The 124,369-nt window shown below is 44.0% G+C and overlaps 6 protein-coding genes across 11 annotated transcripts in view; 5 read left to right on the top strand and 1 right to left on the bottom strand.

Annotated features, from left to right (window-relative positions):
* The window catches only part of LOC147331480 (uncharacterized), a 1,599-nt gene extending 477 nt beyond the window's left edge, over positions 1-1,122 (top strand). Inside the window, exon 1 of the mRNA XM_086294360.1 lies at positions 1-1,122. This exon is cut by the window's left edge and continues 477 nt beyond it. Within this exon, the coding sequence (XP_086150486.1) occupies positions 1-1,116 (1,116 nt within the window). The 3' untranslated portion in view covers positions 1,117-1,122.
* Positions 1,123-4,130: 3,008 nt separating this feature from the next.
* Positions 4,131-6,926, top strand: LOC147331479 (uncharacterized). The gene is made up of 2 exons (XM_086294359.1): positions 4,131-4,944; positions 5,152-6,926. Exons 1-2 carry the CDS (start codon positions 4,473-4,475, stop codon positions 6,918-6,920), a joined length of 2,241 nt encoding a protein of 746 aa, XP_086150485.1. The 5' UTR covers positions 4,131-4,472; the 3' UTR covers positions 6,921-6,926.
* A 3,008-nt stretch (positions 6,927-9,934) lies between these two features.
* Positions 9,935-12,730, top strand: LOC147331478 (uncharacterized). The gene is made up of 2 exons (XM_086294358.1): positions 9,935-10,748; positions 10,956-12,730. The coding sequence occupies exons 1-2, from the start codon at positions 10,277-10,279 to the stop codon at positions 12,722-12,724; spliced, it is 2,241 nt and encodes a 746-aa protein (XP_086150484.1). The 5' UTR covers positions 9,935-10,276; the 3' UTR covers positions 12,725-12,730.
* Positions 12,731-32,862: 20,132 nt separating this feature from the next.
* On the top strand, positions 32,863-52,082 carry khk (ketohexokinase). 3 transcript variants are annotated; one of them, XM_086293827.1, is made up of 10 exons: positions 32,863-33,353; positions 35,312-35,428; positions 36,419-36,553; positions 36,697-36,831; positions 46,688-46,837; positions 49,819-49,891; positions 50,228-50,374; positions 50,490-50,578; positions 50,654-50,811; positions 51,595-52,082. In XM_086293827.1, exons 1-10 carry the CDS (start codon positions 33,259-33,261, stop codon positions 51,714-51,716), a joined length of 1,221 nt encoding a protein of 406 aa, XP_086149953.1. In that variant the 5' UTR covers positions 32,863-33,258; the 3' UTR covers positions 51,717-52,082. The 3 variants fall into 3 exon arrangements, with proteins under 3 accessions (XP_086149953.1, XP_086149951.1, XP_086149952.1); XM_086293825.1 differs by lacking the exon at positions 46,688-46,837 and having other exon boundaries at positions 32,866-33,353; XM_086293826.1 differs by lacking the exons at positions 36,419-36,553; positions 36,697-36,831 and having other exon boundaries at positions 32,868-33,353.
* A 1,475-nt stretch (positions 52,083-53,557) lies between these two features.
* On the bottom strand, positions 53,558-96,391 carry pltp (phospholipid transfer protein). 3 transcript variants are annotated; one of them, XM_086293822.1, is made up of 15 exons: positions 96,285-96,391; positions 93,021-93,150; positions 85,930-86,029; positions 85,713-85,841; positions 85,418-85,573; positions 85,165-85,228; positions 84,782-84,937; positions 84,531-84,707; positions 84,346-84,405; positions 76,304-76,468; positions 74,386-74,453; positions 60,041-60,083; positions 57,643-57,706; positions 57,481-57,557; positions 53,558-54,551 (listed from the first exon to the last, which is right to left on the bottom strand). In XM_086293822.1, exons 2-15 carry the CDS (start codon positions 93,127-93,129, stop codon positions 54,432-54,434), a joined length of 1,488 nt encoding a protein of 495 aa, XP_086149948.1. In that variant the 5' UTR covers positions 93,130-93,150; positions 96,285-96,391; the 3' UTR covers positions 53,558-54,431. The 3 variants fall into 3 exon arrangements, with proteins under 3 accessions (XP_086149948.1, XP_086149949.1, XP_086149950.1); XM_086293823.1 differs by lacking the exon at positions 96,285-96,391 and adding an exon at positions 96,112-96,265; XM_086293824.1 differs by lacking the exons at positions 93,021-93,150; positions 96,285-96,391 and adding an exon at positions 86,140-87,141.
* Positions 96,392-112,285: 15,894 nt separating this feature from the next.
* On the top strand, positions 112,286-120,546 carry ddx27 (DEAD (Asp-Glu-Ala-Asp) box polypeptide 27). Of its 2 annotated transcripts, none has more exons than XM_086293820.1 (21): positions 112,286-112,474; positions 113,757-113,900; positions 114,019-114,078; positions 114,312-114,468; positions 114,620-114,672; positions 114,746-114,832; positions 114,915-115,020; positions 115,102-115,275; positions 115,376-115,526; positions 115,606-115,705; positions 115,780-115,921; positions 116,000-116,153; positions 116,592-116,673; positions 116,923-117,100; positions 117,193-117,299; positions 117,421-117,517; positions 119,764-119,855; positions 119,929-120,049; positions 120,129-120,222; positions 120,297-120,356; positions 120,436-120,546. In XM_086293820.1, the coding sequence occupies exons 1-21, from the start codon at positions 112,391-112,393 to the stop codon at positions 120,449-120,451; spliced, it is 2,259 nt and encodes a 752-aa protein (XP_086149946.1). In that variant the 5' UTR covers positions 112,286-112,390; the 3' UTR covers positions 120,452-120,546. The 2 variants fall into 2 exon arrangements, with proteins under 2 accessions (XP_086149946.1, XP_086149945.1); XM_086293819.1 differs by having other exon boundaries at positions 112,287-112,474; positions 120,126-120,222.
* Positions 120,547-124,369: the final 3,823 nt, after the last annotated feature.

Here is a 124,369-nt window from a genome sequence, read left to right as displayed (position 1 = left end):
ACCGCCCCGATACAGACCGGCGCTGGTCGGATGGTGACTGTTTCTGCACAGGTGCACGCCCCGCCCGCACCATGCAGAACTTCCAAAACAACAACGGCAACGATGACGGACCACGTCGCGGGGGACTGGTCGCCCTTCGGTGAGACGGAGCAGCAGCCAGAGAGGGAACCAACACCTTCCCCTCCTCTGGAGCCTTTACAACTAACGGAGCCAAATCTGGAGACTCCGAAAGACCAGAGAGTGGGCAGGCTCTTGGCCTCGCTTCAAGAGACAACATGCCAGGAACGACCACTTTCCCCCTCCACCCAAACACCACAACCTGATCAGGTGTCACACACTGAGGTGCTGGACCTCACACAGGGGGAATCCACCCCTGTTAAGGCAAGACGCATTGGCCCTGTGAAAGGGTTTAAACCACAAACAGCTTCTCACCAGGCCCCACCTCGCAGCGGTTTAGACAGACTCAGCTCCTGTGTGCAAACTCGGCTCCAGATTCAGCCAGCAGAAGGATCACCATCTCCTCCACCATCTCTTCCTTCTTCACCAGCCTTACCGGGACAGCAGGTGAGGACCCCGACCAGACATCCCAACACATACAGGAAGCTGACAGACTGGCATCTACACGTCGGGGACCCCTGGCTAATCGTCGGCGATTCCAATGTTAGCAAATTGCCTCCCTTTGCAACCGACAGCCTTCAGATTGACAGTTTTCCGGGTGCCAAATGGTGGCATGCAGAGTTCATCCTACAGAAGGCCACTATTGACACTACGGTGACACATCTGATCCTGTCTTTTGGCATTAACAACAGGTCCCAGAGAGACAAAAATGTGCCTGTTCTAGAACTAAAGAGAGTCCTAAAGACAGCCCGGGAGAAATTCCCTGAGGCTGACATTTATGTGCCTGAGGTTAACTTTTCCTCTGCTCTCCCTCAGATCGAACAGGACACTTTGCTGCATATGAACACCTTTATTACAGGTTTAAAAGAGCACATTCCAGCCCTCGCCCCAGACAGCTTCTCCACAGAAGATGATGATGTTCACTGGTCGCTTGAAACTGCAGAGGCAATGCTTCAGCACTGGGAGAAGTATGTAAATGGGGAATCCCCACAAGCCTGAGACGGGAGGGGTCAAGTGTTTTACATGTTGTAAATGGTGTTATGAACTTGTCCAAAAAATTCCGTCCTTCCATTGCTCAGCGGACCCTACTGAATAGAGGCCTGACCTTTATCCCCACAAAAGGCTATAACAAAAATCTAAAATTACAGAGTAAATATGACATCCAGCAGTACCATAGGAGGATCAAATTGGCTGCCTTTTATGGAGATAAAAATGAGTCTCGATCTCAGCCCTTCACTCCAAAATCATACTGGTCACCACCCAATGCTCAGCTTCCATCCCAAATTCTTAATTTGATCAAAACAGATAATGAATATTTTCAAAACCACTTTAATATAGGACGACTTAAGTCCAATTTGACAGTAGAAGAGATAAAGGCCCTGACAGAATTGAAAGGAAACAAACAAATTATCATTAAACCAGCAGACAAAGGAAGCGCAGTCGTAATTTTGGATAGAGAACAGTATTTGGAGGAAGGTTACAGACAATTGAACGACAAAACATACTATTTGAAACTAAAAAAACCCATTTACCACGAAACAGTACCACTAGTGGAAAAGATTATTAATAATTTGAACCAAAAGAAATTTATAAACCTAAAACAAAAGACCTATTTACTGGGCTCCGCTGAGCCAAGAGGAAGGCTTTTTTACATGCTGCCTAAGATCCACAAGGATCCGGCGAAATGGAGTGTCCCCTTTCAGGTGCCCCCAGGACGACCAATCGTTTCAGACTGTGATAGTGAGACGTATTATACAGCTGAATACCTGGATTATTTCCTGACTCCTTTATCCACAAAACATGCAAGCTATATCAAAGATACATATGATTTTGTGGATAAAGTGAAGCAAATAGAAGTCCCCATTGATGCTTTTCTGTTTTCCATAGACATTGACAGCCTTTACACAAACATTGACATTGGTGAAGGCATTGACTCCATTAAGAGAGTCTTTCAAAGATACCCGGATAAGAAAAGGCCAGAAAAAGAATTATTACAACTTTTAGAAATAAACCTCACAAGGAACGATTTTGAATTCAATGGTGACTTCTATTTACAAATCAAGGGGACAGCTATGGGGAAAAAGTTTGCCCCAGCATATGCAAACATCTTCATGGCAGAGTGGGAAACTGCTGCACTAAATAAATGCACAAAGAAACCACTGCATTATTATCGCTTTCTGGACGATATATGGGGTGTCTGGCAACATTCTGAGCAGGACTTTGAGATGTTTCTTAAAATTTTAAATGACCACAATGCTTCTATTAAGCTTAAATCAACAATCAGTAAGACCTCTATTGATTTCCTTGACACGACCACCTTTAAGGGCACAAACTTCATAAATGACCACAAATTGGACATAAAGGTATTCTTTAAACCCACAGACACTCACGCCCTATTATTTAAAACAAGCTTTCATCCCAAGCACACATTTGCAGGAATTGTCAAATCCCAACTGCTTAGATTCCACAGAATCTGCACACAAAAATCTGATTTTGGAACTGCTGTCAAAATCCTATTCTCTGCTCTCTCCACTAGAGGGTACCAGTGGTCTTTCCTAAGGAGGTGCTTCAAATCATTTCTGCTGACAAAGCCAATTGATGTTTCCCCTTTACTTCCAGTGGTCATCACTTATGCCCCTTGCACCTGCAAATTGGTCAGGGCTATTAAGAACAATTTTCAGAACCTGTCTCGGGATGTCCAGACACTCCATACTCACAGAGTGATTGCTGCCTTCAGGAGGCATAAAAATCTGGGTGATCTCCTCATTAGAGCCCAAATCACACCTCTCTCTGTGCCTAGACAGAGACATCAAGGACAATTTTTCCAACATCACAGATTGGTCCGCAGCCACTCCAATGGCCATGTTTTTCTGTCTTTGTGCAAAGGGACACCGAGGTCAAAAAATTGTGTATATTTGATTACGTGTAGGAGATGTGGGATCCAGTATGTGGGAGAAACAGGTAACACACTGCTCACCAGATTCACTCAACACAGGTACAATATCACACGAAAAAAGAACATTCACACCCACCTGGTCAAACATTTTTTATTGCATGGCTGGGATTCTGTCACAGCGACAGTCATTCAGATCAATCCGAGGTGGGCAACACAACAGAGATGGAGAGCTGAGAGGATGTGGATTGCTAAACTGAATACAGTTTATCCACATGGCCTCAATGAAAAGGGTTTTAGGAGGTATTAATCCAACACCATGTATATAGTTAATATTTCATTTTTGTTATGTGTGACTTTATGGATATTTTGTCACTGTACTTGGGACCTCGGCTTCTTTCATGTCTCACAGGGGAACATCCTGGCCCTGAAACTGACCCTGACCCTAACCTCAGTGACCTCTATAATAATTTGACCTCCTGCCCTAAACCTAACCACTTGCCACTCTGATTGGACACGTGAGTGGGTCATCCCCCACCCCTTGAGTGGACCCTAAGCCTAACCTCCACACCCCTCCTCCCCCCACCTCTCTAACTGCATCTATTACATTCCATTTGGAATTCCACTGGGGGGGTCCTGGGCGCCTGAGATGGGAGCAGGTATGGTCTGTGCATTGGAGCACGGCCCCCTTCGGGGACCGTGCCCCCAACTTTGATCTCCCCTAACCGGCCTGTGCCGCCTGACTACCCGCTTGGGTTATTCTGGGGCCCCTCACTGTGATGCTCTGTTGATTCCATTTATGGTATTTTTTCTTTGACCCTCATATGGAGGTGGATTTATTATGAAAACGTTATATGTTTCTGTTCATAAGTTAAGGTCATTTTGTATGTATATATTTGGACCTGTTCATATCATCGACACTATAATGTTTGTGATGGTATCCCTCTAACTCTCACATGTAGAGTAACTTGTTTTGGAAACTGTATATATCTCGATTGACTAATCATTGCACTTCACAAATGTCCCTGAACGCAACACACGGACGAAGAACCAATCAACTCGGACTTTTTCAAAGGGACCTCTGACGTACGGAGCATGACCTCCTCTCATTGGTTGTGGAGACCCGCAAGATTTAAAAATGGACTTGCGCAGTATATACACCTGCGAAATAGACTATATCCATGTGTTTTTACACTGTTCTCTGTTTCTGAGCAAGCCAGCCTGAAGAAGGTTTATCACAAACCGAAACGTCGCGACCTTGGCTTGTATTATATGATTTTTGTATATATTTTTTGTATATATTTTCTACAGTTTGCTTTATTGAATTTGAGCAATAAATAAACGCTCATTTATCATAAAGTCGGTAGCACGAGTCATCCGTGGGCGCAGCATCGCCTAGCATTACCTACACGACCGGTGGAGAAGAGAGGTTGTAGCTAAAGCCATCAGCGGCGATACAACCATGCCCACATTCACAACGGATGACCAGTGGACCGTTGTTCGGCGGCGCAGAGACCGGAGAAGAGATCGCGGCTGGGCAGCTGAGGGGTACGTACACAGGTCCCCCCGCCGCAGCAGTTATCCATCTCGTACAGGTCGGAGGACCTACGCGGCCGCCGTGAGAGGAGAACGCCGCAGCGGTGAGCGACACTTCCTCCACGCACCACAGCGGAGATGGGAGGAAGCACGGCCCGCGACAGACCGCTATGCAGCCGAACGGTGGAGCCGGAGAGGAGAGCGCGGCTGGACAGCCGTGGAGGACACACGCAGACCGCCCCGACACACCAGTTACCCATCTCGGGAGGCTCGGAGAACCTACGCGGCGGTCGTAAGGGGAGAACATCGCAGCGGTGAGCGACACTTCTTCCACGCACCACAACGGAGATGGGAGAGAGAACGGCCCGCGACGGACCGTTATGCAGCCGAACAGAGGGGTCGGGGAGGAGAGCGCGGCTGGACAGCCGTGGAGAACGCACGCAGACCGCCCCGACACACCAGTTACCCATCTCGAGAGACTCGGAGGATTCATGCAGCGGCCGTGAGAGAGGAGCGCCGCAGTGATGATCCAGATTCCTTCCACGCGCCACAGCGACGTCAGAGGGAACGACAGCAGACGACACGTCGCTTTGCAACCGGACCAGGGAATCGGACCGGACGGGACCGACGCTTTGAACGGAGACCAGCTCAGGACAACCGGTATGTGAGAAACACTCGAATTGAACGAGCTGGTCCTCCTGTTCACAAAATACCGTCGGAGGATCCAGACTTTTCTGCGAAAGTCCGCGTCATTCACAGACTGATAAAAGCTGTACATCACTTAAAGAATGTGACTAATGACAATTATCCTCCTTCGCTAAATAAAATAACACACAATCTAAAGACTGTCATTAAGCCAGCAGTCCCCACGAAAAAAACACAGACCAGGATTGAGGAGAACGCAAAAAATTGGGCCAGCACGACCATGATGATTCTCCGGCAACATTACACTCAGAGCGTGGAGGAGGAGATCAAATGTCTCTCTGAGTTTTCCAAACAGGATTGGGAGGGCCCGTTTCAAATAGCCGCCTCCTGGGCTAGGAGGAACCTGGGCCGCCGCCTCCTACCAGACTCTCTGGAACAGGCCAGAGCTGAGATCGTAGCCAAGTGGAGTGACCTGGGACCTACCACTGCTACAGAGGAGGAGGACACCACCACGACAACTACACGGGGGACAAGAGGTTGTGTGATGAGACTGCAGCAGGACACCATTGAACTCCTTAGCGAGGTAACGCAGCCTGATGCTATTATCACACAAACCGCCCCGATACAGACCGGCGCTGGTCGGATGGTGACTGTTTCTGCACAGGTGCACGCCCCGCCCGCACCATGCAGAACTTCCAAAACAACAACGGCAACGATGACGGACCACGTCGCGGGGGACTGGTCGCCCTTCGGTGAGACGGAGCAGCAGCCAGAGAGGGAACCAACACCTTCCCCTCCTCTGGAGCCTTTACAACTAACGGAGCCAAATCTGGAGACTCCGAAAGACCAGAGAGTGGGCAGGCTCTTGGCCTCGCTTCAAGAGACAACATGCCAGGAACGACCACTTTCCCCCTCCACCCAAACACCACAACCTGATCAGGTGTCACACACTGAGGTGCTGGACCTCACACAGGGGGAATCCACCCCTGTTAAGGCAAGACGCATTGGCCCTGTGAAAGGGTTTAAACCACAAACAGCTTCTCACCAGGCCCCACCTCGCAGCGGTTTAGACAGACTCAGCTCCTGTGTGCAAACTCGGCTCCAGATTCAGCCAGCAGAAGGATCACCATCTCCTCCACCATCTCTTCCTTCTTCACCAGCCTTACCGGGACAGCAGGTGAGGACCCCGACCAGACATCCCAACACATACAGGAAGCTGACAGACTGGCATCTACACGTCGGGGACCCCTGGCTAATCGTCGGCGATTCCAATGTTAGCAAATTGCCTCCCTTTGCAACCGACAGCCTTCAGATTGACAGTTTTCCGGGTGCCAAATGGTGGCATGCAGAGTTCATCCTACAGAAGGCCACTATTGACACTACGGTGACACATCTGATCCTGTCTTTTGGCATTAACAACAGGTCCCAGAGAGACAAAAATGTGCCTGTTCTAGAACTAAAGAGAGTCCTAAAGACAGCCCGGGAGAAATTCCCTGAGGCTGACATTTATGTGCCTGAGGTTAACTTTTCCTCTGCTCTCCCTCAGATCGAACAGGACACTTTGCTGCATATGAACACCTTTATTACAGGTTTAAAAGAGCACATTCCAGCCCTCGCCCCAGACAGCTTCTCCACAGAAGATGATGATGTTCACTGGTCGCTTGAAACTGCAGAGGCAATGCTTCAGCACTGGGAGAAGTATGTAAATGGGGAATCCCCACAAGCCTGAGACGGGAGGGGTCAAGTGTTTTACATGTTGTAAATGGTGTTATGAACTTGTCCAAAAAATTCCGTCCTTCCATTGCTCAGCGGACCCTACTGAATAGAGGCCTGACCTTTATCCCCACAAAAGGCTATAACAAAAATCTAAAATTACAGAGTAAATATGACATCCAGCAGTACCATAGGAGGATCAAATTGGCTGCCTTTTATGGAGATAAAAATGAGTCTCGATCTCAGCCCTTCACTCCAAAATCATACTGGTCACCACCCAATGCTCAGCTTCCATCCCAAATTCTTAATTTGATCAAAACAGATAATGAATATTTTCAAAACCACTTTAATATAGGACGACTTAAGTCCAATTTGACAGTAGAAGAGATAAAGGCCCTGACAGAATTGAAAGGAAACAAACAAATTATCATTAAACCAGCAGACAAAGGAAGCGCAGTCGTAATTTTGGATAGAGAACAGTATTTGGAGGAAGGTTACAGACAATTGAACGACAAAACATACTATTTGAAACTAAAAAAACCCATTTACCACGAAACAGTACCACTAGTGGAAAAGATTATTAATAATTTGAACCAAAAGAAATTTATAAACCTAAAACAAAAGACCTATTTACTGGGCTCCGCTGAGCCAAGAGGAAGGCTTTTTTACATGCTGCCTAAGATCCACAAGGATCCGGCGAAATGGAGTGTCCCCTTTCAGGTGCCCCCAGGACGACCAATCGTTTCAGACTGTGATAGTGAGACGTATTATACAGCTGAATACCTGGATTATTTCCTGACTCCTTTATCCACAAAACATGCAAGCTATATCAAAGATACATATGATTTTGTGGATAAAGTGAAGCAAATAGAAGTCCCCATTGATGCTTTTCTGTTTTCCATAGACATTGACAGCCTTTACACAAACATTGACATTGGTGAAGGCATTGACTCCATTAAGAGAGTCTTTCAAAGATACCCGGATAAGAAAAGGCCAGAAAAAGAATTATTACAACTTTTAGAAATAAACCTCACAAGGAACGATTTTGAATTCAATGGTGACTTCTATTTACAAATCAAGGGGACAGCTATGGGGAAAAAGTTTGCCCCAGCATATGCAAACATCTTCATGGCAGAGTGGGAAACTGCTGCACTAAATAAATGCACAAAGAAACCACTGCATTATTATCGCTTTCTGGACGATATATGGGGTGTCTGGCAACATTCTGAGCAGGACTTTGAGATGTTTCTTAAAATTTTAAATGACCACAATGCTTCTATTAAGCTTAAATCAACAATCAGTAAGACCTCTATTGATTTCCTTGACACGACCACCTTTAAGGGCACAAACTTCATAAATGACCACAAATTGGACATAAAGGTATTCTTTAAACCCACAGACACTCACGCCCTATTATTTAAAACAAGCTTTCATCCCAAGCACACATTTGCAGGAATTGTCAAATCCCAACTGCTTAGATTCCACAGAATCTGCACACAAAAATCTGATTTTGGAACTGCTGTCAAAATCCTATTCTCTGCTCTCTCCACTAGAGGGTACCAGTGGTCTTTCCTAAGGAGGTGCTTCAAATCATTTCTGCTGACAAAGCCAATTGATGTTTCCCCTTTACTTCCAGTGGTCATCACTTATGCCCCTTGCACCTGCAAATTGGTCAGGGCTATTAAGAACAATTTTCAGAACCTGTCTCGGGATGTCCAGACACTCCATACTCACAGAGTGATTGCTGCCTTCAGGAGGCATAAAAATCTGGGTGATCTCCTCATTAGAGCCCAAATCACACCTCTCTCTGTGCCTAGACAGAGACATCAAGGACAATTTTTCCAACATCACAGATTGGTCCGCAGCCACTCCAATGGCCATGTTTTTCTGTCTTTGTGCAAAGGGACACCGAGGTCAAAAAATTGTGTATATTTGATTACGTGTAGGAGATGTGGGATCCAGTATGTGGGAGAAACAGGTAACACACTGCTCACCAGATTCACTCAACACAGGTACAATATCACACGAAAAAAGAACATTCACACCCACCTGGTCAAACATTTTTTATTGCATGGCTGGGATTCTGTCACAGCGACAGTCATTCAGATCAATCCGAGGTGGGCAACACAACAGAGATGGAGAGCTGAGAGGATGTGGATTGCTAAACTGAATACAGTTTATCCACATGGCCTCAATGAAAAGGGTTTTAGGAGGTATTAATCCAACACCATGTATATAGTTAATATTTCATTTTTGTTATGTGTGACTTTATGGATATTTTGTCACTGTACTTGGGACCTCGGCTTCTTTCATGTCTCACAGGGGAACATCCTGGCCCTGAAACTGACCCTGACCCTAACCTCAGTGACCTCTATAATAATTTGACCTCCTGCCCTAAACCTAACCACTTGCCACTCTGATTGGACACGTGAGTGGGTCATCCCCCACCCCTTGAGTGGACCCTAAGCCTAACCTCCACACCCCTCCTCCCCCCACCTCTCTAACTGCATCTATTACATTCCATTTGGAATTCCACTGGGGGGGTCCTGGGCGCCTGAGATGGGAGCAGGTATGGTCTGTGCATTGGAGCACGGCCCCCTTCGGGGACCGTGCCCCCAACTTTGATCTCCCCTAACCGGCCTGTGCCGCCTGACTACCCGCTTGGGTTATTCTGGGGCCCCTCACTGTGATGCTCTGTTGATTCCATTTATGGTATTTTTTCTTTGACCCTCATATGGAGGTGGATTTATTATGAAAACGTTATATGTTTCTGTTCATAAGTTAAGGTCATTTTGTATGTATATATTTGGACCTGTTCATATCATCGACACTATAATGTTTGTGATGGTATCCCTCTAACTCTCACATGTAGAGTAACTTGTTTTGGAAACTGTATATATCTCGATTGACTAATCATTGCACTTCACAAATGTCCCTGAACGCAACACACGGACGAAGAACCAATCAACTCGGACTTTTTCAAAGGGACCTCTGACGTACGGAGCATGACCTCCTCTCATTGGTTGTGGAGACCCGCAAGATTTAAAAATGGACTTGCGCAGTATATACACCTGCGAAATAGACTATATCCATGTGTTTTTACACTGTTCTCTGTTTCTGAGCAAGCCAGCCTGAAGAAGGTTTATCACAAACCGAAACGTCGCGACCTTGGCTTGTATTATATGATTTTTGTATATATTTTTTGTATATATTTTCTACAGTTTGCTTTATTGAATTTGAGCAATAAATAAACGCTCATTTATCATAAAGTCGGTAGCACGAGTCATCCGTGGGCGCAGCATCGCCTAGCATTACCTACACGACCGGTGGAGAAGAGAGGTTGTAGCTAAAGCCATCAGCGGCGATACAACCATGCCCACATTCACAACGGATGACCAGTGGACCGTTGTTCGGCGGCGCAGAGACCGGAGAAGAGATCGCGGCTGGGCAGCTGAGGGGTACGTACACAGGTCCCCCCGCCGCAGCAGTTATCCATCTCGTACAGGTCGGAGGACCTACGCGGCCGCCGTGAGAGGAGAACGCCGCAGCGGTGAGCGACACTTCCTCCACGCACCACAGCGGAGATGGGAGGAAGCACGGCCCGCGACAGACCGCTATGCAGCCGAACGGTGGAGCCGGAGAGGAGAGCGCGGCTGGACAGCCGTGGAGGACACACGCAGACCGCCCCGACACACCAGTTACCCATCTCGGGAGGCTCGGAGAACCTACGCGGCGGTCGTAAGGGGAGAACATCGCAGCGGTGAGCGACACTTCTTCCACGCACCACAACGGAGATGGGAGAGAGAACGGCCCGCGACGGACCGTTATGCAGCCGAACAGAGGGGTCGGGGAGGAGAGCGCGGCTGGACAGCCGTGGAGAACGCACGCAGACCGCCCCGACACACCAGTTACCCATCTCGAGAGACTCGGAGGATTCATGCAGCGGCCGTGAGAGAGGAGCGCCGCAGTGATGATCCAGATTCCTTCCACGCGCCACAGCGACGTCAGAGGGAACGACAGCAGACGACACGTCGCTTTGCAACCGGACCAGGGAATCGGACCGGACGGGACCGACGCTTTGAACGGAGACCAGCTCAGGACAACCGGTATGTGAGAAACACTCGAATTGAACGAGCTGGTCCTCCTGTTCACAAAATACCGTCGGAGGATCCAGACTTTTCTGCGAAAGTCCGCGTCATTCACAGACTGATAAAAGCTGTACATCACTTAAAGAATGTGACTAATGACAATTATCCTCCTTCGCTAAATAAAATAACACACAATCTAAAGACTGTCATTAAGCCAGCAGTCCCCACGAAAAAAACACAGACCAGGATTGAGGAGAACGCAAAAAATTGGGCCAGCACGACCATGATGATTCTCCGGCAACATTACACTCAGAGCGTGGAGGAGGAGATCAAATGTCTCTCTGAGTTTTCCAAACAGGATTGGGAGGGCCCGTTTCAAATAGCCGCCTCCTGGGCTAGGAGGAACCTGGGCCGCCGCCTCCTACCAGACTCTCTGGAACAGGCCAGAGCTGAGATCGTAGCCAAGTGGAGTGACCTGGGACCTACCACTGCTACAGAGGAGGAGGACACCACCACGACAACTACACGGGGGACAAGAGGTTGTGTGATGAGACTGCAGCAGGACACCATTGAACTCCTTAGCGAGGTAACGCAGCCTGATGCTATTATCACACAAACCGCCCCGATACAGACCGGCGCTGGTCGGATGGTGACTGTTTCTGCACAGGTGCACGCCCCGCCCGCACCATGCAGAACTTCCAAAACAACAACGGCAACGATGACGGACCACGTCGCGGGGGACTGGTCGCCCTTCGGTGAGACGGAGCAGCAGCCAGAGAGGGAACCAACACCTTCCCCTCCTCTGGAGCCTTTACAACTAACGGAGCCAAATCTGGAGACTCCGAAAGACCAGAGAGTGGGCAGGCTCTTGGCCTCGCTTCAAGAGACAACATGCCAGGAACGACCACTTTCCCCCTCCACCCAAACACCACAACCTGATCAGGTGTCACACACTGAGGTGCTGGACCTCACACAGGGGGAATCCACCCCTGTTAAGGCAAGACGCATTGGCCCTGTGAAAGGGTTTAAACCACAAACAGCTTCTCACCAGGCCCCACCTCGCAGCGGTTTAGACAGACTCAGCTCCTGTGTGCAAACTCGGCTCCAGATTCAGCCAGCAGAAGGATCACCATCTCCTCCACCATCTCTTCCTTCTTCACCAGCCTTACCGGGACAGCAGGTGAGGACCCCGACCAGACATCCCAACACATACAGGAAGCTGACAGACTGGCATCTACACGTCGGGGACCCCTGGCTAATCGTCGGCGATTCCAATGTTAGCAAATTGCCTCCCTTTGCAACCGACAGCCTTCAGATTGACAGTTTTCCGGGTGCCAAATGGTGGCATGCAGAGTTCATCCTACAGAAGGCCACTATTGACACTACGGTGACACATCTGATCCTGTCTTTTGGCATTAACAACAGGTCCCAGAGAGACAAAAATGTGCCTGTTCTAGAACTAAAGAGAGTCCTAAAGACAGCCCGGGAGAAATTCCCTGAGGCTGACATTTATGTGCCTGAGGTTAACTTTTCCTCTGCTCTCCCTCAGATCGAACAGGACACTTTGCTGCATATGAACACCTTTATTACAGGTTTAAAAGAGCACATTCCAGCCCTCGCCCCAGACAGCTTCTCCACAGAAGATGATGATGTTCACTGGTCGCTTGAAACTGCAGAGGCAATGCTTCAGCACTGGGAGAAGTATGTAAATGGGGAATCCCCACAAGCCTGAGACGGGAGGGGTCAAGTGTTTTACATGTTGTAAATGGTGTTATGAACTTGTCCAAAAAATTCCGTCCTTCCATTGCTCAGCGGACCCTACTGAATAGAGGCCTGACCTTTATCCCCACAAAAGGCTATAACAAAAATCTAAAATTACAGAGTAAATATGACATCCAGCAGTACCATAGGAGGATCAAATTGGCTGCCTTTTATGGAGATAAAAATGAGTCTCGATCTCAGCCCTTCACTCCAAAATCATACTGGTCACCACCCAATGCTCAGCTTCCATCCCAAATTCTTAATTTGATCAAAACAGATAATGAATATTTTCAAAACCACTTTAATATAGGACGACTTAAGTCCAATTTGACAGTAGAAGAGATAAAGGCCCTGACAGAATTGAAAGGAAACAAACAAATTATCATTAAACCAGCAGACAAAGGAAGCGCAGTCGTAATTTTGGATAGAGAACAGTATTTGGAGGAAGGTTACAGACAATTGAACGACAAAACATACTATTTGAAACTAAAAAAACCCATTTACCACGAAACAGTACCACTAGTGGAAAAGATTATTAATAATTTGAACCAAAAGAAATTTATAAACCTAAAACAAAAGACCTATTTACTGGGCTCCGCTGAGCCAAGAGGAAGGCTTTTTTACATGCTGCCTAAGATCCACAAGGATCCGGCGAAATGGAGTGTCCCCTTTCAGGTGCCCCCAGGACGACCAATCGTTTCAGACTGTGATAGTGAGACGTATTATACAGCTGAATACCTGGATTATTTCCTGACTCCTTTATCCACAAAACATGCAAGCTATATCAAAGATACATATGATTTTGTGGATAAAGTGAAGCAAATAGAAGTCCCCATTGATGCTTTTCTGTTTTCCATAGACATTGACAGCCTTTACACAAACATTGACATTGGTGAAGGCATTGACTCCATTAAGAGAGTCTTTCAAAGATACCCGGATAAGAAAAGGCCAGAAAAAGAATTATTACAACTTTTAGAAATAAACCTCACAAGGAACGATTTTGAATTCAATGGTGACTTCTATTTACAAATCAAGGGGACAGCTATGGGGAAAAAGTTTGCCCCAGCATATGCAAACATCTTCATGGCAGAGTGGGAAACTGCTGCACTAAATAAATGCACAAAGAAACCACTGCATTATTATCGCTTTCTGGACGATATATGGGGTGTCTGGCAACATTCTGAGCAGGACTTTGAGATGTTTCTTAAAATTTTAAATGACCACAATGCTTCTATTAAGCTTAAATCAACAATCAGTAAGACCTCTATTGATTTCCTTGACACGACCACCTTTAAGGGCACAAACTTCATAAATGACCACAAATTGGACATAAAGGTATTCTTTAAACCCACAGACACTCACGCCCTATTATTTAAAACAAGCTTTCATCCCAAGCACACATTTGCAGGAATTGTCAAATCCCAACTGCTTAGATTCCACAGAATCTGCACACAAAAATCTGATTTTGGAACTGCTGTCAAAATCCTATTCTCTGCTCTCTCCACTAGAGGGTACCAGTGGTCTTTCCTAAGGAGGTGCTTCAAATCATTTCTGCTGACAAAGCCAATTGATGTTTCCCCTTTACTTCCAGTGGTCATCACTTATGCCCCTTGCACCTGCAAATTGGTCAGGGCTATTAAGAACAATTTTCAGAACCTGTCTCGGGATGTCCAGACACTCCATACTCACAGAGTGATTGCTGCCTTCAGGAGGCATAAAAATCTGGGTGATCTCCTCATTAGAGCCCAAATCACACCTCTCTCTGTGCCTAGACAGAGACATCAAGGACAATTTTTCCAACATCACAGATTGGTCCGCAGCCACTCCAATGGCCATGTTTTTCTGTCTTTGTGCAAAGGGACACCGAGGTCAAAAAATTGTGTATATTTGATTACGTGTAGGAGATGTGGGATCCAGTATGTGGGAGAAACAGGTAACACACTGCTCACCAGATTCACTCAACACAGGTACAATATCACACGAAAAAAGAACATTCACACCCACCTGGTCAAACATTTTTTATTGCATGGCTGGGATTCTGTCACAGCGACAGTCATTCAGATCAATCCGAGGTGGGCAACACAACAGAGATGGAGAGCTGAGAGGATGTGGATTGCTAAACTGAATACAGTTTATCCACATGGCCTCAATGAAAAGGGTTTTAGGAGGTATTAATCCAACACCATGTATATAGTTAATATTTCATTTTTGTTATGTGTGACTTTATGGATATTTTGTCACTGTACTTGGGACCTCGGCTTCTTTCATGTCTCACAGGGGAACATCCTGGCCCTGAAACTGACCCTGACCCTAACCTCAGTGACCTCTATAATAATTTGACCTCCTGCCCTAAACCTAACCACTTGCCACTCTGATTGGACACGTGAGTGGGTCATCCCCCACCCCTTGAGTGGACCCTAAGCCTAACCTCCACACCCCTCCTCCCCCCACCTCTCTAACTGCATCTATTACATTCCATTTGGAATTCCACTGGGGGGGTCCTGGGCGCCTGAGATGGGAGCAGGTATGGTCTGTGCATTGGAGCACGGCCCCCTTCGGGGACCGTGCCCCCAACTTTGATCCCCCCATCAATGCCCACTCCAGTCGAGTGAGAGTGCACTACCAGGGGACGAGCAAATGCTGGGACCCTGTTTCCTTTTCCAAACCCTTACCAGCCAGGTCCCGGTGGAGTGGGTGATGCCCCTACCCACATTTCCTACCCTAACCCTAACCTATCCCCCCTCCCTGCCTTAACCCTAACTCCAGGCCTAAGGCCCCCGCCCCAGAAAAACAGAAAAAAGCCAAAAAATGGAAAAACATATAAACAGTACAAAGAACAGAGTGGTTACTAAGGATGGGGGTGCCAGAAGTACAAAGATGAAAGAAAGAGTGGACTAAGGAATAGGGGGTGCCATGGATAACATAAAAACAAAGGAACAAAGAGAATAACAAAGGGAAAAATAGAAATAGAAGACAAGAGAGTCACAAAGGATACACAGAGAAGGAAAATAGAGAAAAACTAAGAAAAAAGTACAGAGAAAGCAAAGAAGAAAGCACATGCTCCCCAAGTAGGGTTGAGAGAAACAGAAGAGAGCACAGAAAAAACTAAGAAAGTACAGAAAAAACCTAAGTAAGAAGAAACAGAGAAATAGAAGACAAGAAAGTCACAAAGAAAAACTAAGTATAAGGAAACATAAATAGAGGACAAGACAGTCCCTACATCATTGAGCCCAGCCTGATGAAGGCGAAGTAATGCCGAAACGTCGCGACGGGCTCAATAGAACAAGTAAATGGCCACTATAACCCAAGATGGGCAATTTTTTGATCCGGGGGCATCAGTGCCCACCCCAGTCGAGTGAGCGTGCATCAACAGGGGACCGGCAAATGCTGGGACCCTGTTTCTTTTTCCAAACCCTAACCCCCTAACCCTACCCTGATGGCCCGTGCACTTCAGGCTGCCAGCTTGCTGGCCTGCTCATTTACACAAACCTAACCCTCCCTCTGAGTCAGCGCCAAGAAAGCTCGTCTCTTTTAAAAAAGTGGCTATAAATACGAGCGCTGCTGGGATCTTAAAACACTGGGGCTAAATCCAGACCTGAAATCTTTGGAAGTTTCACTCAGTAACAGCACCTTTTTAATATTATTGACTGGATTTTATAGTCACTTTTATATAAATGTCAAACAATCACAGAGTGATACTGAACTAAACAATCAATGCAATTTAAGTTGTTCTTGTTTGTTCTTTATATTTTATTTACTGTAAGAAACCGGGGGGGGGGGGCTAAAAGAAAAATGGGAAAAACATGAATGAATCTCTGCTCTTACAGCTTTTATTGTGCCGTGATGTCTCCTTTAAAACTGTCCTCTTGCTCGTCTCTTGGATGCTCACCTCTTCTTCCCCTTTCCTGTTCCTTTCTTTCTGCCTTAAGAGCTAAATGGCCATCAAAGAAAATCCTGAATGCCTGATACAGGACAGGCCAACATTTAATGCAGCCACAGATCAACATCAGTCAGCTTTCTGCACTTTCCACCTGATCACATCTGTCCTCAAAGTCATGTCACTTCCTCTGTGGTTCATTTATGTTTACTTTTACATTTGCAGTGACAATAACGTTAGTGACATAGTGCACACATTGTTTCCTATGGACTGCTGGGTTATCTTGATTTATTTAAGTTAGTATTTTTAAAGGTGCAGTCAGTCATTTTTATGTTACTTGATAGAAAAAAGGATCTTGTACTCATAAACATCCATAGAATAGTGGATAACAATGACACATTGTTTTTTGGGGGGTTTATTTTTCGCCTGTCCCGTTTGGTTCTTTTGCATCAGAATTATTGTCTAAAGGCAAAGAAAGATGCCCAACGGATTTACTTTACCAAATGGGCCATCCCAGCCTTGCCGTATTGGTCTATTTTATTCACCTTTTATTGTTTATTTTATTTTAACCTGCTAAATACGGGACAGACTTGGGCAGGGAATCCAAAAGGCCTGTACACAGAGGGAAAACAACGTTAGGAGGAAGCTCTAGGAAAACACCAGTGACACTCAAAAAGCTAGACTACAGTGACGCTAGGTAGCATGACAATCCAGCGAGGAGGCAGCATCTCCTGTCGTCTTAAGAAGTCTGCCAGGAATAAAACGTGTAATGAGAAGCCAGAGCAGCATCATTGTGAATGAGCCACAGGTGTGTGTTGAGGGTGGCCTCAGAGGCAGGGAAACAAAGTCCAGTTCTGCCCTAGTGGGAGAGGCAAAGACAAAAAACACACCACAACCTCTCCAGATCCTGAAAACCATGACAATAATATTTGTTGTAATTTCTGCTGCCCTCTTGGCTACTCTTAAAAAGTCATTTTAATGTCAATTGAATGAATGAGAAGTAAAAGTCACTGCCAAAAACTGATTCCAGCTTTGACTTTGTGACAGGAATGTTGTTTGTGACACAAGATGACTCGATATCACTGATGAGGGAGACATTTGACATATGTTTCACATATTGTAGACCCAAAGGTTTATATAACAGTTTAAATATGATGAAAATACCAGAAATGAGTTTACTGCAGAAATTACCCTAACTGCCAACAGCTAAGCTAATATTCCACTTGAATATTATTGCACCTAACCTTAGGCACAGCTGGACTGGCCATCGGTGATTGTCAATCTTCCAGTTTTTACTTTTGAAGGTTCATCCACAAGGTGCACTGGTGAACGGAGAAAAGCCATACCTCTGTGACCAGTGTGGGAAGTCCTTTAGACAGTCAGCGCATTTCAAGATACATTACTGTACCCACACAGGAGAGAATGCTGTCAACATGGACCATGAAGCTGTACCGGCATTTCCACAATGACCACATTGAAAATGTTAAAAGCCTATATGTAAAGAAGAAAACATTAAAAAGAAGAAAAAAAACACTTGATAAAAATACTTGATTAAACTCTTAAATTCATATAAGAGCCCTGTTTTTTGTTATTTGTTTGTTTTAACTTTTCAGTTAATGTTGTTTTATTCAACTTCCTTTTTGTTTTATGTGTTTTTGTAACGTTTTTCTATTTGCTTGTCTTTTATTACTTGAGTTGCAGTGCATTTGACCTATCAAGGCCACCATACAAACAATACACAAATTTTTCTTACATATTTACATTTTTATATTAAGGACAATGGTTACTATAAACAGAGTACTGTACAGTTATTAAATTAAATAAAAAAAATAGCTACAGAGAAGAGGCAAACCAGGTTGTAGTGCGAATCGGTTAATTAACTTATTGCAGTTACAGCGCAGATGTAAACATCTATGCTTGTTGGGAGCAGTTCTGATTGCACAGTCTGACAGCTGCAGGGAGGAAGGACCTGCAGAAATGCTCCTTCATTGGGAGGCGCATCTGTAACCGGAAGTTCGCCGGTTCGGTCCCTGGGCTCCCTGTCCTGGTCGTTGTGTCCCTGGGCAACACACTTTACTCTACCGCCTACTAGTGTTGGCCAGAGGGGCCGATGGCACGATATGGCAGCCTCGCTTCTGTCAGGGTCTCCACCAGTGCGTGAATGTGAGAGTGAATTGTAAAGTGCTTTGGGTGCCTTGAAAAGCACTATATAAATGCAATCCATTTAAAAGCACTCCCTGTACTCCAAATCAGCGGTCCCCGACCTCGGAACGGTACCGGTCCGTGAGTCGTTTGGTACCGGGCTGCGAGAATTGAGGCTCAGGTGTGAAATGTATGGTTTTTATCGGTTTTCAGCATTATTTTGTTATTGTTTTTATTGTTAACTCTGTTTTCCTGGGTCTTTTCACGTGTGTTATGAATAAATCTTCTTTTTTTCAGTACCGGTACTAGTTGTATTTTGTTGTATTTATCCGCAACACCTTAAAGACCGGTCCGTGAACATATTGTCGGGCATAAACTGGTCCGTGGCGCAAAAAAAGTTGGGGACCGCTGCTCCAAATGACCTCAGCCGCCTCAGCAGGTAGAGTCTGCTCAGTGTTGTGGCTCCAGTCCAGTTTATTATTCAGGTGAACACCCAGGTACCTAAAAGAGTCCACTATCTCAATGTCCACTCCCCAGATGTTCACCGGTGTCAGTGTGGTGGGTCTGTGTCTCCGGAAGTCCACCACCAACTCCTTCGTTTTCCCGGCGTTTATCAGCAGGTGGTTCTGCTGACACCAGTCCACAAAGTCCAGAGTCCACTGTCTGTACTCTGAGTCGTCCTCACCTGTGATGAGGCCGACTATGGCAGAGTCGTCAGAGAACTTCTGTAGGTGGCAGCGTGGGGAGTTGATGGAGAAGTCTGCAGTGTAGAGGGTGAAGAGGAACGATGCCAGCACAGTTCCCTGTGGGGCCCCCGTACTGCAGACCAGCGTGGCAGAGACACAGTCCTGTGACCTCACATACTGTGGACGTTCTGTTGGGATAGGAGGTCTTTTGTACCGGTACCACATAGGATGTCTTCCACAGCTGTGGTACTTTCCCCAGTGACAGGCTCAGGTTGAACAGATAACCTAGGATGCCACACAGTTCATCTGTGCAGCATCTCAGGAGCCTGGAGCTGACGCCATGTGGACCTGCAGCTTTCCTCACCTTGATCTTGCAAAGCTCATTCCTCCCTTGAAGTCCTGAGATGAACGACAGGCAGTCCCTGAAGATGAAGGAGATTGCAGCAGGGGGGGCGATGCTGTGGGAGGGGTGGGTGTTTGATCAAACCTATTAAAATATTTATTTAGGTCATTCACCCACCCCAAGTCACTCCCGCAGGCCCACCACCCGCAGGAGGCGCCATAGGGGTCGGGTGCATTGTGTGGCAGGTGGTGGCCAGGAGCGGAGGCCCTGGCGGACTGACCCCCGGCTGCCAAGACTGGCAATAGGGACATGGAATGTCACCTCTCTGGTGGGGAAGGAGCCTGAGTTAGTGCGTGAGGTTGAGAGGTACCGGCTAGATATAGTCGGGCTCACCTCTACGCATGGCTTGGGCTCTGGAACCAATTCAATTCAATTCAATTTTATTTATATAGCGCCAAATCACAACATAAGTCTCCTCAAGGCGCTTCATAGATACAGAGAAAAACCCAACAATCATATGACCCCCTATGAGCAAGCACTTTGGCAACAGTGGGAAGGAAAAGCTCCCTTTTAACAGGAAGAAACCTCCGGCAGAACCAGTCTCCTGGAGAGGGGCTGGACTCTGTCTCAGTCTGGAGTTGCCCCTGGTGAGAGGCGGCGGGCTGGGGTGGGTATTCTAATATCCCCTCGGCTTGCTGCCGGTACGTTGGGGGTTTTCCCGGTGGACGAGAGGGTTTGTTCCCTGCGCCTTAGGGTCGGGGAATGGGTCCTGCCTGTCATCTGCGCTTATAAGCCAAGTGGCAGTTCGGAGTACCCAGCCTTCTTAGAGTCCCTGGGGGGGGGGTGCTGGAAAGTGCTCCACCTGGAGACTCTGTTGTCCTGCTGGGAGACTTCAATGCTCACGTGGGTAACGACAGTGAGGCCTGGAGGGGTGTGATTGGGAGGAACGGCCTCCCTGATCTGAACCCGAGCGGTGCTTTGTTATTGGACTTCTGTGCTAATCCCAGTTTGGCCATAACGAACACCCTGTTTGAACATAAGAGTGTCCATAAGTGCACGTGGCACCAGGACGCTCTAGGCCGTAGGTCGATGATCGATTTTGTAATCGTATCACCAGACCTGCGACCATATGTTCTGGACACTCGGGTAAACAGAGGGGCTGAGCTATCAACTGATCACCACCTGGTGGTGAGTTGGATCAGGTGGCGAGCGAGGATGCTGGACAGACCTGGTGCACCTAAACGCGTAGTGAGGGTGTGCTGGGAACATCTAGCAGAGGCCCCAGTCCGCGAGATCTTCAACGCACACCTCCGGCAGAGCTTCAACAGCATTCCGAGAGAGACTGGGGACATTGAGTCCGAATGGACCATGTTCAGCGTCTCCATTGCCGAAGCTGCTGCATTGAGCTGCGGCCGCAAGGTGGTTGGTGCCTGCCGTGGTGGACAAATGGTGGACACCAGAGGTGAAGGGAGCCACCAGGCTGAAGGAGTCCTATCGGGCTTGGTTAGCCTGTGGGACTCTGGAGGCAGCCGACAGGTATCGACAGGCCAAGCGGAATGCGGCTCGGGCAGTGGCTGAAGCAAAAACTCGGGTGTGGGAGGAGTTCGGAGAGGCCATGGAAAAAGACTTTCGGACTGCCTCGAAGAGATTCTGGCAAACCGTCAGGCGTCTCAGGAGGGGAAAGCGGTGCTCTACCTGCACTGTGTATAGTGCTGGCGGAGCACTGCTGACTTCGACTGAGAAAATTGTCAGGCGGTGGAAGGAATACTTCCGGGACCTCCTTAATCCCACTGACACGTCTTCCGAGGAGGAAGCAGAGTCTGGGGATGAGGGGAATGACCCGCCAATTTCCGGGGGCGAGGTCACTGTGGCAGTTAAACAACTCCTTGGTGGCAGAGCCCCTGGTGTTGATGAGGTCCGCCCCGAGTTCCTGAAGGCGCTGGACATTGTAGGGCTGTCCTGGTTGACACGCCTCTGCAATGTTGCGTGGAGATCAGGGGCAGTACCTGTGGACTGGCAGACCGGGGTGGTGGTCCCCATCTTTAAGAAGGGGAACCGGAGGGTGTGTTCCAACTACAGGGGGATCACACTCCTCAGCCTCCCTGGGAAAGTCTATGCCAGGGTGCTGGAAAGGAGAGTTCATCCGCTAGTCGAACCTCGGATACAGGAGGAACAATGCGGTTTTCGTCCTGGTCACGGAACACTGGACCAGCTCTTTATCCTCCTTTATCCTAGGGTGAGAAGTTCGGCCATCCGGGAGGGGCTCAGAGTAGAGCAGCTGCTGCTCCACGTCGAAAGAACCCAGATTGTCTTCAGGCTGTTCCAAACCCCTCTGATGTTGTCCTGTTGCAGCTGCTCTTCCATCTTCCTCCTGTAGTTTTCCTTTCCTTGCCTTATCTTCCATTTCAGCTTCTTCTGGACTCAGCTCCTGTTTGTCTCCAGATCTATCCATCCATCCATCTTTATCCGCTTTGTCTGGGGCCGGGTCGCGGGGGCAGCAGCCTAAGTCAAGTCAAGTCAAGTCAAGTCAACTTTAATTGTCAATTCTGCCACATGTACAGGACATACAGAGAATAGAAATTGCGTTACTCTCAAACCCTAGTGATTAGAAAAATGCAAATAAAATAATTAAAAAGTAAAAATTTAAATAAATACAATACAATTTTACGTATAACAAAAAAAAAGCTATGCAATATACAATATACAATATACAATATTCAAGTAAGGAGGCATAGTGGTGCAAAATAGCCAAATAGTGCAAATGGAGATTTACTAGTATACGGTAAGAGATAGTGTAACAACAAAGTCTTATGAGGTAATGGCAGTCCAATGCTCCACAAAGTGACTGGAGCAGGCCAGTGAGTGCGTCAGAGAGTGAGTGTGTGTGTGTGTGTGACAGAGTTCAATGAGACCGTGGTGGAGAAGAGGGGAGAGAGGGGCAGAATCGGGAGGGAGTTTAGCTTCCTGACAGCCTGATGGATGAAGCTGTCCTTCAGTCTGCTGGTCCTGGCCTGGAGACTCCGCAGTCTCCTCCCTGACGGCAGCAGCTTGAAGAAGCTTTGCATTGGGTGCGTGGGATCAGCCGCTATGCAAAGGGCTTTTTTAGTGAGACGGGTGCTGTAAATGTCCTGGAGGGAGGGGAGAGAGACACCAATGATCCTCTCTGTAGCCCTCACTATGCGTTGGAGGGTTCTATGACAGGACGCATTGCAGGCTCCAAACCACACAGTGATGCAGCTCGACAGGATGCTCTCGATGGTGCCTCTGTAGAAAGTGTACATGATGGGGGCTGGTGCTCCTGCTCTTCTTAGTTTGCGGAGAAAGAAGAGACGCTGCTGTGATTTCTTGGCCAGTGCTGTGGCCAAGAAATCATAAGCAAAGAGGCCCAGACCTCCCTCTCCCCAGCCACCTCCTCCAGCTTATCCTACCAAGGCGTTCCCAGGCCAGCCGAGAGATATAATCTCTCCAGCGTGTCCTGGGTCTGCCCCGGGGCCTCCTCCCAGTGGGACATGCCTGGAACACCTCACCCAGGAGGCGCCCAGGGGGCATCCTTGTCAGATGCCCGAACCACCTCAGCTGGCTCCTTTCGATGTGGGCTACTCTGAGCCCCTCCCGGATGGCCGAACTTCTCACCCTATCTCTAAGGGAGAGGCCAGCCACCCTTCGGAGGAAGCTCATTTCTGCTGCTTGTATCCGCAATCTCGTTCTTTCGGTCACTACCCACAGCTCGTGGCCATAGGTGAGGGTAGGGACGTAGATCGACCGGTAAATTGAGAGCTTCGCTTTTACACTCAGCTCCCTCTTCACCACGACGGACCGGTGCAGCGTCCGCATTACTGCAGCTGCAGCCCCAATCCGTCTGTCGATCTCCGGCTCCCTTCTCCCATCACTCGCGAACAAGACCCCGAGATACTTGAACTCCTCCACTTGGGGCCGGAACTCATCCCCGACCCGGAGTGGGCACTCCACCCTTTTCCGGCTGAGAACCATGGCCTCAGATTTGGAGGTGCTGATCCTCATTCCCGCTGCTTCACACTCGGCTGCGAACCGTTCCAGTGCGAGCTGGAGGCCCTCACCCGATGAAGCCAACAGAACCACATCATCCGCAAAAATCAGAGATGAGATTCTGAGGCCACCAAAGCGAAAGCCCTCCGCCACTTGGCTGCACCTAGAAATCCTGTCCATAAAAATTATGAATAGAACCGGAGACAAAGGGCAGCCCTGGCGGAGCCCATCACCCACCGGGAACGAGTCCGACTTATTGCCAGCAATGTGAACCAAGCTCTTGTAACGGTTGTATAGGGATCGAATGGCCCGTAGCAATGGGCCAGACACCCCATACTCCCGCAACACCTCCCACAGGACACCCCGAGGGACACGGTCGAATGCCTTCTCCAAGTCCACAAAATACATGTAGACTGGTTGGGCAAACTTCCATGCACCCTCAAGTATCCTGGAGAGGATAAAGAGCTGGTCCAGTGTTCCGCGACCAGGACGAAAACCGCATTGTTCCTCCTGTATCCGAGGTTCGACTAACGGACGAACTCTCCTTTCCAGCACCCTGGCATAGACTTTCCCAGGGAGGCTGAGGAGTGTGATCCCCCTGTAGTTGGAACACACCCTCCGGTTCCCCTTTCTTAAAGATGGAGACCACCACCCCGGTCTGCCAGTCCACAGGTACTGCCCCTGATCTCCACGCAACATTGCAGAGGCGTGTCAACCAGGACAGCCCTACAATGTCCAGCGCCTTCAGGAACTCGGGGCGGACCTCATCAACACCAGGGGCTCTGCCACCAAGGAGTTGTTTAACTGCCTCAGTGACCTCGCCCCCGGAAATTGGCGGGTCATTCCCCTCATCCCCAGACTCTGCTTCCTCCTCGGAAGACGTGTCAGTGGGATTAAGGAGGTCCTCGAAGTATTCCTTCCACCGCCTGACAATTTTCTCAGTCGACGTCAGCAGCGCTCCGCCAGCACTATACACAGTGCAGGTAGAGCACCGCTTTCCCCTCCTGAGACGTCTGACGGTTTGCCAGAATCTCTTCGAGGCAGTCCGAAAGTCTTTTTCCATGGCCTCTCCGAACTCCTCCCACACCCGAGTTTTTGCTTCAGCCACTGCCCGAGCCGCATTCCGCTTGGCCTGTCGATACCTGTCGGCTGCCTCCGGAGTCCCACAGGCTCTCCAGATCTAAAGACTCTTATTCTCCTTAAGGAGAGCCTTAATTTCAGGATTTATCTATGGCTTGTTGTTAGAAAAACACTGTACCTTTATGATGGGTACGGTGTTGTCCACACAGAAGTTCATGTAATCCGTAATGCAGTCTGTGATGCTGTTGAGGTCATCCTCCAGGGGGCTGCAGAGGTTGTCCCACACAGTAGAACGGAAACAGTCCCTCAGGGCCTCTTCAGTCTCTGCCAACCATTTCCTTACTGTGCGTTTCACAACTGGTTCTCTGTGCACCAGAGGTTTATACACAGGCTGGAGATGAACCAGATTATGATCAGAGCCCCCCAGGGGAGGGAGAGGTGATGAGCTGTATGCCTCCTTGGTGTTGGTATACAATAAGTCCAATGTTTTATTGTCTCTGGTGTAGCAGGTGACATACTGGGTGAAGGTGGGGAGAGTGGAGGACAGGGAGATGTGATTAAAGTCCCCAGAGATCAGGAAAAGGGCCTGAGGGTGCTGTGTTTGGAGTCTGCTGGTTACAGTATGCAGGACCACACAGGTTGCTGCAGCGCTAGCAGAAGGCGGGACATACACAGCTATCATGATCACGTGTGTGAACTCTCGCGATAGATAGTACAGTCTCATGCTAACCGCTAGCAGCTCAATGTCCTTACAGCATAGCGTCTCTTTGATAGATAAATGCCCAGAGTTACACCATCTATTGTTCACAAACACAGCCAGACCCCCTCCTCTCTTCTTACCACTCTCCGTTGTTCTGTCGGCCCGGATCAGATGAAAACCATCCATGTTTATGTGTGAGTCCGGAGTTAGCGCAGTTAGCCACGACTCTGTGAAGCACATCAGGCTGCACTCCCTGTAGCTCCTCTGATGTCGGGTAAGAGCCGCCAGTTCGTCTACTTTATTGGGGAGAGATCTCATATTCCCCATAATTCCCCATAGTACCTCCTAACTTTACTGCGACGCCCAATCCCGGCCTGAGTACCGCGTCTCTTCCTCCTCACCTCGCGGGGGATGTTAGCTTGCTCGGCGGTAGGCAGGGCAGCGGAGGCTCCGAGGGCTAACAGCTGATCCCTGCTGTAAACAATGGGAGGGCGTAAAAAATGTAATAAAGAACACCATTGTCCATAGAATTCTGAGCTCCATTGTGGGGGACAGCAGTCCACAATAGAAAAACAAAAACAACAAAGAAACATATATTAAAGAGAGAAAAAGGACTCGGTCAGGCCGGAGCTGCTGATACTGGCTGCTAGCTCGGAGCGGTTATACAGATGTTTATATAAACAGTGATTCCTACAGTAATATACAGTAAATGTTTACAGTGCAAGGACTCTTCCAGTTGGATTATTGTCCACAGAGTCACACGGAAACATATAGATTTTATTCTACCTGATTATAAAGCTAGCTGTTCTCATCCTTATATACTGACAACTAAAGGATTGTAAAAGCACTCATGTTAAGCATTAAAAAACAAAAACTTTTGCAAAAACTTTATGAATGAGGAAATGAATCAAGGTTTGTTGAAGAAAACCTGGCAGTTAGCAGGTTTAGGTCATAATGTTTGTTACCAGCTAACTAGTAGAAGTTAATTGACTTTCTGAAAAAAAACCCAACATCTCAGGATTAACAAACTCAGAGTTAGTACATAGTGTGTAACCTGAAGGTTATACACTATGAAAGGCAGCAACAAGTTTGAAAGGCAGCAACAAGTTTTATGTTCATAAACCTAAAGTATGTATCAGCAGCAGAATAGAGCTAAAAATAAATGTTTGTTTCAGTTCTATGAAGCTTTGAGTATTTTGCATTAGTAGCACTGCTGTGTGTGTTGCATCATATTGCTGTAATTGTTTATATGCTTTATATATTCTGAGGTAAGTTGATCTATAGTGTTACATCATATTCTATAAGGATGTTATGTGTTTGTTTAACTTTCTGCCCAGTTTGACCCATTTAGCAGAAGTCAGCCTGTTTAAGGCTCTGATATCTATTCTGTATAACTTAAAGCAGTTATGACATGGTCTGATTTTCTCACCCAATAAAGGAATATTTCATATATCAGTCTACTCTTCATTCTATCAGACACAGTTTTCACAGCTCGTACATTTTGTTTTCATACATATATGTAAGCATTGAGCCAAATTTAGTAATGCCAACATATTAAATGAACAATATTTCGCTCTTATGTATAACACATCTATATATACACTGTCAAAGATACTCGTCTTTGAGTGAAGATTTAAGGTGATAGGACATATAAATAACTGCAACTTGGATCTTTAGTATCATGAACAACATCAGCTAATTGTTATTTACTAACTAATATTAAAATGACTGTTCAGTACAGAAATGAAGCCCAACAATCATGTTTTACAGTCCTGTGGTCTCAGCCTCAGATACTCAATAAATCACACAGAGTTCATGTAGAAACAAATGAACAAAATGTGTTCTCCTTCATTTCTGTCAAACAAAGCTGTATGAAACGTTTCCAGTGGTTTGTATCATGGTTGCTAGGCAACCTGGGCAGCGCGACAAAGGCTAGACCGTCCCATTTCACAAGCCTCGCACTTCCGGCCTTAGCGGTCTTTGAGTACGCCCCTTGAGGACCGTTAAGGCTGCGTACTTTAAGGCTGCAGACCCTGAATTGGGATACAGCCGCAGTTTGTTGCTGTGACTTCACTCTGAGGTAGTGATGGTAAATTTGATTCTTTTTACTGAATCGAGTTTTTTTTCAATATTTTTTTTTATTAAAGTTTTTGCATCGACTTTTACAAAAGACAAATTGAACAATATGCCGTTTTCTTTTTAAAGAACATAAAGCAATATAAGACATACACTCCCACCTCATAATTATAGCAGTACCAGTGGGTGTACAAACAGAAAAAGGAAAAAATCCAATCTAATAATACTAGTAACAAACCCTAGGGTACAAGACAACAGTTCCTGAATGTACAAGGGAGATGTGGAGAGTATCCAAAACCCCCACCTCCACACAGACACATAAAAACCAAAACACACAAAAAAAAAAAAAAAAAAAAAAAACCCACACATGATAAATGGTCAGCTTAGTTATAGGGATAAATCAATTTTGTTAGAGAAAAGAAATATGTATAAAGTAGTTAAAAAAATACCATCATAGAACGCAGGCACAATAGAATCCATATACTTAAACTTAGGCCTCTTACTTGAACATAAGATAAGAAAAAATAAAATATGATAGAGTCTGAGCTGGCTAATTGGGAGCATTGCGAGACCGCAAAGTCTGAACATGATCAAAAAAGGGTTGCCAGGTCTTAAAAAATTTGGCCGTAGACCCGCGCAGGGTGAATTTAGTCTTTTCAAGTTTGCTAAAATGCAGAACGTCTCTGATCCAGATTTCCCAGGATGGGGCAGAAGGGGACTTCCAACATAGCAATATTCTGCGTCTTGCCAATAAGGTGAGAAATGCGACCAGATCCGCTTGAGGCGTCGGCAGGGCAACTGAATCAGGAAGAACCCCAAACAAAGCAGTTAAGGGCACAGGTTGGAGGGTTAGCTGGATGATCTTAGATAAAATCAAGAAAATATTAATCCAGTATTGTTTAAGGGATGAACATGACCAAAACATATGCCAGGGCTCTAGACTAACTTTTTGCCATGGTTGCACTGGTGCGCCTAAAAATAAAATTTAGGCGCACCAGCACAAAATTTAGGCGTACCCAAATTTTTTAACTGCATTACTTAACACCGCAGTTTTACATGTTCACGTTTTTTTTTTTATTTGTAAATGATTAACTAACAACCTTTCAAAATGATTAACTTGACACCCCCTTTGCTGCCCAAATTAACAGCAGCTCCATCAGCCCCCATAGCAATGATTTTATCCAACCAGTTACTGCACTGGTCCCCAAGAGCAGCAAATGCTTTCTTTGAGGCAGCATAAATTCCTAAACAAATTTAAAAAAAAAATACCATTTACTTATCAGATCAAGAGTTTACAATGCAGTCTTTTTCAGTTTGAGTTTCTATATTCATGTATTATTGCTATGTTTAATTTTCAATGATAAGAACATGCTAGATATGGTTAATTCAGTAACACGACGTAATATTATTAATCATATACATAGGCTACGTGACATGACATGGCTTACCTTGGGCATGGGCATGCTGGACCTCAATGTGTCCAATCAGTATATTCGCTGGTCTTCCTTTTTGCAAGATACGAGCGTACACAATGACACATTCTTTTGTGGCGATGTCTGTGTCTCCATCGATCAGGAAGGCCATGTATGTACTGTTCGCAATTTCCACTGACGTCTTTTTTTTCAGTGTGTCAGCGATTACGCCTATAAACTGGGCGCACGCAACATCATTGCTGTATGTGGGGTTTATGTCCAAGCCATTTTTCCTGTGAAGAGTTATTTCTGACTTGAACTTAGTAAACGGAACTTCTTCTTTTGCAATATTGTAGGCGATGTTAAACTTAATGATCATCTCGGCCTCCTCTGATGACCTGTTTACTCCTGCCTGCCGCTGAAAGGCAGTGGGGAGCGGGGACATTTTGGCAGAGCATTTATCGCGGCATACAATGCTGTATGCTTTTTCAGCGTTTCAATTCGAAACGTATTAGCACCAGTGACAAATGCTGTGTTGCCGGCCATGGTCTTTCCACACTCGCGACAATAAATGCAGTGCATCATATTGTCAGCTTGGCTGTATCTTAGCCAGGGAAACTGGTCAAGCCACTCGATTCGAAATCTATACATTTTCTCACTTTTACTTTCAGTGGACTCCGGCTGGGAGTCGATCGTATGTGGCTCATTTTCTGATGCCGTCTCCGGACCAGTGTTTGACAAAAACGGAGAGGTTGATGGCTCCGTGTCAGAGCGCTGGCTCAGAATTTTGGACTGATCAGGCCTTAACTTAACGAAAAAGTTATCAATTGTTCTTTTCATATTTTCTCAATACCAACTTCATACACTTCTGACCTGGGCTACTCACCCTTCTCTATCTGCCCGCACTTTCAAACGTAAACACAAGTAGGTCTGCAGGAATATCTGGACCACGGCCAATCACAGAGGTCCCCGCCTCTGAGTATCTCTGATTGGTTTAGAACACGACATGGGCATAATGTGTGTCTGTTGTTGAACACACGGAGACTTTCAGGGTTGCTGAAACGTTTTTTTTCCGAGAAAATACTTGGTTGCACCGGTGCGACCAAGTATTTTTTTTACTTGGTCGCACCGGTGCAACCAAGTATTTTTTATTAGTCGCACCATGGAGAAATTTGGTCGCATTTGCGACCAAATTGGTCGCACTCTAGAGCCCTGTATGCATTTAAGAGGCAGGTGTTTGATGACAACGATCGCAGTCAGGGCTAAGATTGGGGTATATTTGAGCTAGTCTGGCCTTAGTCCAATGTACACGATGCAGAATCTTACATTGAATCAGCCCATGTTTGGCACAGAATGAGGAGCCATGGACCCGGTAAAGAATTTTATCCCAAGAGTCGTCCTGAATCACACACCCCAGATCCTGCTCCCATGCCAATTTAATAGCCGAGATTGAAGAGTTGCCAAAGGAACATATTCTCCCATACAAACAGGAGATCAGGCCCTGTAATGAGGGCGGAGGCAATAGAAGGTTATCAAAGTCATGATAAGAAGGTCTAGATGGGAACTGAGAGGATTTCTCCTTAACAAAACTCCGGATTTGTAAATAGCGAAAAAAGTGACTTTTTGGAAGGCCAAATTTCAATGAGAGCTGTTCAAAGGAGGCAAATGTATTCTGAATGTACAGATCAGAAAAAGACCTGATACCCAAAGAGGCCCACAAATAAAAAGCGCCATCAACTAACGAAGGCTGAAAAGAGGGATTTTTCAAGATGGGTGATTGAAGGGGAAAAAAGGTCAACTTAAAATAACGACGAAATTGATACCATATTTTCAAGGTAACTTTGACAATAGAGTTATTATAAGAGCCTGTACTCGAAGGCTGCTTTTGGGCATAGATCAGGGCTGGTAAAGAGGCTGAGACACAGGAAGAAGTCTCCAAACTGAGCCAGGCCGGGGCATTATTCGTGTCTTCCCCCTGTAGCCAATACCTGAGAATACTAATATTACATGCCCAATAATAGAACATAAAGTTTGGTAAAGCCATCCCCCCATCTTTTTCGGTCTTTGAAGATATGTCTTGCGTATTCTGGGTGTTTTTTTGTTCCAGATAAACCCAGACAGAATCTTATCTAATTTAACAAAAAAGGAAATTGGAATAAATACAGGGACACACTGAAAAAGAAAAGAAAATCTGGGGAGGATATTCATTTTAATTGTATTTATGCGCCCTGCTACAGACAGATGGAGTAGAGACCATCTGTCCAAATCCTGCCTAACTTTCTCCACAAGTGGGTCGAAATTAAGCTTGAAAAGAGCATGAAAATGACTTGTAATTTTAACCCCTAAATATGTGAAGTTGTCTGATACAACTCGAAAAGGTAGTGCTGTGCACTGATATTTCTGTGCAGCAGCATTCAGGGGAAACAGTTCACTCTTGGCAAGATTCAGTTTATAGCCAGAAATAAGGCTAAACTGTTCAAGTATTGAAAGTACCAAACGGAATGAGGATGCTGGCTCTGAGATATAGAGAAGCAAGTCATCTGCATATAAGGAGACTCTTTGTTCTATACCATTTCTAGAAACCCCGGTGATACCTGGGTTTGATCTTAGCGATATGGCTAAGGGCTCAATTACAATTGCAAATAGCAATGGCGACATAGGACAGCCCTGCCTGGTCCCCCTAAACAGAGGAAAGAAGTCAGAGCATGTGCCATTTGTTTTGACAGCGGCAAGCGGGGAGGTATAAAGAAGTTTCAACCAGGAGATGAATATTTTACCAAAACCGAATTTATCTAAGACATAAAAGAGGTATCCCCACTCTACCTAAGAAATGGGACGGTATGAGCCACATTGTAGTGGATCCTTATCCTTTTTTAAGATCAGGGATATAGATGCCTGCAGTAGAGAGGGTGGGAGGGATCCAACTTCCAGTGAGTGCTTATACATATTTATCATGAGCGGAGCCAGTTTAGGCATAAATTTACGATAGAACTCAACCGGAAACCCGTCCTGTCCGGGGCACTTAGAACACTGCAGTTTGCTGATAGCTTGCATAATCTCTTCTACAGTTACTGGTCCCTCCAGCTGGAGGCTGTGTGTCTGATCGATTAATGGGAGCTTAAGATGATTGAAAAATGAGTCCAAAGCCTCCGTACTAAATGCACACTCAGACGCATAGAGAGATGAATAAAAGTCTCGAAATTGGTCATTAATTATTCTAGGATCCGTAGAGACACCACTTAATGTCTGAATCCGAGGAATGGAGTGTGCAGCTGCTGCACTACGGAGCTGATGAGAGAGCAGTTTACTGAATCGAGTTTTAATGAGTCACTCACCAAAGTGAATCGTGTTTTTTGAGTCATTTGATTCACTGAGTCAGTTGACCAGAGAGTGCAAAAAATGTACATTTTCACTCAAACTTAATTTGTTTCTCTTTTCATGTAAATCCTACTGCTAAGATGAATGATTCTAAAAGAAAACAACTATTTTATAGAGAAAAAAAGAGCAAAAACATTTCTAAAATTAAGCAATTTCCTATCAAAATTGCTAAATAAACATTTATTTTGTTTATTTTTATTTTATTAGTATTTTCCTTAAATGCGTTAAATATATATTTTCTCATCTAAATGTCCACTGAAATGTGAGCCAGGGGGCGTTAATGCGCCTTAACATTGGTTGCCAACCAAGAAGAAGAAGAAGCTGTGAGCCAGGAGGGAGGGGGTTAGTGAGTCCTGAGTGATTCGCTTACGCTTACGATTAGGCACAGGAAGGGAGGGGGTGAGTAGCTCAAATGTGCTGTTAGCATGTTAGCAGAGCGATGCTACTGTGAACCGAGGAGCTATTTTCTTGATGTGAGCTTCTACTCAGGGTTTTTTCTTCCAGTTCAGAGCAGAAAATTTTTTGTTAAGATACTGGATGTTGTGTTTTTCTCCACAATTTTAATTATAAGCTAGATACATTGCTGCTAACAGCAACAGGGATGAGTCAGTGAGTCAGTTGGGCTTGTGAATCATGATTCGTGAGTCAGTAAAGTGATTCTCGAGTATTGAACGATTCGTTCATAATTCGCGCATCACTACTCTGAGGGAATCATGGGAGGAAGTGTTTCAAAGTCCACCTGAGTGTGCGTTTCTAACACCCTCGGATCACAGAGAGTGTGTGTGTCTGTCATTGTGTGGACCAGCATGGAACAGCAGAAGAAGATTCTGTGTGTGGGGCTGGTGTGTCTCGACATCATCAACGTGGTGAACAAATACCCTGAAGAGGACACTGACAGCAGGTTAGCATCCAGGCTAACTCTCACAGCAGGTTAAGCTGCTGGCTAAAGCTGACAGCAGGTTAGCCTGCAGGCTAAAGCTGACAGCAGGTTAGCCTGCAGGCTAAAGCTGACAGCAGGTTAGTATGCATGCTAACTCTGACAGGTTAGCATCAAGGCTAATTCTGACAGCTGGTTAGCATCCAGGCTAAAGCTGATAGCAGGTTAGCCTGCAGGCCAATTCTGACAGCAGGTTAGTATGCAGGCTAAAGCTGAGAGCAGGTTAATATGTTAATATGCAAGCTAACTCTCCAGGTTGGTACAGCTTATGTTGAACCAGCTGTTTAGAGAAGTGGATCTCTAAAAATTGATTTACTGTGACATTGTATACAGTCAGGATTAGGGGGTTTACGGGTAAGAGTTTTTGGTGATGTTTAGGTGTCGGGGTTGGCAGTTTTTTTAGGTCAACGTGTGGGCAAAGGTCACACTTTCATTACGTAACAGATTTCAGTGCAACACTATCGACATTTGATACTCCATTTATTTTTTTATTTTAAAAATGAAAAAGCCAGAATATGATGTAAATGCATCTCCTTGGTGCTGCAACAAGCCCTAACCCCACAAACAGGGGTGTCACTAATCTGAAGAAGAGAATTCATCTTTTACCTCTCTCCTAACATGAGGACATTAGCATCACTGGTTCTCCCGTTCTCTTCACTCGTGTGAATGAGGCCAAGCGGACTGATCTTCTATTATCTAAGTTTTCCTGGCTGAGGCCCTGGCACTAACCTGACTACGACCCAGCTGTCCCCCAACCCTTTGCTTTTAAGTGTGGTCGATAACTGTAGCAAGGATTGCAGGCTGACAGTTTCTCCAGCACATGAACGTTTTTATATGTGTAAAACAGCATACAGCATACTGAGTGGCAGGCTTTTCAGCCCCACTCTCTCCAGCTCAGTGCTCCTCACTTCTCCTGTATAGCACACACCTCACTTCTCTGAGATCCTACTCATAGGGACGACATGATTAGGCCTTGGGGAACAGCTGTGTGCGTGAGGCTCCCCTGACATTGTGAACCCACTGCTCTGCCACAATGACTTTGTTTGTGATGCACTGGTGCTTGTTTCTCATTGGCGATGAGAAACACACTCCTTTGACTTTAACGTTAGCAGCTTCTTTTTGTTTCTGTGTGTAATGTTTGACTCCATGAAGCCTTTCATCACTCCTGCCATCAGGTACCGGAACAGCTTCTTCCCCACAGCTGTCAGACTCCTGAACTCTGCCTCCTGACATCTGACCCACGTTAAACTCATGGACTGACCATACACACACCCACAACCACCTACATACACACACAATGGACAACTGTACCCTCAAACACACAATAATAACATGGACTGAACCACCACTCACAACCACTAGCACTTTATATAGCCTCTGTAGGAATTATCCACACCCTCACTTACCTTAACTGCACTACTGTATAGCTCTGTGTAAATAATCATTCTGTACATACGATAATTTTTAATCCTACAACTGTTTACAACTTGCATAGTTCCCATTTCTGTATAGCTGTATATCTCAGATTTCTGTAAAGTTATTTATTTCATATTCTGTATAGTTTTTCATATTTATATCCTGTTCATAGCCTGTACATAGCTTGTACTCACTACAGCCTGTACATACTTATAGTTATAGCATATTCATAACATACTTCATACCATGTACATTATAACATACCATAATAGACCCATTTCTGTAATATACTTACATATCTATATTATTGCTAATATATATTGTAATATATCTATATCATGGCTAAAGGCTTCTGGATGGATGCAAACTGCATTTCGTTGCCCTGTACCTGTGCATGTGCAATGACAACAAAGTTGAATTCTATTCTTATTCTTATTCTATTCTATCAGTATTGAAAATTAATGATTGCCCCTCTGATGGATGATGTCATTACTTTGTACCTACAGATGTCTGTCGCAGCGTTGGCAGCGGGGAGGAAATGCTTCAAACTCATGCACAGTGCTGTCGCTGCTCGGAGCGCCCTGTGCCTTCATGGGCTCCCTGTCAGCTGGTCCTGTGGCCAAGTGAGTCCTTTTCAAATGCTCATCAATAAATCCATTTGTTCAGAAATACAAGAAATACACAGTCATCAATGTTTGAGGGCAGAATCCAGACTGTTAATACCACAGTTTTTTACTGAAACTGTGGTATTTTGGAGATTCTACACACACACATACACAGAAATGAACATTATCAACCTACTGAAATAAAAGACTTTCTGCTACTTATCTGGGATATTTATCTGCTCAGTTGTTTAACTGACTGTATTCTGATTAAAAAGTATTGCTTTAATTTTTAGCAGTATAAATAAAAATGATACTGGCAGCCACCAGTCTTTAATTAGGTGTTTGTGTGATGAAAATTAAAAAATTCGAAGTTGATTCCTTCTTATTGCATTGACAAAATTCATTCAACTTCACCTCATACTTTAACCTCGATATCAAGTCGGTGAGACTGGAAAGCGTTCACGATGTTTAATAACTGCACCAGTGGCATCAGTTTGAAAGTGACTTCCCTTCTTTTTACATTCATGAGGAAACTGGACCTCTTACCTTAATCTGAGATTCAAACTTGTTAGAGAATTTTAGCAAATGCACGCGAGATATGAATTTTAAAATCTTACGATGCCTGATTCTGAAATTATCACATTAATAGACCTAGGCGTCCATGCTGCCAGCCTGGCAGGGTGACAGCAATACCACATCAGAGCAGGTTAAAGGTGTGGAGATGGTTCTTGATGTTTGAAGCTGTGGTGAAGTACAAAGGGGGAAACTCCTCTGGTGCTCACATTTACAAAGTGCTCTTCAAAGGGTAAAAAAAAGGCAGCTCTTTGTTCACCAGCAGTTTCACCTGAGCACTAAAAACAGGAGATTTATCATCTTTATTTAACATCCAGTCAGAAAGTGCATTACTAACATACTTGTTACCACCTCTGACTTTAATTTTTCTGTCTGCCATGTGGAGGATCTGTGTTTCAGGAAGCCAAGTCAGTGTAAACAGTTACCTGTCTGTAGTTTTATTTTGGAAGATTTTCAGAAGTACTGCATCGATGTGTCTCTGCTGTCTGAGCACCCTCAGTGCTTCCTTCCAGCCTCCATGGTCATCAGCAACACCAGCACAGGAAGTCGCACTATCCTGCACATGAACAGGTGTGTTTGTGTCACTAACGGCATCTGTTTCAGGGTCATCGTAGAGGAGCTCCGCCCCTCCCCTTCTGCCAGTCAGAGTTCGGGTTTCTGCCAGAGTTTTATTTTCGAGGGGACATGATCTTTCCTGTCTGTCTTTCTGTCAGTTTCATCATGGCTGACTTCTCGCAGCGGGACATCGATGTGTCAGCGGTGGTTTTGCAGGTCGAAGGTCAAACTCCATGTGCTTGTTGTGTGGTTTGTCCATCCACTGGAACTCGAACCGTCGTTCTCTCCGATACGTAAGGCATCAGGTCGTCGAAGAGCTGCGATTTTCACAGCTCACGTTAGATATTAATTAATAATGATTATTACAATGATCGAGGTTTTCTTCCAGCCTGTTTGATCAGTGTGTTATTTCTGACATCATGCCCGGCTAATCAGCACCGCAGTGAAATAATCAGTCTTCCCTTTGTCAAAAATACATTTTTAAATAAAATTCTGCAGAATCTTTCCCGTTTCTTTTGATTCTCTTTCTGGTCACCTGAACAAACCCATCAGTGGTTCAGGTGAGGCTTTACTGATTGGATTGCACCACGCCCTCTCAGACTCTAAGCTCCATCCATTGGCTGCTGAAGGTGGATGAAACAAATACACTGATGAGTTTAGAGAATCTGTCATCAGGAAGCATGAAAACCTAAATGTCAGCCTAAATCTGGTCTAATGACAACTGGGCACATGAGCCACTGCAGAGCAATGGCTCCACCAATCAGATGAGGTGAATAACAGATGACTTTTTATCAGGTCAAAGGCAAAGTTGGAAAAAGTGGACCAAACTCTTTAAAGGAGTTTCCTAGAGCAGTTTGTGTGAAGGTCGCGTAGAGGAAACTGATGACGTTGGTATTCTTTTCGTTTTGACCTCAACAACCACTGTAGCTCATTCATTTCCAGTTTCTGTTAAAAAACGTCCTGGTTGAGATATCCACATCGAATGTTAGGTGAGCAAAAGAAAAGCGTGAAGCAGTCAGTAAAACCTTCAGGCAGGTAAACTGTTTATAAAGCAGCTTCCTTTTTCTCGCTGAGCCTTGTCACAAACTTTTCTGTTAGCTCTGCAGTGGTTTCTAGGGATAATTCATCATAAATAATTTAATTTCTCCCAAAGTATAAACAAGTTTATTAATCAAAAGTCAATCTGTATGGGTTTTCTTCCACTATAAATAGAATAAGCAAAGATAAGCAAAACTGTGCAGGTGTTGTTGATCACACTTGAAGCCTAATATGGCGTCTTGTTGCAATAAACACCAAAGTATGCTTTTCTACAGTGGGCACCAGAGATGGGCAGTAGCGCGTTACTGTAATCTGATTACTTTTTTCAAGTAACGAGTAAAGTAAGGGATTACTATTGCAAAAAAGGTAATTAGATTACCGTTACTTTCCCGTAAGCACACTGCGTTACTGCGTTACTAAAACCGTGATTTTTTTGCGAGGGTGTCTCATGACAATGATGTAAGCGAGTGCAACGTTCGTGGCAACAGCTGTGTGCAGATCAAGAATGGATAATATATCGAGTCTGGGAGCGAGTATGACCGCGCAGCATTTAAAGCGTGGAAGTACTGACCTTACTTTGAGTTTAATTCTGTAAAAAGTGACAAAAACATTAGCTTCTGCTGTTCACTGCGTGGGAGGAAACTTCTTTTTACAGCGAAAAAAAACCCTAAACATCCGAGCAAGCACTGAGTACGCTACCAGTGAATGGGAAGGAAATTCACAGACAAACTCGCGGATTCTTCCACTGACCGCTGAGACACACCTGCACCAGGGCAAACATCCGCCTACCCCACTTTTTACTTGCACCTATTTGAAAGACTGAGTGTAAACACAAAAAAAAAAAATTATTTTATGTGCTGGAATGTGCAGAAAATAGGTTTAAATGTTAAACAAATTTCTTCCAGTCAGAGAATGTTGCATATAATTTAATGTTTGCTTGATGCATAAAGTTAAAAGATTAAAACTAATAAAACAAATTTTAAAAAGAGACTTTTCCATTTGATTACATTTTATATGATGGATTAGGCAGAAAGTAGAATTGGGCTGAAAGATCTATCGCTTTATTACCTATTCAGGTTGTAAATCGTGTTTTTAAAAAGTAACTAAGTAATTAATTACTTTTGAAAATAAGTAATCAGTAAAGTAACAGGATTACTTTTTGGGGGAAGTAATCAGTAATTAGTTACTGATTACTTTTTTCAAGTAACTCGACCAACACTGGTGGGCACTGAGGGACAAAGGCCTGAATATAAGAGATATTCATGGTTTAATGGTGAAATTTTTTTACATTGTTGTAGGAAAATACGAAATGAGTGGAGTGATTTATTGAAAACTGTGCAAACATAGCCACGATTCCACTGTGAGTTTTCCTATCCAGGTATCCATTTTATTGCACTGCCAGTGTGTTTGGGCAGATATTACTGCATGCTGGATCAAGATTCAAGATTCTTTATTTGTCACATGCATAATTATACAAGTACAACACACAGTGAAATGTGTCCTGAAAACGCTCCTGGGCTGTGCAAAAAGAAAACATTATACACAGTAAGTAAATATGTGCAAGGAAGACCTTACATGCAGTAAATGGGGCGACCATGGCTCAGGGGGTTTGGAAGCGTCTCTGTAACCGGAAGGTCGCCGGTTCGATCCCCGGGCTCTCTGTCCTGGTCGTTGTGTCCTTGGGCAAGACTCTTTACCCTACCGCCTACTGGTGATGGCCAGAGGGGCCGATGGTGCGATATGGCAGCCTCGCTTCTGTCAGTCTGCCCCAGGGCAGCTGTGGCTACAACTGTAGCTGCCTCCACCAGTGTGTGAATGTGAGAGTGAATGAATAGTGGTATTGTAAAGCGCTTTGGGTGCCTTGAAAAGCGCTGTATAAATCCAATCCATTATTATTATTATTAAGTGAGTGAATTATATAATTAAGTAAATTTAAATAAAATAAAACAATCTGGAAATCTAAGTTGAAAAACTGAGAATGTACATTGTGCGAGAGGGATGCTGAAGTGTCTTGTGCCGTAGTGTGGCAAAAAAAGATCAGGCATGATATGAGGATGTGGTAAGGAAAAGTCCTGTCTCAGTCACTTATGGATGCTGTGAGTGGGGGGGCATGTCCTGATTTAACACCCGGATGGCCTGGGGAAAGAAGCTCCTCTTGAGTCTCTCTGTTTTTGCCTGGATGGTGTGGAACCTTCTGCCTGATTGCAAAAGTTGGAACTGTTCCTGGGATGGGACGAGTCCTTCAGTATCTGAGCTGCTCTGGACCAGCATCTCCTCATGTAAATGTCCTGTAAGGAGGGGACAGCAGCCCTGCAGCAGTGTTTTGCCGTACGGCTCACTCTCTGAAGAGCTTTTTGGCCTTGACAAAGCGGTTCCCATACCAGGATGTGATGTTCTGTGTGAGGATGCTCTCCACAGCGCCTGTGTACAATACAATACAATTTTATTTATATAGCACATTTTAAAAAACCACAGGTATGCCAAAGTGCTTCACAGAGTTAGAGCAATAATAAATACAAATACAAAATACAAATAAAATATACTAACAGGCGGGTGACATAACTAACCAATAATACACCAGGCATAGTAGGCACAACCCAAAAGGCTGAAGGTTAAAACATTATAAATATTAATAAAGCGAAAAAGATAACTTACAGTACACCAAAAATGCGGGCTCTAGGAGGCGGGGAAAGCAAGGCTCTCCCCGCTCTGAACTCCTTCAGTTGTCGTAGGTGGTACAGGCGCTGCCTAGCCTTTTTGGACTGGACCTGAATGTGTGCAGACCATGTCAGGTCTGAGGAGATGTGGACACCAAGATACTTGAAGGACTGCACCCTCTCCACTGGAGCTCCTGATGATAATGGGCTTGTGGTCTCTGTGCTGACTCCTGAAGTCCACCACCAGCTCCTTGGTTGAGCTAGAGGTGGTTGTCCTGGCACCACGATGCCAGATTCTTCACTTCATCCATGTAGGCCGCCTCATCGTTGTTGGAGACGGCGCCCAACACCACTGTGTCGTCAGCAAACTTCGCAATGGTGTTGGAGCCGTGGGTGGCCACACAGTCTGAAGTGGGAGTAGAGCAGTGGCGAGAGGACACACCCCTGTGACGCTCCGGTGTTGATGGTGATGTTGTCAGAGACACACCTACCCACCCTCACCACCTGAGTTCTGCCAGTGAGGAAGTCCAACACCCATGCACTCATACGACTGTTGAGTCCCAGATCCCTCAGCTTTTTGAACAGTCTGCAGGGCACTATTGTGTTAAACACTGAACTGTAATCAACAAACAGCATTCTCACATAGTTACCCTGTTTCTTGTCCACATGGCTGAGTGTGGTGTGTAGGACGTGGGCGATGGCGTCCTCTGTGGATCTGTTGGATCTGTAGGCGAACTGCAGCGGATCTGTGGTGTCTGCGATGGAGGAGGAGATGATGTTCTTCAGCAGCCTCTCGATCACCTTCATAACCACCGAGGTCAGTGCAACTGGCCGGTAGTCATTCAGGAATGAGGGCTTGTTGTTCTTGGGCACAGGGATGATGGTGGATCTCTTGAAGCATGTGGGGACCACAGACTTAGCCAGGAACTCATTGAAGATGGAAGTGAACACACCTACTAGCTGGTCAGCACAGCAGACGGCCGGTGATGCCGTCTGGCCCCGCTGCTTTCCTTGTGTTCACGCTCTTCAGCCCCACTCAGATGCTCCGCAATGCTGATCACTGGTCTCTCTCTCTCTCTCTCTGATGATGTCACCGTGCTCAGTTGTCAGGCAGTAGTTAGCATTAGCCACCTGGCAAACCTCGAAACGAGTGTAGAACTCATTCGGCTCGTTGGTGAATGCAGAATCAGCGTTGATCAGTGCAGTATCTATGGCTTTGTAGTCCGTGATGGTGCGTAGTCCATGCCACATGATTCTTGTGTTGCCCTGGTGAAAGCGAGACTCCACGTGCTCCCGCTACCAGCATTTGGCATCCCTCACCACGTGCTGCACACCATATGAAGCAGCTTTGTAGGCGCTCATATCCCCAGTGGTAAGACCGGTGTTGTAGGTGGCAGTCCTGGTGTTTACTGTTGTGCAGTTCGATCTGCCCACCCATGGTCTCTGGTTCGGGAATGACACAACTCTTGCAGTGGGGGATGATCTCCTCCGCTAATATGCTAGCGAAGCTAACTGCTACTTCCGTTAACTCGTTGATGTTGACTGCACATGCTCTGAACATGTTCCAGTCTACGTCGTTGAGTGCGTCCTGTAGCATAGCTTCTGATTGGGCAGACCAGCGTTTCACCTTCTTCGTGGTTACTTCATCCCTCCATATATTTTGTTTATACTAAGGAATGAGGAAGATGGCGTTGTGGTCAGACTTTCCAAAGGCCGGGTGTGAAACAGCTTTTTAGTCCCGTCTGTATGGAGCCAGCACATTTCCTCCAGCGCTGCTTTGTTCTTCGACTCGGGTGAGCATCCTGTCCTTTGTTGTTTCATGCGCCGCTTAGTATCTCGGTCAGCCAGGACAGATCGGGTTTAAAAGTATCTAAGACTTCATGTGCAAACTTGTTACAGATGTTGAGGAGTGATCTGCTGTCGTAAACTATAAAACCAGAAGATTTTGGAATGTAAAACAAAGCAATAAATAATTAAGCAGCTAAAAAAGTGCATAGTCTGTGTGGAGCAGTCAGGAAGGCGTCTGGACGTGGCCACGCCATCTTCCATCTGTCTCTGATGGAACTTTTCTAAGTTTATAACTCATCAGTTTATCAAAGATCTGAAACACCACTGACTAACCTGCAGCTGAAACCATGACAGAGCCTCCTTCGTGCCTCAGATGGCTGCAGACTCTGACTGTCTGACCTCCTGACCTCCTCGTACATACTGACCATGATGTGGATCCATCGCTCCATCAGACCTGTTCCTCTGATTTTCAGTCCAGCTCTTGTGTAATTTTCATGCCTTGGCCATTCCTCCTGTGTTCCTTCATTGAGAATAATTTCCTGACAGTTGCCCTTCCACTGAGGCCATTTCTAATGAGACTTTAATGACAGTAGATGATCAGCTGAAGTTCCAGATTATCTGTCAGGTCTTTGCTTTTTTCCCCTCACTTAAGGACGTGACTTTCAGATACTGTTCATCTTCTCTGAACAGTTCTTTTTTTGTCCTCCAAGTTTCCTCAGCTTTTTAACACTAGGGATTATTTTCACTCTGGCCTGCAACAGTAAGGGCAACAGGCCTTTTTTTTTTTTTTTAAAGAGGCTGAGTTCTCAGTATATTTTTATTTTGACAACATTTTGAAACTGACCTGCAACAAAACTAATGAATTCATTATTGTGACATTATTGTGACATGATGTTCGCGCGGCACTGGCGGCACGGAGCACCGCCTTTGCCTCCGCGAACACATCGGACTACAAACACGCACATTACCAACTCCGGAAGACGATCAAAGCAGCCAAACGTGAGTACAGGGACAGGGTGGAGCAACAGTTTGACAACCCTCGGAGTATGTGGCAGGGACTAAACACGATTGCAGACTTTAGAGGGAAAACCAGCACACCGCAGACCACGGCCTCTCTGTGTGAGGATCTAAACGTATTCTACGCTAGATTCGACGCAGCGAACACCATGAGACCGGACAGTGTGCGCACCGCGGATGACGTCAGTGCGCACACTGTGTCTGAGGAGGATGTGCGGAGGTGCTTCAGGAAGGTGAACGCGCGCAAAGCTACTGGTCCGGACGGGATTCTCGGCCACGTCCTCAAGTCATGCGCGGCTCAGCTGGCTGGAGTGTTCACGCACATCTTCAACCTTTCCCTCTCTCTGTCTGTAGTCCCAGCCTGCTTCAAAATGGCCACCATCGTCCCTGTACCCAAATCCTCCACCATCTCCTCATTGAACGACTGGCGACCTGTAGCCCTGACCCCCATCGTAAGCAAATGCTTCGAGAAGCTGGTCAGGGACTTCATCTGCTCTGCACTACCCGACTCACTGGACCCTCTACAGTTTGCATACCGCCACAACAGGTCCACTGATGATGCCATAGCCCTGACACTACACACTGCCCTGTCACACCTGGAGAAGAGAGACACGTATGTGAGGATGCTGTTTGTAGATTACAGCTCAGCATTCAATACCATCGTTCCCTCGAAGCTGGACAGGAAACTGCAGGATCTAGGACTGAGCAGCTCCCTCTGCAGCTGGATCCTTAGCTTCCTGTCTGACAGACGCCAGGTGGTCAGACTGGGCAGCATCACCTCATCCCCCATCACACTGAACACTGGTGCTCCACAGGGGTGTGTACTGAGCCCTCTCCTGTACTCACTCTACACCTACGACTGCACAGCCACTAACAACTCCAACATCATTGTGAAGTTTGCGGACGACACTACAGTGGTGGGTCTTATCACCAACGGTGATGAGACAGCTTACAGGGAGGAGGTCAGCGCCCTGACCCACTGGTGTCAAGACAACCATCTCACCCTCAACGTCGCAAAGACAAAGGAGTTGATAGTGGACTTCCAGAGGTGCAGAGAAGTACACACCCCCATCACCATCAGCGGCGCTGCTGTGGAGAGAGTGAGCAGCTTCCGGTTCCTTGGCGTACACCTGGCTGAGGATCTTACGTGGTCAGTACACACAAACAAAACAGTGAAGAAGGCGCAGCAGCGCCTCTTCTTTCTCAGGAGACTGAAAAGATTCGGCATGAGCCCCCGCATCCTCAGGACCTTCTATCACTGTGCCATTGAGAGCATCCTCACTGGATGCATCACCACCTGATATGGCAACAGCACCGCCTACAACTGCAAAGCTCTCCAGCGAGTAGTGCGGTGCTCTGAACGGATAATTGGAGGTGAGCTTCCCTCCCTCCAAGACATCTACAGGAAGCGGTGCCTGAGGAAAGCGGGGAGGATCATCAAGGACTCCAGTCACCCCAGCCATAAACTGTTCAGACTACTTCTGTCAGGAAGGAGGTTCTGCAGCATCCGGTCCCGAACCAGCAGACTGAGAGACAGCTTCTTCCACCAGGCCATCAGACTGCTGAACACTTCATAGACACCTCAGCTTCACTACTGGAACTTTAACATTATGCACTCCATACTGTACAGTAATGCCACTGTTTTGCACATATTCAACTCTGTATATTTTATTTTATTTATTTTAAATATTCTACTTATTGTTTACTCTATTTAATTTGTAAAATATGTGTACACACACACACACACACGTAGAAAAATATTTAGTATACACATCCAGAAATGCATATACTATTATATATTGTACATATATTTATTAGTTTCAGATGTAGCCATTCTTGTATTTTGCTTGTTTACATTATTGTATTTTTGCACAACTCGCACACAAGAATTTCACTCACATGTGCTGTACCAATGTACCTGCACATGTGATGTGACAATAAAAGTGATTTGATTTGATTTGATTTTGATTTGATAGCGTGGGGCAAGGTCTCACAATGGGTTCACCCAAGACCTTGGCTGATGGTGACCCATGCTCATTTTTCATCTTGGCTCATGTGATTGCGTAGATGATCAACAGTGGGTCCATCACCCCCTTAGGGACACTACCAATAGGTCTTAAAAATCACCAATTGCTCTTAGAACTGAAGAGGCATCTCGGATGAGAGGTGAGACGTGTTGAGAAACGTAAAGAAGTCCACACGGTTTTCTTTCCAAGCTCTTTAAATTATTGTAAATGTACAAGAGTGAAAGTTTATCACACCATCCACCTCTGCCTGTAATCCAGCATTCCCCTCAGCAGATGTAAACACGTTTACAGCAAATACAAAAATTGTTTCGGTCTATTTTGTCTTCCAGGGGCCAGAGCAGGCAACATTGAGGGAAATTTAAAACTGCTGGCTAAATGTAAACATGAATTCAGTAAAATTGTAATTCACTTCAGCAGTAATGACACCCGGTTACGTAATTCCGAGGTCACCAAAATCAATGTTGAATCGGTGCGTAACTTTGCCAAAACAATGTCAGACTCTGTAGTTTTCTCTGGTCCCCTCCCCAATCAGACCAGGAGTGACATGTTTAGCCGCATGTTCTCCTTAAATTGCTGGCTGTCTGAGTGGTGTCCCAGAAACGATGTGGGCTTCATAGATAATTGGCAAACCTTCTGGAGGAAACCTGGTCTTGTTAGGAGAGACGGCATCCATCCCACTTTGGATGGAGCAGCTCTCATTTCAGGAAATCTGCCCAAATTTATTAAACCCCCCAAAATATGACTATCCAGAGTTGGGACCAGGAAGCAGAGTTGTAGTCTTACACGCCTCTCTGCTAGACCTCAGTGCAGCCATTAGAGCGGGACTCTCCTGGGAACAACAAGCAGAAGCAGAGGTGCAGCAGACGTGGAGGAGCTGACCGAAGGCGCTTGGTTAGCAAAAGAAGGTTAACCCTCCCGGTCATACTCCTTGTCAATGTTCAGTCTTTGGAAAATAAAATAGACAAACTCCATGCTCGAATTTCCACGCAAACGTCAGGAGTGCTCCATACTGTGTTTTTGCAAAATACTGGCTGGGGGAGAGAACACCCGATAACACCAGATGGCTACGGGGTCTTCAGAGCGGGCAAAGTGCTCCAGGCAGTGGCAAGATACGCGGCAGAGGAATGGCCGCCCTCATCAAACAATCGTGGTGTACTGACTGTAAGATCATTTCAAAATCCTGCTCTGAAAATGTGGAATTTCTGACTTTGATAAAGGCCTTGCTATTTGCCCAGAGAACTGCAGTGCATCATTGTGTGCAATGTACATGCCTAAACTACATCAGTTTGTAACCTTCCCCACCACAGGAAATAAAATACTGGATCACTGTTACAGCAAGATCAGAAATGCCTTCTCAGCTGAACCAAAACCTAATTTCAGAAAGTTTAATCACCTGGCAATCTGGCTAAAACCCAAATATAACAAAAAGCTCAAGACAAAACCAGTCACAGTCAGGCCTATTAATACCTGGACTGACAGTGCAAAAGCCAGTCTGCTGGGCAGAGCTGCTTAGAGACTACAGACTGGAGCATCTTCAAAGGAACAGCTAACAATATCCACGAATACACAGAGACTGTAAGCGACTACATAAACTGGTGTACGTGTATTTGTACCCCTCCCAGGACTGTGCGCAGGTTCCAAGGCCAAAAACCCTGGCTTAATGGAGACATTAAACTGGATATAAGGGAGAGGAGGGAGGCCTTCAAGGCAGGAGATCAGATGGAGTATAAGAGAGCCCACTACGAACTGCAGAAGTCCATCAGAGTAGCAAAGTGAGCCCACTCAAAAAGAAAAAGAAACAAAGAAAAAAAACATCTTGTCTTTATCTTATAAAAAGTGTAACTTGACCTGGAGAGCTCTGCACAAGAATTCCAATGTGCATGGACTGTTGGTCCTGTGCACAAATGGCAAATAAAAATCTTGAATCTTGAATCCTAGAGTATTTAAAAGTAGAATGGGAGGCAGAGCCTTCAGTTTTCAGGCCCCTCTTCTGTGGAACCAGCTTCCAGTTAGGATTCAGGAGACAGACACTATCTCTACTTTCAAGATTAGGCTTCAAATCTTCCTTTTTGCTAAAGCATATAGTTAGGGCTGGACCAGGTGACCCTGAATCCTCCCTTAGTTATGTTGCAATAGACATAGGCTGCTGTTATTAATCTCCGTCTGTCCTCCACAGCATGTCTTTATCCTGTCTTCCTTCTCTCACCCCAACCGGTCACAGCAGATGGCCCCGCCCCTCCCTGAGCCTTGTTCTGCCGGAGGTTTCTTCCTGTTAAAAGGGAGTTTTTCCTTCCCACTGTCGCCAAAGTGCTTGCTCATAGGGGGTCATATGATTGCTGGATTTTTCTCTGTATGTATTATTGTAGGGTGTACCTTACAATATAAAGCGCCTTCAGGCGACTGTTGTCGTGATTTGACGCTATGTGAATAAAACTGAATTGAAAGTCTCTATAGGAGGATGTTTCTATAATTCACCTGTTTCAACTGTATTAAGACTAAAAGTTTGCATTATAAAGGTGGGGCCTCTCTGACTGACTGGTGGATGGCAACACAGTCAGCTTTACAGGGAGTGCAGAATTATTAGGCAAGTTGTATTTTTGAGGAATAATTGTATTATTGAACAACAACCATGTTCTCAATGAACCCAAAAAACTCATTAATATCAAAGCTGAATGTTTTTGGAAGTAGTTTTTAGTTTGTAGTGTTTAGTATGTTGCTTTGTTGTTGTTTTTTTGTCTTTTTTGCTTGTTTTCTATTCTTCTCTCAACAGGTGATCCAGGAGATTTTTATTTTTTTTCTCCCCCCCTTTCTCACTGTCCCTCTCCCCTTCTGTTTTTCCTTTCCTTCCTCTTTCTTTCTCCCTCTCCTATCCCTCACTCATGTCTGTCCCGTCTGTAACATCTGAAAATAAAATATAATAAATAATAAAAACAAAGATCGACCAAATGGACCAATACGGCAATGCCACGATGATCCATTTGGCAAAGTAAATCCATTGGGTATCCTTGTTGGTCTTCAGACAACAATTCTGATGGCTAAAGAACCAAATGGGACAGGCAGAAAAAAAAAAAAAAAAAAAGGAAGTAGTTTTTAGTTTGTTTTTAGTTTTAGCTATTTTAGGGGGATATCTGTGTGTGCAGGTGACTATTACTGTGCATAATTATTAGGCAACTTAACAAAAAACAAATATATACCCATTTCAATGATTTATTTTTACCAGTGAAACCAATATAACATCTCCACATTCACAAATATACATTTCTGACATTCAAAAACAAAACAAAAACAAATCAGCGACCAATATAGCCACCTTTCTTTGCAAGGACACTCAAAAGCCTGCCATCCATGGATTCTGTCAGTGTTTTGATCTGTTCACCATCAACATTGCGTGCAGCAGCAACCACAGCCTCCCAGACACTGTTCAGAGAGGTGTACTGTTTTCCCTCCTTGTAAATCTCACATTTGATGATGGACCACAGGTTCTCAATGGGGTTCAGATCAGGTGAACAAGGTGGCCATGTCATTAGTTTTTCTTCTTTTATACCCTTTCTTGCCAGCCACGCTGTGGAGTACTTGGACGCGTGTGATGGAGCATTGTCCTGCATGAAAATCATGTTTTTCTTGAAGGATGCAGACTTCTTCCTGTACCACTGCTTGAAGAAGGTGTCTTCCAGAAACTGGCAGTAGGACTGGGAGTTGAGCTTGACTCCATCCTCAACCTGAAAAGGCCCCACAAGCTCATCTTTGATGATACCAGCCCAAACCAGTACTCCACCTCCACCTTGCTGGCGTCTGAGTGGGACTGGAGCTCTCTGCCCTTTACCAATCCAGCCACGGGCCCATCCATCTGGCCCATCAAGACTCACTCTCATTTCATCAGTCCATAAAACCTTAGAAAAACCAGTCTTGAGATATTTCTTGGCCCAGTCTTGACGTTTCAGCTTGTGTGTCTTGTTCAGTGGTGGTCGTCTTTCAGCCTTTCTTACCTTGGCCATGTCTCTGAGTATTGCACACCTTGTGCTTTTGGGCACTCCAGTGATGTTGCAGCTCTGAAATATGGCCAAACTGGTGGCAAGTGGCATCTTGGCAGCTGCACGCTTGACTTTTCTCAGTTCATGGGCAGTTATTTGGTGCCTTGGTTTTTCCACACACTTCTTGCGACCCTGTTGACTATTTTGAATGAAACGCTTGATTGTTCGATGATCAGCTTTGCAATTTTGAGACTGCTGCATCCCTCTGCAAGATATCTCACTATTTTTGACTTTTCTGGGCCTGTCAAGTCCTTCTTTTGACCCATGTTGCCAAAGGAAAGGACGTTGCCTAATAATTATGCACACCTGATATAGGGTGTTGATGTCATTAGACCACACCCCTTCTCATTACAGAGATGCACATCACCTAATATGCTTAATTGGTAGTAGGCTTTCAAGCCTATACAGCTTGGAGTAAGACAACATGCATGAAGAAGATGATGTGGACAAAATACTCATTTGCCTAATAATTCTGCACTCCCTGTATAGTAGCTTGCTGTCTGATAGGCTGCACCTGCTCTGTGGTTGTTCCATGAATTTTATACAGCAGAGCAGTTTACCAGTCCTGCTGGTTTGGTGTCATAATGATGTGATAGGAAGGTTAACATGAATCTGCTAAATGCAGGGAGAATCCAGAAAAAATGGTTTGACCTGAGTTTTGAAGAGATGGAAGTGGTTGTTTTAAAGGACCATAAGCTCTGACCTCAATTCCTGTCTGTCAGGAACCTTCCAGATGTCACAGCAGAGGATTTTTCAAAAGTTCACCTTCATCAGTTCAAGTGGATCCACTGGGAGGTGAGTAAAGTCCAGTAAACGAGCCAACCCAACCTAGTATTAAACTGACATTGGTAATCAGAATTTTAAATTAAGATCATAAACACAACCTGTTAATGATGAGTAACCAATCAGAAAACACTTGTCACCATCTTAACACCTTTCCAGCCTGCACTCCTCAGAGGTTTGTGCTCATTTAGAAACAATATTTTCACCAGAAGACTTAAAAAACAACAACATTAATTTGAAATTGATCAATGATGATTAATTCATTAAACAAAAGTGCACTCTAACCCACTAGAAACTGTTTTGTCTCATAAATCTTGTTTGTTTGATGTCACACTTTAACTCCTGTAGGGCCGAAACGCAGAGGAGCAGGTGAAGATGATCCAGCAGGTAGAGCGATATAACAGCATGTTGCCACAGCAACAGAAGATCACCATTTCCGTGGAGATAGAGAAGACCAGAGAGCCGCTGTACCAGCTGTTTCCTCATGGCGATGTGGTGAGAGCTTCTGTGCCAGAACCAGGAGAACATAAACTGCCCATTCTATCAGACAAAATGTTATTGCATGTTTTCTGTCACGTGTTGCAAATTCATCGCGGTTTCATGTCTTTAGGTGTTTGTCAGTAAGGACGTTGCTCGTGATTTTGGGTTTGAGTCAGCTGAAGCTGCCCTGAAAGGACTTTACAGTCGAGTCAAACAGGGGTGAGCGGTCACAGGTCAGCAGTGTAACATTAGTAACAACCATAGAAATAAAAATATGACGCCATCCTTCCTCAGGGCCATCCTGATCTGTGCCTGGGCAGAAAAAGGAGCTGATGCTTTGGGTCCTGATGGTGTGATCATTCATTCTGATGCATTTCCTCCTGAAAGTCTCGTTGATACGCTTGGAGCTGGGGACACCTTCAACGCTGCTGTCATCTACACACTGTCCAAGGGTAAGACTTTTAAACATCTATGTAGCAGGAAGCCAGCAAAACCTCAGTATTCTGTAGCAGAAAGCTTTATTAATAAAGTGCTGATCCTGATACACGCCAGAACAAAACCTGTTTTAACATATATCCGTTGTTGTAAGTGTACATGGATTGGCTGTTTTATAATCCTTTTCTACGCTACTATGCGACTTGGGGTCCTATTTTGGCATGCACACTGGAGCAGCCAGGAACCCAATCACGACCGTTCTGATTAGTCGGTGACCTGCTCCCATGACCCCACGGAGGAAAAGATGAGATGGAAACATTTCAACACAGGACCATCACAATAAGACTGTTAATTAAATTAAAACTGTTAATTAAACTTCCCTTTAATTAACTTTGATTTATACAGCACCAAATCACAACAACAGTCTCAAGGTGTTTTATATTGTAAGGTATACCCTACAATAATACATACAGAGAAAAAACCCCCTATGACCCCCTATGAGCAAGCACTTTGGCGACAGTGGGAAGGAAAAACTCCCTTTTAACAGGAAGAAACCTCCGGCAGAACCAGGCTCAGGGAGGGGCGGGGCCATCTGCTGTGATTGGTTGGGGTGAGAGAAGGAAGACAGGATGAAGACATGCTGTGGAAGAGAGACAGAGATTAATAACAGATATGATTCAATGCAGAGAGGTCTGTTAACACATAGTAATGCCCTTTAATTCCCCTTTACTTTTAAATAAAATAAATCAGTAACACATGAGGACTGATTAATTTAAAAGATCAATGTTTTCTGTCTATAGGTGGAAGTTTGCAAGATGCCCTAACCTTTGGCTGCAGGGTTGCTGGCAGGAAGTGTGGTTTCCATGGTTATGACAGCATCAGCAAAGTCTTCAATGACATGCAACCACAAAGTTTGTTTTAGGGAAACCCAGTCCACAAAAGCACATGACCACATGAAAAACAATGTGTAAACATGAACATGTGTGTTAACGTGAAAGTGTTTGAAGGCACAACTGAAATTTTATCTAATTTTCAGTTTAAGGAAAATCATCTGTGGTATAAGGGATCTGCATAATTACAATCAGTAACTCACATTTAACATCTATTAGTTCATTCATTCACAGATCAATAACTGGATTATTGTTCAATAAATGATTAACTGAAGTGAGAGAAGCAAACGTTTCTTTGGAGTGTTTTTACTTGGTGGAATTAAATCTCACTGATCAGTGATCGGGTTGATTGTTTTTGTCCTGATAGTTTGTTTTTCATTAAAACAATTACCACTCGATGCTCAGACACAGCTTCCTTTCATTCTCTCTACAAATAACCGTGTCATGGTACTCACTCGCAAGGTCTGGTTTCTTGCACAGAAAGGAACAAAAAGCCAAAGACGACAAACATGTTTTTATTGAAGACCCAATTCTACAACGATTTCCAGTTTAACAACCAGGCGTCAAACAACTGTTGTACTCCAGCTTCTCACAGGTGAGTTAAACATCCCAGGTGCAACTGGCAGTGGCAAGCAGGAAGGGCCACCTCTAAAACACAAGGCATAATTGGCACACATACACATGAGTGAGAGCGATGGAGAAAGGAAATTGAGTCATCAGAACCACAACAATAGCAGAAAACTTGCTGAGCACCAGTTCAGCTCACTGGGATGAGCAGGTGACCATATGCCTCTCAGTTTTAAGAAAGGCTAGTGACCCCTGTTATAGAGTCTGACAGCTGCAGGGATTATATATAAATATTCAACTGGGGGTTAGGGTTTAAAAATTAAACCAGGTCTAAATTTTTTTTTAAAAAGAAGACTTTATAAGATAGACCTTCTGAGTATCACTACAAAGATTACCAACAGTGGTCCTCATACCACAGTTTGATATCAGCAAACACTGAGAGCATACATTGATATGACACCACAGCCATGCTATCATTCAAACACTGATAACAGCATAAATCGAATTAAATCGGGACTTGATGAGACCTTTCGAGTATCACTAGAAATATTATAAACAGTCGTCTCCGTACCACAGTTTGCTATCAGTAAACACTGATAGCATACCACATCCATGTTAGCAGTGTATAAACGGATGGTTTAGCATATATTAGCAAAGGTATCAATAAAGGACTACTGTATTAAACACTTTTGCAGATGGACAGGCGCTCTGCAGGTGGGATTGAGCGCCTGTAGTTGTTGTCTAGGCAGGCGATGCTTGGACCGCTGTGGGACAGCAGCTCCTCAAACTGGGCCAGGGAAAGACAGTGGTATTGCTGAAAGTGGCCGTCATCCAGGCGCAGCTCCTGGAGCAAGTGGTGAAACTCACCAAACTGCTCACGCTTCTGGAGGACTTGATGGACCCAGGTACGGCGAGGACGTCCTTTACGCCGCTGCTCTGCTCTCCACAGTAAATAGAAAAGGGAGACTCTCTATTCAAACGCTAGATCAACAGCTGCCATCTTGCAAACATACCATCTGGCACTACTTCCTCCAACATTTCCACAAGTAATTCGCGTTGGACAAACGTTGAGGTGCGAATGTGCACGCGTCAAGCTAGGGGCGTCTGGCACGTTTTGGTCGTGTCTGTCGCGTTCGGTGTGAACACACCGTAATGACAGAATGGCAGCTGTTTTTTATGAGCGGAAGTTTTAATTCAGTTCAATTCAATTTTATTTATACTGCTCCAATTCAAAACAAGTCACCTAGAGGCACTTTATATTGTAAGGTAGACCCTACAATAATCAAAAATAAACTGCTGACAGGTGTCAGGTTTAGCTTTCAGTTTATTTTGAACAGGTCCATAATCTTTAATGTTCAGGTAAGTACAGGTGAGACAGGTTTGCCAGCAACAGCACAGATGAAAGATAAAATCTCCTGAGTGGTTTCCAGTATTATCATGTAGTTTTAACCTGTTTACACTTCCTAATGAGACAAAAAGCGAAAGATTCATCAGGTCAAAGACATCTAAGTACATCAGACAGCGAAGCATTTTCTCCCCAATCGGCTTGACAGTGATGAATCGTGTTTCATGTGTAAACTGAGCCAATGAGGAGGCTTCCAGCTACCTGACATTCAGGTGTAAATAGAAACAACATGAATCAACATGAAGTGAGAGGTTTTAGAGAGAACATGAAATATAAATTGATGTTCTCGGGCAGAACGTCAGTTCTTTAGAATAAACTAACAAAAGGTTAAAGATATAAACCTTGACAGTTACCACGTGATCACTTTTCTGCCCACTGGAACAACACCCTCAGAGGAGGGGCAACTTTCGAGTTGTTCTGACACAGTGTTGTCATGGATACAAGTGTTTCCCTTCATGTTTAATTCAGTCCTTCGTATTTATATTGTATGACCTTCACAGCGTCAGCGTGCATGTGACCTATGGTGAACAACACTGTCTGAACTATAATTACCTGTAATCTTGAAGATAATCTACGAATAATACATTAAACTGTGAGAAGGAGTAATAGTGTCTGTAACTGTAACCTTGTTAGTTTGGACTCATTGCAAAGTGTGAGGCTCACTGTGCTGCTGTCAGTTCTTTTCTGATCTGTTCATCATATACTCATCCTTTTAATGATGTGTTGTATATATTCACATTAATTGTAGATCTATGTAAACCCTACGTATGAACATTTAGGCAGTGCTGGTGGTGGCGGTGGAGTTGGCAGTCTGTTGCTCCATCTCTGAGCTTCCTACCACCATTTCTCTCAGCCCTTTGCTGAAGTGAAGATTTGCTCCGATCACGATGAAACCCTGCAGAGATGGAACAGCAGGGGGCAGCACTGAGTTTATTTCTGCATAAATCTGACTTTAAAAGAAAAGAAAGCCTAAAACAAATAAAATGATAATACAAGACTTTATTATAAAAAAATGTGTGACGCCCACAAGTGTATGGTCACAATTGTAATTTTTTTGTAAATTGTTTTCTTTGATGGTGGTATGTAGGGATGGGTATCGTTTAGGTTTTATCCGATACCGGTGCCAAATCGGTACTTTTGAAACGGTGCCGGTGCTCAAACGGTGCTCAAACCGGTGCTTAAAGAATGGAGAACACAAACTTTGTCCAAAAACCTCTCATGTTCAGCTGTTTTCCACTTTTTCTTTGGCCATTTTAGCCTTTTTGTCCAGGGTGAAGGGAGTATCTGCCATCAAACAAGAAGACAGCCGCATGTAGCTATGATGGTGTTTGCTAGTTCACCTTACATGCATTAATGTAATAACGTGGTTAGCCTACTCAACGTAAATTACACACGAACAACATGAAGCTCCTCACGCAGAGAAGAACGGCTGCTGCATCATCATCATCCTCATCATTTCTGCTACACTGGCAGGGCTAGGGGCCAGGACTCTACTCTTCGGGGTTTTTGGGGGATGTTGCTAACTCCGGGTCCGATAACAGGCACCACACCGCAGTAGATGCGCTCGGTGTGAGGTCTCGCAGCAAGCTATCAAATACGGCGCATTTCTCGGCTTTAAAAAAACGCTATGCGTCGCCAGGTGTTTCATCGGATTTGAGGTGTTACCTCCTTTGACAGTATCACAGTATCAGCTTAAAGCACTTGTTGCTGCTGAGTTTGCATCTTTTGCTGTGAAGTACAGCCAGACTTTTGACCGCTTCGCCTTGGACATTTTAATCTGTAGCTCTGCTCTAAAAGAACGCACGTACCTGGACCCGCCTACTATCCTCGGAAACGTAAAATGATTGGCTAGAAGTGTATCACAGCTCAGGAAAAAAAAGCACCGAAATAAAGCACCGAAATGTGCGCTGCTTTTCGGTCTGGTTACTACCGTTTATGTCAGAACCGGTACCCATCCCTAGTGGTATTGCACTTTTCATTTAGATTTATGGAGAATGTAATTGTCACGTCCCGCGGCGTTCCTGAGGAACGCGAAAGGAGGCCTTCGGCGTTCTTATGGTACGCGGCGGGTTATGGCTGGAATCCAGTGCAATGATGCTCCCGCGGTAATAGACGTTCCAGCCCTGTATTCCAGCCCTAAACCTAACCTTATCCCTAGCCCTGACCATAACCTTATTCCTGACCTTAACAGGACGTTAATGATGTTAAATAGCGTGTTTCTAAGCGATTTGAAGAAAAAGAGTGAACATGTGTAGAATCAGTCCAGACGGTTCTCATATTGCCTCTTTTTTCCGAGGTCGTCATTTAGGAACGTGGTGAGTAGCCGAAAACGTAATATGGTGACGATTTGTCACCTAGCGTAAAATGTTACGCTTTGGGAGTGAGAACGGGTTGGGAAGAGCCTGCAGACCGAATGCAACTCATGTCTCCTGTCTCTGGTTTTCTGTTAAAAAAAAACAGCTTAAAAACGGACCCTATCGAAGGCCTGTAACAAATGCACCAATCTTACATCTCTAAGGTAGGTTTTTGTTTTTTCTTTAATATGGCAGTTGGCAGAGGTGCACCAATCAGAGTGCACTTACATCAGTCACAGGATTTTCCTGTTTGGGAGAGTATCTGTCCTGAATGCAGAGCTAGAAAAGAACTAATCAACAGTTTGAAGAAGTTGGGTTGTTCTCAGTTCCTTCGGAGTGTGTTGGATCAATTAAGACTTTGGAAAAGTTCCCGAGGTCTCACAGCTCACCATCACTGAGCAGAAAACAAATTCTGAATTACAGCTGCGGAGCATCAACTCCAGAACATCTGAGGACTGAACTTAAGAGATTCAGTAAGACAGCAGTCCTAAGCTCACAAACTGTTCCATCCCAGAAGAAGAAAGAGTCCAAGTCCTGAAACGCTTCTGTGAGTAAACCACAAACATCTCAGTGCTAAAGTTGTCGAAGGAATTAAAGTCCTCACAAGTGATGTTCAACAGTTAAAGATGAGAAAATCCATCAGATCCAGAGGTTCACACACAGAAATGTCATATAGTTTAAATTACATATTTTATATGTAATTTAAACTGTTTCCTCTCTGTTTTATATTTGTAGCACTTTGGTCAACATTGTTGGATGTAAAGTGCGTTATAAATAAAGATGCTATGCTATGCTATATCAGGTCATTTATCTTATTTAAATCACAACAACAGTCGCCTCGAAGCGTTTTACATTCTGAGGTAAAGACCCTACAATAATACGGAGAAGGATCACCACTGCATTTGGTAACAAGTGCACTCATGGGTCAAAATGTTCACCAGTACTGAATATCCAGTGACATGGGAACAGTAAAATAATTCTATTTAACCTCAGACACACACAGCTAGATGCTCTTCGGGGTCAGTCGGCTCACTGAAATGATTTATCTGCCACCTCGGTTGTGGTCCCAACTCAAGAACAAGAGCTCAAACTGCCCGACTGACATCCTGAAATATGACGGAAAACTCCTGGATCAATCCAGGACATTCTGTTGCCTATTCCGAGGAATCGGATGACCCAGATTCTCTGTTTCTTCCTTTTGTTTCTTAGCAACATCAGGATCATCATCACTTCACGTGTACTCTGTGTTTGTCAGTGCATTTTTGAGGACAAATTTTCCATAAAAGCACTTTCGATGTGCATCTATTTACACAACAGGTTTGCATTCAAAATATTTGAAAATTTATTCAATTTTTTTCGCAATCAACTCAATGTGTTACAACTAATCAAAATCAATTTTATGTTTTATTTTCATAAATATGAAAAAAGTCTAAAACTCCTCAAATAGTCGAGGGGTAAAATCACACTCACGTTATGATATTCAACCACCTCCTCAATGAAATCCATCCCATCGGCCAGCGGGATCCGAACGCCTCTCTTTGTCCAGTCTAAGAGAGCACACACAAACAGAGCGACACTGTCACGGTGTGTTCAGGGTCTGTGAGTTTTTTGATTGATGAATTAGGTTCTTACTGTTGATCAGTGGAACTACAGACATCTGCAGCATCGTCTTTAGAGGAGCCTGCAGAGGAATCAACTGCAGACACACAGAGAGGTTTTAGGGTGTATACGCTTCATGTTTTGGTCAGAATGTGTAAAAATCAGGGAGAAAGTGTTTGTTCTGTAGTTTTGTGTCTTGTGGAGATCAGAGAAATATTTTACTGCTATTGTTCATGGTCATCATCATTATCATTGCATTAATAACATAATCTACAGCATTGATATTGCATTCAGATGTTTAAATATATTGGCACCCAATCAGCCTTTATTACAGGAGCAGTTATAACCCCTTTAAACTGTTGAGTTAAATCTATAATCTTAAATGCTTTTGAATGCTTTTCATAATCTTAAATGTTTATATGCAGATTATATTGCATTATAAAAGAAAGGCCTAACTCTGAGTACACTCTGTGCCAAAGTAGACAGGAAGCGCAGGCTTTTGCAGAGCGTGCTTGTGAAAGTGAAACTAAAGCAGAGTCTAAGTGTAAGTTACTTTGAAGAGCAGTTTGGATGGGGCTATTTGAATAACCAGGTTATTCATTGTTATCTTTTATTCTTTTATATTCTTTTATTAAGTTTTAAGTAGTATCATTTGATTAAAACATTTATTCGATATATTACACATATAGTTTCAGTTGTGTACGTGCTGGCCTTCTGTCTGGTGGAAAGGTTACAAGGTTTAGCTGGTGAGGTGAGAGGTGAAACTGAGTGCATTTCAGGTTGACACAAACACACCCACACACCCACACACACACAGTAGATGGACTCATTTATAGGTGAAAGTTTAATTATATTTTGCTTGTGACCAGGGTTTTAATAGTTTTGCAGTTTTCATTAGTTTTTATTTTAATTCAGTTTTGATTTCAGATTTTCAATTTTATCTCAGTTTTAATTAGTTTTTACCAATTGTTTGCTAGTTTAGTTTAGTTTTTATTTTTTTGAAAATCCTTAGTTTCAGTTATAGTTTTAGTTGTGTTTGCAATAATTAAGTGTAACAAAATCCCAGTTTCATCATATCAGTCATTCTCTTCTGCTCATCCTTGGGTATGTTGCTATTCCAGCTACCATACACTGCACCCTGGACAGGTCGCCTGTCTGTCGCAGGGCTAACACGCAGAGACAGACAACTCCCACCTATGGGTTCTTTAAATAAATAAATAAATACATAAATAAAGGCAGATGAACAACCACTGATACCAGGCAACTATAAAATGTATATCTTGGCCCCAATGAGACTATTAACTCTCGCAGCACCGGGTGTTCATAATTTTGGTTCAAGTGAATTGATAAACTTTTTGAAGGCAATTGACTCACACAGTTGTGTAGATGTCCCCGTCCTGTTGTCTCGGGATGCATCACACTGCCTTGCCTGGGGTTAGCTTCTGTTTCTGGGGATGAGGGTTGCGTGTGCTCCCTTCTCAAGCTAAGCTAGGTTAGCCTTCTTGTGTGAGCTTTTCAAGTGCACTTTAAGGTTTGTGGGATTTTTTCCCTTTAGAAATGTCCCTCATAATTTGTCTCTTTCCACTACAAGACACTTGCTTTAAGCAAAACACAGTCATATTCAAAGTAATCCCAAATTGGACTCTGGCGCTTTCTCCCGACTTTTCCTGACATGATTCTGGCGTGGACGGAGCAGCAACACAGACGACTCGACTAACGTGCTGCCACCTGCTGGCATAATGAGACACAGCAAGAAAAAATCTGGAAACTAAACTTCATTTTCACCCTCGACTATTGTAGGACACGCACACATCAATGAAAACTAAACACATTTTTGCTATAAATTCAGTTAATTTTAGTTAGTTTTGTGAACTCTCATTACAGTTTTAGTTAGTTTTCCTTTTTTTGTTTTTATTTTTATTTCCGTTAACGAAAATGTTTTTTCACTTCTAGTTTTCGTTATTTCGTTAGTTTTCGTTAACGATAATAACCTTGCTTGTGACTGCAAAATTGTGCCTGCATGAGTGACAGTTTCTTGCAGAATGTGTGCCTGATGTTCCAGACCAAAAGCGAGCGTCCGGCAGCGACAGGAAGACACCTGGCATGGAGACGAGGTGATGTTGTTTTTTCAAACTGTGTTAAAAGTCATTGTGGTTTTGAAACTTATGCATGTGATGACGCATGAGGGGGCGTTATAAATTTCCCTGATGATATAAAACAACTGATTGTGTATTGTTCGAGAGAGATCGATGCTGCGTACAGTGTTCATCTCTCCACGCGTGTGTTCATTAAAATCATCGTTTGACTTAACCCGGCCGGACCAGTGTTGTTATTTTGGATTTCCTCCTATATCCCTCCTCAATATTTGAACCCTTAACAGTCTCCTTGCTGTCTCATTGAACCAATTACTGTAAGATGAAAACAAACTTACCGCCAGAGACTCGAGAGCTGACTGGTTGGAGAAGATCTTAAACCTGAAAGGTGAAAAAAAGTCGATAAATAATCAATAATCAAGTTGTGCTATAAAATGGTGGATCATTACGAAGCCAGTTTTAACCAACATGGCGATGGTGTTGGTGATGAGTTCGTTCTGTTGGAGAACCGGTGTGAGAGCATAATGTGGTGGGTTAGAGTTTTTCATTCCTGTAGAAGGTGAGCGATGACAGGTGTAGTCCGTGGTGTCAGGGGTGTGTGTGGATGAGAGGAAGAGAGGACCCAAACGCAGGAATAGCAGGTAGGTGAAGATTGGTGATTTATTGTAGACAATGGAGAAATGAACAGACCATGAGATGGCTGACTGCCTGGACGACTGAAAGACTGGCTGAATGGCTGACTGAGCATAGGGCACACACAGGAACGACAACATCAATGACAAGACAATGACCAGGTTGAAACTGAGGGCTTAAATACACCGGCTGAATAGTGACTGATTGGAGACTGGTGAGTGAACAGCTGAACACAGAGTCCAGAATGAATCAGTCCTGGTGGGTGGCCGTGTGGCCAGCGGTGGCATTGGAGTCGATCTTGTGGGCGCCCACGTGGCCAGCAGTGACGCTGGAGTCGATCTGGCGGAAGGCGGCGGCGGCCACTCAGCAAGTCCAGAGGCTGGCGAAGAAGACGGCGGCCTGGTGGCCGGTAATGGCGAGGAAGGTCAGTCAGCAGCCTGGAAGGTGGCCACCGATGCCAAACCCAATGTGGACGAGGCAGTGGCAATCGCTTGATCAGGCGGTGTGAAAACCTCTGGCTGAGGAGAGAGAGAGAGCTCACAGCTGGCTCTGGGTGCTGTGACTGCAGATTGGGGAACAGAGCTAAAAACGGACTGGGAGACTGACTTGGAAGCTGAACAGCAGGAGACTGGACTGCAGACTGGAGGACAGGAGACTGAGCTACAGGTGACTGAACTGAGGATGGGGACAGTGCTGCAGCCTGAGACAATAAACCGGGAACATGAGATGGAAACAGATCTGCTAATTTACTAAGGGAGTGAGCTAGGGCCTGAAAACCTGGATGAGGATGTGGATGAGGTGGTGAACGGGCAGGTCAACATGCTAGCTCTTCCAATCCATCCTCCAGAGCGCGAGGGCAATGCCTGGAGAGCCTCAGCTGAATCTCAAGGGACGTCAGGTTAGATCCTGGCCGCCCTCACCTTGGGAGCTGGGACAGGCGTGAGAGCTAGCTGGACATCAGTCACCCCCACCCAAGATACAGGAAGGCGGGTAGGAGTGGACTGAGGTTCAGCTGCCCTCGCTCTGGGAGCTGGCACGGAAATGGTGCTGGCTGGTCATCAACTGCACCGTCCCGAGGGCCTGGCACAGGTTCGGCGATGTGCTGAGCCCTAGCCACCCAAGGAGCCGGGACAGGCTGAGCGTTAGCAGGCTTCAACTGATCAGGTAGAACAGGTGAAGGGGAAGGCTGAATCCGATCAGTCTCTTTGGAAACAGAATGATAATGAGTAATAATTGGATAGTCCAGAATGTAATCACAGTATACAGTCTTTGATTTAGATCATTGGCGAGCAGTCCCTGAGTTGTGGTGAGGAGAAAAAAAGTCAGTTTAGCTCACCACGGGATCTTGCTGCTCCAAACTGGTAATGCGAAGGCTGCATGAGCCTCGTCTCCACTGAACAAAAACAGCTGAGCTGCTGAACAAGGGAGCCTCCGTAGAGCCGAGGTGGGAGGTGGAGCCGTCGTGGCACAGGGAGATTGAAGGTCCAGTGAATGAAGCGGCTGGCGGGCGAGCGAGGAGCGGAGCGGCGAGAAAGCGAGCGGCCGAAGCTTGGCCAGTGATGCCCACTCTCCGAGGTGAATGGTCCGATGCAGGTGAGGCAGCAGGTGGGGGACCACGGCATCTCCAAGGGCTGCCCAGAGCCAGGCGAAACCCCTCGAAGATGTGCTGTCTTTCAATTCAATTCAATTTTATTTATATAGCACCAAATCACAACAAAGGTCGCCTCAAGGTGCTTCATAGGTACAGAGAAAAACCCAACAATCATATGACCCCCTGTGAGCAGCACTTTGGCGACAGTGGGAAGGAAAAACTCCCTTTTAACAGGAAGAAACCTCCAGCAGAACCAGGCTCAGGGAGGGGCGGGGCCATCTGCTGCGACCGATTGGGGTGAGAGAAGGAAAACAGGATAAAGACATGCTGTGGAAGAGAGACAGAGATTAATAACAGATATGATTCAATGCAGAGAGGTCTGTTAATACATAGTGAGTGAGAAAGGAGACTGGAAAGGAAAAACTCAATGCATCATGGGAATCCCCGGCAGCCTACATCTATTGCAGCATAACTAAGGGAGGAGTCAGGGTCACCTGGTCCAGCACTAACTATATGCTTTAGCAAAAAGGAAAGTTTGAAGCCTAATCTTGAAAGTAGAGATAGTGTCTGTCTCCTGAATCCAAACTGGAAGCTGGTTCCACAGAAGAGGGGCCTGAAAACTGAAGGCTCTGCCTCCCATTCTACTTTTAAATACTCTAGGAACAACAAGTAGGCCTGCAGAGCGAGAGCGAAGTGCTCTAATAGGGTGATATGGTACTACAAGGTCATTAAGATAAGATGGGGCCTGATTATTTAAGATCTTGTATGTGAGGAGCAGGATTTTGAATTCTGGATTTACCAGGAAGCCAAAACAGGAGAAATCTGCTCTCTCTTTCTAGTCCCTGTCAGGACTCTTGCTGCAGCATTTTGGATCAGCTGAAGGCTTTTCAGGGAGTTTTTAGGACATCCTGATAATAATGAATTACAGTCGTCCAGCCTGGAAGTAATAAATGCATGAACTAGTTTTTCAGCGTCACTCTGAGACAGGATATTTCTAACTTTAGAGATGTTGCACAAATGGAAGAAAGCAGTCTTACATATTTGTTTAATATGTGCGTTGAAGGACATGTCCTGGTCAAACATGACTCCAAGGTTCCTCACAGTGTTACTGGAGGCCAAGGTAATGCCATCCAGAGGAAGAATCTGCTTAGATACCATATTTCTAAGCTTTTCAGGGCCGAGTACAATAACCTCAGTTTGATCTGAATTAAGAAGCAGAAAGTTAGCGGCCATCCAGAGTAAGAATCTGGTTAGATACCATATTTCTAAGATTTTCAGGGCCGAGTACAATAACCTCAGTTTGATCTGAATTAAGAAGCAGAAAGTTAGCGGCCATCCAGGTCTTTATGTCTTTAAGACATTCCTGCAGTTTAACTCATTGGTGTGTGTTATCTGGCTTCATGGACAGATAGAGCTGGGTGTCATCAGAATCAGAATCAGAATCGTGTTTATTGGCCAAGTATATGTGCAGACACATACAGGGAATTTGGTTCCGGTAGATGGTGGCTCTCAAGCACAGCAATGTAAATCACACACACACACACACACACACACACACACACACACACACACACACACACACACACACACGTGTCTATATATACACATTACACATACATTCACAAAGCTGTGTAAACCAACTATAAATAACGAATCTAAACTTATATACATAAAATACAGAAATGAATGAGGTGGAATGAATACTACAAAATGTACATAAGGTGCAGCTGCAGTCTGGCAGTGGGAGCAGTGTGACAGGTCAACTGTTAAGAAGGGAGATGGCGAGGGAAAAGAAACTGTTCCTGTGTCGGGTGGTCCTGGTCTGCAGGCTTCTGTACCGTCTGCCAGAGGGCAGCAGATCAAAAAGTCTGTGTGCAGGGTGTGAGGGGTCTGCGATGATTTTCCCTGCCCATTTCCTGGTTCTTGAGAGGTACAGATCCTGGATGGAGGGCAGGGGGGCGCTGATGATCCTTTCTGCTGCCCGTACAGTCCGCTGCAGTCTGCTCCTGTCCTGTTTAGTGGCTGCTCCATACCAGACTGTGATGGAGGAGCACAGGACAGACTCAATGACCGCAGTGTAGAACTGGATCAGCAGCTCCTGTGGAAGACTGTACTTCCCCAGTTGTCTCAGGAAGTATATCCTCTGCTGGGTCTTTTTGAGGATGGAGTTGATGTTGGTCTCCCACTTCAGGTCCTGGGAGATGGTTGTACCCAGGAACTTGAAGGTCTTCACAGTTGACACAGGGCTGTCTGATATGGTGAGGGGGAGCAGAGTTGAGGGATGTCTCCTGAAGTCCACTGTCATCTCTACAGTCTTAAGAGTGTTCAGCTCCAGATTGTGCTGTCTGCACCAGAGTGCCAGCCGCTCAACTTCCTGCCGGTATGCAGACTCATCACCATCTTGAATGAGGCCAATGACAGTGGTGTCATCTGCAAACTTTAGGAGTTTGACAGCCGAGTTCTTGGAGGTGCAGTCGTTAGTGTAGAGGGAGAACAGTAGTGGTGAGAGGACACATCCTTGAGGGGCACCAATACTGAGGGACCGGGTTTCAGAGGTGATCTCCCCCAGCCTCACTTGTTGCTTTCTGTCTGTCAGGAAGCTGGTGATCCACTGACAGGTAGCTGGTGACACGCTGAGCTGGGAGAGTTTGGAGGAAAGAAGTTCAGGCACAATGGTGTTAAAAGCCAAACTAAAGTCCACAAACAGGACCCTGGCATAAGTTCCTGGGCGGTCAAGGTGTTGCAGGTTGTAATGCATATATATAGCTGGGTGTCATCTGCATAGCAGTGTAAATGTATGCTATGTCTTCTAATGATGCTGCCTAAGGGAAGCATGTATAATGTAAACAGAATTGGTCCTAGCACTGAACCCTGTGGAACTCCATAATTAACCTCAGTGTGTGAAGAGGACTCTCCATTTACATGCACAAACTGGAGTCTATTAGATAGATATGATACAAACCACTGCAGTGCAGTACCTGTAATACCTACAGCATGTTCTAATCGCTCTAATAGGATATTATGGTCGACAGTATCGAATGCTGCACTGAGGTCTAGCAGGACAAGCACAGAGATGAGTCCACTGTCAGAGGCCATAAGAAGATCATTTGTAACCTTCACTAAAGCTGTTTCTGTGCTGTGATGAGCTCTGAAACCTGACTGAAACTCTTCAAATAAACCTCTGCAGATGATCTGTTAGCTGTTTGACAACTACTCTTTCAAGGATGTTTGATATAAAGGAAGGTTGGAGATTGGCCTATAATTAGCTAAGACTGCTGGGTCTAGAGATGCTTTTTGAGTAAAGGTTTAACTACAGCCAGCTTGAAGGCCTGTGGTACATAGCCGATTATTAGAGATAGGTTGATCATATTTAAGATTGAAGCATTAATTAATGGCAGGACTTCTTTGAGCAGTTTCGTAGGAATGGGGTCTAAAAGACACGTTGATGGTTTGGAGGAAGTAATTATTGAAGTTAACTCAGAAAGATCAATTGCAGAAAAAGAGTCTAACTTAACATCAATGGTACTAAGAGTAGCTGTAGATAATATTACATCTGTGGGATGATTATTGGTCATTTTTTCTCTAATGATTAAAATTTTATTTGTGAAGAAGTTCATGAAGTCATTACTAGTTAACGTTAAAGGGATGGTTGGCTCAACAGAGCTCTGACTGTTTGTCAGCCTGGCTACAGAGCTGAAGAGAAACCTGGGGTTGTTCTTATTTTCTTCAATCAGTGATGAATAGTAAGATGTTCTGGCTTTGTGGAGGGCTTTCTTATAAAGCAGCAAACTATTTCTCCAGGCTAAATGATGATCCTCTAAATTTGTGACACGCCATTTCCTCTCCAGCTTACGAGTCATCTGCTTTAGGCTACGTGTTTGAGAATTATACCACGGAGTCAGGTACTTCTGATTAGAGACCTTAGTTTTCACAGGAGCTACAGTATCCAGAGTCGTACGTAGTGAGGAGGTGAAATTATTAACAATTATTAATAACAGTTTCCTCTGGAACTTCTCCACCCAAAGGGAAAGCACTGCCTCCTGCTACTTGAAAAGGTCCGAGTCCGCTGGGTCACAAACATGTCTTCGTGGCACAGGTCTTGTCATTCTGTCAGGGGTGTGTGTAGGACTCGCAGGTAGGTGGAGACTGGTGAGTGAACAGCTGAAGATAATTGAACTAAAACACAGGGAAAGGCTGGCACAAAGAACAGGGAGTGAAAACAGAGAATAAACCGGACATGAGACAAACTGAAAACTCTGAGTCAAAGACCCAGGAACCCTGTCACGTGGGCAGTGGACGTCATCAATGAAATGCTTGTAGAAGCCACTCCCACACCATATCACATCAGACAGAACTCATCGCCATGGTAACCCAGAAATGGAAAGAGTACGCCGTCTCAAACTCAGGAGAGTCTACTCCAAGCACAACATCCCAGTGTACTTCAGACCCAGCCACACACTCAGACACAAACTTCACAACGTGGTGTAGCTGTGCAGTGTACCAAAGAGTGCTCAGACCTCTACACTGGAGACACCAAATAACCACCTCATAAATACATGGCACAAGATACAAGAGCCACCTCGGGACAAGACTCGGCTGTTCATCTGCAACTAAAGTTCAAAGGTCACTCTTTAGAGGATGACAAAGCTCATATGGATCTGAGCTGCTCACATCACATGGACGTCATCATAAAAGCAGCGAGCACTTCCTTCTGCGCCGGCTGAAGAGGTTTGGAGGTTTGTACTCTGGACCCCACAATACTTACCAGCTTCTATCAATGCACTATCAAGAGCATTCTGTCTGGCTGCATCACAACCTGGTACGGCAGGAATGCTCTGTAAACAAAGATCTATGGAGGAGGTCAGATGATCCCACCATAAAATAATAATAACATTTTATTTACATTTTTTATATAGCACCTTTCTAGACAGAATCACAAAGTGCTGAGATAGCAATGGTGTCACATGAGAATACTTGGAGGATTTTGTCAACAGCGTAGCTGCAGCGTTTTGGAAAACCTGGAGACGATCCAGAGAACCTTTGCTTAGACACATAAACAAAGAGTTACTATAGTCCAAGCGTGAGGAAATAAATGCATGTGTAGCTATCTCCAGTTCAGGGCGAGATAAAATAGGGCAAGGGCGTAGATTTGGCATGGACGGAAGGGACGTGTCCCCACCAATATCCAGCGATTATTGAATTGTCCCCACCAATAATTTGATCTCTTCGAGTAAAGAACAACAAGAAAAAAACGATCTGTCAGCATCTCATTCACCCAGCGGAGCAGAAAGAGTTAAATTACATTCTCTGCTGGAGTCCTACGTCATGTGACAAATATGGCCAATGTGATTGGCTGAGCCTTTCAGGGAGCTCTGTTTAGTTTCAGCAGCGGCAAGCCTGCGCTGCGAGGAGGAGAGGAGGACGGCAGCAAAAAGGAAGAACCTGGATATAAGAAAGTTTTTTTCAAAGAAACCTGTAAGTCACTTAAACTCAAGTTCACTCATATAATGTGTCCGTCACAATAACGTTACAGGCTATGTTAGGACATACATGCCAACACTCCCAATTTTTCCGGGGAATCCCGAATTTCAGTGCCCCTCAACAAAACTGAAAACCATATCCCAGACTGGCCCAGCCAATTCCAGTTTCCAACAATGGCTACTATTACTGCAGCTACTTAGTTTTAATATTACTCTTATTTCTCTTTCTGGGTCGCAAAATAAACTTTTAACACATTTTCAGGCGAGAATGTAGCTGTGTGTCAAATAACTTAAACATGTTATTGTTTGGCCTTTTTCAGTGCTTTAGTTGTGTTTTATTTGTTGGTGAGTAAATCGTTTTGACTGAGATTAAAGTTATTAGATTAAATAAAACTTTATCCCTCGGGAGGATTCCTCCGGGTTCTCACACAGCTGAATAAACTGCTGTGTGAGAACTCCGGTTATATTTTAGACAGCAAGGAGCAGACGGCAGGTGACGTAATTCTGAAGGCTAGACCGTCCAATTTCACATTTCCGGTCTACCTGGCTTCCGGAGGACCCGGCCCACTTAGACCACAAAGGCCGGGTCCTCAGGTGGACGCAGCCTCTGAATTTGGACACCCCCGGCCTGTTTCCGGTCAGACAATAATAACGGTGATATTTAACTTATTTTATCCGATAAATAAACACTGTAAGATCCAAGTTTTTTGTATATATATGTACATGTATACCCCCCCCCCCCCAGCCCCTTTGAATGTCTCCCTAAAAAATCCAGTTTTTTAGATAATATAAAATCATTCAACAAGAATGATTTATTAGACAGAGATCGAGCGTTAAAAAGCGCCATATTCAGTAGAAGCCTCTGTATTTGCGGAGGCTCGAGTTAAAGGAAACTCAGGGTTTGAACCATCACGCTCGTAGAATCCGCTCACCGTGGGAAGAAAAAGCCAGCCGGCAGAAGAGTCTGGATAAACCCTCCTCAGGCAGGCCGGTCTCAAAGAGCCGGGCCCAGCGTATCCAAACAGGGACGTGGAAAACAAGTCCCCCTCCATGGAGCTTCTCTGAGCTCAGGAGACAAGGCACGCTCGGCGTCGCTTACCAGCCGAACCCCACCGCCAGTAAAGCCTGAGCTTTACCTGAATACCTCCTCTTCTCCTTCTCCTTCTCCTTCTCCGTGGCGAAAACGCCCAACGAAGATCCAGCTGATGGAGGAGAGTGGAAAATGCCGAAAGGAGGACGAAGAGACATCGTGAGGCATCATAGAGGATCGGATGGATAGCAAAGCCAGACGATCATACACCAAGGCAGCCAATACATCGTTAAAACTAAATGAGAATAGCAGAGCAGAAAAAAATAATACAAAAGTGAAGCGCGACAAACTGCACCCGGCAGCGGCAGAGCCAAACACAGGCGCCATCATACCAGAAGTTCTTCAACAGCTTCCAGAACATACTGGAAGTTCTATGCACAGCATAGCACCAGGTCTGAGCTGCCGGTCATCCAGGACCTCTACAAGCCCAGATGATCCTCTCTGCTCCCAGCCCACCCAGCCTTACACTCTTCACAGGACCAGATTCAGGGACAGTTTCTACCCACAGGCCATCAGGCTGCTGGACTGCAAAACAGGTCAGAGAGGTATAACAATCGAAAATGCACAACATGAGGAAAGACGAGGAGAACAAAGAACTCCCTCCAGATTGAGCTCCAACAGGGAGATCCAACAGAAAAAAAACCCTTAGCACATGAATCATCACATCTCACAACATAGAAGACAGACGCTTCGGAGGCGTTTGGAGGGGGTGGGGGGTGAGTGTAGGTCTGTGTCAGTGTACATGCGTATGTGTGTGTATGTGTGTGTGTTCCTCATTCAGACGAGAGAAAGTGTCCCTTCTCCCGGTTAAGCAAAGTCAACAATCTTCGGTCGACGCGGGTGACCTTGAACGAGGAGGGAGAAAGTCACAACACAGTCTTGTTATCTAAAGGAGAATTGTTATTCCCCTTAGCTTTTGCCTTGAGCATCCAGCTGGCGCCGGGGGGGCCGCATGAGATGAAGATGGCAGTTGTTTTGGTTAGTGCGAACAAACTGCATCCAATTTAAGAGTTGGTCTAATGTCCGTCACTGGCAGTGTTGGGGAGTAACGGAATACATGTACCGCCGTTACGTATTTAAAATACAAAATATGAGTAACTGTATTCCGTTACAGTTACCATTTAAAAAGGTGGTATTCAGAATACAGTTACTTTGTTGAAATAAATGGATTACACTGCGGTACTTTCCTGTTTCATATTGTCGCGGGTCAGGACTGTTTGGGTTTTGTTTGACAGCTATGTTCTGTTGTTCCAGGCGGCAGCGTTACGGTTGCCATGGTTACAGGGCGACGCTCTCTCTCTCTCTGCGACTGTGTGTTTCCTGGGTGAGAGAGCGCCTTTTCGTTGTTGTTGTTGTTGTTGTGCTAAGCTAACAGGCAGAATGCTACAAGCATAGCTCTAAAGAATGCAGCATCATGGGTAGTGTAGTCCGTGTTGCAGGGAGAATGGACTGCCATACACGTTATGGGTCTGTGAGCGCGAGGAGGGAGAAAAAGGGGAGTGGAAAGGTACGAGTTGTCGTCGAGGAAAAACGGGAGCTGGAAGCATCTAAATATAATAATAACCACTGCAGCCAAGAAGAGAGCCTGACGAGCCCAGTTGTAAGTAAGTTATTAATAATAATAATAATGGATACTTTATTGATCCCCATGGGGAAATTACTTGTTTTTCTCTGCATTTGACCCATTCACTCAGTGAAGCAGTGGGCAGCCCACTAAGCAGGCGCCCGGGGAGCAGTGTGTAGGGACGGTACCTTGCTCAGGGGTACCTCAGAGTAGCCGTTAAGTGGATTCGAACCGCCGACCTTCCGATCATGGGGCGACCACTTTACCTACTGAGCTGCAGTTTTTCTGCGTCGTTACGCTGCACAGCTGCCTCTTCTCCTCTCATTCTCCCCCCCTCCCTCTCCTGTTGCTCCTTCAATCATGAAACTGATCAATGATCAGCTGATCGTCTCTCTTGTTTGTTTATCGCCCACTTTGCACCTGGGGCCCGTTCTTCATACCTCGCTAAGTAAGTTAGCCGGATTTGACTGTTGACGATTTCGCGTGATCTTGGATCGTTCGGTTCTTCGAAGCTCATCCGGGACTTGCTGCCATAGCAACAGAGCTCGGGAGCAGGTTTACTTTATGTAAACAGGATTAGATCGCGGCCACGCAGGTATGTCCGCTTCATTTATACGAAAGCAACAGCGATATTCCACCACTGTTTCACCATAAATAAATAACATCAATGTAACTAAAGATAATGCAGCACCTGATCCTGTTATTGATGTCACACAGATACATACAGGTCATTTCCTAAAAAAGGGAAATGTACTATTAACATTCTATTACATGTATGTGATTATTACAGATGTAATTCATATTTCAGAGTAGTAATTGTAAATTACTTCGTGTAATCAAGATGAGAGACCACGGCTATAAAAGCGAAGGTGGATTTGGGAAGCCTGTCGCAGCCATGTCCTGTCCGTATACGCGAGCCACCCATTGAGGAAGGTGCAAGATTGATAAGGAGAGTCCTCAGAATTCAGCGTATATTGCGGGATAGACAGGATCCTTTAGCTCAGTGCGACAGTGTGCTCATAGAGAGATATCGATTTTCCCGTGAGGGTATTATTTACTTAACCAACTTGTTGACGAGGGGGTGCAGGACCACCACCTGTCTTTTTTTGCTCTGCCCTTTTCTTGGTTGCTGTTATGAACAAACAGATTATTTCAGGGTCTCTTTCCAAGAGACTAAAAGCAATATAAGTGATAAATATTACCATTCTGTAGAATATTCTTATATTTCACTTTTACTTGTTCCCATGTTCTAGTGGGTCCTGTTGTGGCTCTAATGTGAAAGGGGATATAATATAACATAATATAATATAATGTAATATAATATTGGATAATATAGTGTGATATGATAAATCTACCCTACTTTCCTACTGGTGTTGGCCAGAGGGGCCGATGGCGCGATATGGCAGCCTGGCTTCAGTCAGTCTGCCCCAGGGCAGCTGTGGCTACAACCGTAGCTGCCTCCACCAGTGTGTGAATGTGAGAGTGACTGAATAGTGGCATTGTAAAGCGCTTTGGGTGCCTTGAAAAGCGCTATATAAATCCAATCCATTATTATTATTAAATTACTTACGAGTTTAATTTGTCAGCAACTTCCTGCCAGCCCTCTCTCCTTGCTTTTGCAGCCTTTGCAGTGTTCCCTTGCGTTTTAATTAAACTCTGAAACTCCTGAAATCCCTCACTCAAGAGTTCTTGCTCTACTGCCGAAAAATACCGAGCGCGCTCCTTCGACATTTTCGCCGACCAATCAAAGGGTTGCCGATCAATGTTTCTACTATCGATGCGTAGCCCCTGTTAAGCCACCCAGTGATCTCACATTACTTCATCCAGCTATACTAATCGTCAACAGCAGGTGTGTTCGGAGCACCGGAATAGCGAGCTCAGAGTTAGCGCGATGATTTGATCTTGGATGTAGTAAGCGAGGTACGAAGAACGGACCCCAGAAAGAGGAAACCAGTGGATGTCGCTAAACAACAGCAGCACGTTTGATCAGCTTCTTGTTAGAATTTATTTAATATTAATTTCTAGTATCAGCTGATGTTTGCTGGAGCCACAGCTGTAAAGCTGCTGGTCATGATGTCGGTTTGGATATGTGGTGAGAGGGAAACATGAAGATGAAACCAGGAGATGTCCTTACTGGATCATCAGAGCTGTGATGGAGAAACAGGTTTACCTTTTAGGTGACATGAATGAGTTGAAGTTATGAACTGTTTCTGAGAGAAAAATAACACCAGGATCCTTTTTTATGTAGCTGACAGCTGGTAACTGTGCAGGGGCGGGTCTAGCAAAGTGTTGCCAGGGGGGCAGGTAGGGCATTAACAGGGAGAGGGGGGCACAAGGAAATACTTTTCTTTCTTATTTTCAGTTAAAATGTCTCGCTTTTATTTTATTTTATTTTTTTATTAAACAATATTTTTTATTGCTTTTTGCAACAGCATATAAAGGTTTGTTTTCACAGTAATATGCCGCAGTAATAAGAACACCCCCCCCACACACACACACACACCTCCCATCCCTGCTCTCTCCCAAACCTACATCAAATAAAAACACATGAAATATGCATACATTAGTACAGTATGAAATGTTTCGCTTTTAATAAATAATTATCTGAATCTAACAACCAAAGTTTTTATCTGATGTAAAATGTATAGCAATCATACATATACCAACAAGACTGTACATCACTGTCACCACAGCGTCTGTTTTCATTCAAAGGCTTTATGGCTTTAATACCTGGGGGGCCGGTCTCTAGTCAAAATGCCCAGGCTGATGTTTTGTCCCAGTCCAGGCCTGGGCACGACACGCAGTGAATTAATCTCAGAAGGTGCATTAAAAAAATAAATGGCCGCACCAGTGGTGCACATCGCAAATTAGCTCACATAGACACATTAGTTGTGCCGCTTCTTAATGACAGTATCTTAGCTAACAACCCCAACTACCAGATTCAACTTGTAATTAGCTAAAAATAACTTAGCCTACCAGTGAGAGGGACGTTGCAAGCTGGCAGTTTTTTCAAGCGATGTTTAAATTTCCACATTCTGACACTTTAAATTCTTCAGCAGCTGTCGGCTCACCGCAGCATCAGCACCACGTAAATACATGGATACATCCGTACTCGAGACAGAATTCACAATGTGTTTTCAGGACTTTCAGGCGTATGGACCAATATTTTCTTTTCTGATCAAACCAGAAAGCTTTAAAGAGCAGCTGGGTTTGTCTCACATTAACTGGCTGAGTTAATGCCAGTTAATGCAACATTGAAATGCAGTTGATTGAACTGAAAAGCTCGACTCTGTGGGGTCAAAGTTTGCAGGCCTACGGATGCAGCTGGAATCCACAGCTGTGTGTGTTCATGGAGCTGCATTTTCACCTGCTGGACATCACTGCCTGACAAGTTTAACTGTCTTCAGAACATTGCAGAGGCCTTATTGACAATATTTGGCTCTACATATCTGTGTGAGCAGATTTTCTCTCACATGAGTCCTCAGGCAGCCTCTGAATGCTGGACACTTGGAGACCTGTGTCTCTGAGTGGGAGACCAGAGATCACATTAGCATGTGTGTCTCTGTATTAACAAACATGTCATCATATTGGCCCAGTTTATTTTTCTTATCATTGTTGTGAGGAGACCATAAATAGCATTTGGATTTTCTGTTGTGCAGTTCATTTGCTGTTATGGATAAAAAGTCTTTTTTTTGTTTCATAATAGCTGATAACTATTCGCTGACAGCTGCCAACATCTGCACACAAATATAATCCTATAAAGTTGTTCTATACAGTGTGTAACTGTTCATGTAGAGCGTTATTAAATTTATTGCTAATGCAGTCATATGGCACACTGACTTCTGAGGAAATTTTAGATGCGCTCGTCATCAGAAAGGTTGCCGACCCCTGGGTTAGAGAATAATCGAGACTATATAAAAGACATGAGAAGCCCAGCAGGGAAGATAAGGGAGAGAGAGAAAGTGCGGCCGCCTCCCTCAAGAGCCAAGGAGTTACAAGGATATACTGTGTTTTGTATTAGTATTACCTTGTGTGCAATTTTGCTTTTTTTCTACATGAAATATTGAGGGGGCTCTGAGCCTAAGAATTTCTTTGCTGGTAGTGATGTGCCACTCTTACATATATAGGATAAAATAAAACTTGAAACTTGAGACTGATTGATTTTCACAGTAAGGAAGATCAAGATTCAAATATTGCTACAGGAAAAAAATCTTGCTACAGATTTCAATGTGCAAACACAATCGAGTGAGTGTGGGGTGACTGGGTTAGGCCAATCTGATATTTAATGAACATGTTGCAGAAACAAAGAAGTGAAACATGCAAACCTGCGTAGGTCAGTGTGAACAGACAGACGTTTTCCTCTCATGGAAACTTTGGCATTGAACTTGGTCTCCTGCAAGAAGGGAAAAAGACGCTTTTAGTTTCCACCTCAAAGTCTGTGAGTTTTTTCTTGTTGAAAGGCTCAAAGATCATAAATGACAAGAAGGCGCAAACACTGAAGCCACAGGGATGCTTCAACCACATTTCTGTCACGGTTCTGGGTCATGTTGACCCAGCTTTCTGTTTTTCATGCTTTGGTGTTTTTCTAGATTATGATTTATGATTTGATTTATCAGTGATACTGTTTTGATTATGATTATTATTTAGTGGGCTGTGTCAAGTCTGTCTCTCTCCGTCTAGTCCGTGTCTTAGTAAAGTGTGTTTTGCTTCCTGTTTTACTTTGAAGGTTCTTGTTCCTGTCTGATGTCAGTGTTCCAGCTTTGCTCCCCCTGTCTCGTTAGGTCTTATTTCTCCCAGCTGCGTTCCCCTTCTGTCTCTAATTCCTTGATGACTCCCTCAGTGTATTTAAGCCCAGTGTGCCTTTGTGTCACTGTCGCGTCCTTAACGTCTGTTCACCCTCTCTCCCTCTGTGTGCTCTGTTTTCCAACCTGTCTAGTTATTCGGTACTCCCAGTTTAGTTAGTGTTTTTCTGTTCTGATTCATCCCAGCAATAAAGCTGTGTATTTTGAGTTTCTTCCGCCTCCTCGAGTCCTGCCTGCCTAGACACAGACAATTTCAGAGTTTCTTTAGGGTCTTCGTCTTCATTTCTTTGCCTGGGACAGATATATTCTCTGTATGATGTTATATAAGTAAAGCTTAGTAACTTTTAAAAGGATTCAAAGGAGTCTTTACAGCATGAACCGAGTGTGTGGGGCATTGACTTAATGACCTAGGAGCTCAGGAAGAATGATGGGGTTTCAGCAGGTCAGAGATATACTGGGAAGCTTCACCATGTAGGGTGCTACAAGTTAAAACTAGAATTTTAAGGTGAAACCTAAAATACATTTAAAATGGGGTGGTTGTAGCTCAGGTGGCAGAGCAGGTCAGCCACTAACCAGAAGGTCGGTGGTTCAATCTCAGGCTGCTCCAGGCTGCATGCCAAATATCCTTGTACCCAGGGCAGCTATGGCTGCAATGTAGCTGCCATCACCAGTGTATGAATGTGTGTGTGAATGGGTGAATGACTGAACGTGTAAAGCGCTTTGGAGTCCTTAGGGACTAAGTAAAGCGCTATACAAATGCAGGCCATTTATTTTACATTGGCAGCCAATGAAGAGAAGCCATGGAGTGACTTCATGGAGTGACATGTGAGCTTCAGCTGGTGACAGGTAAAAGTGTTGACGCAGCATTTTGCACAGTCTGAAGACAAGTCAAAGCTAATTTGTTAAAACAGAAGAAAGACGACGGTCACAATAATCAGTAAGAGCAGTTCAGCCTTTTGACACCAGCAGTCTGAGTTTAGAAATATTCATTAGATGATAAGGAAGTCATGAGAGGTTCCTGCGGTGTGTTTTTAAAGAACAGCTGTTATCCTCCGTCCGGTTAGGGTGGATTTGGAGTTTGTCTTCTGCCTCAGATTAAAAGCCATCAAACACATATAATCAGCCTTTTAAAAGGACCAGTGCAGCCATCCAGTCTTCACCAGATTATCAGGTCACCAGCGTGGCAACCAGACCAGCCCAGCTAAGACAATTTCTATCAAAGGCAGAACTGTTATTTCAGATATCACTGACTCATACAAACAGTAAAAGATCTGTTAGATATGACATGACCCATTTTAAAACAACACCAGTAATCCTAAACAAGTCCTTAAGAACGTTATCATGACGCAGTGATCAGCAGTATCAAACCAGACCACAGTGAACAGTCTTTAGAGTCTGCTTTGGTTGTGTCCAATGTGTGTGTGTGTGTGTGTGTATGTACCATGGTCATGCTGCTCAGCTGAACCGGAGGCTGACCTGGAGGCAGCACCATCACATTGACGATGGCAGTCATGACAACCGTGGCTCCAGACGTCTTGATGGAGGTTTTGGGCGGAGAGTTGACGGCGAGCTGGAGAGACAGTGGAGCATCCACCAGTGCCGGATTCTACCCAGAGTACACAAGGAGAACAGAAAATCAGGCTGGTGTTACACACTGAAAAGTTTAACTTTATTAACTTGTTAAGCCCCAGGGTTATTCCTAACATTCCTGCTGGAAAATGACGTGCCCAGAGCTAACTGACTATTTCTCAGCAATTACAAACTGTGTAAATCATCTTGATATCAAAATAAAGCTGACACTTGTGAGACTTCATCAAAAACACAATGATATCACAGCAGAGGCCACTGTTTCAAAGTAATTGAGGATAAAACCATATCTTCATCATATCATACTTGTCTGATCGCACTCAGTTCATTCAACTCAAATCCTTTACTTCTCAGCCCTTTCCTCTGACCACTGGCGTGCACCAGGGATCTGTCCTGGGCCCCTTCTTTTCATTATCTACCGCTTGGACATATTTTCCGTAAATACAATATCCAGTTTCACTGTTATGCCGATGACACCCAGCTGTATCTGTCCACCAAACCTGATTCTGCTCTTCCCCCATCCCCCCTCACCCTCTGTTTAGCTGAACTAAATTCATGGTTCTCTTCTAATTTTCTCAAACTCAACAGTAATAAATCCGAGCTCCTCTTGGTCGGCTCTAAATCTACATTATCCAGAACCAACAGTTTCTCTGTTACTATCAATAACTCGCCGGTCTTTGTTTCTTCCTCTGTGAAAAGCTTGGGTCTCATCCTCCACAGCACTCTATCTTTCAATTCACACATTAATAATATTACTCGGTCTGCATGTTTTCAATTGCGCAACATTAATCGTCTCAGTCCTTTTCTCTCCCCACATGCCGCTGCCATTCTTGTCCACAGCCTTGTTACTTCCCGGATTGATTATTGTAATTTACTTCTTTACGGTCTTACTCAAAAATCCATCCACAAGCTCCAACGCGTTCAGAACTCTGCTGCCCCTATCATCACCAGGACCCCTTCTGTCCACCACATCACTCCTGTCTTGCAGCAGCTTCATTGGCTCCCGGTCAAATATCGCATCAATTTCAAAATACTCTTGTATACATTTAGGGCTATTCATCATCTCTCTCCTCCATATCTCTCTGATCTGGTTAAGATCACCGCCCCATCTTGTTGTCTCAGATCTTCTTCCCTTTCTCTCTCCGCCCCCTCCCCCCGTCTTGCAACCATGGGGAGCAGGGCTTTCAGCTGCTCCACGACTCTGGAATTCCCGACCTCCTGATTTAAGAAACATCTCTTCCTTCTCTCTCTTTAAGTCCAAACTCAAAACCCACTTGTACAAAATAGCTTATCCCACATAACCTCTCCACTCTGCTATTTTATTTGTTTATGTCTTATGCTTTTATGATTCTGTAAACTTCTTGCTTTTATGTTGCTTTTACTCTACTATGTACAGTGACCTTGAGTGTTTTGAAAGGCGCTTTCAAATAAAATGTATTATTATTATTATTATTATTATCATTATTATTATTATTATTAAAACACAAAAATATAAAGCCAAATATTGTACCTATGTTTGTTGTTGCTGGTGTTTGGAATTAGGACGCTGCGGCCGTTCATATGTATATTCAGCAACTGTATGTGCAAATAAAATGTGCTGCAAAGCACAAATATGGCTTCGGGTCTGCCGTGGAGTTTCACATAAGCATTTTGCAATTTTGCCGAATTTTGCAGTATTTGGGAAATGAAGCACACTGAGAGATACAGCTAGGCAGGAAGTTTTTAACTTGACTGAAGCAAGACAGCAAAAGTAAGAGGGAATTGATTTCAATGTTTTTCACATGTGTGTCAGGGTTCCTTGACCCAGTGTTTCAGTTGGACTTCGTCACTGTTCAGTTCCCATGTATGTTTCCTGTTTTGTTGTGTTAGCCTTTTTGTCCGTGTGCATTATGTTTTACTTCATCTGTGTCAGTAGTTAGATTAAGTTCAGCTGTAATCTCACCTGTTTCTAGTCATGGTGAACCGTTGGGTGAACATGGGTTCCATGCTTTGTGTTTACATCTTTTTGACTCAGTTGGTTTCTCTCAAAATGTGAAAGAACCCACCCACCACTTTAATCACACTCTAGATCTTGTTTTAACATATGGGAGGAAACTGAACATTTAACAGTGTTTCCTGAAAACCCTCTCCTGTCTGATCATTTCCTGATAACATTTACATTTACAATAATTGATTACACAGCGGTGGAGAGTAGACTTTATCACAGTAGATGTCTTTCTGAAAGCACTGTAACTAAGTTTAAGAATATAATCCACCCACTGTTATCATCTCCAATGCCCTGTACCAACAGAGAGCAGAGCAGCTATCTGAACGCTACCCCAACAGAAGTCGATTATCTTGTTAATAATTTCACCTCCTCACTACGTACGACTCTGGATACTGTAGCTCCTGTGAAAACTAAGGTCTCTAATCAGAAGTACCTGACTCCGTGGTATAATTCTCAAACACGTAGCCTAAAGCAGATGACTCGTAAGCTGGAGAGGAAATGGCGTGTCACAAATTTAGAGGATCATCATTTAGCCTGGAGAAATAGTTTGCTGCTTTATAAGAAAGCCCTCCGCAAAGCCAGAACATCTTACTATTCATCACTGATTGAAGAAAATAAGAACAACCCCAGGTTTCTCTTCAGCTCTGTAGCCAGGCTGACAAACAGTCAGAGCTCTGTTGAGCCAACCATCCCTTTAACGTTAACTAGTAATGACTTCATGAACTTCTTCACAAATAAAATTTTTATCATTAGAGAAAAAATTACCAGTAATCATCCCACAGATGTAATATTATCTACAGCTACTCTTAGTACCATTGATGTTAAGTTAGACTCTTTTTCTCTAATTGATCTTTCTGAGTTAACTTCAATAATTACTTCCTCCAAACCATCAACGTGTCTTTTAGACCCCATTCCTACAAAACTGCTCAAAGAAGTCCTGCCATTAATTAATTCTTCGATCTTAAATATGATCAACCTATCTCTAATGATCGGCTATGTACCACAGGCCTTCAAGCTGGCTGTAGTTAAACCTTTACTCAAAAAGCATCTCTAGACCCAGCAGTCTTAGCTAATTATAGGCCAATCTCCAACCTTCCTTCATATCAAACATCCTTGAAAGAGTAGTTGTCAAACAGCTAACAGATCATCTGCAGAGGTTTATTTGAAGAGTTTCAGTCAGGTTTCAGAGCTCATCACAGCACAGAAACAGCTTTAGTGAAGGTTACAAATGATCTTCTTATGGCCTCTGACAGTGGACTCATCTCTGTGCTTGTCCTGCTAGACCTCAGTGCAGCGTTCGATACTGTCGACCATAATATCCTATTAGAGCGATTAGAACATGCTGTAGGTATTACAGGTACTGCGCTGCAGTGGTTTGTATCATATCTATCTAATAGACTCCAGTTTGTGCATGTAAATGGAGAGTCCTCTTCACACACTGAGGTTAACAACTCCAACATCATTGTCAAGTTTGCGGACGACACTACAGTGGTGGGTCTTATCACCAACAGTGATGAGACAGCTTACAGGGAGGAGGTCAGCGCCCTGACCCACTGGTGTCAAGACAACCATCTCACCCTCAACGTCGCAAAGACAAAGGAGTTGATAGTGGACTTCTGGAGGTGCAGAGAAGTACACACCCCCATCACCATCAACGGCGCTGCTGTGGAGAGAGTGAGCAGCTTCCGGTTCCTTGGTGTACATCTGGCTGAGGATCTTACGTGGTCAGGACACATAAACAAAACAGTGAGGAAGGCGCAGCAGCGCCTCTTCTTTCTCAGGAGACTGAAAAGATTCGGCATGAGCGCCCGCATCCTCAGGACCTTCTATTGCTTCCTTCTACTGGATGCATCACCACCTGGTACGGCAACAGCACCGCTTACAACCGCAAAGCTCTCCAGGGAGTAGTGCGGTGCTCTGAACGGATAATTGGAGGTGAGCTTCCCTCCCTCCAAGACATCTACAGGAAGCGGTGCCTCAGTAAAGCGGGAAGGATCATCAAGGACTCCAGTCACCCCAGCCATAAACTGTTCAGACTACTTCCATCCTTCTAACAGTCTCCATGGCCTCTGTGGTGGGTATGCAAGTGAAGAGAGAGACTACATCAAAGGACACCATCATTTCATCTGGATCCAGGGTAAGTTTCTGGACCTTGTCGGTGAAATCAGTGGAGTTCTTGATGTGGTGTGGGGTGTTCTCCACGAGAGGTGCAAGGATGGTAGCAAGGTGTTTTGCAATGTTATAAGTGGCTGAGTTTATGCTACTGACTATGGGTCTGAATGGGACAGCTTCCTTGTGGATTTTAGGAAGTCCGTAAATGCAGGGTATGGTATCCCCTGGGTAAAGGCGGTGATATGTAAGGCGGTCAGTGATTTTGTCCTTTTCAAAGTCTTGAATGCAAGCTATAACTTTCTTTTTGTAGCTGCTTTTTGTGGCCGCGCCATGAAAGATGGCGCGGCCACGTCCAGACGCCTTCCTGACCGCTCCGCTCCGACTATCCACTTTTCTTGTTTTTTACCTATTTTTTGCTCTGGTTTACATCCCAAAATCCTCTAGTCTTATAGTATACGACAGCGGATCACTTGTAAACATCGGTGCCAAGGTTGCACATCTAATCTTGGACACTTTTAAACCCGACCCTTCCTGGCCGCCAGAGATTCTACGCGGCGCGGAGAACAACAAAGGACGGGCCGCTCATCCGAGGCACAGAACAAAGAAGCGCCGGGGAAAACGCGCTGGTATTAGGAACAGACTGAGACAGCAGGCGCATCGCGCACCACTGCCCAGTATCCTACTGGCCAATGTACAATCCATGGAGAACAAGCTCAATGACCTAAGAGCAAGGGTCACCTTCCAACGTGACATGAGGGACTGCAACATTCTGTGCTTCACGGAGACATGGCTGACCCCCACCGTGCCGGACCAGGCCGTAACTCCGTCGGATTCATTCTTTGTGCTCCGCGCGGACAGAACGGCAGAGTCGAACAAAACCAAAGGTGGGGGAGTGTGTTTCATGATAAACAGAAAGTGGTGTGATGCCAGGAGCATTTCTACTCTCTCCAGCGGCTGCTCGCCACATCTGGAGTTCCTGAGCATTAAGTGCCGCCCTTTCTATCTGCCCCGTGAGTTCACCTCAGTTATCACCACGGCGGTCTACATCCCACCCCAAGCGGACACAGGTATGACTTTGTCCGAATTACATGATGTGCTGAGCTCGCTTCAAAACAAGGACCCGGGCGCAGCCCTCATTGTAGCAGGAGACTTTAACAAAGCGAACCTCAGACAAGTCATGCCAAACTTTTACCAGCATGTCTCGTGTCCAACGAGAGGGGATCGGATTTTGGATCACTGCTACATGCCATACAAGCAGGGCTACAAAGCTGTCTCACACCCGGCTTTTGGGAAGTCTGACCACAACGCCATCTTCCTCATCCCCCAGTATAAACAAAGCATACGGAGGGAAGACGTGACCAAGAGGGAGGTAAAACGGTGGACTGCCCAATCAGAAGCTACGCTACAGGACGCACTCAACGACGTAGACTGGGACATGTTCAGAGCATGCGCAGTCGACATCAACGAGGTTACGGAAGTAGCAGTATGCTTCGTCAACATGCTAGCGGAGGAGATTATCCCCACTGCGAGAGTCACCACATTCCCAAACCAGAAACCATGGATGGACAGATCGATCCGCACTGCAGTAAACGCCAGGACCGCCTCCTACAACGCGGGTCTCGCCACTGGCGATATGAGCGCCTACAAAGCGGCCTCATACGGCGTGCGGCCCCCCCAATTTTGCACATGTCGAGGAGCGTGTCAGGCTACATTTCACTGTGTGTTATACTTGTATAACTATGCATGTGACAAATAAAGAACCTTGAACCTTGAACCTTGTGGGGTCTCGCTTTAAGGCTTCGTAGGTATTGTTGTCACTGAGGAGTGTAGTGATCTTTGTGTGGTAATCTGTAGTATTTAGGACCATGGTGCATCTTCCCTTATCAGCTGGTAAAACAGTGATGTTGTGATCTTTGCTCAGTGAAGAGTACCAAGCCACTGGTACAGATATGTGGACGACACCTGGGTCAAAATCAAGACACAAGAAGTGGAATCCTTCACCGCGCACATCAACGCTGTGGATAAAAACATCAAGTTCACCAGGGAAGACACAAAGGACGACTGTTTGCCTTTCCTGGACTGCGCTGTGCACATTGAAGAGAACGGCAACCTCAACATCGAAGTTTACGGGAAGCCCACACACACGGACCAGTACCTCCTCTTTGACTCCCATCACCCTCTGGAACACAAACTTGGAGCAATCAGGACCCTACACCACCGGGCAGAACATGTTCCCTCTAAGCCTGAAGGAAAAAAGAAGGAACACACACATGTAAAGGAAGCACTCAAAACGTGCGGCTATCCTAAATGGGCGTTCTTAAAGTCAGCAAAGAGGCACAGAAAAGAAGACCAGACACCAGCGAGGGAGGATAAGAAGGACAGACGCAACAACATTGTCATCCCCTATGTAGCCGGCGTATCAGAGAAACTCAGGAGAGTTTTCTCCAAGCATGACATCCCAGTGTATTTCAGACCCAGCAACACGCTCAGACAGAAACTGGTTCACCCGAAAGACAAAACGCCAAAACACAAACTTAACAATGTGGTGTATGCTGTACAGTGCAGCGAGGAATGCTCAGACCTCTACATTGGAGAGACCAAACAGCCACTTCACAAGCGCATGGCACAACACAGAAGAGCCACCTCCACAGGACAAGACTCAGCAGTCCATCTGCATCTTAAGGTCAAAGGTCACTCTTTCAAGGATGCCAATGTTCACATTTTGGACAGAGAGGACAGATGGTTTGAAAGAGGAGTGAAAGAAGCATCTATGTCCACTGTGAGCGACCATCTTTGAACAGAGGCGGGGTTTACGACACCAACTCTCTGCCATCTATAATCCAGTTTTGAGATCCTTCCCAGACACCTTAACGCCCACTCACATCCTGGGCCATCTGACCTCAGGAATTCGCATGATAAGGTGGGGCCAGGTTTCACAATGAACTCACCCGAAACTCTGGCTGATTGTGACCCACGCCCAGTTTCACACCTTGGCTCAGGCGATTAGAGGATCATCAGGGGGTCCTTTTGTCCCTCTGTGGGGGGAAACTCCCACTAGGTTTATATCTGGGACTCTCCACCATTTGACCTTAGAACTGAAGAAGCTTCTCGGATGAGAGGTGAAACGTCTTCAAGCAACTTAAAGAAGTCCAGACGCTTTTCTTTGCAAGCTCCTTAGACTACGATGACCTGGATGACTGAGAACCTTCACAGACATGATGCATTGAGTTTTTCCTTTCCAGTCACCTTTCTCACTCACTATGTGTTAACAGACCTCTCTGCATTGAATCATATCCTTTATTAACCTCTGTCTCTCTTCCACAGCATGTCTTTATCCTGTCTTCCTTCTCTCACCCCAACCAATCACAGCAGATGGCCCCGCCCCTCCCTGAGCCTGGTTCTGCCGGAGGTTTCTTCCTGTTAAAAGGGAGTTTTTCCTTCCCACTGTTGCCAAAGTGCTTGCTCGTAGGGGGTCATGTGATTGTTGGATTTTTCTCTGTATCTACCTTACCATATGAAGCACCTTGAGGCGACTATATAAATAAAATTGAATTGAATTGCAGAATCTGTTTACCAGTTCTTTAATTGTTTGTTGTTTTAGCTGTTTGGTGGTTGTTGAAATGCTTTTGTGAGTTTTTAGCTGGGATTCTGACATTTCTGCTTTACCCAATATCTGGTGGTGCATCCCATTAAACAAACCTCTTTTTTAATGAGCCTTTACTCTTGCACTTCATCTCTGTTCTGTTTCTATTGTGTTGCTCTTGTGTTTCAGTCATGTTTCTGCTGTGTCTGCTCACCAGCATCATGATGAATCCAAAGTAGGTGGTTCTCAATAACATCTCCAGATCTTTGGGCATCTGAGCAGGTACAAGAAACAAACAGGAAACAGGAAACTAGTGACTTCTGTGATGGTTTTAGATGTTCTGGTTTTTATGGTTCTGGGTTAGGGTTAAGTCTAAATGTTTTGTTTATGCTGGTTGACCTTTTCATTGACTATGTGCATCTGAAAGACTCCGGCCGTGTAGTAGGAGAACAAGCCACTGTCGAAGAAGAACTCGGACAGTGCCAAGTATACCATCCGGTCATACTCTTTGATGACGGGTTCCACAGCATAGTTCACCAACGAGACGTTCTGGTGAGAAAGGTCGAAGAACATCCCCTGAGGAAACAACAGACACAATTCATTTATGGCCTCTATAAAAACTACATCAGGTAATCTCAGGTAATCTTCACCCTGAAGTGCATGTCGAGGCTCCGGGACGTCACCACGGGATCATCAATCAGCGAATAATCAATTCCAATAAACTGATCAACTTCTGTCTTCACTGGGATCGTCTCCAACAGTGAGTTCACAAGAACCAGAGCGGCATGATCCAGAGCCGGGCAGATCTGAGTGAAAGAGATAGAGGAGACGGGTGAGAGAGAGAGAGGGAGTTATGGGACAGGTGACACAGGTGACACAAAGGAGACAGGTGAGGGAGATGACACAGGTGAGCGCAAGAGGTGAGGGAGAGAGGGATGGGTGAGGGAGGTGAGACAGACGGATGGGGAGACAGGTGAGGGAGGAGAGACAGGAGAAAGACAGACATGTCAGAGAGCGACAGGTGACCAGGTACCTTTTGGTTGAGGAGGAAGCGCATGCCTGTTGTCAGAAATCTGGCCAGGAAGCCGTAAACTCTCCTTTAAAAAAGACACAGAGCTTCCTGGTTGGCTGATACTGTCACATAAGTCACATCATGCATTTAATGTTTATTGTATTGCTATCTCTGTTTTATTATTGGAAAGCACTTTGGTCAACTTGTTGTTTTTAAAAGTGCTATATAAATAAAGTTGGATTGGATTGTTTATTGAATCACTGTAATTGATTACCCCAGCGTTCCACTGAACTTTGCACTCATTTTGCTGATATTGGCATCACAAGTGATGTTATTGATCTTCAGCCGTCCCTCCTCATCTCTGATCAGGTTCAGAGCTGTGTTGATGTTCACGCCCTCAGCCGACGCGTTGATGTTTCCTGTGTCGTAACTGAGAGGCAATAACATTATCATCAACAACAACATCATCTGCAATTAGTGTTCCTGTGAGCAGCAGCTCTAGTGGAGTGATTTGGTTCTCTATGGTGGAACTGCTTGGGTTGAACCATGTGTTCTGGAGGAGAACTCACAAGAACCAGTACAGGATCCGTCTGTTGAAAGTCAGTGAGATCGATGAGTTCTGAACGTCGAACAGCAAACCAACATCAGGGATGAACCGCAGATCAGCGTGAGTCAGATTCAGCTCTGTAATCTTCACACTAATACATAGCCGACAGAGAGGTGATGTTACTAAAACACATGTGGATGGGTCTAAATGATCACTTCAGATTTTGTGGGGTCACGTACTCAGTGATGGTGTACTGGAATCGTCCGTCTTCCCCCTTCATCTCCGGCATGCTGATGTTACTTAGCTCCTCTTCAACAAATTTTTGAGTTTCATACTTCACTGTAAACACAAAACAAACCTGATGATGACATTTCTAAAGTAGACATTTAAAGAGCTTTGGCAGAGAAAGTTCTTCAAACTTCCAAATAAATAACTAAATAGATAACTACCTCATCAGTAACTCTCTGGAGTTTAGAAGGACTTAGCAGCTGAGCTCCAAAATGTCCTGAAGGTTCCCAAACTCATTTAATCAGAAGAACTTTTCAACCTGACCAGTGATGTTTGGGAGTGGCAGAAAGAGCACTTTGACCAACATGTCCTCCATGTCATCCATCAGCTCCTTGTTTCTGTCAGTGATTGCTCTCCTTTCTAAAGTTCTGCACACTGTAAACTTGATACAGTCCCGATCAAAAGATGCCTTTAAAAGGCAAAATCTGTGCAAAAATGTGGATTCATTGTCATTTTCTGTCAGGTAGTCAGACTGTCATGATGTCATTCTGACTTTTGTGTCTCCCTCTCTGATGTCCATGACGTTCTGACGGCAAAGACAAAAAAGCTTTCCCTTTTTGAACGTGGTCGGGTTGTTGAACTGCATAAGCAGTCACAGCACGCCGTCACTGCTGAGGTGGGACGCCGTTAGACAGTCATTTGGAATTTCTTAAATGATCCTGAGGGTTATGGAACAAAAAAGTGCAAGACCCAAAAAAATGTCACCAGCACTGAGCTGGAGGATCCGATTGGCTGTCCATCAGGACACTTGACAATCCTCGACCCAAATTAAGGCCGTTTCTGGTGCCGACTGCAGCCCCATAACCATCAGATGGCATCTGAGACTGAAGCGCTTCAAAAACAAAAACTCTTCCTCAAAGGCCTCGTCTACTTGGACATAATACGCTGGTCAACTCAGAGTTGTCACTAGCTGAATAAAACATGGTGGACTCATCGGTGTACATTACAAGATGAGATTTACCCAGGACATACGGCAGATCATTCATGAAAACAGAGAAGTGGGTCGAGGCAGCTGCCCTGGGGTAGACCACGGCTCATGACGAAGCCCTCTGAAAAATACTGTTATAATAAACCTTTTACCTTCTTCCACACAAATAACTTTTCATCCAGCACAAAGCAGCTGCTGAAAATCCATAACATTTTAGTATATCAATCAAAAGATCACAATTTATTAAATCAGATGCAGCACTGAAGTCCAAGAATACCACCCAGAAGCCTTTCCCATCATCTAGATCATAGGTGTCAAACTCTGGCCCGCGGGCCAAATTTGGCCTGCAGCCTAATTACATTTGGCCATACCAAATTACTATTAGAGCTGTCCCGCCGGTCTTATGCAGCACATGTACTGCTAATACTACAACTCCCAGAATGCTCTGTTGGCGTTTTGGCGCCTCAGTCAGGACAGGACCCATTAACGCCCTCTCCTGTTGACTGTAGTCATAGCAACCGCGCGAATACTGCCGCGCTACCTCTCCCAAAATGGCGAAAAGAAAGAACGAAAACAGGAGCTTCCTGGACAGGTGGGAGACAGAATATCTGTTTACTTATGTAAAAGACAGACCTGTTTGTCTTGTATGTGGAGCTCATGTGGCTTTAACCAAGGAGTACAACATTAGACGACACTATGAAACGAAACACCAAGAGAAGTACAAGGACCTGGACATGACTCAAAGGCGCCGGAAAGCAGAAGAGATGAAAAGAAGTTTTGTTTCACAACAGACTATGTTCAAAAAAGCCATATCACAAAGTGAGGCTGCTGTAAAGGCTAGTTTTGTTGTGGCAGCAGAGATCGCAAAATCAGCCCGGCCCTTCAGTGAGGGAGAGTTTGTGAAAAGTTGTATGATGAAAGTTTGCGACGTTGTGTGCCCAGAGAAAAAGCAAGCATTTTCAAGTGTTAGTCTGAGCAGAAACACAGTAGCTGATCGCACGTGAACTTGCCAACAATCTAAATAACCAGCTGATGGAGAAGGGAAACAGTTTCGTTGCATTCTCTCTCGCTGTGGATGAGAGCAGCGACGCCTCTGATACTGCCCAGCTTTCAGTCTTCATCCGTGGTGTGGACTCAACTCTCTGTGTTACGGAAGAACTTTTAGGATTAAAATCAATGCATGGAACAACCACAGAGAAGGAAATATTTGAAGAGGTTTCCAAATGTCTAACTGAAATGAAGTTGCCATGGGAAAAACTTGTGGGGTTAACGACAGATGGTGCACCAGCGATGTGTGGTCAAAGGAGCGGACTGGTGGGCAGGGTACGGGAGAAGATGCGAGCGGAGAACTGTGCAGGTGAGCTGACTGTTTATCACTGCATCATACATCAAGAATCACTTTGTGGCAAAGCCCTAAAGATGGAACATGTTATGACCGCAGTAACACGAGTAGTTAACTTTATAAGAGCCAAAGGTCTGAATCACCGCCAATTCAAATCTTTTCTTGAGGAGTGTGGTTCGGAATACGGAGACGTGCCGTATCACACGGAGGTGAGGTGGTTAAGCCGAGGGAAAGTACTGAACAGATGTTTCGAGCTACGCGAGGAAATATTTCAGTTTCTGGAAAGCAAAGGGCAAGACACAGCTGAGCTCAGGGAGCAAGAGTTTCTGTGTGAGCTGGCCTTTATGTGTGATATCACGAGCCATCTCGATGCGCTGAACCTGCAGCTTCAGGGACGGGGGCGTATCATCACAGATATGTACGCTGCAGTGAGGGCTTTTAAAACGAAATTGTGCCTGTGGCAGAATCAGATGCTACAAGGAAACCTGGGCCATTTTCCCTGCTGCCAAACGATGAACATGCAAATCTCTACTGCTGTGTTCCCATGTGCACAGTTTGCTGAAAAACTCTGTGTACTCAGTACTGAGTTTACCCGGCGGTTTGCCGACTTTGACGCCCAGAAATGTCGATTTGAACTGCTCAGTAATCCTTTTGCAGTTGACGTGGCAAAAGCACCAACAAACCTCCAAATGGAGCTGATTGAACTCCAGTGTAGTGACACGCTGAAATCAAAGTATGATGCTGTGGGCGCTTCACAATTTCCACATTTCATCCCTGACATTGTGTCAGGGATGAAATGTGGAGCACCCACGCTGCTCAGATGCTCTCCATGTTCGGCAGCACTTACCTATGTGAGCAACTATTCTCCTCAATGAAGAGAATAGTTGAATGAAGATGGCCAAAACATCTCACAGGAGACGTCTGACCGATGAACACCTTCACTCGATCCTGAGGATTTCCTCAGCTCAGAGCCTGAGCCCAGACATTGAGGAACTAGCATCCAAGAAGAGATGCCAGGTATCTGGCTTGGACGCATCAGAGTAGATCAGTGTGTAGCAAACTGAGCTATAATTAACGTTTTCTTTGTGCAATTTGTCTTGCTACTCCCAGACATGGGCTTGAATGGTTTCACGTTTAATGATATTTTTATTAGTTAAGTGGTTTATTATTGTTATTTTATTTTTACATTTATTATTAGCCTGGGGAAAAAGTTTACTGCTAAAATTTAAATCAGAAGGCTGCAAATACAATTTTTATTTAAGAAATGCATTCCAGTGATATGTTATTTAATTGGAATTTCAATTTTGCATGTGTGCAATATTAAGTTATATATGTTTATATAAGTTATATATCGTTCAGTATTAAGCGTTGCTTATTCCATATTCAGTTTTTCAGCAAAACTTATTTGAGTCTGTAAGAAAAGGTTCCTTGTTATATCTGGAGGAAGTTTTTTTCAATAAATATTAACGTTAGCCCGCGACTTTGTTCCAGTTTTGAATTTTGGCCCACTGTGTATTTGAGTTTGACACCCCTGATCTAGATCTTTATACCAGTTATCTGTCATGTGAATGAAGAGCTGGTGGAGTGACCAGGTTTGTAAGCATGTTGAAACTTAGTGAGTCAATAAATAATAAATAATACTGAATTTGTCCATAAACAACTCTCTCCATGACTTTCATTTAAACAGGGAGTAATGGGTCTGCTATTGACACCATTAAAACCAACATTCTTATTTTTTGGAATGGGAATTACACTCAACAAAAATACAAACGCAACACCTTTGTTACTGCTCCCATTCCCCATGGGATGGACGTAGAGACCTAAAATTCATTCCAGATACACAATATAACCATCCCTCCCAAACAGTGGTCACAAATCAGTCCAAATGTGTGGTAGTGGGCACATCTGCTATATTGAGATAATCCATCCCACCTCACAGGTGTGCCACATCAGGATGCTGATCTGACATCATGAGTAGTGCACAGGTGTACCTCAGACTGCCCACAACAAAAGGCCACCCTGGAATGTGCAGTTTTGTCTCACAGCAAAATGCCACAGATGCCACAAGCAATGAGGGAGCGTGCAATTGGCATGCTGACAGCAGGAATGTCAACCAGATCTGTCGCCCGTGCATTGAATGTTCATTTCTCAACCATAAGCCGTCTCCACAGGCGTTTCAGAGAATATGGCAGCACATCCAACCGGCCTCACAACCGCAGACCTCGTGTAACCACACCAGCCCAGGACCTCCACATCCAGCAGGTTCACCTCCAAGATCGTCTGAGACCAGCCACCCAGACAGCTGCTGGAACAATTGGTTTGCACAACCAAACAATTTCTGCACAAACTGTCAGAAACCGTCTCAGAGACGCTCAACTGCATGCCCGTCGTCCTCATCGGGGTCTTGACCTGACTCCAGCTCGTCGCCGTAACAGACTTGTGTGGGCAAATGCTCACATTCGATGGCATCTGGCACGTTGGAGAGGTGTGCGCTTCACCGATGAATCATGGTTCACATTGTTCAGGGCAGATGGCAGCTGAGAATGTCCCAGTTCTTGCATGGCCAGCATACTCACCGGACATGTCACCCATTGAGCATGTTCGGGATGTGCTTGACCGGCGTATACGACAGCGTGTACCAGTTCCCACGAATATCCAACAACCTCGCACAGCCATTGAAGTGGAGTGGACCAACATTCCACAGGCCACAATTGACAATCTGATAGACTCCATGCGACGATGTGTTGCACTGCATGAGGCAAATGGTGGTCACACCAGATACTGACCGGTTCTGGGTCCCCAGACCCCCAATAGCGCAAAAAACTGCACATTCCAGGGTGGCCTTTTGTTGTGGGCAGTCTGAGGTACACCTGTGCACTACTCATGATGTCAGATCAGCATCCTGATGTGGCACACCTGTGAGGTGGGATGGATTATCTCAATATAGCAGATGTGCCCACTACCACACATTTGGACTGATTTGTGACCACTGTTTGGGAGGGATGGTTATATTGTGTATCTGGAATGAATTTTAGGTCTCTACGTCCATCCCATGGGGAATGGGAGCAGTAACAAAGGTGTTGCGTTTATATTTTTGTTGAGTGTATTTTCAATTCTTTTCACTGCAGTGAAAATAAGCTGCATGAAAACATCTATTAAATATGTGACTTACAGGAAGAGACACAAACTTGGCCTTAAATGATTAGGTCTTAAAATGGGTCTTAAATAATCAGGCCCCATCTTATCTTAATGACCTTGTAGTACCATATCACCCTATTAGAGCACTTGGCTCTCGCTCTGCAGGCCTACTTGTTGTTCCTAGAGTATTTAAAAGTAGAATGGGAGGCAGAGCCTTCAGTTTTCAGGCCCCTCTTCTGTGGAACCAGCTTCCAGTTTGGATTCAGGAGACAGACACTATCTCTACTTTCAAGATTAGGCTTCAAACTTTCCTTTTCCTAAAGCATATAGTTAGGGCTGGACCAGGTGACCCTGACTCCTCCCTTAGTTATGCTGCAATAGATGTAGGCTGCCGGGGATTCCCATGATGCACTGGGTGTTTCTTCTTCACTCACTAGGGATGGGTACCGGTGTCCGGTGCCATGATGGCACCGGTTCTGACATAAACGGTAGTAACCAGACCGAAAAGCAGTGCACATTTCGGTGCTTTATTTCGGTGCTTTTTTTTCCTGAGCTGTGATACACTTCTAGCCAATCATTTTACGTTTCCGAGGATAGTAGGCGGGGCCAGGTACGTACGTTCTTTTAGAGCAGAGCTACAGATTAAAAATGTCCAAGGCAAAGCGGTCAAAAGTCTGGCTGTACTTCACAGCAAAATATGCAAACTCAGCAGCAACAAGTGCTTTAAGCTGATACTGTGATACTGTCAAAGGAGGTAACTCCAAGAATCCGATTAAACAGCTGGCGACGCATAGCGTTTTTTTTAAAAGCTGAGAAATGCGCCGTATTTGATAGCTTGCTGCGAGACCTCACACCGAGCGCATCTACTGCGGGTGTGGTGCCTGTTATCGGACCCGGAGTTAGCAACATCCCCCAAAAACCCGAAGAGGAGAGTCCTGGCCCCTAGCCCTGCCAGTGTAGCAGAAATGATGAGGATGATGATGCAGCAGCAGCCGTTCTTCTCTGCGTGAGTAGCTTCATGTTGTTCGTGTGTAATTTACGTTGAGTAGGCTAACCACGTTATTACATTAATGCATGTAAGGTGAACTAGCAAACATCATCATAGCTACATGCTGCTGTCTTCTTGTTTGATGGCAGATACTCCCTTCACCCTGGCCAAAAAGGCTAAAATGACCAAAGAAAAAGTGGAAAACAGCTGAACATGAGAGGTTTTTGGACCAAGTTTGTGTTTTTTCCATTGTTTAAGCACTGCTTCCAGCCAAGAGTGATACCATATATGCCCCATAGCTGCAGAAAAGGCTAACATTGTTATCTTTTTACAAAAAACAGCTGAACATGAGAGGTTTTTGGACCAATTTTGTGTTCTCCATTCTTTAAGCACCGTTTAAGCACCGGCACAGTTTCAAAAGTACCGATTTGGCACCGGTATCGGATAAAACCTAAACGATACCCACCCTATCACTCACTATGTGTTAATAGACCTCTCTGCATTGAATTATTAGTCATTATTTATCTCTGGCTCTGCTGGAGGTTTCCTCTTGTTAAAAGGGAGTTTTTCTTTCCCACTGTCGCCAAGTGCTTGCTCAAAGGCGGTCATATGATTGTTTTAGGATTATAATGACTCATATACTCACACATGTCCAGTCCTCTGTCAGTGATACGTATTTTACAGCCTGCAGGTTCAGCAGAGGCCATGACAGACAAAGACCAGAGGAAGAGGAAGTGCACGAAATAGGAAGTCATCCTGAACCTGAATATGCCAACCTGAAACAAAGAAGAGTTCACATAAAATAATCCCACCTTTGTATTTCCATCTGTAAGGACAATAATACAGGTTTTGTAAGATGTCCTGAACATGCCATTTTTAATGTTAAACCCTTGAAATAGAGCTGAAAGAAAATGTTTGGACCTACAGTGGAGGGAAACCTAAAATAAGAACTGTGCACTGAAAAGTGCTTCTAAGGTTCTGATTCTGGTTCTTGGTTGGACTGTTTGGTAATTGCGTTTAGATGTGCACAGATGTTGTTTTCATTGTTAAATGTGGTTTTCTGGCCTTTTTAAAGAGTCACAGTCATGCTTTATAACAACATTTGTAGGATCATCTATTTCTGGTCCATCGTTTCTCCACAGCAGAACGTCTACCATCGAGTCAGGGTTGAGTCATCAGGAAAAGGAGGCAGGAGGTCATTTATGAGGTTTTGGGGATTTTTTAATAGACTGTTTAGAGGAGGTGTTTGTACCCTGAGCTGTGACTTACAGGCATCCTCACTTTATTTTTTTCTCACTCAGTTTTTTTCTCAAGCCAACTGCTCAAAGATAGCACAAAGTGTTTTATGAACCTGAAACAAGAAGCTGCGTTGGGGGTCAAAGATGATGATGGCCACATAGATCTGTGGAGTGAACACATTTCTCCATACAAACACAGTTCAACTTGAACTGCAGTAACCTCTGTTCCTCTGTTGCAACAACAACCCTCCCCCTGCTCCGAGTGCCTCTCAGCAGCTCCTGGCCTGATTTCTCTGCTTTTCTGACAGGAAGGGAAATTGTTGACTTTCTGATTAGAAATGTCCACTTTGTGGTTCCTTATTTTACTTTATTTTAGATTTAAACTGTTTTTAGACTGCAGTCAAGCAGTCAAAGGTCTTCAGCATGAAAGAACACTTCTTGGTTTCTCTTTAAGCTGAAACGTTCGCTCTAATCACATTAAAATGTCCGCCTATAAAACCAAAGTCACAGCTCCACAGCTGTTAGAAATAAACACCTCTAAATCTAAAACACTGAACCATCCTGAGCTCTCTCTACTCACATTAATGAACTTTTTTGAGTTCTGGTCTGATGTTGGTCTGTCTCCAGATTCCTTGTACAAAGAGTTGCCATAAATTGCAAAATTCTGACGTTCTTATCATGGGTCTATTTCCTTCTTTAAAATGTGGACTAAATCCTCTCAAAGATGTAAACAGAGCAACTTGGACCTTAAAAGCGCTCCTGACATGAGAAATTGTAGGAGCACTTTAAGAGGACAAAGAGTTTCCTCAGCAGCGATCGGTGGAAACAAAGTGTTGTGCTACAGGAAAACCTGGATGGCAAATAGAGCTCCCAAAATCCCATCAGTTTGTTTTGTCAGGCTTTAGAGGATCCAACCCTCTCTGAAATGTGACATGCAGAGCCAATAAAAACAAACTGAATGGACAAAGTGTTGATATTAAAGGTAGATGGACTCATCAGCTCACTGGCTAACACACAAGAAAACCTTCAACCTTAAAAGCAGCTGCTTGTCTCCTACAGTCCATACCGGCTGGTGGAAGCAGGTGGAGATGACTCACTGACTTCATGCACTCAAACATGTGATCGTGGGCTTACAGTCAATTCATATATATAAACATGAGTATATAAAATGTTTGATGGTACAAACAGCCCCAGCAGTTACAGCACTTTCAGAAAGACATCTACTGTATTCAAACGTATTCCCCACTGCTGTATGATCCACTATTGTAAATGTAAATGTTTATAAGAAGATGGGGTTTTTTTGTCCTCTTTCTTTCTCCCTTTCCTATCTCTCACTCATGTCTGTCCCGTCTGTAACAACTGAAAATAAAATAAATAATAAAAACAAAGATCGACCAAATGGACCAATACGGCAATGCCACGATGATCCATTTGGCAAAATAAATCCATTGGGTATCCTTGTTGGTCTTCAGACAACAATTCTGACGGCTAACCAAATGGGACAGGCAAAAAGAAAAAAAAAAAAAAAAGATGGTTTGAGGTAGGTTATTTGGAACTATCTTCTACCTCACAAAGTGTCAGTGCCTAAAACCCAAATTCTCTTTAATGGCCACCAGGCCAGGGGGCGATGCCTATGGCTTCCAAGACCCTTCCAGTCCTAAAGAAAGTCCACAGATGCTCTGACATGTGTAAACACTTTGCTGATGAGTTCGTAGTGCATCTTGACAGATTTTAAAAGATTAGATGTCATGATGAGCCTTGAACAGAGAACAAGACCTGAAAGACCACACACACATTACTCATCAGGTTTGAAGCTTCCAGCAAACTTCCAAAAAGCAGAGCATCCTCACAAATATTGACACAAGCTCAGTCTGTAATCAGTGTGTTTAATAACAGCTCAGTGCCAAGAGCCAATCAGCATCCAGCTGCTGCTGCACCCACATCTAAACATCTGGCTCACCACTAACTGCTAAGGGCTAACCTTTAATTACACTCCTTCAGAGTCCTCATTCATTCAGCTACTGAAGCTCAAACACAGACTCCACACCCAAACGCTGACCTCCAACCTCTGACCTCCCAGTCTCAGAGGCAAACAAAGCAGCAAATTTTCCCCAACAAACAATGAAAGAGTTAAATCAGTGACCTCATAACATTTTAATTCAGCCTAATAAGTCCAGCAGTTTCAGTTTAACCCTGTCCTGTCCTGCAGTCTCTCAGTGATGCTGTGGCGACGGGCGAGCTTCCTCCTGCTCTACGAGTCAGAAGCTTTTTAAGGATCTCACATCTCAATAAAATCTCTCCACCAGACACACGGTCCGTTTTGAAACGTTTTCCTCAGTGAGCTGAATGCCTGGATGAGGATTATACTGGAGCAGGAGGTTATGTGGAGGGGGGGGGGGGGTTACAGTTTAAACCTCCTCTTCCTCAGACCTGCATCTACTGAGCTGCAAATTCAAACTAACAATCACAATTTTAAAAAAAACCTCAGAAGGGGCTCACCTGTCCATGATGTCACGCTCTCTGTTTGTTTACCTGCCTGTCTGGTGTCAGCTGACCTCTGTCTGTCTGTCTCTTCTCTGAGTTGAACTCTTCCTTTTGTGTCTCCCTCTCTGATGTCAGCTGTTTTTCCTGCCTCTGAACTCTGCTCTGAATGTCTGAGTGATGAAACTCACAGATCAGCAGCTGGAGGATGAAGAGGAGGAGGAGGAGATCACGTCGAAGTTTCTGGTTTTCTGTCCCTGTTCACTCTGAGCACCGATCTCTCTGTGGAGACTTTTATCCCGAGGGAGTCACAGACTCCTCCCCCTCCCCCTCCCCCTCCTCTGTGTTTCTCTTCATGTTTTAGCTATACATTTTCTCTTTTTCTTTTGGAGAGGTCTTGAGTGAGCTGAGGGTGTTTTACTGTGTAAGGGTTCAAACCAACAACAAAACAAAAACACTGTCATGCACTCATCATTGGTGGTTTTATCTAACAGAAACTGACTTTAAAAAAATCAGAATGTGCCTCACAGTAAAAACAATAATATTGGCATAAAATAATCAGGTGTTTAAAAACCAGGACATTTATTATTAATGTTCTTTTTACATAATATTTTAAATAAATTTAGTTCCTTATTCAGATTTCAAGGATTATTTTGAACATACAAAGCTACTTGAGTCCTCCTGGTCTCAAACTGGGAGCTTTCCTGTGTGAGGCATAGCCACACCATAAAATAACTAAATAAAAAAAGTAATAATAATTTTAATCCATATTAAAAACAGTACTGTTCTGGTAGTTTGAGCAAAAGAAAAAAATAAAATAACAAAATAATATTAATTTCCCATCACATCAATCTACAGATTATAAAACTGTAAATAATAAATGATCAAAGTATTACAATGCAGTAAATTAAATACTTTTGTTGTACCTTTAACTTAACATTCAATTCAAATTAATTTTACTTACATAGCACTAAATAAATGCTGCAGATGCTTCTATTTCATTTGTATTATAAAGAACCCCAGAGAAGCCCCAACAATCAGACAACTTTCTTTAAGAAAGTTTGGAGACGGGAGTGTGATGGATGGGAGTCCAGCCTGGAAGTAATAAATGTATGAACTAGTTTTTCAGCGTCACTCTGAGACAGAATATTTCTAACTTTAGAGATGTTGCACAAATGGAAGAAAGCAGTCTTACATATTTGTTCAATATATACGTTGAAGGACATGTCCTGGTCAAAAATGACTCCAAGGTTCCTCACAGTGTTACTGGAGGCCAAGGTAAGGCCAAGCGGCCAAGCGGCCAAGGTCATCTCACTCGCTGTGACAGTTTGTTTATAATGGAGCACTGTAACGAAAAATAATTTCCCCTAGGGATCAATAAAGTATTCTGATTCTGATTTGTCCCACAGTGGGGACATTTTTGAGTGTTACTGCAGCAAAGATTATAATATTAAGAATACTTGTTAGATTTGAATGGTTATGATTTTATGGGATTAATATAGAAATATAGGAGGCCAAGCTGAAAATGTTTTAATCTTCACTGAGCGCAAAGCAGGATGGTCACGATTAGAAATGCACACATTAAAGGGACAGTCCAGGGTCAAAGAGGCCAGAGGGAGAGGCTGAGATGGTTTGGACATGTACGGAGGATGTTCACTTATCCTTAGCAGGGTCATGGAAGAGGGGCTGGAGCCTATCCCAGCTACCATAGGGTGATGTACACTAATGACAGGTTGCCAGGAAACAAGCTTTTATTAAAGGGAATGTCTTTCTTCAGCTTTTAATAATAAACTTCTTAACCAGGTTAAACTTGATTTTAATCTCGTTGGTTGAATTTTAGACTTTTTAACTGACAGATCTCAGTGTGTGAGAGTAAACCTTTCCAAACAGCTGAATTCTTCTACTGGCTCACCACAGGGTTTTTGTCTCTCCCCTTTACTATATATTTTGTACACTAACGACTGTCCCAGTAACAGGCGTTTCTTTAAATATGCAGATGACACAGTTATTGTAAACCTCCTTCATGGTGGAGAGGATTCCCGTGGGCCTGTTGTGGATGAGTTCTCTTCTTAGTGTGATCATTCCTTCTTAAAGATCAACACCTTGAAAACTAAGGACATGGTGACTTCAGGAAGACATCCTCCCATCCTGCACTAACAGTGGTAAATGGTGCAGCCATTGAACTGGTGGACAGTTGTAAATATTTGGGGGTTGTTCTTGATAAGGCTCTGTCCTTTCAGTCACATCTTGATGCTACAGTGAAAAAAGGTCCAACAACGACTGTACTTTGTGTCATGATCGGGAGTTTGCGACTGTTTATGTTATTATTATTCTGTGGTTTTGGTTATTTTGGGGTTCTTGTACATTCCCTGTTCACGTTTCATGTTCCTATGTTCTGTGTTCCCCAGTCTGTGTGAAGTCTGTGTGTTGTGTCATTGCGTGTATGTGTTTCATGTTTTATTGTGAAGGTCTGCGTCTTATGCGAGTGTTTTCAGATTGCCTCCCTGGTCTCGTCACGTTAATCACTCCCAGCTGTGCTCCCCACCTGTGTGTAATCTCCCTGTGTTCTCTGAGTGTATTTTAGTCGTGTCTTCTGTCTTAGTAGTTGTTGGTTTGTCTTTTTTTTTTTTTCTGCCTGTCCCATTTGGTTCTTTAGCCATCAGAATTGTTGTCTGAAGACCAACAAGGATACCCAATGGATTTACTTTGCCAAATGGATCATCGTGGCATTGCCGTATTGGTCCATTTGGTCGATCTTTGTTTTTATTATTTATTAGTGTGAATGCTTGAAAAGCATTCACAGTATTGTTGTTGTAATCTTTATTATTATTATTATTAGTGTGAATGCTTGAAAAGCATTCACAGTATTGTTGTTGTAATCTTTATTATTATTATTATTATTATTATTATTAGTGTGAATGCTTGAAAAGCATTCACAGTATTGTTCTTCTAATCTTTATTATTATATTTTCTTATTCCGTACGTTTTTTGAAAGCCTACTCCTTCAAAACCGTTCAACTTAGAAAAACCATTCAAACACCATTAGATTCCTATTATTTTGGACATGACTGCTTCTACTTTTCTCATTTTTAACATTTATATTTTTAATTTTATTCAACTTTATTCAACAAAAATTTCCCATGTATTTCAATGGGGAGACCCTTCAAATTCTCATTCAACTTACTCATTTTTAAACTCTTACTACTTCCACATACATTGACATAGAGCCACCATTCAAACTTTAAAACGAAGACAAGACATTCAACTATTCAACTTGTATTTATCTTTTCAATATCTATTATACTTTTTCTTCAGTTCCAGTTTAAGTTTCATGATGTTTTTTCACCCGTTTCAGAGTTTATAATGGGTGTGTATGGGACGGAATGTTGGGGCTAGAGTGAGGCAGCTCAACTGCTAGAGTGAGAGGAGCAAAAAAATTAATCTTAAAATCTTTTTTAAAACTGCTGCTGTGTCCGCAGCGTTTGCTCTACAGGTATGATTTTACCCTCAAAACGTAGCCATGGCTGTCCTCTTTCATCCAATGTGTTTACTATTGTCCTAGGTGTTATGGTTCTTTCGTAAATGTCACCAATGCACAGCCTCCTCCCTCCAACTCTTCCATAGACTCTAATGTTAAAATGGCTCAGAAGGTTCGTTTGAAAATCAGAAGAGCATGGTGTCTTTACACTGTCACCACGTCCATATAATAAGCTCCACAGGCATGAAAACTGAGAATTAGGTAGACTAGACATGGCTGTCGCTCACGGTGAAAGAATTTTGTCAATACGACTTTTACTTTTCATTTGGGAACGATTTGTTTCGGCCTGACTTTTCTGTTCATTTTAAGCAGCAAAAGTGAGGCGCATGTCTGTGTACGTGTGTATGGAGCCATTGGGTGCGGTCACTATAGCAACCAGGCTCACACCTGCCTGCTTAACGAGCTCTGCCTGCCACTGTACCAAGATTCATCTTAAGCACTTCTCTTTCAACTGCTGCTGTGTCCACAGTGTTACAGCCATCATTTTACCCTCAAATTGTCGCCATTATTGTTCTCTTTCCAACACCGTATCTTTCAAAGCTCAGGCATTTAAACTTTTTAAACTGTGTGGATCAAAGTGGAGGGATCACATTTGAGTCATTCAGTGATTCAAAGAATATGACCTTTTAATATTCATTCAGATGTTTTCTGACTCTAAATGTTCTTTTCTCATTTCTTAGGGTTTTCTAATTTACATTTAAAACATTTTCAGTTTTTTTCCAACTCCTTCTTCTGTGTAACCTTCAGCTTTTAGCAGTTCAGCACCTTTGTTTTCAGGTTAAATTCGTTTTTTTTTTTGTTGTTGTTTTTTAATCTCATTCAATATTTTTAACTCAAAATTCAGCAATTAATTCATTTCAGTGCATACATTCAGATTCAAGCATTCACACTGCAGTTTCTTCAGAAAATGCACTTTCTAGTTATTATATTTTATTCTGTATTCCGTACGTTTTTTGTAATCCTACTCCTTCAAAACCGTTCAACTTAGAAAAACCATTCCAACACCGTTAGATTCCTATTCTTTTGGACAACACTGCTTCCATTTTTCATATTTTTAACATTTATATTTTTAATTTTATTCAACTTTATTCAACAAAAATTTATAATGTATTTCAATGGGGAGACCCTTCAAATCCTCATTCAACTTACTCATTTTTAAACTCTTACTACTTCCACATACATTGACATAGAGCCACCATTCAAACTTTAAAACGAAGACAAGACATTCAACTATTCAACTTGCATTTATCTTTTCAATATCTATTATACTTTTTCTTCAGTTCCAGTTTAAGTTTCATGATGTTTTTTCACCCGTTTCAGAGTTTATAATGGGTGTGTATGGGACGGAATGTTGGGGCTAGAGTGAGGCAGCTCAACTGCTAGAGTGAGAGGAGCAAAAAAATTAATCTTAAAATCTTTTTTAAAACTGCTGCTGTGTCCACAGCGTTTGCTCTACAGGTATGATTTTACCCTCAAAACGTAGCCATGGCGGTCCTCTTTCATCCAATGTGTTTACTATTGTACTAGGTGTTATGGTTCTTTCATAAATGTCACCAATGCACAGCCTCCTCCCTCCAACTCTTCCATAGACTCTAATGTTAAAATGGCTCAGAAGGTTCGTTTGAAAATCAGAAGAGCATGGTGTCTTTCCACTGTCACCACGTCCATATAATAAACTCCACAGGCATGAAAACTGAGAATTCGGTAGACTAGAAGCTGCTGTCGCTCACGGTGAAAGAATTTTGTCAATACGACTTGTACTTTTCATTTGGGAACGATTTGTTTCGGCCTGACTTTTCTGTTCATTTTAAGCAGCAAAAGTGAGGTGCATGTCTGTGTCGTGTGTATGGAGCCATTGGGTGCAGTCACTATAGCAACCAGGCTCACACCTGCCTGCTTAACGAGCTCTCTCTCTCACTCTGCCAAGATTCATCTTAAACACTTCTCTTTCAACTGCTGCTGTGTCCACAGTGTTACAGCCATCATTTTACCCTCAAAACGTCGCCATCGTTGTTCTTTTTCCAACATCTTGTCTTTCAAAGCTCAGAGATGTAAACTTTTTAAACTGTGTGGATCAAAGTGGAGGGATCACATTTGAGTCATTCAGTGATTCAAAGAATATGACCTTTTAATATTCTTTCAGATGTTTTCTGACTCTAAATGTTCTTTTCTCATTTCTTAGGTTTTTCTAATTTACAATTAAAACATTTTCAGTTTTTTTCCAACTCCTTCTTCTGTGTAACCTTCAGCTTTTAGCAGTTCAGCACTTTTGTTTTCAGGTTAAATTCGGGTTTTTTTTTTTTATCTCATTCAAAATTTTTAACTTAAATTCAGTAATTATTTCATTTCAATGCATACATTCAGATTCAAGCATTCACACTGCAGTTTCTTCAGAAAATGCACTTTCTAGTTATTATTAGTGTGAATGCTTGAAAAGCATTCACAGTATTGTTGTTGTAATCTTTATTATTATTATTATATTTTATTCTGTATTCCGTACGTTTTTTGTAATCCTACTCCTTCAAAACCGTTCAACTTAGAAAAACCATTCCAACACCGTTAGATTCCTATTCTTTTGGACAACACTGCTTCCATTTTTCATATTTTTAACATTTATATTTTTAATTTTATTCAACTTTATTCAACAAAAATTTATAATGTATTTCAATGGGGAGACCCTTCAAATCCTCATTCAATTTACTCATTTTTAAACTCTTACTACTTCCACATACGTTGACATAGAGCCACCATTCAAACTTTAAAACGAAGACAAGACATTCAACTATTCAACTTGCATTTATCTTTTCAATATCTATTATACTTTTTCTTCAGTTCCAGTTTAAGTTTCATGATGTTTTTTCACCCGTTTCAGAGTTTATAATGGGTGTGTATGGGACGGAATGTTGGGGCTAGAGTGAGGCAGCTCAACTGCTAGAGTGAGAGGAGCAAAAAAATTAATCTTAAAATCTTTTTTAAAACTGCTGCTGTGTCCGCAGCGTTTGCTCTACAGGTATGATTTTACCCTCAAAACGTAGCCATGGCTGTCCTCTTTCATCCAATGTGTTTACTATTGTCCTAGGTGTTATGGTTCTTTCGTAAATGTCACCAATGCACAGCCTCCTCCCTCCAACTCTTCCATAGACTCTAATGTTAAAATGGCTCAGAAGGTTCGTTTGAAAATCAGAAGAGCATGGTGTCTTTCCACTGTCACCACGTCCATATAATAAACTCCACAGGCATGAAAACTGAGAATTCAGTAGACTAGAAGCTGCTGTCGCTCACGGTGAAAGAATTTTGTCAATACGACTTTTACTTTTCATTTGGGAACGATTTGTTTCGGCCTGACTTTTCTGTTCATTTTAAGCAGCAAAAGTGAGGCGCATGTCTGTGTACGTGTGTATGGAGCCATTGGGTGCGGTCACTATAGCAACCAGGCTCACACCTGCCTGCTTAACGAGCTCTGCCTGCCACTGTACCAAGATTCATCTTAAACACTTCTCTTTCAACTGCTGCTGTGTCCACAGTGTTACAGCCATCATTTTACCCTCAAATTGTCGCCATTATTGTTCTCTTTCCAACACCGTATCTTTCAAAGCTCAGGCATTTAAACTTTTTAAACTGTGTGGATCAAAGTGGAGGGATCACATTTGAGTCATTCAGTGATTCAAAGAATATGACCTTTTAATATTCATTCAGATGTTTTCTGACTCTAAATGTTCTTTTCTCATTTCTTAGGGTTTTCTAATTTACATTTAAAACATTTTCAGTTTTTTTCCAACTCCTTCTTCTGTGTAACCTTCAGCTTTTAGCAGTTCAGCACCTTTGTTTTCAGGTTAAATTCGTTTTTTTTTTTGTTGTTTTTTTTTAATCTCATTCAATATTTTTAACTCAAAATTCAGCAATTAATTCATTTCAGTGCATACATTCAGATTCAAGCATTCACACTGCAGTTTCTTCAGAAAATGCACTTTCTAGTTAGTGTGAATGCTTGAAAAGCATTCACAGTATTGTTATTCTAATCTTTATTATTAGTGTGAATGCTTGAAAAGCATTCACAGTATTGTTATTCTAATCTTTATTAGTGTGAATGCTTGAAAAGCATTCACAGTATTGTTATTCTAATCTTTATTATTAGTGTGAATGCTTGAAAAGCATTCACAGTATTGTTATTCTAATCTTTATTATTATTATATTTTATCTATTCCGTACGTTTTTTGTACTCCTACTCCTTCAAAACCGTTCAACTTAGAAAAACCATTCAAACACCGTTAGATTCCTATTCTTTTGGACATGACTGCTTCTACTTTTCTCATTTTTAACATTTATATTTTTAATTTTATTCAACTTTATTCAACAAAAATTTCCCATGTATTTCAATGGGGAGACCCTTCAAATTCTCATTCAACTTACTCATTTTTAAACTCCTACTACTTCCACATACGTTGACATAGAGCCACCATTCAAACTTTAAAACGAAGACAAGACATTCAACTATTCAACTTGTATTTATCTTTTCAATATCTATTATACTTTTTCTTCAGTTCCAGTTTAAGTTTCATGATGTTTTTTCACCCGTTTCAGAGTTTATAATGGGTGTGTATGGGACGGAATGTTGGGGCTAGAGTGAGGCAGCTCAACTGCTAGAGTGAGAGGAGCAAAAAAATTAATCTTAAAATCTTTTTTAAAACTGCTGCTGTGTCCGCAGCGTTTGCTCTACAGGTATGATTTTACCCTCAAAACGTAGCCATCGCTGTCCTCTTTCATCCAATGTGTTTACTATTGTCCTAGGTGTTATGGTTCTTTCGTAAATGTCACCAATGCACAGCCTCCTCCCTCCAACTCTTCCATAGACTCTAATGTTAAAATGGCTCAGAAGGTTCGTTTGAAAATCAGAAGAGCATGGTGTCTTTCCACTGTCACCACGTCCATATAATAAACTCCACAGGCATGAAAACTGAGAATTAGGTAGACTAGACATTGCTGCCGCTCACGGTGAAAGAATTTCGTCAATACGACCTATACTTTTCATTTGGGAGCGATTTGTTTCGGCCTGACTTTTCTGTTCATTTTAAGCAGCAAAAGTGAGGCGCATGTCTGTGTACGTGTGTATGGAGCCATTGGGTGCAGTCACTATAGCAACCAGGCTCACACCTGCCTGCTTAACGAGCTCTGCCTGCCACTGTACCAAGATTCATCTTTAGCACTTCTCTTTCAACTGCTGCTGTGTCCACAGTGTTACAGCCATCATTTTACCCTCAAATTGTCGCCATTATTGTTCTCTTTCCAACACCGTATCTTTCAAAGCTCAGGCATTTAAACTTTTTAAACTGTGTGGATCAAAGTGGAGGGATCACATTTGAGTCATTCAGTGATTCAAAGAATATGACCTTTTAATATTCATTCAGATGTTTTCTGACTCTAAATGTTCTTTTCTCATTTCTTAGGGTTTTCTAATTTACATTTAAAACATTTTCAGTTTTTTTCCAACTCCTTCTTCTGTGTAACCTTCAGCTTTTAGCAGTTCAGCACTTTTGTTTTCAGGTTAAATTTGGGTTGTTTTTTTTTTATCTCATTCAAGATTTTTAACTTAAATTCAGTAATTAATTCATTTCAGTGCATACATTCAGATTCAAGCATTCACACTGCAGTTTCTTCAGAAAATGCACTTTCTAGTTAGTGTGAATGCTTGAAAAGCATTCACAGTATTGTTATTCTAATCTTTATTATTATTATTATTATATTTTATTTTTCCGTACGTTTTTTATAAGCCTACTCCTTCAAAACCGTTCAACTTAGAAAAACCATTCAAACACCGTTAGATTCCTATTCTTTTGGACAACACTGCTTCTATTTTTCATATTTTTAACATTTATATTTTTAATTTTATTCAACTTTATTCAACAAAAATTTATAATGTATTTCAATGGGGAGACCCTTCAAATCCTCATTCAACTTACTCATTTTTAAACTCTTACTACTTCCACATACATTGACATAGAGCCACCATTCAAACTTTAAAACGAAGACAAGACATTCAACTATTCAACTTGTATTTATCTTTTCAATATCTATTATACTTTTTCTTCAGTTCCAGTTTAAGTTTCATGATGTTTTTTCACCCGTTTCAGAGTTTATAATGGGTGTGTATGGGACGGAATGTTGGGGCTAGAGTGAGGCAGCTCAACTGCTAGAGTGAGAGGAGCAAAAAAATTAATCTTAAAATCTTTTTTAAAACTGCTGCTGTGTCCGCAGCGTTTGCTCTACAGGTATGATTTTACCCTCAAAACGTAGCCATCGCTGTCCTCTTTCATCCAATGTGTTTACTATTGTACTAGGTGTTATGGTTCTTTCATAAATGTCACCAATGCACAGCCTCCTCCCTCCAACTCTTCCATAGACTCTAATGTTAAAACGGCTCAGAAGGTTGGTTTGAAAATCAGAAGAGCATGGTGTCTTTCCACTGTCACCACGTCCATATAATAAACTCCACAGGCATGAAAACTGAGAATTAGGTAGACTAGACATTGCTGCCGCTCACGGTGAAAGAATTTCGTCAATACGACCTATACTTTTCATTTGGGAGCGATTTGTTTCGGCCTGACTTTTCTGTTCATTTTAAGCAGCAAAAGTGAGGCGCATGTCTGTGTACGTGTGTATGGAGCCATTGGGTGCGGTCACTATAGCAACCAGGCTCACACCTGCCTGCTTAACGAGCTCTGCCTGCCACTGTACCAAGATTCATCTTAAGCACTTCTCTTTCAACTGCTGCTGTGTCCACAGTGTTACAGCCATCATTTTACCCTCAAATTGTCGCCATTATTGTTCTCTTTCCAACACCGTATCTTTCAAAGCTCAGGCATTTAAACTTTTTAAACTGTGTGGATCAAAGTGGAGGGATCACATTTGAGTCATTCAGGGATTCAAAGAATATGACCTTTTAATATTCTTTCAGATGTTTTCTGACTCTAAATGTTCTTTTCTCATTTCTTAGGGTTTTCTAATTTACATTTAAAACATTTTCAGTTTTTTTCCAACTCCTTCTTCTGTGTAACCTTCAGCTTTTAGCAGTTCAGCACCTTTGTTTTCAGGTTAAATTCGTTTTTTTTTTTGTTTTTTTTTTTATCTCATTCAATATTTTTAACTCAAAATTCAGCAATTAATTCATTTCAGTGCATACATTCAGATTCAAGCATTCACACTGCAGTTTCTTCAGAAAATGCACTTTCTAGTTATTATATTTTATCTATTCCGTACGTTTTTTGTACTCCTACTCCTTCAAAACCGTTCAACTTAGAAAAACCATTCAAACACCGTTAGATTCCTATTCTTTTGGACATGACTGCTTCTACTTTTCTCATTTTTAACATTTATATTTTTAATTTTATTCAACTTTATTCAACAAAAATTTCCCATGTATTTCAATGGGGAGACCCTTCAAATTCTCATTCAACTTACTCATTTTTAAACTCCTACTACTTCCACATACGTTGACATAGAGCCACCATTCAAACTTTAAAACGAAGACAAGACATTCAACTATTCAACTTGTATTTATCTTTTCAATATCTATTATACTTTTTCTTCAGTTCCAGTTTAAGTTTCATGATGTTTTTTCACCCGTTTCAGAGTTTATAATGGGTGTGTATGGGACGGAATGTTGGGGCTAGAGTGAGGCAGCTCAACTGCTAGAGTGAGAGGAGCAAAAAAATTAATCTTAAAATCTTTTTTAAAACTGCTGCTGTGTCCGCAGCGTTTGCTCTACAGGTATGATTTTACCCTCAAAACGTAGCCATCGCTGTCCTCTTTCATCCAATGTGTTTACTATTGTCCTAGGTGTTATGGTTCTTTCGTAAATGTCACCAATGCACAGCCTCCTCCCTCCAACTCTTCCATAGACTCTAATGTTAAAATGGCTCAGAAGGTTCGTTTGAAAATCAGAAGAGCATGGTGTCTTTCCACTGTCACCACGTCCATATAATAAACTCCACAGGCATGAAAACTGAGAATTAGGTAGACTAGACATTGCTGCCGCTCACGGTGAAAGAATTTCGTCAATACGACCTATACTTTTCATTTGGGAGCGATTTGTTTCGGCCTGACTTTTCTGTTCATTTTAAGCAGCAAAAGTGAGGCGCATGTCTGTGTACGTGTGTATGGAGCCATTGGGTGCAGTCACTATAGCAACCAGGCTCACACCTGCCTGCTTAACGAGCTCTGCCTGCCACTGTACCAAGATTCATCTTTAGCACTTCTCTTTCAACTGCTGCTGTGTCCACAGTGTTACAGCCATCATTTTACCCTCAAATTGTCGCCATTATTGTTCTCTTTCCAACACCGTATCTTTCAAAGCTCAGGCATTTAAACTTTTTAAACTGTGTGGATCAAAGTGGAGGGATCACATTTGAGTCATTCAGTGATTCAAAGAATATGACCTTTTAATATTCATTCAGATGTTTTCTGACTCTAAATGTTCTTTTCTCATTTCTTAGGGTTTTCTAATTTACATTTAAAACATTTTCAGTTTTTTTCCAACTCCTTCTTCTGTGTAACCTTCAGCTTTTAGCAGTTCAGCACTTTTGTTTTCAGGTTAAATTTGGGTTGTTTTTTTTTTATCTCATTCAAGATTTTTAACTTAAATTCAGTAATTAATTCATTTCAGTGCATACATTCAGATTCAAGCATTCACACTGCAGTTTCTTCAGAAAATGCACTTTCTAGTTATTATTATATTTTATTCTGTATTCCGTACGTTTTTTGTAATCCTACTCCTTCAAAACCGTTCAACTTAGAAAAACCATTCCAACACCGTTAGATTCCTATTCTTTTGGACAACACTGCTTCCATTTTTCATATTTTTAACATTTATATTTTTAATTTTATTCAACTTTATTCAACAAAAATTTATAATGTATTTCAATGGGGAGACCCTTCAAATCCTCATTCAACTTACTCATTTTTAAACTCTTACTACTTCCACATACATTGACATAGAGCCACCATTCAAACTTTAAAACGAAGACAAGACATTCAACTATTCAACTTGCATTTATCTTTTCAATATCTATTATACTTTTTCTTCAGTTCCAGTTTAAGTTTCATGATGTTTTTTCACCCGTTTCAGAGTTTATAATGGGTGTGTATGGGACGGAATGTTGGGGCTAGAGTGAGGCAGCTCAACTGCTAGAGTGAGAGGAGCAAAAAAAATAATCTTAAAATCTTTTTTAAAACTGCTGCTGTGTCCGCAGCGTTTGCTCTACAGGTATGATTTTACCCTCAAAACGTAGCCATGGCTGTCCTCTTTCATCCAATGTGTTTACTATTGTACTAGGTGTTATGGTTCTTTCATAAATGTCACCAATGCACAGCCTCCTCCCTCCAACTCTTCCATAGACTCTAATGTTAAAATGGCTCAGAAGGTTCGTTTGAAAATCAGAAGAGCATGGTGTCTTTCCACTGTCACCACGTCCATATAATAAACTCCACAGACATGAAAACTGAGAATTTGGTAGACTAGACATTGCTGTCGCTCACAGTGAAAGAATTTTGTCAATACGACTTTTACTTTTCATTTGGGAACGATTTGTTTCGGCCTGACTTTTCTGTTCATTTTAAGCAGCAAAAGTGAGGTGCATGTCTGTGTCCGTGTGTATGGAGCCATTGGGTGCGGTCACTATAGCAACCAGGCTCACACCTGCCTGCTTAACGAGCTCTCTCTGCCACTCTGCCAAAATTAATCTTAAACACTTCTCTTTCAACTGCTGCTGTGTCCACAGTGTTAAAGCCATCATTTTACCCTCAAAACGTCGCCATCGTTGTTCTTTTTCCAACATCTTGTCTTTCAAAGCTCAGAGATGTAAACTTTTTAAACTGTGTGGATCAAAGTGGAGGGATCACATTTTAGTCATTCAGTGATTCAAAGAATATGACCTTTTAATATTCTTTCAGATGTTTTCTGACTCTAAATGTTCTTTTCTCATTTCTTAGGTTTTTCTAATTTACAATTAAAACATTTTCAGTTTTTTTCCAACTCCTTCTTCTGTGTAACCTTCAGCTTTTAGCAGTTCAGCACCTTTGTTTTCAGGTTAAATTCGTTTTTTTTTTTGTTTTTTTTTAATCTCATTCAATATTTTTAACTCAAAATTCAGCAATTAATTCATTTCAGTGCATACATTCAGATTCAAGCATTCACACTGCAGTTTCTTCAGAAAATGCACTTTCTAGTTATATTTTATTTTCAGATGTTACAGACGGGACAGACATGAGTGAGGGATAGGAAAGGGAGAAAGAAAGAGGAAGGAAAGGAAAAACAGAAGGGGAGAGGGACAGTGAGAAAGGGGGGGAGAAAAAAAATAAAAATCTCCTGGATCACCTGTTGAGAGAAGAATAGAAAACAAGCAAAAAAACAAAGCAACATACTGAACACAACACCATCGCATTAATCTAGCTAAGTGTAAACAGCCGTAAATACTAAATATTCAATGTTGTTGTGCAGCACGCAGGACAGATGTGCTTCGAAGTAGCGGCCAAGAAAGGTGTAATTTGGGTCTACGAGCAGTGAACACCCGTGTGTACACCTGTGTGTACACCTGTGTGGATCAGCGCGCTTGTATTCCAAAGGTTTCTCCATGTAACGATCTGCTAGGGAGTGTGGGGGGGGCCACAGCCCCGTCCTCCAGGGTATGAAGCAGGTATGGAGGAGATCAAAACTCCAGACATCCAGAGGCCCCCAGAACACAAGAGACCATGGAAGACCAACAGAGGGGCAGCCGCGCCACTGTCCCAGTAAGAGCTGAGGAGAGTCCCAGATGAGGGCTCACTCAGCAGCCGCGGAGCAGAAGCCAGGGGGAGTTGCAGTGACGCGCCCATGAGCTCCGCCGGCCCCCAGCTGCGCCTGAGTGACCGAGCCCCAGGCCGAGAGGCCGGGGGCACCCCACCTCCGAAGTGGCCCGAGCGAGCCCCAGGCTCCAGGCCCCGATAAGCAGCCGCCAAGGAGTGAGCCGGTGTGTACCATTACCGGTGTTGTTGGTTTGTCTGCGTTATTACCCTCTGTTATTCCGTGTTTGTTCCTCCGTCCTCCTGGTGAGTCTCCCTGCAAGGTACCCTCGTTCGTGTTCTGGCTTTGTGTTAAGCTTTAGTTTTCCCAGTTTAGAGTATTTTCTGTTGTGTTCCTCGCCCCCCCCCCCCTTCCTGTTGTGCTGTATTTCACCTTTTGTTAATAAAGCTCACTCACTACTTAGCAGTCCTTATCTTGGGTCCTTATCTTGGGTCCTTATCTCCATTCCACACGTCAGCTACGCCAGGCGTGACACTTTGTAAGGAAACTGGGAGGTTTTAACGTTTCATCTGAAATGATGACCCTTTTTATAAACGTTTTATTGAATCTGTTTAAATGTTTTGTATCATTGGTATGGTACTGTGTCTTTGACCAATAAGACCAGACTTGCTAACCTGGTTAAAGTGGCTGGTCAGATTTCAGGGAGGTCTCAGGTCCAGCTTGTGGACTTTTATAACAGACAGGTGCTGAGGAAGGCGACCTCGGTCATGTTATGTTCAGACTGTCCTCCCTTTAATGATCTTCAGCTGCTTCCCTCAGGTCGTTGGTATAAAGTGCCTGCAGTGAAGACCAAGAGACATAGTGTCCTTTGTACCTGCTGCTATTATCATGGTTAACAACACTAAACCATGAGTGTTGTTGCCATTGCACTTTGTTGATGATAACATTTGGGCCGTCCTCTCTGGGCGGGGGTTTCCTGTGAGTTGTGCTTGTTTACTTTTATCTGTGTGTGGACAAACTGCAAATCAATTTCCCACTGGGGACAAAGTTACCATTGACCACTGACCAATCTGTTGGGTTGCCAACGCAGACAACCATTCACATTCATACCTATGGGCAATTTAGAGTCACCAGTTAACCTAACTCCACTAACTACACGTGTTTGGACTGCAGGCGGAAGCTGGAGTACTCGCAGAGAACCCATGCATCATCAAAACAGTCAGGCTTTCCTAATGTGACTGAGATTTTCAGCTTCAATGAGATGAAGTGTAATATTTAATGGAGGATAACCTGCGACATAAAAAGCAAAATCAGAGAAAATTTGGGATTAATGTGAGCACACTGAAGGATTCACAAAGGCCAAAGAATAAAATTATAAAGAGAACCATGGAGTTCAATAATATCTACATTCTTTATAGCCACTCTCCCTACTTTGCACATGTTCAAATCAGCTAAGCCTCTCTGACTCTGAGCTGTCTCTCTGATGGACTCATTTCTAATCCTGTCCAACCCCTCTCAGTTCCAGTGAACATCTGGATCATCTTCAGCTCTGCCACCACCGTCTCCAAACCATCCATCACAGAATCCAAGACAGTCAGGTGTTAATGATGATGTTAAACTGCTCAGCGGCAGATTTAAATAATCCAAGACATTCCATTCATTTGAGTGCAGGGGTACAATAATCCAGTGTGATGGTTGGAGGCTCATTTGGAAAATGGCTTTAACACCCTTATTTACGTATTGTTTGAATGGGACGCTGTGACGTGTGCTTTCTGAAGCACCGTCAGATGTATTACGCTGGCTGTAGTTTTACGCTCGAGCTGACGGGGGCAGCAGTGCGCCTCAGAAGTGCCGGAAAGCCTGGCTAAGGAAGAAGTCGTCAACCGGAAACAAACGATTGCGTTTCCTGTTTTCATCAACACACACGTGTGTGACTGTGTGGACAACGTCTTCAGAACCCGTTCAGACCCGGACATCGGACCACCATGTTGGAGCAGCTCGGTCTGATCGGGACGATCCGGGACGAGGATCCGATTCCCGACGAGGCGGAGACCGAATCCGAGCAAGAGGTGAGTCGGATCCGGGACCAGAGCCCATCCGCTGGTATTGGTGTGAGTAATTTTCGGAGAGGTTCAGCGGCTCGCTGTCATTTCCTGCGGACTGTCCCGAAGAACAAACATTATCTGACACTGAAATCAATGGAATTAGTTACCGTTCACCGTAATATCGGCCCGTGGGACCTGGTGTTGGACCGGTACCACAGAGCATCGCACAGCTCCGGTGCTCCGCGTAAACTGAGGAGAGCTGAGTGCAGTAATGGCCACTAATGCAGCATCACCTCTCCCGGTCAGTCATAAACACATAAGTAATGAAGCCAACTATGAATCCAAAACCAAACGGAGGTTAAAGGTCAGAGGTGAGCGGCGTCTCTGTGCTGCGGGCCGGACGGGGGCTTCTCCCTTTTCTTTGATGTTTGGTGGTTTCAGCTGCGGGCAGTGTTGGGGAGTAACGGATACATGCACCGCCGTTACGTATTTAAAATACAAAATATGAGTAACTGTATTCCGTTACAGTTACCGTTTAAACAGGTGGTATTCAGAATACAGTTACTTTGTTGAAATAAATGGATTACAGGCGGTCTTTTCCTGTTTCATGTTCGGCTGTGCTCTCTCTATTTTTGGTTTCCACGCCGGTGGAAACCCAAACAAAACACTAAGAGGCTCTGATGTCTGTGTCTCTGTCTCGCGGCCCATGTCACCTCTACTTGCAGCAGCATAATGACGTGAAGAAATATTTTTAAAAATAATTTAATATGAAGGCAACAGGAAGAGAGTTACAGGCATCGCCCTAAAGCATGCAGCCTGATGGGCAGTGCAGTCCATGCTGCAGGGAGGATGGACCCCTGATGTGTCTGTGAGCAAGGAGGGAGAAAAAGGGAAAGTACACCTGTCACCGGGCAGAAACGGGAGCTGGAAGCATGTAAATATAATAATAACCACTGCAGCCAAACAGAGAGGCTGACCAGCCCAGCTGTAAGTAAGCTATTAAGACTCGACTGTACACTGTTCGTGTTTTGACCTCTGGGCAAGCATCAGATCTGACTGCTCAGCAGGAGGTCTGGATCTTAAAGGCTGTGTCTGCAGTATCAGTTGCTGTGGGGATATAAAGAAGTGTGTTGTGAACTCCTCTCATAATGCTGAAATTACAGAATTAAACCTGAAGTTACCTAATGTTGCATCTGTATGCACTTTCTATGGAAATGCCACCGTCTGCGAGGTTTATTGCTAAAGGGTTACTGGGAGGGGTCACTCACCTGTCGGCTGTCTCACCTGTGCTGTGTCTGTGTTCCAGGAGGAGCCGATCGTGCTGAAGAAGAAGAAGAAGAGTCGCGGGTCGAGAGATTTTAACTGTGACTTTGAGTTTGGAGAGAGAGACGGGCCGAGCCACGACGATGACTGGGCGATGGCCGATGTCATGAAGCAGCTCAAGAAGAAGGTAGAGAACAACCTGCTGCGGAGCAGCACAGTTACTTCATCACACACATGGAACAACGGGAAGAGCATGACGCTCTCCACCTGTGTGTTTGTTCTCACGTTCTGCGTTCTGTCTGCAGAGAACCTTGACAACTCTGGACCAGAAAATAGAGAAAATCCGCCGAAAGAGGAAAGCTGAGGTGAGTGTGAGGCTAACGAGCCTGAAGGTTGGAGCAGATTCTCTTTAGAACATGAAACCTTGTTTCGTGTGGAATATGACAGCATGAAGTCACATGACAGAAATACCCACAGTGCTTTGCAGTAGTAAATCTTGCACAGGTTAAGCAGAAAAGGACAGGTGAGTTGACTGGCCCCTTGTATCAGTCTGTTTTCTGTGCGTCAGGTGTTGTTTTTGTTTTTTTTTCACCTTCAGGAGAAATCATCTCAGAGTGACGCTGCTGAAGCTTCATCAGAGAACCACCAGGAGGAGGAGGAGGATGTGAAACCTCCAGCTGGAGAGACAGATGCTAGTGATGAGGACGAAGATGAGGAGTTTGGCTCGAGCGACGAGGAAATTTTGACCAAATCAGGTAAGAAAATTATTTTTAAATCCAGCAGGAAGAATTCTTTCAGACGTTATTGTTTGAGCCTGAGACCGATGAGTGGCGCTCTGATACAGTTGTTAATACTGTCAGCGGAAGTTTGTTTGGTTTTTTTTTTTTACTTCCCGTTTCCTGTCAGACACGCTCAGAGACAAGGAACGACGGGGGAAGAAGAGGAAGGTGGCAGAGGAGGTGAGGAAGACAGCCGAGTAAATTCACGTGTTCATGTCGCGGGTTACATGTTAACAGCCATCTTTGTGTCCAGGCAGCAGAGTCGTTCTATGAAGACGCGTCGCAGTACGATGACCAACTGACTTTCGATGACATGAATCTGTCCAGGCCGATTTTGAAGGTAAGACCAGCACGTCTGCTCAGACCTGGACTCCTGCTGCTGTGTGACTCGTTGTTGTCTGAGTAAACTCGTGTTCCTGCAGGCCATCACTGCTCTGGGCTTTAAGCAGCCCACTCCGATCCAGAAGGCCTGCGTCCCTGTCGGTCTGCTGGGCAAAGACCTCTGTGCCTGTGCTGCTACTGGGACAGGTAACACTGGGTCCCATTTATCATACTGGGTCCAGTTGATCTCAGTTTAATTGGACACGTGAATTCCTCCTTTCTGTGCAGGGAAGACGGCAGCCTTCATGTTGCCTGTGCTAGAGCGATTGGTTTACAAGCCCAGAACATCCCAGGTGACCCGCGTCTTGGTTCTGGTTCCCACCAGAGAGCTGGGGATCCAGGTTCACTCTGTTGCCCGTCAACTCGCCCAGTTCACGTCTATCACCACCTGCCTGGCTGTTGGTGCGTCTATTTGTCGTGGTTCAATCAGTGTTCGATCTGACTCTGGACCCGGTCCGATTCAGACTTGGTCTGGGCCTCATCTGTGTTGATTTGTCTTCAGGTGGGTTGGACTTGAAGTCTCAGGAGGCAGCTTTGCGGGCTGGCCCGGACATCCTAATAGCAACACCTGGTCGGCTGATCGATCACCTTCACAACACGCCGAGCTTTGAGCTGACGCACATCGAGATCCTGATCCTGGACGAGGCCGACAGGTAAAGAGCGACGGGGGAATCCGTCACACCAGAAACCAGAATCTGCCGAGACACTTACGGTTGTGTGTGGTTCCCTCAGGATGCTCGATGAGTACTTCGAGGAGCAGATGAAAGAGATCATCAGGTTGTGTTCCTACAACAGACAGACCATGCTGTTCTCTGCGACCATGACAGAGGAGGTATGCATGCTTAACCATGTGTGCTGCTGTATCGTTTGACCACCGAGTGACTGTCCTGTGACACGTGTTTTCAGGTGAAAGACTTGGCAGCGGTGTCATTGAAGCAGCCAGTCAGGATCTTTGTTAACAGCAACACTGACGTGGCGCCGTTCCTGCGGCAGGAGTTTGTCCGAATCCGACCTCACAGAGAAGGAGACCGCGAGGCCGTGGTAGCTGGTAGGTACTCGTGATACTGCAGTAACATAGAGGTACTAGTGACAGTTCTACAGTTGTACCTGTGTTTGTTTTTGTCAGCTCTGCTGACTCGGACGTTCCAGGATCATGTCATGTTGTTCACTCAGACGAGGAAGCAGGCCCACAGACTGCATATCTTGTTGGGACTAATGGGATTGAAGGTTGGAGAACTGCATGGAGAACTGAGTCAGAACCAACGACTGGAGAACCTCAGGTGCACGCACAACTGGGATTAGAGAATAAGTTACCCTCCATATTAGAATGGCCCCAGCACTTGATATTTTTAAAGAACACACTTTTTCTCCAAAGTGTTTTAGGAGTAGTACCAGACTCAGCCTGTAGTCAGTTTTTGGTCGCTTCTTTATTTTGTTAATTTTATTTATCGTCTGTTTTATTCGTGTTTTACTACTAATTTTATTTATTTTTTACCTTGGGCGCGTTACCTCTTATTTATGTGTTTATATGTGTAAAAACCACAACCAATACAGCCTTCGTTCTCACAATATCACACAATTGACTTTCCCTAACCTTTGGTCAACCGTGTTGACTTTAAAGTGCTCTATAAAAAAAGAAGCTGGGGTACGCTCAGAACTACAAGTTGGAGAAACTCGGGTTTAGAATAAGGAACTTTGCTCTTGTTGTTGTTTTGCAGGCGTTTCAAAGATGAACAGATTGATATCTTGGTGGCGACAGATGTGGCAGCCAGAGGTTTGGACATCGATGGAGTCAAAACAGTGAGTGTTCTGCAGGAGAACCGTAAGGTTATGGCAGGGTTACTATGGTGACGTTCCTACAACCACTGAAAGATGAATAAAGACAGAATTCGATGTTTAATGAAATATGGTCATAAAAGAAGAAAAGTCACATGACTTTGTTCTTCAAACACGATTCAAAGTGGATTATAGTCTGTTACCATGGTAACCAGAGTAAACAGAAGCGTTAAAGCTGCTTTTTAAAACGTGTTTCGCTCGCCTGCCCCTCAGGTGATAAACTTCACCATGCCTGGCACGGTCAAGCATTACGTGCACCGCGTGGGGCGGACTGCGAGAGCAGGCCGATCGGGGCGTTCGGTGTCTCTCGTCGGAGAGTCCGAGAGGAAGATGCTGAAAGAGGTCGTGAAGTCAGCCAGGAGCACCGTGAAGGCTCGCGTTCTGCCACCAGGTAAACAATCCCAAACTGAGCAGGTGGCCCAGGTGAGGAGTGTCCTCCAGGTGAGAGAACCCGTCACTGAAATGTATATTTGTGTCATTCAGAAGTCATCCTGAAGTTTAGAGACCTGATCGCCAAACTGGAGAAAGACGTGGAAGCTGTGATGAAGCTGGAGAGAGAGGAACGAGAGCTGGCTGCGTCTGAGGCCAAGGTACACCTGGATACCTGCATAACTGTCACTAAAATACCTGTTTTTAATTTAAAAGCAAAAGAGCTGAACTGCAACAAACAGCATTTTTATTTAAACCATGTGTGTGTTTGTCTGTGTGTAGCTGAGTGTGGCTCAGAGGCGTCTCACTGACTCCGCCTCCTCTGATCAGTCACAGCGGGTTTGGTTTCAGACCCAACAGGAAAGGAAACAGAGCCGCAGTAAGTACTGATTCACACTCTGTAGTATGTTGTAATCCTTCGTTCAAGTTGACGGCTGACCAGGAAGTACTGTGTAGTAGTGCTGTCGCAGTACTCGGGTTTTAAACTCGATCCTGTTATCAAAGGAGAGTGAAGTGCTCTAATGGGCGATCGTGGCTCAAGAGTTGTGTGTTCGTCTTGTAACCGGAAGGTTGCCGGTTCGAGCCCCGGCTCGGACAGTCTCAGTCGTTGTGTCCTTGGGCAAGACACTTCACCTACCGCCTACTGGTGATGGTCAGAGGGGCCGATGGCGCGATATGGCAGCCTCGCCTCTGTCAGTCTGCCCCAGGGCAGCTGTGGCTACAACCGTAGCTGCCTCCAACAGTGTGTGAATGAATAGTGGACTACAAGGTCATTAAGATAAGATGGGGCCTGATTATTTAAGACCTTGTATGTGAGGAGCAGGATTTTGAATTCTGGATTTAACAGGAAGCCAAAACAGGAGAAATCTGCTCTCTCTTTCTAGTCCCTGTCAGGACTCTTGCTGCAGCATTTTGGATCAGCTGAAGGCTTTTCAGGGAGTTTTTAGGACTTCCTGATAATAATGAATTACAGTCGTCCAGCCTGGAAGTAATAAATGCATGAACTAGTTTTTCAGCGTCACTCTGAGACAGGATATTTCTAACTTTAGAGATGTTGCACACATGGAAGAAAGCAGTCTTACATATTTGTTTAATATGTGCATTGAAGGACATGTCCTGGTCAAAAATGACTCCAAGGTTCCTCACAGTGTTACTGGAGGCCAAGGTAATGCCATCCAGAGGAAGAATCTGCTTAGATACCATATTTCTAGGCTTTTCAGGGCCGAGTACAATAACCTCAGTTTGATCTGAATTAAGAAGCAGCGCAGTACCTGTAATACCTACAGCATGTTCTAATCGCTCTAATAGGATATTATGGTCGACAGTATCGAACGCTGCACTGAGGTCTAGCAGGACAAGCACAGAGATGAGTCCACTGTCAGAGGCCATAAGAAGATCATTTGTAACCTTCACTAAAGCTGTTTCTGTGCTGTGATGAGCTCTGAAACCTGACTGAAACTCTTCAAATAAACCTCTGCAGATGATCTGTTAGCTGTTTGACAACTACTCTTTCAAGGATGTTTGATATAAAGGAAGGTTGGAGATCGGCCTATAATTAGCTAAGACTGCTGGGTCTAGAGATGCTTTTTGAGTAAAGGTTTAACTACAGCCAGCTTGAAGGCCTGTGGTACATAGCTGATTATTAGAGATAGGTTGATCATATTTAAGAAGCTTTTATGACTGGACTCTCACACAAATGCAAAACAGAAGATGAAGCAGAGCATTCTCATCCCCAACGCGTAATACCGACGATTTGTCCTAAAGCATCTCATAGTAACGCTTCCGCGTCCTGATATGTTCCGAAATTTCCATTGAATCCAACAGAATCCCACTCACAGCAGTAACACACACTCCAGCCGTGTATTCCAGCCCTAACCTTAACCGTATGAAACCTTTACATGTATGGATTCATTCCAAATGGCTCTCATGGAGCCAAACACGTAACACACTGACGTCACATAGCATTGGTGTGTTACGAGCTGGGATGAGAACGTGTTGATCTCACCTTTGGCTTCACCTGCATTACGACGGTGCCAAGGTAGGCCTCCCCTTAGTTAGTTTGCGTCGGGAGCACGCGCTGGGCGCTCCAAATCACCTGCTGATCAATAATAATATTAATAATAATAATGGATTGGATTTATACAGCGCTTTTTCTAGGTACCCAAAGCGCTTTACAATACCACTATTCATTCACTCTCACATTCACACACTGGTGGAGGCAGCTACAGGTGTAGCCACAGCTGCCCTGGGGCAGACTGACAGAAGCCAGGCTGCCATATCGCACCATCGGCCCCTCTGGCCAACACCAGTAGGCAAGTAGGGTAAAGTGTCTTGCCCAAGGACACAACGACCAGGACAGAGAGCCCAGGGATCGAACCGGCAACCTTCCGGTTACAGATGCGATTCCCAACCCCCTGAGCTACGGTCGCCCCACGACCATTGGTCATTGATCAATGTCCATGAGTACCACTCAGAGAGTGGGGAATGGCTGCAATCACAGCATTGTAAGATGCTGACAGATGGACCCTTAGGCCCAATGGGCAATTATAGTTCATATAGTTAATATATCAGAGTATTGATTAGTACAGTGGAGTACCATTTGTGTAACGGTAGTACTTTGTTCAGTGTCAAAGGCTCTGCAGGAGTTTGATCTTGCCGTTAGAGGGAAGAAGAAGAGAGAGAAGTTCCTGAAGGACGGCAGGAAAAAGGAGCTGACGGTAAAAAACGATCCAGCATTAATCAGTACTCGCCTCCGATCAATCACCTGCTTACCTGTTACCTGTCTGTCAGTCTGAGGAGCGTGCTCAGTTCGAGATTTTGAAGGCCCAGATGTTTGCTGAGCGAGCAGCCAAAAGAGAGCGTCGACCAAAGAGGGCGAGGGCGATGCCAGAGGATGAAGCGCCAACTAAAGGTATGATGCTGTAAACATGCTAACAAACACACTAACCCTGATAATGTCCTCGCTCTCACCAATCCTCTGTGTGCAGCAGCCAATCAGAAAGCAGGAAAAGGAGGCAAGAAGTCGGTGTTTGACAAAGAGCTGACAAACACCAGCAGTAAGGCCCTGAAGCAGTACCGAGCAGGGTACGTACAGGTAGCCAGCTGTCTCACTGTCTGTCCATCTGTCCCGTCTGTCTCACTGTCTCTCTCCCTTACAGACCGTCCTTTGCAGACAGGAAGCGTCTGGGTGTGGACAGAAAGCGACCTGGCAGTTCCAGGTAAGTTTCACCTGTTCTCTCTGGTGTCACACTGACCTGAATGAGGTAAAGATGGCTGACACTCTGCTCTATCTGCCAGGTTCAGGAGGAAGTGACAGAGCACGCGGGAAACGCCTTGTTTTTTTTCTATTTGTTTATTACAGTAGTTTTAAATAAAGTTTCAATGTGTATTAAACCCATTGTCAACGGGGTTTTTTGTTGTTGTTTTTTTTTTATCTTTGGGTCATTCAGACGGGCACAAAACAAACCAAACTAAAGGTCACATGACAAAACGTGAAAAATGAAATGTAAACTGGAAGCTGAGGAAGAACGGGGCGAGGTGCGGCAGATCAGCTGACCTCAGCACACCAATGGAAGTCTGTTGTATGGCAGGTTTTCATTGGCTGAATACTGAGCAATGACAGCAGGTGGCTGTGGTTCAGAAGTTAAAGCGGGTCAGCTGCCACTTCAAAGACTGCCTGCTCTGGTCCACAGGTGTCCACAGGCCAGATATTGAACCACAGACCACTTCTAAAAAGGCAGGGGAACAGAAGCAGTTTGGACGCAGAGGACCAGAGGAGGGCGCTGACAGTTATCAGCTGAATTTTTTTAACCACCGTTGGTTTAAAATGGAACATTAAAACACTCGACTGCTAACTAGCTGCTCCTTACAGTCGGTTTCGTTCTGCGTCCGAGCTCGTGTGCGCTCCTGCAGTGATCTGTGCGTTTGAGCAGATATGATGTCCGGCCTCAGTTTGTGTGAAAGTCACGGAGAAGACTGGAGACGCTCCAGTCTCATGGAAGCGTTCAGTGTGGACACGCCTTCGTGCGGCCGTCTGCAGAAACAATACGAAGTGTGAGTTCAACAAGTCGGTGCCTGAGACTGCTTCAAACACATCTCCGTGCAGACACGGCCAGCGTTTACCGGACAAAGTTTTTGCAGTTTAACCTCACTGCTCACCACCACAACAGACTTTATAGGTGTAACTGAAGAAGTGCGGACTTGAAGCTTGAGACGTTTTAGATTGTACGCACAATCCTCCATTATTAGAGACTCTAACGCAGCTGGACAGGGGTCCGTTCCCTCATTATTTCATGGTAATACTTAGCAGCAGTGGGAAACTACGCTATCATTTATTCCTCATCACAGAGGATGAGGAATAAATCCTGTCTTTTAGTAACCACTCTAATGTTAAGCTTAAGTGTCCATGGGAAGGGGAACTAGGAATTCGAATACATGAGGAGTCTTGGGAACAGGCTATCACGAGGGTACGATCTTCCACCTCCTGCGCTCGTCTTGGACCTATTCAATTTAAGGTCATACACAGGGCGCATTTCTCTAAGTCTAGACTTTTTGAATTGTAACTAGAAGTGGAAAACAAATGTGATAACTGCCACGGCTCTCCTTGTCACCTTAGCCACGTCTTTTCTGTGTCCTGAGCTACAAGGTTTCTGGACAGGTATTTTGCTATTATGTCAGCTGTTCTTGGGGTAACTCTTCATTCCTGATTGCTGTATTTGGGATTCCTGATCGCTCACTTACACTTGACTCTACACAAAAAGATATCATAGCCTTCACATCCCTGTTAGCGAGACGTCTAATATTGTTGCAGTGGAAGTCTGTTAAGTATCCAACTATTTCCCGGTGGCTTAAAGATGTTATGTTTTTTTTTTTTTTTTTTAAAAACTTGAAAAAATAAAATGTACGTTGAGAGGTTGCAAAGCCAAATTTTTCCGCAAGTGGCAACCCTTTATCTCTTATTTTACTGGTGTAGAGGTATTGCCTGGTTAATTGTATTTCGGTAAGTGCAAGTACTGTGTTGTTTTCTTTTTTCAATAAATAAATTACAAAAAAAATTGATTCAAAGTTTTTATTTGTAATTTATTGCTTTTCACTGTCATTTTAAAGATGAAGGCCAAAAATTATTTCAGTGTGAGTGCACATTGAAAAAGAAAGCAATCGGAGCCACAGCAGGAATATTAGAGACTTGAGAAATGATAAAAGACAACTGAAGAGCATGACGACAGAAATATATTCTCAGAAAAACAACACCTAACCAAGTCAGGAGGATCACTGTAGGTCTTCAAAATGGAAAGTTTCCAACAGGGTGCGAGCCTCCGGTGCCAGTCAGGAACAGCTCTACACTTTCTTGTATTTCAAATATGTTTGTCTTGTTAGTTTTGAGCTTCTTAAATCAGGGTACTGAGTATAAAAATGTCATTTCAAAATGTCAAGTTAAATTTGATTATGGAACTGAACCTAGATGATAGTTGATGTCCAGCATTTACCTTCCTAACTGAACATTAACGAAGGACAAATCCAAAATTTATCATATCAAAAAATATTTCCTGGTTTTCAAACAGGAAACAAAGATGCTGGGCTTAGCAGCGTCCACTTAAACAGTAAACAACGTTTTTACATTCAGTCCTCCATTTGTGTTAAAGCAGCTGACTTTTATCAACCAATCAGAGCAGAGCAATTAGCTGATGCACTAAACTTTTTTCAAACTCTTCATCTAGGGAGTTTTTCCTTCCCACTGTTGCCAAAGTGCTTGCTCATAGGGGGTCATATGATTGTTGGGTTTTTCTCTGTATCTATGAAGCGCCTTGAGGCGACTTATGTTGTGATTTGGCGCTATATAAATAAAATTGAATTGAATTGAATCTAGCTGGAGCTCAGGCAAATAGAGAAGGGTCTGGCTGCAGCCACTGTGGAGCGCCATATTGCAACCTCCACAGTAGCCAGAAACATGTGGATACAGTGGAAACCTTGCAAGTGGATCGTAAAGGTTGGGACAGAGTCTTTCATATGTACATTTGCCGTTAGTAATTTCATAATTCTAGGAATCATCTAATTTGCTTACACTGATCATGTTGGCACTCTGTTTGCGTTACAACAACACTCATTGTTAAATTGTGTTTTTTTTATCGTGCTTCGCAGAGAAACACAGATGGTGGTGGTCAGAGGGCTCGGTGGCGCCAGTGTCCGGCAGCCTCGCCTCTGTCAGTGCGCCCCAGGGCAGCTGTGGCTGCAATGTAGCTGCCATCACCAGTGTGTGGATGTGTGGATGACTGAATGTAGTGTAAAGCGCTTTGGGGTCCTTAAGGACTAGAAAAGCGCTATACAAATGCAGGCCATTTACCATTTACCATTACCATGTGTCCGTTTACTGGCCCTGGTTAAAGTAAGAGAGCTGGATTAAGGGCTTCTGTGGGCGACAAGCCAAAAAATACACATTTTGCATTAGAATATGATTTTTTTGTTGGCTTCAGAGACAGAAAGTAACGAAGTACAAATATTTCATTACTTAAGTAGAATTTTCTGGTATCTGTACTTTACCGCTGTACTTTTTTGTGCCTAATTTATACTTCTACTTCTTACATTTTAGCACAAGTACCTCTACTTTGTACTCTCGACATTTTCAAATCAGGGTCATTACATTATTCCCCCCCCCGCGCACTGTGGAAGCAAGATTACTTTGAATTTTTGTACTTAAAGTACAAAAGCCTGTACTTCTTACTTCCACTTGAGTAAAAAGTTGAGTGAATACTTCTACTTTTACTCGAGTATTTTTAATCAGAGGAATCTAAACTTTAGTAAGGAATGTGTGTACTTTTCTCTGTTTTAGATGCACATATCAATTTGGAGTTCTGCCTCCAAGCCAGAATTGCAGGAATGCACCACGTGTTGCCTGTTTCACTGCCCTCTGTGCCCCACTTTCAGCCCTGCTGTCAGGGCAAAGATTGAGGAGCAAATAAATGGACACATTAAAAATGCTTTGTTGGTGTTAAATATACCTCATAGTTAAAGTTATAAATATGCCCTTCTTTTCAGCACTTCTGCAGTCTCTTTGTTGACTTACAAGTTGCTTTTCACATTGTACAGTTCAGTGCATCAGCAAGAGAATAAAGTGTGTTTTTATTAAGAATATTTTTATTTCCTGTTCACCACATTTCTTGACAGCTCTTGTGATCCACACCATTTTGCTTTCATTACTGAGGATGGCTTGGATGTTTTTCTTAATATGTACAAT

This window comes from Aulonocara sp. 'chitande type north' Nkhata Bay, linkage group LG5, assembly GCF_057382095.1.
Source record: "Aulonocara sp. 'chitande type north' Nkhata Bay isolate Kocher_YH1m ecotype deep benthic linkage group LG5, A_spYH_male_GT1.1, whole genome shotgun sequence".
Classification (NCBI taxonomy): domain Eukaryota; kingdom Metazoa; phylum Chordata; class Actinopteri; order Cichliformes; family Cichlidae; genus Aulonocara; species Aulonocara sp. 'chitande type north' Nkhata Bay.
Note: the sequence above shows the minus strand (reverse complement) of the source record. Positions and strands in the feature narration are given on the sequence as shown.

Bases quoted from the DNA above. Each gene is read 5' to 3' on its own strand.
- LOC147331479 (XM_086294359.1), top strand. From the start codon at position 4,473: ATGCCCACATTCACAACGGATGACCAGTGGACCGTTGTTCGGCGGCGC. The intron at 4,945-5,151 runs GTCGGGGAGGAG...CAACCGGACCAG, and splicing joins TTATGCAGCCGAACAGAGGG to GGAATCGGACCGGACGGGAC.
- LOC147331478 (XM_086294358.1), top strand. From the start codon at position 10,277: ATGCCCACATTCACAACGGATGACCAGTGGACCGTTGTTCGGCGGCGC. The intron at 10,749-10,955 runs GTCGGGGAGGAG...CAACCGGACCAG, and splicing joins TTATGCAGCCGAACAGAGGG to GGAATCGGACCGGACGGGAC.
- khk (XM_086293827.1), top strand. From the start codon at position 33,259: ATGGAACAGCAGAAGAAGATTCTGTGTGTGGGGCTGGTGTGTCTCGAC. The intron at 36,832-46,687 runs GTAAGGCATCAG...TACCCCTCCCAG, and splicing joins ACCGTCGTTCTCTCCGATAC to GACTGTGCGCAGGTTCCAAG. The intron at 50,812-51,594 runs GTAAGACTTTTA...TTCTGTCTATAG, and splicing joins CATCTACACACTGTCCAAGG to GTGGAAGTTTGCAAGATGCC.
- pltp (XM_086293822.1), bottom strand. From the start codon at position 93,129: ATGACTTCCTATTTCGTGCACTTCCTCTTCCTCTGGTCTTTGTCTGTC. The intron at 85,229-85,417 runs GTAATCAATTAC...TCTTTTTTAAAG, and splicing joins AAGTTCAGTGGAACGCTGGG to GAGAGTTTACGGCTTCCTGG. The intron at 57,558-57,642 runs GTAAGAACCTAA...GTGCTCTCTTAG, and splicing joins TGTAGTTCCACTGATCAACA to ACTGGACAAAGAGAGGCGTT.
- ddx27 (XM_086293819.1), top strand. From the start codon at position 112,391: ATGTTGGAGCAGCTCGGTCTGATCGGGACGATCCGGGACGAGGATCCG. The intron at 114,673-114,745 runs GTGAGGAAGACA...CTTTGTGTCCAG, and splicing joins AGAGGAAGGTGGCAGAGGAG to GCAGCAGAGTCGTTCTATGA. The intron at 115,922-115,999 runs GTAGGTACTCGT...TGTTTTTGTCAG, and splicing joins CCGCGAGGCCGTGGTAGCTG to CTCTGCTGACTCGGACGTTC.